The sequence below is a fragment of the Neolamprologus brichardi genome, chromosome 17 (genome assembly GCF_056152115.1).
Source record: "Neolamprologus brichardi isolate AB-2024 chromosome 17, ASM5615211v1, whole genome shotgun sequence".
NCBI classification, from domain to species: domain Eukaryota; kingdom Metazoa; phylum Chordata; class Actinopteri; order Cichliformes; family Cichlidae; genus Neolamprologus; species Neolamprologus brichardi.
Window position 1 is genome coordinate 26,124,290 of NC_142120.1, and position 116,586 is coordinate 26,240,875.

The window sequence follows — 116,586 nt, forward strand, 5'->3', positions numbered from 1 at the left end:
TTAATAAATGTAAAACCAAAGAATGACGTGATTTTTTTTTTTCTTTTTTTCTGAGAAAAATGAGATCCACATATGAGGACATTCGTAGTATAACGTCCCCGTATGTGGACATCAGGCCCTTGTAGAGCAAAATTTAGTATTTTGGTCTAGACAACCCAAAGTGTGATGTCCACATATGTGGACGCCAGGTTAAACATTTAGAGAAAGTCTGGCTTCTTGGAAGCAAAGTATGACGAAATGAGGAGTTGCTCAAGAGCTCTGCACAGTACTGTATGTGTGAAATAAAGCTGTAGCGTCTAATGGCGGCATCGAGTTTCAGTGTACTTCATTCTTTCTATGAAAACTGCACTGACCGGTTTTCATGTGTTTACTCAACTTTGTTTTCAGAGGTTAGGCAGAGGAACACTATTCTGTGAAGCTGGGAACTTGAAATCAGAGCCTCGCAGATTAGTTTTCTCCTGTGAGAACACTAATAAAGACCTCAAATGTACAGCTGAAGTTAGGTCTCAAGTCAAATAAAGTCTAAGTGCCACCATTATAGTTCTCTGAAGCCCATATGATGCATAACAGTTTATTGATTTTAGCCTCTTTAAAAATTTCAGTACTCGGGAGAAAAAATCAGTTAGGAAGCTAAAAAGTTCAAATGTCAATAACTAAAAGTACAAGTAAGAAGAATAAAAGTAGTATGATGATTCTTCGATTTAAGCCTCAGCCCTTAGAACCTGAGAATGTAAGACTCTGTAGCTTGGAGCTACACACAGACATATTTTAAAAGTGAGCATTAACATCTATAAATCAATTCTAACAGGTAGAGTAAAAAGCTTCAGTGCAACATTTTGAAATACTTAAAGCTCAAAGTGAGGGAGTAGCAGTAGTTGAGAAATCCTATATATAAAAGATGGACATCACATATTGGTTTTAGACTGAGCCTCTCACCCTGACCCTTGTTGTTGTTTTGTTCTTTTTCTTTTTGAGGAATAAGTGACCATAAACACGGTGATGGCAGTGTTAATGTTATGAGTTTTTGCTGGTAGGCTTGATTCACAAACAGACAGCAGCACATATACCTGCTGATTCGTGCTAAGTAATTGAATAATTAAATTATAAGATTTCACCCAAGCACAAACCTCTAGGATGGTTTGTAGCAACTATTCATGACATTTCTTATTAAACACATTTGGTGACTTGTTTGTTATTTTTGTTGTTGGGTTATTTTGAGTATTTTTAAAATTTGATTTAAATTGGTTTCAGTGCCAAGAGCTGAATCAAATGTAGTCCTAAACTGTATGTGTCCGAGCACCACTTCCAAACTTAGATATTTAATTAATGATCATATGAGGCAAAAAAAAAAAAATCAGGACGCCTCACCACAAAATGCTGGTGCTGTTTTTTTTTATTTTTATTATTTTTTTTATTTTTAATGATTTGAAAGATTGATTTCTCTGTAAAATGAACTCCAATGCCTGTTCTGTATGCTGACAAAGGTATCATCCTGATCTGCGCTGTGCTGACCAATGCCCTGGTCCTCATCTGTGTGGTCGCAGCTCAGATGGTTACGTCGGGAATGTCCTCGGCAGCCAGCATGGGCGGCTTCAACCTGAACTCCAACATCAACTTTGAGGGTACTGAGCTGCAGAAGCTACGAGAACTTGACATGCAGTACAACCAAATGAGGGCACCGAGCATCTATGGCGGCATCCCCTTCAGCCTCACCTTTGGAATAGTCTCACTGCTGTTTGTGGTGTCTGGGAACAAACCCCCCCACCGGATGTCGCGAAAGCTCCTGTTTGGAGCGCTGGTCTTTCAGGCGGTGGGCGCAGTGGTGTATGTGGTGGCTGTCGGCCTCTACCTGCACTTCATGATCAAAGTCAACTCCACAGATGTGTGCAAGCAGCGGGAGATTCTGTATTCACGGAACGGCTACACCTGGATGAACTGTAACGTGAGTGGGGCTGATGCAGCTGTGGCTCTGTTCGGACTCATCACCGCTATTCTGTACATTGCTGGCACAGTGCTCACTTTCCAGACCATTCAGCACGTGAAGCGTTACCTACAGGAACAAAAGCGGCGGGAAGAGGAGAAAAAGCAGGATCGGAACAACCCACAGAGGGCTCCGCTGTGGGCCGAGACCACATCTGTGTGAGGGAGACTTGTGTACTGTGGTTAAGGGGACACTTTAGTTTCTGCTACAATGACATCTGAACTGATTCAAAGAGGATTGGCTCCAAATGTGTAAGACTGACAGACGGATCACAGGACACATTTAAACTTACAAGTCTTCATTGTCCCCACATGGACACAGCTACTTTGTAGTATAAACTACTTCTGTGTTGCTGCCCAAAAGTGACTGTGGATCAGGGGACATAAACAGTACAGTGAGGTAGCACTAATGTGCTCCTGTGGCTCAGTTGGATAAAAAAAAAAAAGAAAAATTTTGCATAGCTAGAATACATTTGTGATTAAAACAGTACAGTCGAACACTAAAACTAATGTATGACAACTAAAGCTGCCTAGTACTTAGTGAATTTACTGTCGTTCCCTCAGGCACTGTAATACATGAATGAATATTAAAGCTTTTCCACTTACAGAGAGAACTAGAAATAAAGTGAAGACTCAGCCATCATTCATCAGCCCCACATATTGTTAGTTAGCTCAGAAAATGAAATGTATTATGTTGACTTTTTATGCACATTTTCTCTCATTTTTGTCAATTTTTATGTAGAAATTTTTGTATGTGTCTTTAAAAAAAAAACAAAAAACTTTTATCCAAATGTAACTTTCTGTTCTGAAATGTGTCAGTTATCTCAGGTAATGCTGAACATGACCGGCTTGTGTATTCAAGTAATTTAAATCGCTGAGCAAATCTTCAAATGGCCTGTTTTACTGTTGGAGATAGTTTTCTAATTGTAACATGTACACTGCTTAATGTTTTTTTTTTTTTCTACCAGTTTGCAGCATTTTATCTACTGTAATTAAACCGACTATGATTCCATTTAAAAGCTGAATCGACTGTCATTAGGGGGCAACAGAAGTCTGAGCGCCTGTCCTGCTGTTTGTGTTCCCCTGTTCTGTGCCAGCCATGACATCTCTGCTGTCACACAGTGGAGGGACACATACAAAAGGACAGCAGTGATGTAACTGCGCTGACAACACAAACTTGTCAAAATTCCCCAGAGTGATAAAATGACCCGACTTCTAAATTTACCATTTCAGACAGCCTGACCATCACAGCAGCACTAACAAATTTCTTCTTTTGGTTATGCTCTTTTAAGTTTGGATATTCTGGTTTTAAAATTGCTCAGCTCTGCCAACATACCCGTTTTAAGATAATAATAATAAGGCTGCAGATAACTCTTATTTTAAATATCAGACTGAAATAATTAGCTGACAGGAAACTGATGGACAAGCAAATGTTCTCCTGCTCCAATTTCCTGTGTTGTCAGCAAAGGGACGTGATGAAAAGCTATTAACAATTAAATATCTAAATTATATATCTAATAATAAAAAAAATCGTGATGAGCATTTTCCATCTTTAGAAATCAAGGAAAAAATGTGGTAGACAACAGTAAAAGTAATTTTACTTCTAGACAATTATTGACTTAATCTTCTTCAAATACACGGTGACCATGTATCCTTGGGCAAGATACTGAATCCTGAGTGACCCCAATGCATCGGTGTGTAAATGTAAGAAAATGAATATAAAAGCATTGCAAGTAGGGCTGGGCCATATCATACCGTTCACGGTAATACCGGTATAATGTTAGGCAATGATAAAATGAAATATCACGATAGAATATGGGTAAAACGCGCATGCGCAGTGCCTTTGTTTTCATACGCACATGGCGGAAAAAGCGTGGTGGCGAAGGAGAATGAGAAGGGCGGAAGCAGATCGTTGAATGAAACTGATGAACCAGAATTGGCTTGTAAAAATGCTGCAACTTCAGTGGTGTGGAACTGGTTTGGCTTTCGTCCGTCAGATACTCACCAAAGCACAATTTTCAGTAGAACATGCAAGCGGGCCGTCGTTATCGGAAAGAAGGGTTAGGGATCGGAAAGGAAATCAGTGGTATCGCACATCACTACATTACAGCTACCATAGACAGGAGCCTCGGCGGAGTAATATGTACTGTGCTTCAACATAATATTATCGTATTGTGACTTTAAGTTTTGTGGATATTATACATTGTTATGCTCAGGATATGTTGGCCAATTTCCACTGGAAATGCCTTTCGTCAGCAAGGAATTTGCATTTGCACTGTTACATTTTTATATAGCTTTAATGCACATAAAAAACAGCTGCTTGATTAAGTGAAAATACATTGGTTTTTTTTTTTTGCACTAATAAAGTTGTGGAGTTGTAAAGTATTTTGCCTCGCGTCAATGTCGTCAGTTATATTCGTTATCGCAAATTTTCAAATATATATCGTGATAAATATTTTTGGCCATATTGGCCTGCCCTAATTGTAAGTGTGTGTGTGTGTGTGTGTGTGTGTGTGTGTGTGTGTGTGTGTGTGTGTGTGTGTGTGTGTATGTTTGTGTGTGAGAGAGAAATTAGGTGAATAAGGCTTGTAGAAGAAATGCACTACAAGTTGAATTCTGGAAATACAATCATTTCACCTTCTCAGTGCAGCTATACACATACACACGTTAAATTAATTAAAAGAAATGAGTGAGCATGTGTGGACTGTATGCAGGTGACAACCGGAAGCTTGAGAAGCAGATGTGTTTTAATCTTATTACATAAAAACATAAAAGTGATACTGTGTGGATGGTTCTGAATGAGCAAGATTTTAACAGATAAACCCAAGTCTGACATGTTTTGGTTATCTGAAAACTTTATTATATAGCAAAAGTAGCTCTCTTGTGCGGTTTGCTGAAAACTGTAACACTGTTTTGAGAACATTCATTAAGCTGTCAACCACTGATCAGCATGTAGCCACTGCAGCACCACTAGACTCTGCACACCCCGAAAAACAAACATCTGGAATATCAGCCTTCACAAATAATCATCTTTTCTCTCAGAGAACATTAGCACGCTTCAGTGACGAGGTCACTTAAAAGTATTCAACTCCTAAGGGAGTTAGTCCAACCGTTTTGCTAACTCCAGTAACTGTAAGGCCATCAGCCATGGCGAGCAAGGAGAGAAACAGTCTGCTCTAAGACAAAAACAGACAGGTCCGACTCTAGGTACCATTGATCATAAAATCAATGAGGCTAACACAAAGCAAAGTGCTTCAAATCAAAGATGTGGAACAAATGAATTTACAGGTGAACATTTCATCAACATGAGTGTTAGAAAAGTTTCATTGGTTTCAAGGTGAAGTAAACAAAACAAAAGCTGTAAGGAAACAGTGTCAAAGCCGGGTCAGAGTATTCTGAGGTCTTGGAGTGAACTTAATGCTGAGCTCGTTCACAGAGACTCTGTGGTCTTGTGTGAAACAGACTGACTCCAGTTGTGGAGAGCAGCTGTCAGAGGGGTGTGAGGAAGTAGTCTGCAGGATTCTGGTAGTTGTGTGCTTGCTGGCTGTGTGTCTGTAGCTGCTGTTGCTGTTGCTGGATGATCTGCCGGACTTCTTCTTCCAGCTCCGGGGGAATGATGAGCTGATCATCGGGGTCTGGCTGGGCAGGGGCGTTGAAGTAGCCCCCCTGCTTCTTGACAGGAGCATCGGCAGCCTCCTCAATGAGGTCCTGGTTCCTGCCTTGACAGGCCACAGAGCCATTACCTCGAGCCTTCCGGCCCAGAGTTCCTGACCGAGCCTCCCCACCGAGGTAGGGAGAGGAGGGCGGGACGGGGGAGGCAGATGGGGAAGGGAAGGCCAGAGGCAAAGACTCACTCTGCGGCGTGACAGGGGGAGGGCTGTCTGTGCTTTGCTGAGACTGAGCACAGTTGTGTCGTAAGAGACAGTGGACGTCAGCTTCCACCTCCACACGGCTACCGTTGGAGAAGACACCAGCGATGGGCTCCTCGTCCTCGCTGTCAAGCCCGTTATCAGACAGTGCTCCAGAGAACTGCCTGTGGAAGCTGCTCCCCCTACATGCGGGCCTGTGCGTGCCAGCTCGTCCCGGGAGGTTCAGGTGAGAGGTCGGGGGTTCAGCCTGCGTCAGCGGTTCCTCCGAGGACGCCGTTGATCCCACCTCGCTGCTCATCTCAGATGTGCTGAACTCGCTGCTCAACTCGCTCACTGTTGCTGAGGAGGTGGGCGGCGGCTGTGGCAGCGGAACGCTGCCATCACTGCTTCCCGAATAAGGATGTAAACCGGGCTGAGTTGCCGGGCCAGGGCTGGGTGGCGGCGGTGGCGGCTCGCAGAAGCAGCAGCATTCTTCAGTGATGCTGAGCTTCACAACGACGGCACTGAGGCTATCAGAGCAGCCGTAGCTCTGAGCCAGAGTCACCAGCTTCTTTGCAGCAGCCAGAGCATCTGGTAAGTTCCTTACCGCCTCCACCGCCTCACTGGGCGACAACATGTCCCACAGTCTCCGGCTGCCCAGGAGAAAAAACTCATCCTGCGGGGTAAGCGCCACCGTGGAAACATGAGGGTGAGGTGTCACTGATGGGCAGAGGAAGGAGTAACCCATAATCCTGGTAGAGTCTGTTACACCGCTCACTTTGTTATCCTGCAGGGAGGAAAAGGACAAACAGAAGCGTTTGTATTTTCCCACCGGACAAAACTCGACAATAATGACATTTATTTATGGTTTTGTAGGGTTGAAAATGGACTTCTGACTGTTTCAGTAACAAGCTGTCAAACAAAACCAATATTCTCTTGTTCCAAAATTAATTTTTCTTTTTGTCTGTTTAGATTCAGTATTTGTGTGCTTTATATTGTTGGTCTCACCAAACTAAATGAATTGAATACAGTTTACTGTCAGTTATTTTAAAAAACATTACAAAAAAGTCTGTGAATAGATTCACCCCATCAGTAGTCCAAAAACTGGTGTGGTTTAAGACAGAGAACAGCTTAAGCCAGACAATATTTAGCTCCATTAAATGGCCAAAATTTGCTTTTTTTTTTCTTATTTTCTATTATCCATTTATATAGTATAAGCATGCAAATTCTGGCTGTTCGTATTAACCATGGCTAAAGTTTCAAATATGCAAAACAACTCTATTAGAGTCCAAAAATACAAATATGGAGCTGGAAGTAAGAATCACAGGTGTCGATAAATGGACTTGATATGAAACGTGTCGTTACCTCAGTGATAATAGCGTTATGCTGTCGAACCCTCTGGTACTCGGCCTCGTCTTTGACAGTGTGGATCTGTGAAAGTTGCATAGCTTTGCCATCTCGGCACAAAACAGCCTGGCACCTGCCAACGTTGGCGGCTTTCAGAGTGAAGCAGCCACCATGCTCACTGGACGCTACCGGGTCATGTCTGATGTGACACAGAGCTGCTGACCCACCCATCCTCTGGCCTGCTGTGCCCAGTTTCCTGCAGGAGATGGGCACACAACATCCTGAGTGAGGTGAGGCTGTTTTCCTTCCAAATCACACGTCGTTTGGAGGTCAGTGTTTACCTTTGCATGGTGAGGAAAGTGTTGATGATGTAGTCCTCTTGCCTCTGGCCCCTGTGAAGTTCCTCTGCGAGCACATCTCCCATGGTGCACTGCAGCAGATAAGGCACCTCGACATTTCTGTCTCCATCAAAAACTCCATACAGAGCTTCATGAATGCCGCAGAAGCTGTCCAGAGCCAGAGCAGCCACACACAACCTGAGAACAGCAAGAAGGAGGCAGTTTAGAACAAGAACAATGACACAAAGCCAGAGATGGGGCATAAAAAACAAAACAAAAAAAAAGGCTGAAGCATCAAAGAAAGACTGACTTGTTTTTCACTCCAGAGGCCTCCGTGTAGCCATGACTCCAGACTGCAGGGACTCCTTGGCTCTCACTCACACAAGGAGCTGAAGGTGAAGGATCCACCCTCAGACATCGGATATTACTACAGAGAGAGGGAGAACAGGACAGGTTAGGCAGTTGCTCTTTTATTCCCAAGCTCAGGTGGTGGTGTTTATATGCGAGTGATTCATACTTCAGGTGTTCCAGGCTCTTGTGGTCGAGGCTGAGTCGAGGATTTCCTGTGAGGTCGAGCTCCTGGAGTTTTGAAGGAAGGATCTCTGGCAGAGTCACCTCAGTCAACTCATTGCAGCTCAGATCAACACACTGAAGAGAAACACAGTGTCAGTCCTGACATGTGCACACGAGTCAGATTAAATTAAGTGTTTTTGTCTAATTTATCATCTTTTTCCAATTTGTTTTATAAACTGCATAAATTCAATTTTCTTTTTGCAATTCTTTTTTTTCTCTTTGTTTCTGTTCTGTAACGCTGGGTAATCTATCCAGCATTAGCATTACCACAGCTACCTCCTCCTCTCAAATAATACTTCTGGCAGGTAAGCATTAATTCAGTGAGTGGCATTAGTACACTACAGCTACCTCCCTATTACTATGTGAAAAAGAGTTAAGTTAAGATTTACCTTAATCTCAGGCAGCTGAAGGACTTCAGGGAAGGCGCTGATACAGTTGGAGTGGGCAGAGAGCGTGTGCAGGCGCTGACAGTTGAGAATGGTCGTGGGCACCGCTTTCAGCCTGTTGCCACTCAAATCCAGCTCCTCCAGCTGCTCCAGTCGAGCTAGTTTACTGCAGGACGTGGAGGTAAAAAGGAGTAATCATGACCTGCACCAAGGCTCAGATTTTATACAGGATGATGAAGGATGTGATTACTTAGGAATAGAACACCTTGTAAAAGCAAAGGAATGTGAGAATTGGTGGTTAGAGGTGGAGTGAGTGAGGATAGTGGAGCTGAAATGATAAAGGAACCCTACAGTTAAATCTAACATGTCCAGATGTAAAGAAGCCTTTATGGTCACATTTTAAAGCTCAGTTTATATCAGGTGCAGTATTTCACCTGGCAGTGAAGGTTTGCAGCTGGTTGTAGGCGAGGTGAAGCACTCTGAGGTGGCCGTGTCCAGTCAGAAGAGAGATGCACTTGTCGGTCAAGCTGTTATTAGTCACGTAGAGCTCTTGTAGGCTGCTGAAGACATCCTCTGATAGGCTGGCTGCAGGAAGGTTCTCCAGCTTATTGGCCGACACATTTAGGTATCGCAGGCTGGGAGGAATTTCCAACAGAGGGTACAAATTTAGTACAAGATAAATAACGGATACATGCTGATGGGAAGAAACACACAAGAAAAGAACAAAAGGAGGGAAGAAAAATATGTGTCCACCTCTGCGCTTTGATGAACAAGTTGTGTGGGAGCTCAGTTAGATGGTTGTGTTGGAGGTCCAGGACTTCTAGCTGTGATTGCTCCAGCCTCTCATCCAGCTGACACACATTGTTCCAGCCTGCCAGCAGCTTTCTCAGGCTCCCACTGGACAGCAGCCTAAACACAAACAGCACAGTCAACTCAGTGTGTGTGCTGTACATCTGTTAGTGGGACCACCATGCTGAGCACCATCTGATTTCCCATGGAGGTTCAATGAGTTCACTTTGTATTCAATTAATCTATGCTTGAGATTCATGTAGCTGGAAACTATCATCAAGCATGAATGAACCCAAATAACTGTGATTGTGAATGTGAATGCAGCATTACATCATACGAATGAAAGAAAATCTGTCTGTTCATCTGTTTTTCACCCATCTCAACAACTATTCATAAGATCTGCTTAACACTTGGCAGGTGTGTTGCTCTAGGTCTGAATAAATGAAGTGGTGATTTTAGGCCAGACTTGATGAGCAGTTTTCATATTATGGCTGAAAGCACAGTGTTCGCAGTGTTTCCCCTACTGTGACTGCTGCCTACTCCACTCTGTATGTGGAGAGGTGCGCACACACACACACACACGTTTGTTTTGCTACCTGTGTGAAGACGTTCACTGATAATAATGCCATATTTACCCATAATTGCAATCATCACAAATAAGTGCAAAATAACTAACCTAATATAATTCTAATTATAAACATTAAAAACATGTTTTAACCCTAACACGGGCCCCTGAAAAGGTGTAAAATTGGAGCTGGCAAAATTTAAAAAAGTTAAAACTTCCAAATTTTGAGAATTCCAATCCGCAAAAATGTAAACTGGTTCTCACAGAAAAGCTCAAGGCATTTTATTTAAATGCATCATTTTGATGTCTTTGGTTTCCTGTGATAGAGGCTCTAGCCACTCATGTGGTTTGGATGAAATGTTCTACAGAAAACTGCAACCCACAATCTCCTCATTCTGGACAGCCACGTTTTAAACAAAGTAACATGCGCGGACACACAGACACATGCAGTCAGTGGATCCTTTTAGCTGTCCTCCTTTCTAAACAGTAACTTTATGATTATTGTATGTGATACATTTAAGGGGCACGTTTAAATTGTAGCTAAAAATGTTAGGTGATATCCCTCACTCTAATATCATACAGAGTCACAATTTGAAAAAAAGAACTGCCTGAAACAGATGTAGTTTTGTATTTTTTCATTAGTTTTTATTTTCAGTAATAACTTTCTCTTCAGTTTAGTTTAATTTTTGCAAGTTTGGTTCTTAAGTCTTTTTAAATGTAATTTAATATATTTTAAGAACCTTACCACAGGCACATTGAAGATCAAGTAAGTTCCAGTGATGCATTATTATCAGCTGTTACATCCAAGCTGCTTTCCCTCACTTTGATTTTTGTCATTTCCCCACCTGTTCTTTCATGAAAAGCATAAGAATCATGTGTCTGTGCGATGCTCACCGTACAGGCAGCTCAGTGACACAGTTATGGCTGATGTCCAGCACTTCCAGTCTGCTGCTCTCCCACACCCAGTCGGGGACACATCCCAGCTTGTTCCTTTAGGAAAACAAACAGAGTCAGCACCCAGCTTACAACAAGCACATGTTCTGTTCTTCTAGATTGTAAATAGGACAGTGAAGTATTCTTAGTTTTTATACCAGGATAAATCCAGCACAGTCAGATTCTCTGGAACAGGATGCACCTCCAGCTGCTTCAGCTCTAAAAACATAACACAACTCTTTATGGCACGAACGTCTTTCTGGATTTAATATCTCTCTAGAAAAAATTAAGTGGTCGTACTGTTGTGTGCAGCATGCAGGCTCTTGAGGGCGTGGCCACAGACTCTGAGGAGGGCAAGAGTGTTTCTGTCACAGCGGAGGAGCTCCAGCTTGCAGAGAGAGCTGACATCCAGCTCGTCTAGACCTGTATCCCTCAGATCCAGATGAACAATGTGGGCCAGCTGCTCCACATCTGCAACTGTCGCCTTCTGAAGCTGGTTCAGCCTGTTCGAGGCAGACAGCACAGAGAGGAACAGAGAAGGGGGAAGTAAAGGAAGAGGGCAGGAAGGACCAGAAGAACCAAACACTTTAACTCTGACCCGTTTCACATTTCAGAACCTGAGAAGTTGTTAGGCATTCGTAGTGACCAAAATAATTAACTGACAGGTTCCCTTCCTTCACCGTCTCTGTCTTTATTTTGTTCTTCAAAAGGCTAAATTAAACCTTTGTTGCCATTTCAAAGACCACCAAACATAAAAGGAGAGTCATGCAGAACTACAGTATTTGTCATTGGCAATTCTAAAAATGTAAGCTACTGCGCGGACATTTTTACCTGAGATCTATGTAGCGAGCAGACAGCCACTGCAGGCCAGCCAAGTGCAAGACAGAGAGCTTGTTCCCTGCCAGACAGAGTCTCTCCATCCCTCCAAGTTTCTCTAGGACAGGGGGCACACAGCTGAAACAATTGAAGGATAAGCCGAGGTAGGTCAAGCCCTCCAGAGAGCCCAGCTCCACAGGCAGTGAACTCAGAAGGTTACCGTCCAGGAGAAGAGTCTGCAGGCTGGCCAGAGCCAAACAGAGGGAGGGGCATTAAGTCATGATTAATACAGATACTGTGTGTAAAAAACATGTTATGCAAATATAGTGTTAAAAAAAGACTTCAGACACTACACAGGACTCTGACATTTTTTTACTGATTTGTCTCTAAGTATAAACAAGCTTAATTTGGAACTTTTAAATATTACTTTATATTCAGTTATGGAACATAGCTGAGTATTTTACATTAAAAGTAAAATACCGTTTCCAAATAAACACACCAATTCCAAGTTAGACATAAAAATTGTGTTTTGCCTTTTGAAATTCCTAGAAAATTTGAAAAGAAAAAAAAAAAGCCAGCATATGCACAGAAACTCCAAACTCCCACATCACACAGAGACACTGTTAGTGTCACTGTGTACTATGGGCACTTGGACAACACCTCTAGATATCTACGACAGAAGTCTGGTGCACAGCCAGCTGTTCGCTCAATACAGAGATGGATTAATCAACGCTGATGTACCGTAATGGTACTAACAACAACTCCAGACTGATGTCTCTGTCAGCAAAATGCAGGTCAGTGAGGACACATCCCATTTTAGGCTTCATTCTTATGAAACTGCAAACCTTGGATCATCATTTACTTACTTGTGCATTGCTCCTACTTCTGCAGGCACGGAGGAGAGATGATTTCCAGACAGGTTTAGCTCCGTGAGGGAGGTGATGTCACACAGGGCCAGAGGAAACTCAGACAGAGCGTTATTTGACAGACTAAGGCTTCTCAGTTTACAAAACCTAAAGAAAAGGGGAGAGAAAGAGAGAGAAGTATTCAGCAAGAGTGTGTGAGAGAGGAGGAGGGAAGGGCAAGAGGAACAGGGCCAGACAAAGAGAGACAAAGATATTCATCTCTGTGCTATAATAAGACTCTGGCCTTCTTTAAAACAAAAAACACACACAGTGAACAACTATTACTTACATAACACCTGCCAGATTAAAAAAGTAAAATCAGCACAGAAGAAGCTAATACAAAGGTTCAAGGACACAAAGTATCAAGTTTTCAACAGAACAATGCAGCCTGTGCTTCAGGTAAGAAGCTTGTGTATATTGTTTATATTCATGGCGCTCTTCTCCTCCTAATCCAGTTCACAGAGCAATCAGAGTGAAAGGCTGATCCAGGCCCACATTCTTCTTAGTTAGACTCACCTGCCCACCACAGCAAGGATACAGTCCTTAAAACACTGCATGATATGCATATGCTTGTGCCAAAACAATGACGTGTAGAGGTTGCCATCAGGCAAATTTCAGGTTTTGATGTCATGTTGCCTTGACAGGCATGGATGCAAGAAGCCAAAATAAAGACAGACAGAAAGGAAAACGAGGCTGTTCAGATGAATGCTGCTAATCTCTGACTGTACATAATAGGTTTGTCAATGCTGGTAACTTTACTTACCCACTTTACCATAAAATGTAACGCTGGTCACTTTACAAGACAATCTGCAGACAGTTTATGCTAGAAGTGTAAGCTATATTTGAGGATCAGGGCATTTTTACTTATCTATGCAAATTTTGTACCAAAACATAAGAAAATAGAGATTGTACTGTCTCATACTGATGTCCTCATTAGCACAAAACTATTACTAAACACTTTTTTAGTCTACACCTGCACTACTGTCAATTCTGAAAAGACGCACATGTCAAAAACAATGTGCAACCCCTGTCGTTGTCATTTTCATCCAAAGTGAAAAGTTTTCGTGCTCTACGTCGCAAATCAAAGCTTACAGAATGGTCAAATGTCTTTAAAATTGCTGCCAAGATAACAAAATGACACAAGGACCAAGTCTAAGTTGCTGAGAATACATGTCTCTTTGATGCTCAGCGTAAATTGAGAACATCTCTAAAAACTAGGAATGCTCTTATCTACACAATAAGGTCTAAGTGATTTTCTAGAAATAATGAAAGGGCATTTCCAGATAATCAGTCAGTTTGTGGTGTTATATGGATCAATCCATTATTTAAACAGAGCAAGCTCAGGAGCAGCACACTACCATGGCAAAGTACAGTTGGGGAAAACAACTTTTTGATTGCCTGTTGAGAGTAAAGCATTATACAATTACCTTATTCTGAGTTTTAGTCAGTGAGTTTCTTTTTTAATTGACCTTATAAAAACAAAACCTGCTTTTCGTTTTTTATTTTTAAAAATTCAAAATAAAAACAGCCTCCAAAAAAACTATAACGGAATAAAGGAAGGGACTAAAGAGCGAGGCAAATTTTATTAGTGTTTTCCTGATGAGTTTACAGTGCGAGTTAATAGTGTTTTATCTGTTCAGCTGATATGTTAGATCTTGCATCTCACTGTGTAAACAAACTTTAAGGTTTGGTGCTTTCTCTGTGATTCATGAAAGCACCAAACCTCACTTTCCCACTTCTGCTGTACATGATAGCAGAAGTGGGAAATAAATAAGGTCAGTTTGTCGTTTATAGATAAGAGAAACTGATGAAAACTTCCATGATGAACCAATTGAAAAGTAATTAAGAAGTGAATTTAATTCATATTTATGACCTGGAAAGTTTTTCCTCCTTGATACTAAACGGGTTTCAAGACCTCATAATCAAGCTTTTGTAAACGCTTGTTTGTACACCAGGAAAACTGTGCAAGACAATTTTCCAAATTTAGCCACATTATACTTAATATTTTGTTATGAAGATAGTATGGAAAAAAGAAGCCAGAGATAAAAGAAAGTCAGAGAAAGGCTGCTAAACCTCATAAAACCGTGACATCGGCAGCTGACGTCACCTAATCTGACCTGGAAAACACAGAGAAGCCCTCTGCCCAAGAGGCCAGACAGCTGATGTCAAATCTCTCATCACTGCTGCAGCTCTCTTTTAATCACTCACACACACCCAAAAACCATCATGCTTCCACCGCCCATGGACAGCCATGCACGAAACCACACACGCGCACACACACACACACACACACACACACACACACACACACACACACACACACACACACACACACACACACACACACACACACACACACACACACACACACACACACACACACACACACACACACACACACACAAAAGAGGTAACTACACAAAATGTTTACTACCAGATCCTCCCCGTGCCATATCATTAAACACACAGGGAGAGACGTACTCTGAGAATCGGTGTGTGCAGGAGAGCTGATGTGAGAAACTGACCTGGTGAGTGCTGGAACACCTTTGTGAGGGGACATGAAGTTGTTTTTGAGGTTGAGGTGGGTAAGGTCCTGGCTGTAAAACAGCTGAGCAGGCAGCTCCTCCAGGCTGCAGCATGACAGGTCCACCGAGTTCACCCTCTGAGAGGCGATCTGACACAGAGAGAGAGAGAGAGAGAGAGAGAGAGAGAGAGAGAGAGAGAGAGAGAGAGAGAGAGGAGAGAGAGAGAGAGAGAGAGACAGAGAGAGAGACAGAGAGAGAGACAGAGAGAGAGGGGAATAGGACCATAGCATACCTTGTAATGACAACAGCCATGCAGTTACTTCCATGACACATCAAACTAGCCTTAATCCATTAAGTTCATTTCAGACTAATTTTTATTCTTTGACTCTATTAAACTAGTTTTACATAACATACATACACTCAAAGTCCAAAATAATCCTTATTTTCATTATAATAGGCCTTGGTGCTGCCCTTAATCCTCTGTTTTCAACACACGCTTTTAGCTCCTCTGCTTTTCAGCTAAGTTTCTTCCCATTGGCTACCCCTCGGCTACCCCTCATAAACAGAAGGTTTGAATAGTGAATGGGGCTGCTGTGCTTACAACCATCTTTGTGCCTGAGATGACCATATTAGGAATATTTACTGAATATTTACTAAAGATTTACTAATGAAAAAAACAACAACAAAACAAAACGGTATGAAACTGTGTGAGTATTTAGGTTTACAGATGGTGCAAAATGCAGCTGCTCGCATTTTAACTAAAACTGGAAAATTTGAGCACATTACCCCTGTACTGAAATCCTTTCATTGGCTACCTTGTCAGGTTCGAGCAGATTATAAGGTTCTGCTGCTCACCTACAAGGCTTTAAATGGTTTGGCACCTTCATACCTCTCTGATCTTTTGCACCTTTATGTTCCATCCCGTGCTTTCCCATCCCAGGATTCTGGCCTTTTAAAAGTTCCTAGAGCCAGAAAAAAAGACTACTGGGGAGCGTGCTTTTTCTTTTCGTGCCCCATTTTTGTGGAACAACTTCCCTCAAGATATTAGGCAGGCATGCTCTGTGCAGGTTCTTAAAGCTAAGTTGAAGACCCACTTGTTTACCCTATCCTGCATGTCTTAATTCTATGCCATTTTGGTTTTTTTTTAATTTTTATCGCTGTTTTTAACTTGTATGTATCACTTTTATTTATTTATGTCTTCATTTTTAAATAGCTGTACAGCAATTTGTTTGAAAGCGCTTTATAAATAAAATTATTATTATTATTATTATTATTATTAGATCACATGGATTACTCGTACACACACTAAACTCATTAAATAAATTCTGATATTGTAACAGTAACAATGGTGTTACAGGAAATAATGAAAAGCAGAATCGGTCCCATTTAAAGGAAACATTCAAAAGCCTTTCAAAAACGAAAGCAAGGTGCTCGTACAACACCAAAACCGGTTTTGTGTTACTGGAATTATTTTTCCTGTTTACACAACACTCAAGAAGTATGTCAACTATGAGGCTAATGCTCATATTCGTCAAATGAGTTCATAGATTAATCTTTGACTCCTCTTATTCACGTGCTTAACTGTCCTTTGAGCACGTAACTGAGACACATGTTGCTCAAGATGGTGATCACTGTTTGGTGGTATGTAAGTGTAAATAGGTCCGTATGACCCACAGAAACACTCTGCTAACCCTAACCCTGTAACATCTCTAAACCAGATTCTGCCACTATACATTAATGAAATTGGAATTATAGAGTATTTCTGGAACCAACAAGCATGAGCTGCAATGCTTAAACATAGTCTACTAGTCACATAAATCCATAGTTTCATACTGTTTTAATCCTAAATTCAAACCTTAAATTCACACACTCTGGGAGGTCACAGATAATGATGTATTTTCTTTAGAAATGTGGACAGAGTACACATCCTTAAGTTTGAAACTCAATATCCAGTATTATTCTTTAGCAGAAGAGATACTAACACAAAAAGGCAATTCTGTCTTTGAGAAGCTTTATATTTACACTTGCATACAAAGCACATAGCAAGGGAACTACTAGTAACCAGTACAGACAGAAGCAATGATGACAGCAAATTGTTTAAATGTTCAGAGGTGCCTCTGACTACAATTGCACTTTGTACCTTTGAGGCTGTCCTCTGCCAGCGGAGGTACTCGGTGTAGGAGTCATAGCTGATGTAGTAGGTCTGACTCTGAGGACCAGCTGAGCTGAAAGCCAGACAGTGGCTGTGTCTTCTCACTTCCTCCACCTGCATTAAAAATTACATTTATTGAGTATCTATCTCTCCAAGGACATTCTCATCATTCAAATGAAATGCAGCCCTAAACCATGACAGAGCCTCCACCATGTTTTACATATGGCTGTAAACAATCACTGTTGTACCTCTCTCCTGAACTCCAATTTAAACCAAAAATTTCAAATATGGATTTGTCACTCCATACCTTGTTGCCACTGATTTCCCGTCTATATTTTTTAATATATTTTCTCCCTGTTTCCATCATTAAAATACCTTCTTAACAGCCACTCTTCCACTGAGACTGAGAACACCTATGGGATTTTTTTTGTAGATTCAATTGAAGAAATGGGAACCAATGATGTGTTTTTGCAACAAGTACTAATGCCTAAAGATGCAATATAAACTTGTTTCTTTGGCAAGTTGTCTATTATGTGTAGAAAACACTTTTTAAGCTTCAATGATTCATTAGGTCAGTATTAATTCCCTTAACAACAACAAAAAAATCCTTCATTCATGAAATGGTCAGGTACAAGGACTAGACTGAAAAAGAGTAAAAAACTTTAAAAGGTTTTCAGAAAGGCTGGCGAACTATTGTTCAAGACCACTTTAAGCAATTTCTAGAAAGTCTGGCTCCTGGAAAGTGAAATATAAAGAAATGAGGGTGGCTCAAGACTTTTGTACAGTACATTATAGTTTCATAAATGTAATAATGTAGCCTTTACAGTAAATTCCCAAATCAGCGGACAGACTAACTGCACTGTCTTAAATTACAGCTGTCACAGTAGTCTTTGTTCTGCTTTGTAGTCCTGGTGAGCTCTGTGTAAGGAAACCAGCTCTACACCAACTGCAAATCCACATTAGCGTGGCCACCCTTGCAGCGGCTCTACAGAGCAGAACGAAAACTGCCATAGGCTGCTACAGTACGAGATGTGGAGTTGCAATCTGTCTCATCACAGGACAAGAGACAGAAGTGAGCCAAATACCACCAACAACCAACCCAACCTGAGACCTGAGCAGCTTGCCCATGCGGGAAAAACATTCAAGAGTGGCGGGGACTGAGATGCTTAACAGTGACTGAACTTTCAAAATAAGATTGAGAACATATAGCTAATGTTGCTGTTCTGCACAGATGTTTTATGTGGGAAACACTACTCTCTGGCCAAATCTCAACAAAGGCTTGCAGTTAAGCTAGAACGAAGACCTAGGAACGAAGATCCTGATGCAGCAGGAACAAAAGGACCTCTGGTCTAAACCACAAAGTATTTTTGTCCCTGATAAACAGATACCCAGCCACAGTACTTGCTTGTTGTGTGTCAAAGACATGAAACGTCTCACAAAGTACCTTTCCTCCAATGAGAGGGAGGATGTGCATCTTGCCAGTGTGGGCATGCTTCACAGACGAGACAATGAGGCAGGTTCCACTCAGAGTGACCTGACGTTTTGACCAGCGGTTCACGGGCAGTGCCAGCTTCCCTTTCCGCACGTTAAACACCCCGGACAGCTGCACGCGCTCAGAACCTCCCACACTACGAGGTTTACCTGTGGAGGGAAAGAAGACAGTATGACTTTTTTGTTGTCGTTTGCTCTATGGGATTTTGTGAATCAACTCTCTCTCAATGGTCTTCTCTTTCACAAAGTGAGAGCTGCGTGGTTATGTAAGAGAACTGTAGCTCAATAGCCTGTGGGCTGGCAGAGAGCAGTCACTCAGTCATCATTTGTTACATTAACCCTTTGCTGACACAAGTTAGCTTCAGTAATGAATTGGAGCTGACTTTTGCCAGTATAAGCCAGAATACATTCTAGGTCTTTTAAAACACTGACTAAATTGTCCAGGGTTTTTAAATTCTTGGAAACTCAAAGTTACTTTATATGCTCTTACCAGTGAATAAGAAAAAGGGAGACACATGAAGAGTCTGAGCCACTGAGAGGCCTGAAATCAGATTACCTTGTTATGTAACATCCTACAATGCCAGCACCTACATCCTCCCTACTGCCTCCTCCGGTGACTTACACACAACATCACCTAGGTTTCACCGGCCTTAGCTGACTCATCAGTAATGCCTCAGTGAACCTCAGTGCTTTAATGGTACTGAATGAAATCTGTAAAGTGCAAAGGATTTAAATCTGTCAGATATAGAGTCTTAAACTGAATCTTTTATTTTTTTTATTAAACCTATTTTAGACTCTTAATTCAAGCATGCAAACTTAATGTTTGGGCTACTTTTTCCAATTCACTTCACACACATCATGATTTATTGTGTTCTAACATATCATAGAATCCCTGTATCATCATGTAAAATATATCTTATGAATTACTCACTGACTCCTGCCCTTGCTGGAGATTATATTCTTTATCAAATCATTTACATCTTTAGACCTCAATATTCATATTGGATTTTTAAATCACCGAACACTGGCATCAATTTTAAAAATCCTATATCGGTGCAATATCTTCCAATTGTATGCTTTCCGTGATCAGCACTAACACTGAGGTTTGTATCTATTACAGCAGGGGTAGGCAACCTTTCTGATGGCGAGTGCCATTTAAAATTTCCTCAGAAGTCAGTGTGCCATATGATTGCATTAGCAATAAATTTAATAACGCTCTATATGAACAGTTACACAATATATAGAACCACTTTATAGAATTATATTTGTTTGCAGATGTTGGCAGCTATCAGCGAATAGTTATTCAGCGTTTTTGAAACAAAAAAAGACACCTTTTATCCATAACAAGAACTCCATAACAGCAAACGAACTGTACAACAGAAAATACAAATGCTATTTATGGTCTCCTCACAACAACCTGTGGAAGCTCCGCGATAACCACCATCAAACAACTGAGTTATTTTTACACACCGGCCAGCATCTGGCCAATCCACCACGTTTCATTGTTTATACCGTTACCAAAAAAAAAATAAAATCATCGGCCCACCGAGCAAATGCCCAGTATGCCCGATGGCCAGTCCAGCTATGGTTGTGCCATCAGTTAACCCTTCGCGTGCCAACTGTGGCACGCGTGCCTAGGGTTGCCGACCCCTGTATTACAGTATACCAAAAAAAGGGAGGAAAATCAGCACACCTGGAAATCTAAAACCAGAATCTCACAAAAAGAGAAATAACAACAACAACCCTGAAAAAGTTATCCAGAACTTCACTGTCACTGTATCATCTCCAATTTAAACTGATGGAGCAATCAGTTTTTTCAAATCAAATTTTATCATCCATCATCAGTTGGTTACCAAACTCTATACTTTTTAACGGTACCAACTGAATTACGTCTCTACGCTAATTAGCAGCAAAATTTTAGTACCAGTACCATCTGATGGAGAGTGACACCATGATGTCACTTCTGCAGTGTGGCGAAATCAAACAAAAACACAGTGCAATAATGGCAAGCTGAACGCCACCTCAGGTGTGATTACACTTTTCAAAACCTGACGCAGACATTTGTAGTGCAAAATGCAAAGCTGGCCATGGCAACACACCTAATCTGAGGAAACTCAATTAATTTGCTATATGCAAAACATTACATATTAATATTATAACATATGTTCTTATTATATATTGTAAAATACGTTATGCATTCAATGGAAAAAGATTATATACTTAATTTGCTGCTTTACACACCAAACATTTCAGTTTACTGCTAAATATCAGATGAAACAGGAGCAAATCCCAGAGAAGGTGGAGGCAGCATGTCTGCAATATTAAAAAAATAATAATAATAATAATCATAATCATAATTAAAATAGCTAACATTATTTTAGCATATCATTCAACACTACTTGTGTTTGAAATCATTTAGGAGACTGGCATATAATTAAGATCTACTAACATGTGCTTTTCCCCTTTTCCAAGTTCTGCGCATTTCCTCATTACAAACAGAAACAGTGAGGTCTGACTCTGCAGACACCAATGGTGCACTGAAATGTAGATAAGCTAGAACCTAATAAAGGAGAAGAGTTTCTCTGAAAGTGAAACAGAATGTTGAAAAGAAGACAGCCAAGAGTTACTATAGTTCATTTCATTAGCCTGCAGCTTTAGAAGAAAAAGATCTGTGTGAACTGTTGGGTTTAAACTAACAAACCTTATGATTGGTTGGTAAAATTGTTGTCGTTATTGGTAGATTGATCAGTATCTAGTCCAAAAAATAATCTATAATTAACATAAACATGAACACAATGAACAGAGCCGAGTTTACACTAAACAACATTGAGGAATGTGCATTGTGTGTCCACCCTTTCCTAGGCGGAGGAGGTAAGATGTTGGTTGTTAATACACACACACACACACACACACACACACACACACATGCCCTTTCCGTCCGTCTAGTTCTCTGAATGGGGAACATCCTGTCTCTCATGAAGCAGGCAACAGCCACACCCTACTGATGCTAGACCTCAACTTTTTCTTCCTTGTGTCCCAAAAAAAAAAAAAAAAAAGCATCTGACATCCTGAGCCACCTCTCATGTCAAGTTGCTGAATTTTAGCCAAATCTGAATGAGAGTTGTAGTTTCAAGTTGGAAATGCCACTCAAAGATTCAGACTCAAAAAAAAAAAAAGGCTGTAAAGTCTGGGAGAGTAAAGCTGCGACCTCTGGATGCTGCAGTTTGAAGCTGAAGAGGAGCCTGCAGCTGCAACTGTCTCAGAGGTAGCCGAAACACTGAGGAGGTGAAATTTGAGTTCCACTAAGGTCACTTTTCTCTTAGCGTCAGCACAACGTGGCAATCTGCATTTGGCTGCTGGGATTTCAGATGAGTCAAACTTCTTTGGCTCAGCTCGGGACATCAGAATTAACCAACTCGTGCTGTGCAAACACATACAGGACAAAAAAAAAAAAACGTAGAGCAAAAATGTCCTCTCCTGAATTAATAGAAGGGCCCTCACTGTCAGCTGCACAACTCTATTTAGTGTTATGTTACAACTGTGAGACATAAAAGGAGAGTGGAGGGCAGAGGAATCTGTCCAGCTGCATTTTCAGAGTGCAGAGAACCAGTTTTGTAGCATGTCACGAGTGTGTCTATGAGGGTTGCAATGGTATGTGTAATGGTCTATTTAATTATTTATCCTTTTTTGGGAGGGGGGGGGGCTAAAATATAAGGAATTTTAACACATATCAAAGTCCAATCATTTCCTCCCGACTCTTATTTTGCAGCCTTTGCTGATGAGGTCAAAAATGAGGTCAAAAAACAATATCCAGCAATGCTAATCCCATAAGAGTCCCTGTTTTTCCATCCTCTTACCATGACAGTGGGCAAAACAGGATCTTTTATCAATAACAACAACAACAACAACAAGAGGAAGAGGGAAGAAGACAAACTGATTCTATAATGCCTCAGGGTTTGGTCTTTGCTGAAAGAGTACACCTGTTACCTCCAGATGTGTCTCCCTGCCTTACCCAGTTTACACGCACAACACAGCTTATTGTGCTGCTGGGACAATTGAATCCACTTGTTTAACGGTCTGAATGACCAAACATAATGACAGCACTCATGGTATGGTGAGAACAGAAGAACAATGACTGTGTAGAGACAAGCCAAGCACAACTAAAGTGGCTTGCAGTAGTTTGTGGTGCTCTGACATCTAACACTGCAGGATGTTTTAATAAGAATTGGGACAACTGTTGTCTTTACTGAGAGAAGATGCCTTTCCTTCTCACTAAAAATAAAGTGCTCACCAAAGTAGAAGCGGATCAGGCAGCCAATTTCAGGATTCATGCCCTCCTCCTGCACTCGCCATGGATCTTCAAACCCCAGATTAGTGAGGTACTCATTTAAGATCTGCAGAGGTCTTTCATCATCCCCAAGCCGCCTCACAGCTCCACCGTGCAGCTGGATGTAGAGGGCTGGCATTGGGCTTGTATTGATGGGCTCAAGCCATCCTCTGCTCCCCCCAGGGACCTCTTGTTCAGGCTGGACAGAAGCTTGGCTGGTCAGAGGGCGAGCCTGTGAGCTGCTGGAGCATTTAGAAGGAGGTTTGATTAATATGTGTGTATCTGTGTGGTCACCAGCCCCAGCTTCAGTGTCAACATTTGGTCTTGCGGATTGGTTTGAAGTCTTGGGGATGTCTGAGAGAGAGATAGCTGAATGTGAGGGAGAAGAGATGAGGTCTGTTTCATCAGAGGAGCTCTCAAATGGGTCAGGTCCCTCTGGAGCGCTGTCACAGTTTGGGCTCAGCACAGAAGAGTCGGTGCCCAAACCCAACCCATCGCTGAGTGAGTCCCCATGCTCCATGCTTCTCGGTCCCCCTGCACTGAAGTCCTCACAGGTGCTGCTCTCTATGTCAGAGCCTGAGTAGACTCCATAACAGTCTCCAGTACTCAAATCCACGCCAATGTCATTCAGGTAGACCTCAGATGAAGAATTACTAGCAGTTTTGTCATCAAGTAGCAAGTTAGAAGGCAGTTCCACATTTTTTGTGAGTTCATTCTCCTCACTTTGGAGATTTTTAATATCCATACTGTCACTGAGACTTTTCATGTCATCAGCATGGCCATTAGTATATTTACAAAGATCGTTGAGGTCACTTAAAGCAGTAGGTTTGCAGTTAATTCTCAACACAGCCCCAGCTTTACTTCCTTCGAGCTTACAGGCTACCTCGTTAGAAGTAGTGTCCACTGTACACAGCACTGGTCGCGGGTAGGAGGGCGTGAGCCAGTCGTGGACGTGAATGCAACCCCGCCGGAGGTCCGATCTCACCCATGTTTTATCAGAGGCCTGAAGCTGCTTCGACTGCTTCTGTCGGAGGAAGGTTTTTCGATCAAGACTGAGGGTACTCAGCGGCGAGGATGAGGGAGCTGGGCTGGCCGCCTCCGCAGAGGACGCTCCGGTCGAACCGGTGGTCGGCGGAGCCCCCAGAGACAGATTCCTCTTGTGCCTGTGCCGCCTTCTGCTCAGCATAGAGTTTACCGAGTTGGAACTGTTCACCGATGTCAGAGTGTAAATGTTGGCCGTTTTCACAACGGACATGGTTGCGTTTTTGGCCGCTCCACCGATAGCGTTGGCAACTTGGCTTTGATAAATCCCGTTCCTTATCGCAATCTGGAGAAGGGAGGTGGCCGCAAGCCCCTTCCCGAAGAGTTTCGCTTCTGCGCCTCCTCCGTCATCCTCCCCGATAGATGGTCTCTTTCCAGAGTGCTGCGGCGATAATCCGCTTGGCTTCACGGAGTTACTGTCACTGCTAGAATCAAGTGTTCCCTGCAATGTCGAAGAAGACGAAATCGCTCCACACTCGTTTCCCTTCACACTTTCCATTCTGTTAGCTTGCAACAGCAGCGTAGAGTAGTTAGCAGCAGCCCGCAGGTAAACGCTAGCAGTTAGCTTAGAGCCGCTAGCTCGCCCTAGTCACTGCTGGCTGGTAAACGTAAACGGCTCAACATTAGCTTAGCATACTAATGTACAGCGCAATTGCTCTAAAGAATTAGTACGCTACATCTTCTCATGACATAGGACGCCCGTTAGCTCTCTAACGGGAGCTTACCGGCTGGTGGAGATGAGAAAACGCATTTCTAGCTGGTCGCCATGGAAGCTGGTGCGACCACTACTGTACAGACTGCTTACGAATGGTCAGAGGAACACCGTGGACAGGGCGGGGTCTCATCGGATATGAATTATGATACATTCGCTTGCTACCAGAATGCTCGGAATTTTCCCAGTGAACGTACGAAAAGCTTCACGATCAGTCAAGGTAGTTAAAATAACGGGGAAAATCCTTTTTTCCCCAACGCTGGCTTTTAAGGAACAAAAAGACCTGACAGTTAAAGCTCTGCGACACACCCTAAACCTTTACTCCTGAAGTTACGAAATATTTACTTGGCTTTATGTAGTTTTTTTTAGTCTAATACAATATGAAGATGAAATTATTTTTAGAAGTAAATATTTGTAAATCTATTATATGTTTGGGGCTTTGTACAAAACAAGCTAGGGATTAAAGGAGCTGCCAATATTTTGAAGACTATCCAAAAGAATACAATCAGCAGACGGACAAAGAGGGGAATTGATTACCAGTTGCAGTTCTTATATGATTTGCAGAAATGTTTTTATCTAATTCACTTTACGATCCGCTTCGTAGGAGCCAGTGAAGGAAATATAAACTGTAGCTACATTAGTTGATTTTGTGTTAACGCACCCGGCGTGTTAATTTTCAACAGTACAAGTATCTTTTTACTGGTATTAATGATCTTTAATTCTTCAACACACATTTATAATTGTTCTGTCGATGATATTTGTGTTAAATGCTGTACGGGTCTTATTAATCAATAACCCGTCATCTGGCGCCATCTAGTGGAAAATGGACGTTATTATTGAGATATTGTTATAGTCGTTGTACTGTTTTTTTCATTATACATATTGTCCTCCTAACCCCGATTTACCATAACGATCAGTGATCAGTCTCTGGTAAAGCACTATGAAATGTATTTAATCTGTATGAAATTGGCTATAGAAATAAATTTGTTAGTGTCCCATAGCACCAAAAATATGTGTTTAAAATGCTATTGCAGTAAAATGTAAGCATCCACTGAAGTAGCCACATCAGTGCTAAAACATTGTGCTATTTTTCTAGTGGTGGGTCTTGCATACATTAGATTTAACATTGCAACTGTTCAACTGCATGCAAAACAGTCATTTTTCACCAACTATTGAGTTTTGCAAGTCAAATCAACCTAACTCAGTTTGTTTGTATAACCCATTATCACACATGAAGGTTCAAAGGGCTTGGCAGACATAAACCATACAAGCAACAATTCAAGAAGTGAAGTTACAAGGTAAATCATATCTTAGAGGACTGTGTTTCTCCACTCTGTAGTTTAAAAAATGTGAATAGTTAACATTGAAATGTTGGGAGATTATGCAGTAGATTTGAATAGAGTTACCCTGGAGTGGAGATAACTTAGAACAAACATTTTTGTCAGCTCCCATGTGTGTTGCTCGCTGTTTTTTTTTAAGAGTACTGTGATTGGATTGTTCCAGCTGTCTTTTTCGCAAACAGGGGTGGACACACAGTGAAGTCACACTGCAGTCCAACAGAGGGCAAAGTGCAAGCAGTGCTGTAACAGTGCAGTTTATCACGCTCTCTCTTGCTCTCCATTCCTCCCTCCTCCCACCTCCTGTGAAGTCTCTCTCTCACACGCACACACACACACACACATATGTACACAGACTTTCACTCATCAGGCTGTACATTTGACTTCTTGTTTGCAGCACCAGAGGCCGAGGTAAGCCTGTTCCTGTTCTCTCTTAACATGTTACAGTAAGTGTGCGGCAGTGTTAGCCAGCACCCTGCTTTCCCGCTTGAAAGCTTTCCTTGAAATCCAGTAGCCTCTGATGCTGGTCCAAATCTCTTTAGTGGTAGCATGTGATGGATGGTAAATTCAAAACGGGGGGCTAGGATTACCACTCCCACGCAGATGCAAAGATTAACCCACTGACACATTAAGACACTGAACAGGAGACGTGTTTCCACTGGGCTTTAGTCTGTCTTAAGTCATTTAATCTCATATTAAGTCTTAAAATCTTGCCTACATTGCCAGTGGGGCTGTAGTAATTCCACTCATTCCCATTGCTAACACTTGCTTTGAGAATTCCTTTGAGTGAAGTGACATGATTTTGATACAAATGTTGCTGCAGGATTCAATTCAGTGTATCTCTGGGTTGGGGTGGGAGAATGTGTAAGAAAATAAAAAAAATCTCTGTGGGGATCAGTTGGACTAAAGGGAGATTAGCTTAAAGCTCAGGATAAAGGGGACTTTAACGGAGAGCACAGGATTGGACAATAGATCCTGACCACCACAACCATGGTGGGACATCGCTGTCAATTTCACTTGTGGTATTTTGTGCAAACACTTTCAATTTCAAACAGCCCGTTTGGCTGAGTTAACAAATCAAACCCGGGCTCTGCTCCTTCTGCATTTAAGAGGGAAGTCTTTCGCTTGTGAGGAGAAAAATAGAGAAATAAAGATGGCTAATCCATTTTGAAATGCCTTCCTTTAAAAGGGGAAAGAGAGGCTGTAATTGTGACCAGTTTGGGCTCCCTATGGCAACATGTGTATATGCATGTGTGCGGTTAAGTCGCACACTTCCGTTTGTTTTGCTTCCACAGGCGGAGCACGGACAAATTTAGATTGCAGCAGTCTTAAAACGTTGGAAAAACAGCCCAGAAATACATCACTGGAGAGCAGTCAGTCATTAAGATTGTTTACCCAACCCTGTCAGAAAGGGCTCACTCGAAAACAGCAGTGCAACAAGTCCAGTTCACAGACAGTTAAGATTTAAACCACCACGCTGTATATGTATGCGTGCATTCTGAGGCCAACGGGTCCCTGAGCACAGATGTGTAAAAGCCCCCCCTCCACCCCAGCCCCGCAGTCTTTTTGGTGTGTGTAGTAGTTTGCAGTAGTTTAATGATTCTTGGTTACCTTTATGGCTGAGTAGTTTTTTTTTTAATCTATTTATAGTAATTTTGTAACTCTATCTGATTTGTATCTCATTTTAAGCATTAGCTATCTCTTTTTAGTCCTTTTTTTGTCTTTGTGTTGTTCTTAGTTTGTCTTTATGTTTTTGCATCTTCTCCCCTTAGTTTTTGATACTCCGGCTTCCACCCACAGTAGAAAGACATGGAATTAGTGTGGTTACGTTAATTGGTGACTCTAAATTTCCCACAGGTGTGAATGAAAATAGTCGTCTGTCTCTAGGTGTTGGCCCAGTAACAGGCTAGTGGTCTGTCCAGGGTGTACCCCACCTGTTGGCCTCTGGTACCTGAGATAGGCTGTAGCAGCCTATTACTTCTCTTAAGTGGTTTTGTGTCTCTTTGGAGTCATTTTGCATCAGTGTCAGCTCATTTTGCATCTCTTTGCAATTTGTTCATGTCTGTTTGCACTTATTTTGCATTTCTCTGCTGCCATTTAGTCTTTAGAGGCTACAGTAAAGCTGTCAGCTATCCTAGCATATTCATTTCTTTCATTGTTGAAGAACTGTAGATTCTCAGGTTCAGTCTTGAGCAGCTTGTGATTTACAAATCCTGGTCCTTTGCCAGTCTTTTTTGCTTACTACACTCAAAGTTGGAGACAACATAATAATAATAAAAAAACTGTAACATTCTCCAAAATGTCCTGAAGACTTTTTTTTTTGACTCAGTTCTTGGACACACAACATAACTTAGAGCTTAATTTTTGGCAGCTAAATTAAAAAATTGTAGTTCCTTTACTGACGCAGGCTGCTGCTGCAGTAGATTATTCCTGTATGTTGTTTCAATGAAAATGCCTGTCTCTGTTTACTTTGCTGTGGTCACATGGTCAAGATAAAAGCAGGTCAACCACTGCTCTTGTCACACTAATTTCTCTTCTACTGTGTGTGGGTATCACTCCTGTAGATATACATAGGCATGAATGTAATTTCCATGCTCCATATACTCATATAACCCCTCTGAAAACACAGAATTATCTGGATTTAAGATTGGGCAAAGAAATCACATTGTTTCGGATCTCAAATTATATTGTGTGGAAAAACATTAAAAAAAAAAAATTTGAACGGAAGGCTAGATTATCCTATAGACTATCCTATGGATTTTAAAGGGTAGACCTTTTATTTCTTTGTTCTAATTTTAATATAATTTTGTATGTGCAGCTTTTCAGCTTAACTTTTCACACTTTCACAACTGACAATAAACATATTATATATATAAACATATTATTTTACACTTTAAACCAACAGTCAAACGATACCTCTCTGCTGTTGCTTTTAACATGTTTTTATATATTTTTTTATATATATTTTGCACATTTTTGTTTTGTTGTGTCAGCTGCAGCACTGTTATAAACAAAATAAAGACATAACATAATTAGCATTGGGCTACTAACTAGCAAAATTAGCCATCTATTCCTAGTAAATGTCAGGCTACAGTTCACCTCGCCATGTCTACATTTGGTGAACCCAACCTAGTATCACTATCTAATAGTTACTGAATTGTAAATATGACAAGATAGTAGCCTTTTTTGTCGCTGTTGGACTTCTAGACAGCTTGTGTTCCAAATATAAATAAGATCAACATGGCGCCTGTGACATGACCCTGTGGTTTGGGAAGATCCATTTTAAAGCCTTGAATTGAGCAATTTCAAACTTTTAAACGAGGGGTGATGAGTTCTATGAAACGGCACATTCATTGGTTGAGCATGTCAAGGATGATTCTTCTCTGAAATTCTTGGAAATTCATGAAAATTGACATAATGTTCTCTCTTTGACCTGAAAGTAACAGCAAAACCCATAAACTTAAAATATTTACTGAGGTCAGAGAAGATGGAAGCTGCCTTTTTGTAACTACAGGTTATATCCACTTATCCACTATATCACTGTCAATAACTTTAAGTGATGAAGAATTCTATAACTTATTACAATATTTGCATTAATGTGACAGAATTTTGATATGTGACTTGCTGAGTTGTTAACATCATATATGGTCTACAAATGGTGTCAAAAGTAAATATCTAAAGCATGTTATTAAGGACAGAAAGCTACTTCTACATTTTATACTAATGTTACATGTGTAATATAGTATGAATATTAGTTGCTGTCCACACAGTGAAGTGTTAGTTAGCTAAAAGCATTTTTAGTAGTAAATCGCATCAGTTTCAAAACATTTATTTATACACTTGAAATTGATATCAACATGTTTAAAAACTCTAAGAGGTGCTACTGTCTTTCTAGAATTATCATTTTTAGTACCCACTTGTTCCTATTTTAAAAAGAAACTGAGTGAAATGACTGACTTTGTCAGCTAAATAACAGAACAGAAAACAAAGTAGCATAGCTAGTTAAAAAGTTCCTGCTGATGTGACTTTTCTTTTTTCGAAATATAGGGCCAGTAATGCTTAAAACTTTAAAAAAAAAAGACCTTTGTCAAGCTGTTCCAGTCATGAGACTGAAAACAGCTCAGCCATATTTTCCATGTCTTGTCAGAATCAGTGTTTTCAGGTTTAGTGCTGATGAGTAATGAGGTTAAGATTTGGTGTTTGTGGCTCATTGTTAACTCTTCTGTGGTTGCAAGATCAGTAAGGCTTCCGGTGACTAAGATTTTGGTTGTCCATGACCTCGCTTTGTTTTAGCAACACATCATGTAAAAAGGCTTTGTAAGACTGATCGCATTTGAACTCAGTCCCATGCTGTGTAAGCTGAAATGCAGAAGCACAACCGATGTGACACAAGCAAGTCTCACTTCTCTAAATCTTCTTCAGCTATTCTTTTTTTCACCCCCTGTATCACTACTTGGGTCTTTGCAGGCACCTGTGTGACTGAAACCAACTATGGAGGAAGCACATAGAATGGATCTGACCTACATCACTGAACGTATCATCACCATATACTCCCCTCCCGGGTGTCCAGAGGAGATCTATCTGCAGAACCTATGGGAGATTATTCCCATGCTGCAGTCCAAGCATGGACAAAACTACATGGTGAGACAAGTAGATGAAATAAAGATAGCTAGAGAAATCTTATCTTTAAAGGTAATTGAAAAGCAAACCAAATTGATTCAGAGATTTGAGAGACAGTGGCCTGCTTTTATAAAAAAAAATTAAATATAATTTAAACAATTATGAAGCTTCCCATTCGTACATTCAGTTGTTTTACTAATTTCTTTATTCCAAAACAATATGGAAAGCATCAAAACAACCACATAACACAAATCAAATGCATACTATGAGAAACTTAAAACATTTTATTTAGTTTATCATTTTTTCTCATTACACTCTTCCTTTCGTTGTAGTATAATTTGTCTTATGTTTGGAAGTCTTTGTTTTCTGTCCTTGAATGACTGGATATGTTTTATAAGTTACATATATCTCTATATTAGGATAAATGTGATAAGAGTTCCTTACTTGACCTTGCTTCCCTAATCATCATGTTCTTCATACCTAGATGCAAACATTCAGGTTAAATGTTAGTTAATAAATGTTAAACCACAGAAAAATCTTGTATGCAACCAGCAGAAGTGATTTCTTTATTTTATCTCATGCAAACAACCCTTTTTTCAGCTCATCAACCTCTCCCGAAAGCATGACACTGTGAGCAGAATCAACCACAAGGTAATTCTACACTCAGTTTAAATGTCACAATGTAAAACTGTAAGCAGGTACTATAGCGCAAGTGGGGCTTTTTCCGTCAGGTTTTGGACACGGGATGGGTGGATCTCTTGGCTCCCAGCCTGGATCAGATCATCGGTGTGTGCACAGCAGTAGAGAACTGGCTGAACGCCCATCTAAAACATGTCCTCGTGTTACACTGCAGGGTAAACATCATTGTAGTCACAGACACTGGCATGTTCTCTAAAGGCATTTATGCGATGTACGTAAGCACCTAAACTTTATTTATCCTGATCTTTTGACTGTTCCTAACAGGGAGGAAAAGGTCGACTTGGAGTTTTGGTGGCATCCTACATTCACTTCACCTCCAGCTCAGCCAGGTAACACTGATTTTTTAAACAGCAGGGAAAGTTTCTGCTGTGCTGGATATTGGTTGTGCATAGGGACTAAATAACTGCACTTCCATTATGTAAAACAAAGCAATATCACATGGCTTAGGTCTCATCTTACACTAGTCTCCTTGGGGTGGAGTTAATATAAAGGGATCTAGATCACCCTAGTCATCATACTGGGTTCAGGCCATATTTGTTTATAAAATGTAGCCCGCTGTCAGTTTTAAAGGTTTTTCAAAGGAGTTCATCCTACAGCAAGATAATAGGCCAGGGGTGGGCAACTCCAGGCCTCGAGGGACGGTGTCCTGCAGGTTTTAGATGTGTTCTTGATCCAACACAGCTGATTCAAATGGCTAAACAACCTCCTCAACATGTCCTGAAGTTCTCCAAAGGCTTGGTTGCCCAACACCGGTCTAGGCTTTATATGAGAGAAGTGTTACACATCTCCAGGATCAAACCTCAAGTTGGTTTTTGGATGAACTAGAGAGAAGGGTGAAACTAAGCAGGTTTAAAACATTTTTGAGACCTTCTGCAACAGTGTTAGTATGAACTTTTTTGTTTCATTTTGGTGTTTGGCTGCTGAACTCACTCACATCTTATGTTCTGAAATAAATCAAGAAACTATGCACGGATAGCTGGATCAATAAACTGTCTTTTAAAATTTGGGATCAGGCCTAAACACAGGCCTCTTCTCTTCTTGGGAGTATAACCTTACATTTTGATACAGATATTGAAGTTTTGCAAAGGATTCATCCTAAATTCTCATAAAATGGACTTCTCGGAGTGATGCAAAAATAATATTTTCATATGTTGTTGTGTCCAAAAAACCTTTCAGGCTCTGGACTTCCCATGTTGGTAATGTTATCTCTGATTACATCAAAGTGCAGGAAATGGAGTTGTGAAGTATTGCGCCAGTAGTGACATTTAGTGCTGGACATGTTTGCAGATCAAAGAGTGCTGACTGAACAATAGACAGAGGGAATAGTGGCTGATCTGCTGCGTGTCTCCACCAGGCAAAGGTCAGCACGGCTGACAGTAGAGACTTTGAACTGTGATTATGTTTGATTTTTGGGCAGGGATCCTGTTTCTGTTGGATACCAGTGAATACATTTACACCGACTCTGAGAAAACACAAGAGCCTTCATAGCATCATCCTATAGCTTATGTGTGATTTTATGGTCCACAGCTACTGAACTATTAAAATGATGTCCTTGTTTTGCCACATCTTATTATGGCATGTTGGGAAAGTTCAATTTGAGGCAAATCACTAAAAACATGCAGAAAAAGAGGAAACTTCAGACACGTTGACAGTGCATGTGTTCCATATTTGAACACCTCACTCTTATACATATATATATACATCAACATGAAACACTAGAACATTATCTAAAAATGTGTCTGTCTCTCAGTGCAGACCTTTCCCTCGACCATTTTGCCATGAGGAGGTTCTACAATGACACGCTCTCTGCTCTTATGACCCCTTCGCAGAAACGGTAAAGATTTACATGACTGATTCCTGGAGGTCAAAGTTCAACTGTGGTTCAACTCTAAACCTCTGCTCTGTGACCAAAACATCTGCCATTGACCTCAGATCGCATGCTCATTGATCACCTGATTGACCGTTTTGTGAAACAGTTAACATAATAAAGCTACTGTGAACCAATGGAACCAGGGAATTCAGTGAAAATCTAACTATACCCTCTTCCATTTCTAATAATATTATAGATACAGACTTTCTTTCTGCTTTTTCAGGTATGTATGGATGCTGGGCAGCATATTGAAAGGCAGACTAAAGATGTCTCCTTCTCCATCTTTCCTGCTCTGTGTTGTTCTTTATAGTCTCCCCAAACTAAGACCAGATGGAGGTAAGTAGCACAAACAGGTTTGGCATTTTAACTCATGCAATCCTGATTTTTTTTCTCTTTTTTTTCTTTTTTTGTCAATTAGTTGTGACCATATATTTAACCTGGGATAGCTGGGCTAGCAAAGCACATTTGTAGTTCACTATAAGATTATGGGACGCAGATATTAGCTGATTAAAAACAGACTTAAGACACACCCCAAAAAACTGAATGTACAACTCAACAAGGTAAACTTGTGCATAGCTTAATGGCTTATTAAAATTAAAACAGGTGAGCTAAATAAACATTGAAAGTGAAAAAGTAGTCATAGAAATCAAAACCTTTTTTATACCAGTCTGTTTATTTCAGCCATTTTGACATGAAAATCTATGGATTTTTTGTTTTGGAGCGAGCCTCAAGTGGTTATTTTACCAACTGCAGTTTGTGACATTTCCTTGCAATGTAGAGGAAGGAGAGATGTGATTTGAGCCTTTATGAGCCTAGCAAGATACCCATTGTTTTAATCTAGAGATCCTCAACACCTCGATCAGATCTTTACACATAACATGACAAAATTTAAAAATTCAGCAAGGTAGTGAAAACCAAGGTGAGCCTTGCAGGTTATTGTAACAGAAAAAAATTCAGTAAATGGATAGGGTTCTCTGAGTGTTCCTAGTGTAAGGCTGTGTGCCCAGCCTGTACACCAAAGACTGCTGCTGTCCACTGTCCACTGTGAAGTGCTTGAAAAGTGACGGTCTAAGTCTTTACCTTGCTATATAAAGTGCCTTGGAGTCACTGTTGTTGTGAACTTGCTTTATCTGTCTATCTTTAGTCAAAGTTTTCTTAAACTACCCTGTTTAACTTGAATTATAATATCTCTGTTGATGTTGTCTCAGGATGTTTCCTGTTCTTGAGGGTCTACCAAAGTCTACAAGCTGTTTGCACGTCTCCAATTTAGTAAGAAATACATCATTTACACACAGTAAACACAGTAACCGTGGAGCTTACATAAAGCATAAGGTACTAATATGTGCATCTCATGTTCATCTCAGCCATGTTAATGCAGCTGAGACAGATCGCCTCTACATTGTGCTTCAGCCCGCTCAGCTGCTCAAAGGGGACATCATGGTGAGCTGTGATACTCTGTATATTTAGATTTTTATCAGCTAACTGATGAGCAGATGTTTACACAAGAGTAAGGAGTTATTGTTTAATTTTGTAAACAATTTTTTGAACATGTGTTGATTTTGAATTTTTCATTCTTCAAGAAATATGAACTTTCATGAATGAAAAGTTTATTAAAACTTTTCACCTGAATTGAATGCTCCCCTGTGGACTGATTTTTGAATATCTAGCCCCATGTCTAAACCCTCCGGCACTATTACTACTACTACTAATAGTAATAAACATTTCTGTAATTGGAGGACACATCTGTGTTGCATTATTTAAATATTACACTTGCAGTTATATGTATATATATGGTTTTAATGGTTTATTTGTGCATCTGCATGTATGCATGAGTGCACATTTTTTTACTTGAGCACCAACAGGACAAGTTAAACAGAATTGACCATTCAAACCTATCTTTGTTTTAATCTGCCTGAATTTTAAATGTAATTTGTAAAAAACTCTTTACAAAAAAAATGAACAGTCATGTTTTAGTTTTTATGTGTTTTTATTATCGTCTTACTGTCTGTTTGTAGGTGGTTTGTTATGACAAAAACAGCCGGTCAGCCAGTCGTCAGGTCGTCTTCCGGCTCCAGTTTCACACTGGCCTCATATGTGGACACGCCCTCACTTTCTCAAAGGCGGACCTTGACTGTGCCAGAGAAGGTATTTATGACCTGCTACCTCAGCCTACACACTGCCAGGTGCTGTCTTAGTGCCGCGCCACTATCAAGCTTAATCAGTAACTAATAAATCTATCAGCCAGTCTGCTCTCCATCTACCTGAACTAACCCTGGAATCCTATCAGCTCCGCAGGTGTGAAGGACACATGGAAATATGCACAGAATGCCAAGTTAACTGTCCAGCTCTCTGATTTCTCCCTTAACATTCCAGATGCCCGGTTCCCAGAAGATGGAAAAGTAGAGCTGCTATTTTCTGAAAGTCCTGAAAAAATTGCAGGTAGGCTGTTTCTCACAAAAAACTGTCCTTTGATGTGTTCTTCAGTAAAGCTTGTATATGCATAATCATAATTTTGGTTAAAATATGATGCAGGTGTTGCAGTTTCTGGTGGATATTAAGAATTCTCATTGAGCCAGCTAAAGTCTTTTGATCCTGTTTAGAAACATAAAACATTTTTATATACTCCACCACTCATTAAAAGCAGATCGTTTGTCAGCTGCCATTTGTAGAATAACTACAGTACTGTTCAAAACTCCTGATCCACTCCTCATTTCTTTATATTTTTTTATGAAATAGAAAAAAGATTCAACACTTTATTGAAATATTCGCACAAGTATGGAAATACAGGATATGAGGAAAAAAACTGAGTTTGTGCAATTCTAATAAGCTTGAAAATTAATATTTGCTATGACAGCTTATTCTTCAACGCAGCCTGAGCTCTCTTAGGCTCTTGGGTGTAATTTCTTCAAGTAGTAGTCTACAGGAATAGTTATCCTCTTCAAGGACATTCAAAGCTCTTCTTTGAATGTTGGCTGACTTCTGTTCTCTGTCGAGATGAGCCCACACTGCTTCGATAATGTGGAAGTACATTATCGAAGCAGTGTGGGGAGGCCAGCCTGGGGAGGCCAGTTCATGACTGAGAATATTCAGTTTTTCTATCCAGGTATGCTTTTACTCCACTGGCAGTGTGTTTGGGATCATTGTTGTGCTGCAAAACTAAGCTGTTGCCAATCAGATGCTTTTCAGATGATACGGGATGGTTGATCAAAAACAGCTGGTGCTTTTCTGTTTTCATATTTCCATCGATGTTGTCAGAATCTTCAACGCCACTGGCTGAAATGCAGCTCCAAACCATGACAGAGCCTCCACCAATGAGTCAGACCTTCTTCTAAAAACGTTCTAAGGCTTTCAGATGCCTGGAAAACTATTGCTCTAGAGCACTTTGGCTCCTTGGAAGGAAAATATAAAACAATACTATATACCAAGATACATTGTACTGTATTTTAAAAGAAATGTATTTGCAGGTCTCAAGCAAAAGATTTCTTCTTCATATAAGACTTGATCTGACTCACGAATGTACTAGTGCCAAGTTAACACTGCATGACAGTTGCCCTATTCCTAGAAGTCAAGCATACTGTTAGATCAAGTCAAGTCAAGCTCACCTGCACTGATTTAATTGCCAAACCACGTTTGCCTTTAAAAAAAAAAAATATATACTTTTGGCTCAGCTTGTACCCTTGCAATGGATTTCACAAATAAATAAATGCTATATCACTTTAGCTTGCCCACAGTTTCTGTGTGCCTTTAAGCAACTTTGCAACTCATCCCCACTCCAAATTTGGAGTTGAATAATTCTGGAACAGCACCAATAACATTAGCATCACCAGCTCCTTGTTCACTGTTTGCTGCAGTCTTTTAAATCTCACTGGCCTAGTGATGGAGAAAGTGAGATGAAATATTTGGTGTCTTACAGAAACAGAGGAAGTTTTTCTTCTTTTTTTAAATAGTATTTGATTGCAGCCTTTATTGCAGGCATTTATAATTCAGGTCACAGAACACACTGCATATCACCACACTAGCTATGAGAAAATATGTCTTGCTACTCTTTAAATCAGTAATAACACAATAAGATACAGAAAAGATTAGATTAGATTGTTAATGCCAGATCCAGAGTCAGTCTCTGGATCTGGCTCCAAATGAGTGCACATTACACATTAGTTATTATTGTAGTAATAATTATTTACTAATTATTACTAACTAATGTGTAATTATGTGTTAAATTATTCAGTTACTCCCCGGAGAAAGTAATTTCTTACACTACTTTAGTGTTACTCTGTAACAGGACATGAAATGCACCGTTGTATAATTATTAGTTAACAGTACAAAAGTTATGCTAGAGTCCCACACACTGACACAAATCTCTATCCTGAGGATGAGGACGCACAAGTTCTTTCTTTTAGTGTTTCTATATCAACACAAACCCCAACAGCAAAGTTGAAAAGCAGCACAAAGAGCACTTCACAGCCATCCTCACAGTGACTGTACTGGAAATGGTAGCAACAAAGTCCTACTGCTACCTGTTACCTGTTTGAGTTTAGGTGATAGCTGCTTGTCTGGGGTCAGCATACAGCTTAACACTTGAATTAAATTGATAATCCAAAAAAAAAAAAAAAGAAAAAGAAACATGTAGTCTACTGTGATATGCTTTTTTCATATATTACCAATAAAAGTAATAAAATAGTGGAAATTTACAAAGAACATATTGATGAGAGTTTCCATGTTAAGTTAGATAGTAACGCTGTATTATTACATTTTTAATGTTTAAATTACTAAAAATGAGTAATCTTTGTATTGATTGTGCATTTTGTTGTGTAACAGCTCTTTGCTTTTGTATATGTGTTTGTGAGCTGTCACGAAGTGTGGAATCAGAAGAATGCAAATGCGGTAACCAGCAGATTAAACCAAAAACTAACCTTTAATTAAATCTGTAATACAGTAAAGCAAATGTCCACAGAGGGAAAAGTCAAAATCCAAAATTCTGCATAGAACAGGGAGCAGATGAGGAGAGCTTAACAGATGATCTGAAAAAGAACAACAGAAAATGGCTATAAATACACAATTAAAGGAACCAGGCAGGGTTGAAATTAATCAAGACAGTGATGCAAAAGAAGCAAAAAATGCAAGACAGAAATAGAGATAGACAGAGACAAGAACTTTATAGAATGAATAACCTGAAGGCCCACACAGAAAAAGCACTGAGGGAACAACTTAAACAACTTAAACTCTAGCATAAGGACTACAGTAAATGTATACTTCCAAGCGTTCCTGCAAAGTCTCACATTTTGACACATAAGATGAAATCCAATGGTGATGATAAAACAAGACACTTAGACAAGTATTGCAACCAGCTATACAACATGCCTACTTGTAATTTGTTTGATTGTTGTGTAGCCCTTGATGACATATAGATAACCTTTTAGAGTTTTCATTTTCAGTTTTTCAAGCATCAGCGCTGCCAGCCAAACAAACTATGTTTAGTCATTTGCTCCAGAGCTGCAGTTAGCTATTCAAATCACATTATAAATATGTTCCAAGAGGAAATGAAAAAGAAAATGAGCTCTGTGCTGTGCTGTACAGTTAGTAAAGGATTTCTAGCTTTGCATATATTAATGGCTAATAAAAACTATGCTAGATCTTTTTTGGGGGTGTTTCTATGGCAATCATACCAGCAATGATATGCCCCAAAATGTCACTTATCACACCCATCTTTAAGCACTGAAATATGTCTATCATAACGTAACTTCAGTTGGCTTGGCTTACAGACTGGTCAGTCACCAACCTAATGGCAACATTTGGACTTTGTTCTAAGTTTTAAAATGGTTTTCAGTAAAAGCTCTCCAACTTTTCTTTGGATTTTGGCCACTTTTCTATTAATTTTAAGTGAAACTAAGTGGCAACAGGTCCTTTTGGAATTCAGGTTCATGACAGTGACCCCAAACACATTGCCAGTGCAGTAAAAGCATACCTGGATAGAAAATCACCCAATGCAGGCTCCAGGCTCTGGGGAGGTCATAGATTGGCCTCCCCAGAGCCTGGACCTCAACATTATCACTTGAAAGTGAACCCAAGATCCAAAGAAGAGCTTGGTAATGCCCTTCAAGATGCCCAGGGAACTACTTCAGAAGACTACTTAACGAAATTATACCAAAGCTTGCCTAAGGGAGTTCAGACTGTGTAGAGGAATAAAGATTTTATACAATATCTTATACTGACTTTTATGTAGGGGGTTAGGTCAATTGATTATTTTAAATTGGCCATAGGAGTGAATGTGAGTATGAACTGTTTTTGTCTCTCTGCGATACCCCTCAGATATTCTGACTTTTATTTTCTTGTTTGGTGAAAAACCTTGAAAAATCCAAACATGTAGCCTCTCTAATTGATGCAGCAAGACTATATTCATATTATTTGGATTAAAAGGCTGCACCAGGCTTCAATGTGTCTTTAATTCAAGCAGACAAGACAGGAGTCAAACTGAAAAATAACACACTCTGACACATTGCCTGTGAATGAAATGATCGGTCAGCCAGGTGGGGGCAGTGTTGGACACCACACCGGCCAAACTGGCCATCATCAACTGTAGTCACACTCCTTTCCTCTCAACAGGAAGCAATACACAGAGTTATCACACACACACACACACACACACACACATCTGACAGGAATTCAGATTGTAGATACTGTGCACACAGGAAATACATACAGCCAGACTCACAAACACACACATCCAGACACACAGATCTTAATGAGCTGATAGAAATCAGAGTCAAACCCAAAATAAGGCTCACAGCAATATTTGAATCAGATTTGCTGCAGGATCGGCTGTTGGGGATTTGCCCTAACACCAGTGTTTGTGTTTGTGTGTCTTGTTGTTGTTTCACTGACTCCTGACCAGCGCTGTTTGTCATGTGCAGGCAGAGAGCTGTGGCACAATGGACGCTCTGTGACAGTGGACTATGACACCTTGGACCCTTTGGTTAGACGAGACTCTTATCAGGACACATCTTGTCTAGAAACAGGTGAGGTGTATTTTAATATTTCTTAATCAGAAATTCCCCACATTCTTCTCCTTCTTTCAGTTTCTTTTCCTGTTTTTTGAATTTCTGTACTTCCTCTGAATTTATTATTAGCCAGGGTTGAACAGGATAACATTTTATCTGAATACCCCTTTGGGGAGATCGATTAGCTTGTCTTCACTGCTTTAACATAGTATATATAAATACAACAAGAAAAAAACAATAAAGCTATGTCTGTGATACAGAAATGGTCGCATGGTCGTAAAGAATCTTTAGTGTTGAAAAACAAATGCAAAATAAAAGCTTACAATTGGTGAAATAACCCTTTACTAGAGCAAGCATTATAGTAATGCTCAAGTAGCCTACTAGGGAAGGACAGGGTTTTAAAAAGTGATTGCAGTAGCTCTGTATTCAGCCAGAGTTAAGCCAGCTTCCCTCGACAGCAGCCAACTGCAGCCACAATTACAGCTACTACTAATTTAAAGCAGTATGCAAGTATCTCGGGAGCTTTATAAAAATATCCTGTTTGAGATTAAACGAAAGTGATCACTTTCATTTAATGTGTTTTTAAGTAATGTCTAATGTTAGATTTCACTGGGCAAGGACTGGTGGCCTTGCTTATCCAAATGGAATGGTGTAACTTTGTCTTGTTACTTTTTTAAAAGAAAACTTCTCTGACTTCGATGAACTCCCCTTCAATATTATATCCTTTTCCGTCTCCAGCTTTTAACACAGCCCATACTCTTAAATTGTGTCCTTGTAATCCTTTTATGGCTATCTGCGCCTCTACCATGTGAGTTGAATCTTCTGCAAAATAGAGACCCCCTGTATGCCATATTCCTGCCAAGAGCCTTTTCCCCAAGAGACGAATGTATGGTGCCCTGATTTGTTGATATCAAAAATAGACTAGAAAAGTATTTTGTTGACATTTGCTGAAAACTACTGGAATATATCAGAGATACCCTTTAAATAATATTTATCTCAATTTGAAAGAGAAAGTGATGTTTGCTGTCTAAAGGTTGTGCTGAAAATGCAATTAAGAAAGTGGTCCAAGGAACATAGTTCTTCCAAGCAATCTGGAGATGGAAGAGACCATGCCTGCCAAATTTGCATCAAGCATATCTTTTGATTTTAAGGTCCAATCCCAGAATTTTTTATAAGGTGATGATATGTCAAATATTTATATATCTGTGTGCGTTTTGTAGCTTTTTTTGTAACCTTTCCATTAAAGTACCTTTGGCTGTTATGTAGTAGTTAATACCCTTAGATCCCCGAGATTGTCTGTTTGGCCTTTGCTGTGGCCAGTCTTGTGGGTAATTGCCTGGTCATCAGTGTGACAGCTTACAACTGTTGTGGTCACAAAGGCCTCTTTGACATTCCTGGGAACGGGTGTAATGCCAATCTTTGAGAGCGCAGCCAGACCAGAGCTGTGTGTTTTGGAGGCGGTTGTGGGTTTTTAAATTTTTTTATATGAAGTTTCCATTAGGTGGAATAAATGTTCACACACAGGAAATAAACAATACAAAACAAGATCTCAAAATAGAGACAGCTGAAACAATCACTTGTAAGTGGAAGGTTAAGGCTTTGGTTCCAGCTGTTTTGCTAAACCTGCCAATGGTCAACCATGTAATTTAGATAGAGCTTTTACAAGCAGCATGTAAACACACATAGACACACGCTCACATGAATGCAAACAAATAGCCATTACACTTTACACATAAGCATAATAAAGGTGCAATGCCAGTTAGCCGCACAGACACTTGCAAGAACATTGTTTTCAATCACAGGCGGTTCTGCTTTGCCCTCCCACACACTCCTCCTCACTTTATCTCCTCATCTTCTTGTACTCTCTCCCTTCCTCTTGTCTCCTTTATCTAACCTCCTATCTCACTCTTTCTACCTTCAAGTTCAAGTTGCAGGTTGCAATTTGCCCAATGTGTCCCCATCCCCCTTTTTCCAGACAATCTCTCCAAAGCCCGCCTCCATGTTTACATTCCCCTCTCCATATTTGGAGAGCTCAAGGTCCTTATGCTTTGTTTGCTTTTTGTTTTTGTTTTTTTGGTGTGTGTGTTTTTTTTTCCCTTGAAAGTGCAATATGTGTGTTGTACACACTTTTCCACCTGTGTGTGTGTGTGTGTGTGTGTGTGTGTGTGATTGCAAGTCTAGTGAATGATCCACCCTTCAGTTTCCTTTCTCTCCAGTTCCCCCTTTGGACATAAAAATGCATGAGTGCACTCTCTCTCTGCCTACCTGTCGCAGCCTGGACAGGATGCAGGGGGGAGGGCAAAAAAAAAGGAGGCAAAGCAGAGCGAATTATGTGTTGACGGCAAAGGCGGGGATTCATAGTGCAGGGACTGAGTGCAAGAGTGACATGAGAGAGGGGAAAGAGAGAGTAGGAGGGGGGACACTGGAGAGCTCTTAGCACCTTAAGAGAAAGAATGTTCTTTGCTTGTCTTCCTGTGGCAGCCTGAGAGACAGTGAGGACTACAAACACTGGAAAAAGAAGAGAAGCTAGCCTAAATCTTTTTTCACTTTGCTTTCACTTCCATCCTTTTCATTCTACCCTCGTCCCTGTGTCTCTTTCTATTCTGCTTGTCATCTGTTCCTCTTTTCCTCTTTCTGTGACTCCGGAGGTTAGGCTTGAGCAAAGCATTTCCATCCTGTTTCTAGTCTGCAGTGGGGCCAGTGAAAGTTTACTCCTAGCAGTCGAAAAAGTAAGCTCGACTTCATTTATTTATTTATTTACTCCTATTAAAGTGATGAAGTTCTGTAAATTGTAAAGTTATGCAGCATGTTTGGAAACTGTGTGCATCTCTCTGTGAGAGAGCTATTAGACCAGCTGTGAGGGTTTACCATGCATGTCTGGTATTTGAGTTTTATTGCCTCTCTGGACTTAAGAGGCTATCTTCATACAGCTCTGGTATGCACTGTACATATTGTTGTACTTACTATACAGGGCAGTCCTGTCGAAGTGCAGCAACCTGTTTTGGAAGATAACTTGCTCTTTTAGTCATACAGTACTGTTTAGTTTTCTGTGTTTCACGGATACAATTTGCAGATATTTCCATTTGGTCTATAACAATGTCAAAGACCTAGCTTACTGTCATATGATATGCAGTGTTTAACAAATTTATTAGACTGCTTTTATGTTCTAACCATAAATACTTTATACATAAAAGTATGTTTAAAGTATTAAAAATATAATATGATGCTATATTAAATACTTTAGTGGTTAATCCACCAGCATGGATAAGCTCTTAAATCAAAATAATATTTTTAATGCTAAAATAAAACTACCAGTAATGATTGTTACACTGAATTACACTCATTCTGTATTGCAAAGCACTCTTTTGTTGTGAGAAGCGCTACCTGAATGAACCTTACTTACCTAATTTGTGACTTGTGCAAAATATAAAACATGAATTCAGTCATTATTAGTTTTACACAGGTTTTCAACAGATTTCTAACATATTTGTTTTTTGTTGTTTTTATGACAGGTGGTCTAATGAATTTGTTAACCACCGTATATGACAAAAAAAACAGCAATTTGTCCCATTTCTGAAGCTATATCTAAATGAAATTGCAGGAAGACAAATACATTCTCTTGTTGCTACACCCAGTTAAAGGATAGAAAAGCTGTGTGCGTGACCATGCTATCGGTTGTATCTGACCCAAGGTAGACGTCTATGAAAGACACGTCCTTTGTGTGACACATGCATTAACCAGCAAACACAAAGGGGCTCTGTGTTATCTCCATGGAGTGTGTCTGGTGTAATGAGTCATGTACAGTAGTTGTGCAGGCACAGAATCACAGGTAGCAGGAATATGTTCAATTCCAAGGTGCTGTTTTCAGCTTTAAATACAGTTTTCTGAATGCAGCTTTGACCATTTTATGCTGAAATATCACATCTGTGTCCTCTGATTGTGCTGCTGACGTAATACAGTTTAGCAATTTGAAAAAAAAATCTGCTTCAAAAGAGGTAATTAGCCAGTTGTCTGTTGTACTCTCCTGTAATGGCAGTTAAACATTAAGAACCCCAGTGGCATAAAAAAGTCAGAAATATGAATGTCATATTATCTCTGACTAAATTACTTTTATTTTGCTTTAAAAAATTGATGGTATAATTCTGTTTTATCTACCCACAGCTCCCCCCCATGCCCTGGACCCTGGAAACATTGTTTTGAGTGGCAGACAGAGGAAGACGAGCAGTGAGGAAGGAGCTTCATTCCCTTTAACTACCTGCAGTGGTAGTTGCAGTGACCGAGCCCCGTCTGCCAGCAGTGATTCTGGCTTGTCTGTTGCCTCACAGGGGCTGACTGGAGCCAGACTGAAGAGAGAAGCCAACCAGGACAAGTGCACCCAAGCAGGGAAGCTGGTCTCTGAGGTGGACTTTGAGCTTCCTCAGCCTCTTCAGGACATCATGACTGAGCTGGCTTCAACTAGTGGAAGAAAGGAGGAGATAACTAGAGATGAGTCTGGATTGGAACACACAATCAATGGAGAGGCTTCGTCCAGCGAGAGGGAGACTGACATATTGGATGATGAGGATGAAGCAGATAGTGGTGCAGTTCCTGCTCTAGACATTCCGAACTCAAGTAGTATTTGCTCCCTCTCGTCCGAAAATCTGCCCAAAACTCAGAATCTAGCCCAAAGTGAGTACTTGACACACTCCTGGGTACAGCAGCAACAAAAGGCTGCTGTCAGTGATAACTTCATTACAGCTGATGGGGATGGGAAGTCGAGCAGGATAAAGAAAGGGAGGCCACCACCTCTGGCTGCATCTGTGGCTGCTCCAGACACTCCACCTCGAGGACTCAGCAGCAGGGAAGCAGTGCAGAGAGGGCTGGTGCATGAGAATGATGCACATATCATAGATAAAACACAGAACATACACTCTGCTAATACCACACAAACGTCACCTTGTCAAGACGATGAGCTAGCGTCTTTATCCACAGACATTGATGAGTCCATAGAGCAGCTCAATCAGCTGATTCTGGATTTGGATCCCACCTTTGTTCCTGTTCCTACCTGCTATTCCCCCTTAACTCGCTCTGCTTCCCTACACAGCAATGGCATCAGCAACAAGGGAAGAACTCATCAGTCAGGTAAAAGCAAACACAATGCATGGCACATCAGCTATTACAAGTAATACATTCATCAATGAATGGGAAGCCTCAAATTTTAGCAATTCCTCTCTTATATCCGAGATATCTCCAACACCAGAGGGACATTTTAGAGGTCGACATTTGTGTGTTGGAGTGAAAGACCAGCACACAGTTGTAACTATGTTCCCCTAAGGATTAAGTTTAATATATTCTGTGAACAAATAAATGGAAATTCCACTTATTGTACACATAGAAGTGTGGCGAATACTACTGTAAAAGTGAAAAATATTGATTAGCATCAGTGTTGATTTCAACATCTAACCTGATCAGAATAGGTAATTTTTATAAAATTGTTCTCGAGATTCTTGGCAATCAGAGGACAAATGATGGACGTCAGAATGATGGATAAAAACTATTTTTAAAAAGCCAGATGTAGCAAATACAATACACATTTGTTCATGTTGTATGAAAAGAGAGAAGGTTAGCACTCCCCTTGACAAGGATGGAATTGACCCAAGTGGCCTGCAACAAACATATGGTTAAGGCATTGCCACCTACAGCGTGGCATCTCTAACCATATTGTTTTGGCTGTAGCTCAGGAGGCAGAGCAGGTCATCTACTGATCAGAAGGTTTGTGGTTTCCTGGCTCCTCCATTCTGCATGCAAGATACTAACCCCAAATTGGTCTCCAATGCGTTCATTGGAGTATGAATGTGTTTGAATGGTAGTTAGGAAGCACTAAGAAACTTCGAAGACAGTGCTGGTGTGAATGGTTGTGATTGGGTGAATGTGGCATGTTGTATAGAATGCTTTGAGTAGAAAAGCACTATATAAGATTCAGTTCATTTACCATTACCACACCTGTGAAAATTGCTTGTGAACAGATGAAACTTGTATTTTATATATCGTTAAGCTCAGTTCAGTCTGAACACATGGAAGCTTTTATAACCCTGCCTGCAGTGCCGATGCACTCTTTGGTTGTGAGCTACATCTGCATTTCTTACAGAAGGTGTGTTTGTAAGTGTATTTCCTGAGAAGGAGGAAGTATTTGATTAAACAGCCTTACATATTCTTGCTATGTAAGCAGTGTAAAATCAGGCCCTCACTGCTTGCTATGCAATGATGTGTTTGCCCTCAAGTCTGTCTTATTTTGAATGGAAATATACAGAGGCAGAAATAAAAGGTTACATGAATAAGGTATGTGTGGTTACAGACATACTCGACTTCTTGCCAGTGAAAGGAATCAAAACAATCCTTTTTCATAATTTAATTTTAATTCAGTTGGGAATGTCAGATGCTCTTGGATAAAGTTAAGATATTATGCATTTGTCAGGAGACAGTTTAGTCTTATTGCAGATTTAGGACTAAGGTTTACTGATTTACTTGTTGTTAAATAGTTACAGACTTTGATGTGGCCCTATCCCCACAGGTTAACTCAGCAGACTACTTGATGGGTGCGTAAGTTTTGATTGGCTTGTTTATATCTGGCATGCTTAACTCTGAAATCTTTGTGTAACGCAATTGAAAGTGGTTGCACAGAGGTTGAACGTGCAACACCCTCAACCGCTATGTGAGCAGATGGTTGCCGCAATTACTTGCAATCTGAATGGGAAAGAATTCAATGCATTTACCAGCCAACCACTGAGTTGGTAGTCATTTTCTATCTGTGGTCAGTGGGTTTTAAGTGTACAAGTGATGTTATCATCCACCAGTGGTTCATGTAAGACCACCCCAACACTTGAGAGCTTGCAAGGTTGACAGCTCCTAAATCGTTCATATCAGTTCTTAAAACGTATGTTTGTAGCTGATAAAGTGTATCAGTAGGCTGGAGGTTGATCTTTCTCAAGGGCCTATTTTGATCAGTAACTAACACTTCACTTGCTTAATTACTGTGGAAATGTTTCGAGGTAGGAACTTGTGAGCAATCAGGAATGCTTTTGAAGTTGTGACACAACACTTTGCTGTCCTTCTCCCTCTCATCATCTTCAGAAGAGAATAGCCCTCTCACAAACACGGTGGGCACGAAGTGATACTCGACACTGCTCCCTCGGCAGCCCCGCTGGTGTGTGACAGACAGTAACTGGATTAGTTTCAGTTGGTCCACTTTAGCTTTGCTTTCATGTGATTCTGAGATGATGAATACTCACAGTGAAAGCTGAGCTCACAGTGTTCCTTGTCACTGTTTATACATGAATCCACAACTGAGGGTGATCTCATGTACAGTATATCTGTATTATGACTCACATCAGTCTGTGGTTGCTGTGTTATTGTGTGGTTTTGGTGATTGCTGTTGAGTAAGACTGTTTTATAACTTACAATAATCCCAAAATATTTGCCCAAGTATATTTTTTTAAAAAATCCGCCTTTACTTTGTGGTCACAATTGCATGTAAAAATATTTTTCTTCTTTGGTTGAAACATATAGAACTGTGTGTAATCTACTGATGTAATCTCCACAGCATAAAACCCTGATTTCTGGACTCAGTGTCAGTGTTCTGACTGCTGTAATTCGTACCTAGAAGGGATCATGCTGTGGTGAGAGGAAGGAGTGTACTCAGTGTGTACTAGTGTTACTAAGCAATGTTAGCAAGCTGCAGGCAGTGCTGTAAATGTAAACATATAAATATAAAGATAAAAAATTATAGAATTTAATTTTAACAGTGCCTGTTTCAGTGAAAACAACCATGATCCTTCTGTCCCCCTTTCTTTAGCTGTAGATATGCTTTTTAATGCTTCGAAGTGGTACATTTTAATATGGGAACCTATGGGAATTGACTCACTAGGACAATGACCCGAAATGAGTGTCTGAGCCCACAAACTCATCAGGAAAAGTGCTTACAGAGGTCAAGACAGAAGCTATCACCATTGGCTTTGTTTTTCCAACTCGGGAATTGTTTCTTACTTTTTTTTTTTTACTTTTTGTGTTCTTTAATGTAGACATTCCACGAATATCAGTTTGTGACACTACCACTTTGACTTTAAATATCTGTCAACAAATTTGGGTAACTGATTTATAGTTACAATATTTTATTTAAAAAACCAAAAACAGGGATACAATCCTCTATTACAACACATGAGAGAAGAACCTAGTGAATGGTTGGTTGGTGGCGTGGGTTGCTGATGAGTTTTGCACATGGGGAGGCAAGCGCTACCATTGTGAACAAAGCTGTGGAGTTAGATCAGGTTTTGCAAGACTAATACTTTGTAAGACTTTAAAGCTGTTCATTGAAAGAACCAAGCAGTGCTGCCTTTTTGCTCCATCCAGATGTGCGTAGGTTGGATGTTGTTGTTTCTTAAAGTGATGTAATTTCTGGAACTGCAAGGTTAACCATAAGGAAAGGGGAATGCGCTAAGCAATTCCCCTTGAGTGGTGAGAGGCTTCATACAGTCTACATTTGGTTAGTCAGCTCAGGACATATCTAGTTGTTTTTCTAAGCTGTGTGCACTCAGCGAGGCCAATACTAAGCTAACTGTTGCAGGCTCTTAGGATGATTTAAGTTACAGTAATATTGTAGGGATCTCATACTTCCTTATCGATTGGTTGACTTTTGGTTCTTTTTGAATCTTTAGCTATCAACTATACTCTCTTCATAGTTCCATACAACAAATGTTGTACTTCTTGAGAAAGATCATTGAAGTATTTCTGTTGTTAGATAAGATCCAGCTCAGGGGGCTATCCACTCATATCTGAAAAGAGAACAACTGATTGTTTCAGCAGATGTTTTCCAGACAAGCCGCTCCGATGTTCCACCATCTGGTCACAGTGAAGTCTTGCTTAGTCATATAAGCTCTGCCCTTATGATAGTCTCCCTGCTTTGTTGATACATGTATACTAATAGAAGCTTTTTGTCAGAGGCAACATGTCAAAGAGGAATCTTTTCTTTCTTAATTTGCAACCGGTCAGAATAAAGTGCAACTACTGTTCAGTGTTGTTTGTATTAGAATAGACAAAACTTTAAGCATATGCAATGGAGAAGAAAAAGGCATGACTGAATTTGAATCTGTGGTTGACTGCATTTCAGATCATAATCTGACTGACTGTCTGTTCTCTCCCTTTCTTCCTCACATACCACTGCCCTCCCCAACCTCAACCCTCTTTATCACTTTGCTTTCCAATCAGGTTGGATACAACAGAAGCAGGTGACTGATGTTACAGATTACGCTGGTCATCATAGTCCAGTATGGAGAGAGGGTGGACATCCAAGCCTAAGGAGTTCCCCAGGCTACAGTCCTTCTTCGCCCTCTCAGGTAAACACACTTTTTAGGTTTCACTTTAGTAAAATATATAATACATACTGGGATATATCTGTAAAAACAATTTTATTTAAATCTTAATACCACACCTAAAATAACACATAAAATAACAGCACAGCAAACCTGCCAACGATCTAGCCTCAGTTACGGAGCTTAATCTGAAATGAGATGTAAGCTATGGTAAGTGGGTCATTAGAAATGTAGCATTAAATGAAACAGATAAACTATCAAGAATAGAGCTAAAATATTTGAGCTATAGCATCAGCTAGTGTGACACAAAGGTCACATCACGTTAGCATACCACATTACTATAAATGTAATATGCAAAGCTAAAATATCACCAATGGAACTAAGCAAAAAGCAATGCAAAGAAAATATAAGCAGTGCTAGAGAATCAGCAAATCTAATATAGTAGGTCACAAAGTCAAGCAGGGGTAAGCTAAAAGCATGAGCGAATTGGCTATAAAGCTAACATTGCATTGGATCATGCATAATCATCTGCTTTCAAAAAGCTACATTCTTTGAAGTAATCACCCTAGAAACCATCCATCCATCCATTCGCTTCCGCTTATCCTTTTCAGGGTCACGGGGGGTGCTGGAGCCTATCCCAGCTGTCATAGGGCAAGAGGCGGGGTACACCCTGGACAGGTCGCCAGTCTGTCGCAGGGCCAACACACAGGGACAGACAACCATTCGCACTCACTTTCATTCGCACATTCACACCTAGTGACAATTTGGATTATCCAATTAACCTATCCCCACAAGCTGCATGTCTTTGGACGTTGGGAGGAAGCCGGAGTACCCGGAGGGAACCCACGCAAACACGGGGAGAACATGCAAACTCCACACAGAAAGACCCCGGCCTGATGTTGGAATTGAACTCAGGACCTTCTTGCTGTGCGGCAACAGTGCTAACCACCGTGCCACCATCACCCTAGAAACATGCTATAAATTTTAAAATGCATGCCTGAGTAAAAGTAGTCAAGGTGTCTTCTTCTGAATGTAAGGCATATGCCCAATCAGTAGTCAAACTCGACCCATTCTTTTACAAGCACGTCTGGGGTTATTCCAGTGGCTGCTGTTGTTATGCTACCTGCTGGCAACCGCATAGCAACCGCATGAAATGCATGAATGCCCTCTTTCAAAAAGTACGTGCTTCATTCGTCACTAGTGAACGGCCAAAATACCCATGCTTGTGTGGACAGGGCTTTACTCAATTACATCAAGAAAACTAGATGTAGCACTTTCAATTTTGTTACAGAGAAGGAGATAAAGAGATCCTGATTGTGCAACAATGTCTACATCTTAATGTTGATGTTTCTTTGTCTTTGCTCTTATTTTTATTATTATTATCAGTCTTTTAGTTTTGCACTCAGTCTTACAGCTGGGTGGAATGAATGGCCCAAGTGTTTACACCAAAACACAGACTGCAGCCACACACAGATCACAAGACTGATGTCTGCTTGTGTGTGTGTCTTGTCACCTTTTAAGACTTTGGGGGAAAAAATGGGCTTTTTACTTTTCTCCCCTTTTTCATACCTCTTTCTTACTTCTTTCTTTTTAAAAAGCACGGACATCTCTATAAATCCAACAGTGTGGACAATCAAGGACGGACAGTCCCTCCCACTCCAGCCTTCCCAGTGTCTCCTCCAACGCCTTATGGTAAGAGATCATGTCAGAATGAACACTTGTGCTCGTGGGTGTGTTCGCATTAGGAAGTCTTATCAGTGTTCTCCTTCTCTTTCCAGTGAAACATTTCTCAGAGTTTTCCCAGCTCAGGACAGGCAGGCAGTTTGACCAACACAGCTTCACACAAGGTACATTTTGCCAGGAGTGTGAGAGACCAAAAACATAGATGAGTGTGTTACTGACAAAAGCACTCACTCCAAACACTTGAGCTCTTGATTGCTGTTGGACAGGGTTCAAGAGTTGGCTGGAATGTCCTTCTGGCATAGGATACCAAAAACACACACTCATACACATACCTAACCTATGCTTTGTTGCTATTAGCTGCATATGCGGGCATGGCTTTTGTTTTTGGTCATTTGTGTGTGGTCAGGGTAGATATATGGCTGATTTCTAGACATTTGTCTTCATTATTTTCATCTATGTCTTTATATTATTTAAACCAAAAGGATTTTGATATCTTGTCATGCAGGACAGCTGATGCTGGATATCCGCTAATAATAGTTTCTCGGTAACAGAGGAAGAGACCACTGCTGGCAGGATGTCCACTCATGTCCTGTTCTGGGAGGGGACGGGGGGAGAGGGGAGGGTCTTTTGTTGTTGGGACATCCTGCTTGAGGAGGTGTGTACCACATAGCTGCTGGAGGAATTTATTGTGCTGTCAGAAATCAGCAAAAATGAGCATTTAATCATACTAAGGCAACATGGTGATGTTGTCTCAAGGCCAACCGCACATTATATGTACAGGAGTTGCTCCGCTATTCAAAACTATGCTGTGAAGCTCCTGGTGCACAGTTCTTGTGCTGATGGCAATGCCAGAGGCGGTTTGGAACACTGGTTGCAATGGTGATATCCTATTATAGAGATAGTAATTAAAGTGATATTTATGGTGGCATTTTGCATTGTATTGCAGGCAGATTAGTTTGAGCTTTCAAACAGCGGGTCTGCCTGTTTATTGTAAACAAGTTTTCAAAGCAGAGCGGCAGCAGGATGGAGTAATAGCTGCTGAAAGAGTAATCATCAGTTATGTAAAAAAAGGCTTTTTTTTCTTTACTGCATGGATGAATTAACAAACAACACCAAATATCTTTCGCTCGGGGATCAGACAACAGTTTCCTGTTACCCACATTAAAATTAAACTGCAGTCTGGGAAACAGTTTGCCTTGTCTGGACAAAACAGTGACGTACCTCATTTGAAATATTTTTTTTAATGTTTACAGTCATTATTGTAATCACAGTCTGACCTGAGGCTACTGCTGTGGACAGCATCGGGCAGCTAAAAAACAACGGCGCACCCAGTCAGACACAATAACGCTCCAATTACGACTACCAAGGTATTCACAACAGATCCTGGTGTGTCATATGTGCTGGTATTTTTATGAAGTTCGTAGAATTATAGTGTACATTTTAGTATTCCAGTGAATTTGATAGACTTTTTTAAAGACTACTCTATTTTGAGTCTAAAAGGAAAACTGAGTCTATTAAACTAACATGTGAAAGTTCTTTTTATTTAAATAAATAGAAATTAGGGGGAATCGTCTTTTGCTTCTTTGCCAAGAGTTTAGTGAGATGCTATTACTCATTCTATATCTCTGGAGTTAGAGGGCAGTTAGCACTTGAGCAAAAGTATGCAAAGATAGAAAAGCAGCAACACATAGGCAATATAGAGTTAGATAATAAACCAGAATATGAATTTGAAAGTCTTACCTAACCATAAACATGATCTAACTATAGTGTTTCTCATTTCCTAATAAAGAAAAGACAAGAAATGTAAAAAAAAAAAAAAAGGTAAAGCAGTCACAGAATTTGCCAGTTACACTTAATGCAATTACTAGCACCCTAATAGCACAAAAGCCAAATCTAAAAGTATAATATAAAGCAGAAAACAACATATTGTTTCTTTCTTAAAGCTAAATAGCCAAAAGAGAAGAGCTGCTGCATCATAAAGCTGAACCATAACTATAAAGTTGGGGACCATACCCAGAAATGATAGTAGGGTAAAACACATAATAGAACTAGGGTTGATTTCAGAGTTAGGTGGTAATTATTCAAACATTGCATATAACATATGGGATGTCGTTATAAAAAGTGTTTTAACCAGTCAATGCATTGCGTATATGCTACTATATGAGTGCCTACAGTGATTTCTTACCAAAACAGAGATACCCCACACATGCTATATGCTTTAAGGCTGTTGAGTAACAACACTAAGATTTTTAAAATGGACAGCAGACTCACATCTGAGCCTTTGGGAAACCAACATTACAGTACCAGGCAATCATCAACCTAAAGATGAACTCTGCTGCGGTTCCTGCACTTGTGTACTTTCATATCCTCGTGATGGCAAGCTCAAATTCAAGTGTTATGTAATGATAATTTCTGTGTGTACTTTTGGATGAATCAAAATAAACACTGATATGTATACAGAAGGTCTCAGCCAGCGGAAGCAGGCTTTAGCCAAGGAATGTAGATGTAGTTACGAGCTGAGGTTTAACAGAGTCAGATGGTTTGCTCAGATAGACACTTGACTTTCTGAACCTCAGGGGCGAAAGGTCAGGAGAAAGTCAGAGGGTATAGCACAGAGGGGAGCACGACCTCTTCAAACGGTTGCTTTTTGTTGTGCTTAGTGAATAGGAGTGAGCTAAAGGGTCTTTAGCTAAATATTTCAACTGTCATTGTGTAGACATGCAGTATAATGATCCAGATGTCAACAAAAGACTGAAAGTTGCCTTTGCTTTGAGAGTGGTTGACAGGCTGTAGTATGCACAGTGTCATGCAAAATAGCTTGCATAATGAATAATGTGATAATTTCACTCACTACACATGTGTCTAATAGAAGTTATGATTATATACAAGATGGATATACAAAGCAACTAAAGTACTTTGCTTAGTTTGTCACACTTGGGGTGTCCCAGTGCATCACAGCTTGGAGTCTGATAGTCAAAAGAAGACTGTTTTCTCATTTTAAGTAATTTATATTTGGCCATAAAACTCCACATTCTTCCACATGCAGAGCAACAGCAAGATCCCATTACAGAACAGAGCAGTCATCACTGATAAGAGACATGACAAAGATGAAATCATTAACACCAAAAAGCAGCTGGAGGTGGGTTTCAAAGTGGCTTGCAGGCTGAGCTTGAGTGACTATGCGGCATGCCTGAGCTAATGCAACACTCGATAACTCTTTTTGATGCTGTTTAAGGCGTGTGTAGATGAATAATTGAAGTCAGCAATTCAAGTCAACTTCATCCCTGTAAATGTTATACCAGTGTATAGCAAATTGAGCAGTAAAGCTAGCATGTATTTTACAAATAAAGAAGGAAAAAGAAAAAACAAACAATAAAGATAAAACTAAAATCCATTCCATCTCATTTCCTGTCAAAATCAGGCATGCAGCGCATGCTTCATTTCAAGCAAAAGTAAACACAATTCAATTCATCAGGAGCTTTATGGTGTAATTTACGAGGTGCTAAGATTAGACACATGGCAGGAGACACTGTCAGTGTGTCTGCATGCCTTTTCCTTTGCATTTGTAGTGAGCAGATGGTGGGAGTGGACACACATGCCCTGACAGAGAGCTCATAGAAAGTCTTCAAACCCCACCACCTCCTCCTCTCTCTCTATGGTCCATAAAAGGCCACAAGCGACCTCTGACCCCTCTGGTATCCACTCTGATTGGGGGAAAGTGCTCACAGTAGCTGAGCTGGAACAATGCTCAGTGGTCAGTAAGAGGGAGGGAGTGGGGGGGATTCCCTACCTCTTCTTTCTTCCTCCCTCTCTTTTCTGTCCCTCCCTTCATACAAACCCAGAAGTTGTGCGGAGTCAGAAACACGCCAGGAACAAACAGGGGAGCTCATTTTTCCATCTGGGATACGAAAGGAATTGGGCATGGCAGCGAAACTATCCAGCCCCTCAACACACACACACACAAGAAACCTCCAGTGAGTTGAGTTCACATTGCTTTGTTGCATACAGAAGTGAAAAAAGGGAGAGAGAGAGAGAGGAGGAGATTCTTGGTCACAGGGAGGCTTTCATTCACACAGGGAGGCAGAGCGTAGTAGAAAGAGATAGAGATTTTTGGAACAGGAAGGGGAGATCCTGGAAGTTTGGGGGTAAACAGGAAACCTACAAACAGGAGGACAACTTCTGAGAGTGTCACCGTCATGACTGCATCTCTTGGTATGTACGTGCACACACACACACATGCCAGAAAGCCTGAATGATTGTGTATGATTGAATAGTTTTGCTCACAAGTGTGCGTACACACCGGCTGCAACCACCTACAGTCATGATACACCGGTGAGCTTTTAACAGGTTTCCTCGTGTTCTTTATTTTTATTTTCTCAGTTTTCCTTATATTCTGTCTCTTGTTTATGAAATGTTATCTCTCCCTCAGTCCCTCACGGAATGTTTAAGGAGGCGCACATGCAGAGAAACACTTCCCCTCTCTTCTCTCTAATCCAGGTCTCTGGTATTTGCCAACACTTCCTGGAATTTTTCCTTTTTCAGCCACCCCCATCCCTCCTTAAAAACCCCACATTCTGTCTCTTTTTGTGCATGAAAAAACGATTTAGCGTGCAGCCCGTCTGACATCTCACACTCGGTGGGATGGTGAGGTGGTTTGTTCCATTGCCGTGTTCATGATGTCATCCCTTTAAAGGCTATTATGGCCTGTGTTGTGCAGTCATGGAGGCTGATGTATTGGTGGTTAACCGAAGGAGGCCCCGTTTCCCCCTTTTTTCTGCCCTACTGACCTGGGTTGAACTGAAAAGTCTTTGAAGATTTTCATTTTTTGGGGGGTGCTTATTGCTCCCAGCATTCCCCCGGGATGTCACACTCAACAAAGTAAGCCACAAGTAAACTTCAGCAATTTTTATTTTTCCTCCAGGAACAATCTTTGTCTTGGTTTTAATTTCTAAGTGTTGAAGTCAGGTTTTGAACTTGGAGTAAGTACAGCTGGTCTTTTTGATATTTTTATAATACTGGATAAATGAAATTGCAAAATGGCGCATCTTTTGAATTTGATGCATTTTACTGCTATTTCTGGACATTTGATAAGCAAAAATATATGAAAAGCTTAAGGAAATGAGATACAAATTTACAAAACTGGTCACCAGGACTTCTTCAGTACGGTGGAAATAACCCGTCTCCCTGCTTTGCAACAGAGAAAGAAAGTTAGGCACAGACATAACTAGAGAAGAGTGGCACATTAAAAGAAAATCATCTGCTTCGTTATCAAAATCACCCCTTGAAAGCCTATTAGGAGTAACCCTTTTATGAAATGGGTGGTTTCTTTGCCATATTTCAGGCCAGCTTATAGAACAAAATGACTGAGTTTACATCAGAAGTTAGTGAGGGGGATCTCTGCCTATGCAGCTATCCTAGAAAAAAATATTCTAATTATCATCAAACAAAATCTTTATTTATGTATACAGAGGTGTCTTGAGTGTACCATATGCCTCCAGAACAGCTTCAGTGTGTCTTGACTTGGATTTTCCACATCTCTGTAGAGAAGTGATCCATCATTTTACTGGTATAGAGTTTTTCCAAACACAGTGGTTCACAGTCTCCCATAGGCAATCAACTGGGTTGAGATGCAGTTTTATGATTCACGTGATTTGGATTTCACATTATTCACATGATTTGGATTTTCAGTGAGTCTTTGTTCCTATATGAACAGGGGGCATTGTATATCATAAAAGAGAGCACTACCTTGGGCACAGAATAAAGGTGATCCCTCAGAACACTGGGTTGATTTGTTGTGCAGTTTTGGTTCACTTGTCCCTTCAGGATAGACAGGAAACTGCCCCCAACAGCATGATGACCAGATCCCTAAATAATAGGGGTCAAAAGGGTCACTGTTTTCCCTTTATTTTGTTACCCACCTGTGGTTAATGAAAACAGTCCAACATTTATGGGTAAAGAGAGATAGTCTGTCAGGCGTAGGCAAAGGACAGGTGTACTTCCATTACAAAATGTTAAATTGCTACTGCAGACAATAGTAAAATACCAAAAGCACGAAATGTCTCTATAGAGATTGACAGACCACGTGACTTTCGCGCATTGCATGCCGGTAACTCGTGGCAAAAAATCCAAGTACCGCATCAAGCATTTGCAGCACCGCAAAACGTTCATTCTCCGGTTCCAATACCTTCTTGCTTTTTCTTTGCCCCCCAAAAAAGTTATGTACAAAACGAAGGAGAACAATGCCGGTCCGTAGAAAGACAGACTTGATGAAAAGTCAAAGAAAAGATACGAGGAAAAAAATCAAAGGAGTGAAAGGGTTATACCCTTACGAGCACACAGAGTGGACAAAATACGTTAGCGTGCTGCCCAACTTTCACCACGCTCATATTTATAATTATACGGTTCTTGGAGTGAGTGCATACACTCATGAAGTTTAGTAATTTCAGGTCACTGCAACAAGCCCAGGTACAGTTTACCGACGGATGGGTACAGGAGCTTGAAATGCACCGTGTAGAACGAAAGACCATCGTACGTATCATAAGTTTACCAGTCTCACAAATCGTCTTCATAAATACACATTCGTTAACCGTTTATTAATAGGACCTTTAAGCTCAACGGTAATTATAATTAGTAGTGGAAATAATTTCTGGTTCGCATTACAGAAATGTAGCAGTGACAATAATACTGTATGCTGTAATCGTACTGGGCAATTAGTGATACAAAAAAACTGTTTTATCCTGTGAATAAAAGTATATGTTTTTGTCATTGTACCATGGTAATAAATGAAGCGAAACGCAATATTGTGTCAGGACAATTCACTATTTATGCACAATAAACAAAGGAGCATAGCGCCACAATTTCTGTTCAGCGCCAGACTTGCTTGTAACCTATATCACTAATTATGTTATAAAAAATGACGTATTAACTACAACAGAAGACTGACCTTTGTGGAAATGTTTGGAGCAAACTAGCCTGTGAGCTGGAGTGTTCTGGGACGTTATATTTGGTCTTTGAATGGCTGCAATCCAGGCCATCCGTCGCCTCTTTTTACTTCGGAAACATGGCTCGAACAATTTCTCTTCAACGACGTAATCCAATAAAAAAACAATCTCTTTACCCGTCGGCTTCCCGTGGCTGTCGTGTGACCGGCTATTGCAGTTAATAATACAACAGCTTCTTGACAGTTTTTTGTGTTTCTTTTTATCGCTGTGTAACTGATTTCAATTGAAAGCCTGCGTGCGCTAGTACCTCTTGCCACGAGTTCCCAGAATTCTTTGCGGTTTTACCCTTGAATGACGTCACATTTTCAATCTCTATAGAAACATGAAAACTCAACACCACAGAGAAAGAACAGCTACAAACTAACAACTAAACAGAGTCATCTCTCTATGACGATTGTTATGATGCTGTTATGGTTGATGCATTGGTAATTGTTGGCATGATGTCAACAGTGCCCTGTAGTCAGGATAAAAGTGAAAGAAGTGGTTTCAAAGTTTTTGGCACAGTGTCTTTTCCAACGACTGCAGCAGTCTCAGGTTTTGAAATCCGTCTCCTCCAGTATCCAGACATCATTGCCAAAACTATGTCGCATGGAACATTTATGCACTGCTTGGGAGGTGGGTTCTTTTCTTTTTGTTACCACTGGCAACTTACAAAAGTCTCTTGCATGACATGCCAAAATAAAAGCCACGGCCACAGAAATGGTTGAGTGTTATGGTGAAGTGGATGTGTCATGATGTTTCCTCAATGTTGCATTCAGAATATGTTTTTGCTGCCCTCAAATGGCCAAGTATTCTGACTTTAGCCCTTTTACTGTGTAGTAGCTTTTTCAAATACTAATAACTATAACAAGTAGCTATTTTCAGTTAATTAATTCTTAATAATCATCAAAAAGGTGTATTCACTAAAGAATTTGACACTATTAAGTAGTAAGAATTAAGTACTATGGTTAAAGTAGAGCAATTGAAGGATTTTCTTTTTTTTTGTTTATTACCATACTGCACACTACAATTAAGCACTATCACTAATCACTAAGTTTTTTGTTTGTTTTTTAAATTTTCAGTTCAGTTGTATTTACATAGCGCCAAATCACAAAAACAGTTACATCAAAGCATTTTATACGGTAAGGTAAAGACTGGACAACAATACAGAGGAAACAGAAAACCCTGTGAGCTAACACCAAAGCGACCACTTGCTGCAACCAGTTGGGGCTGAAGGGAGGAAGACAGAACAGGACTAGACAAAAATATCAAGGAATCTGCAGATAGTTGTTGTTAGCATAAGTAGCTGCACAGTGTCAATAACAGGTTCAGAATTTAGAGAAGTTTAAAAAAAAAAGCTCCATTTCCCTATGGGACAAATTTATTGACAAAGGCTGTTCAGAGACACTGTGCAGATGTTTGACTTTTGCTGTGGCGCAGGAAAGCAAGGGCAAAGATGGAGAAAATCAAACCACAAGATGGAAACTTTTGACAACAGAGCAGACAGAGGGCCTGTTCAGGACGCAGGCACCAAGATGGAAAAACCGAAACAAGGATTTTGTTCCTCCAATCATTAATCAACAACTGGTCCGTGTTAAAGCTCTGGTTATGTGAGACTTACCAGAGCATACATTGTCTAGCATGCAAATGCTGATGATGCAATCATTTTTAGTACACTTTGGAACCATATGACAAAGCAGGAAGTATGGAATCTGTAGGCAGTCCATATGACATGATCTTTGCACAAGGGTGGAGTTTATGGCCAGATTTGAACAGGGTAAGGTTTACCTCTCAGAAGAACTAAACAATGATATAGACTTATGGAGCAGCAGAAATGCTCACAGAAGAGGACTTACATCCAGTTATTTTGTATTCATTATTTTGCTGTAACCATTATTTCCACACAGACAGGTTAAAAAAAGTGCAGCATTTTATTTACTTGTTGTTTTAAATTAATTGGAATTAAACTGAATGAATGGCTGTATTAGACTTATCAACATGTCTATTTGACCTACAGTGATTTGAGACAGAAAAAATAAATTGACAAGTTGCTTTTTAGTTAGCATCATACATGTCTCCACGGTGTTAGAAAGGCTCCAACATGTGTGGATCCAATACCAGGAGAAAAAAAAAGCATGATTACTTCTCCAGACGGGTCAAGTTTGAGGAATTTCACTTGAACTGATCAAATATCTGGGTTGTTTACATGCTTTACTGATACATGAAGAATACTGATATTCATCTTCATCTTGAGGGAGCTAAAACTGAATAACATGAGCATGTGATGATTGATTTGCATAGTTATGTCATTATATTATGAGTGAAACCATAGCACTGAATCTGACTGTGGTCCATAAAATCATTGTCATCATGACAATTCTCGAATAAAAGCCCGAGCGATGGTCTAGTCCCTTCAAACACAGTCTTGATTACTGGTCTTTATTTACAGTGTTGTTATTCTTCACTCCCTCTCCTTTGCCATTTTACTAAGTTGATAAAATTGTCAGTCTGAACACTAACAGAGAGCAAAGGAATTTGTTTCACATACAACCTCCTACTAGTTTGTCCTCCCCACAACTTGGACACTAAGTTTCTGAATAGCTGAATGGGTGGAGGAGGAGGAGGAAGGAAGACATCGCAGAAACTCAAATTGATTGAGTTTTTTTTTTTTCCAAGTAAGGCCTTACCAGACAGCTGATTGCATTCTGATTTAGGGCCAGGTGATACCAAAGAGAAAGCTGCATGCCCTTCTCTCCCCAGACTCAGACAAACAGTTGATCCGACTGCAGAAAAATGGGCTAAATTTGTTTAAAGTTGTTTTTGGAGATACTTTTGGCAGCTTATCATCTTCATTGATGGTTAGGTCCTGGCTAAATTGCCCATACAGTAAGGAGACTTAATCATAATTGTATTCAGTTTAGAAAATCAAGAAAGAAAAACAGAAGCAAATGTTTTACATGTGCCAGATGAATTGGATGTGGATCGCATTGGTTGCTGGCACATTGCTGTGGTTGTCATTTGAAGGGAAGAAACTGACTTGTCTGCAAACACTGATCTGTAGTGAAAACTGCAAAACGAACAGCAAATTGACACTGTTTGGTTTCAAAGTAAAAGTAGTATCTTTTGAAGCCCATTAGCTAACTTTTAACTGGAAGGCAAATCTTCTACATTTCCCAAGTGCTACTACTGCTCGTCTAGTAGTTAGTGAGTGTTTGGCGACAAACATGAAAAATTATAGGCAACCATTAAAATCTGTTAGCACCAGAAGCAAACATTAGCAGGTTTTTAGCACAGCAACCAATTTCTCCCAATGAGAGTATATGAAACTATATACTGAAATTTGGCTTTTAGATAAAAAGCAAAACATAACAAGAGCCAACTTAGCAAAAACTGACTTAAAATACATCTAATGTGTGTGGAGATTCTTCACAGAAATATATTAAACAAGCTGAAAAGATATTTCCATCATGCCTTCTGCCTTTCTTTTAGAGGACAGACGTCTTGTTAGAGATGTAGTAATTGTTGTTCCTACTTCTGTAATGAACAAATACTCCTCAACTGGAGAATTAGCACCAGCAGTTTTTATTCCCCCAACCTAAACATCATCAGTTTGCAGATGGAAATTGTGATTCATGTGCTTTATTCAATATGCTTTAAAAATTGCTGTAGTTTTTGCACATATATACCATCCATTGTATCTAGTCTGTAAATATTTTTGGTAAATTACAAGAAGTTTGGTACTCTTTGGTACTGTCTTTTAAGTGATTGTAAGTATTTTGCTATTTATCATCAAAATTCGACTGCATGCTGTCAGGTATCGATCAAACAGGCAAAAAGTTTGAGAAATGCTGTGTATGCACAGAAAAAGTCCATCTCTAAGACCGCAGCATATTTTCAGCCTTCCTGTTGCACACTCAGAATTGGAGTTGTTTATAAACAGGAAACCAATACTTAAATCATCCAAAAACTCACGTTGGCAGATTTATATATAGAAATTAAGCTTCAACTCGGGGTTTGACTTGTTCTCATTAAAATTAAGGTTTCTACTGTCAGGGCTTAACTTTTAAATTCACCGGAATGAACAAGAACCTTACTTAAGCTAAACTATTTTTGACATTATTATTTCTTCATAACACATAGTCTCACTGGGTATATGGGTAGCAGCAGGTGTCTTCCTCCCCCATTGTTTCTCTGAGAAGCTGCAGTCTGTGATCCCAGTGAACAGCTGTACTGTAACATACTGTGAAACTCCAGACGTGCCAGCCTAAGTCTGTGTGTGTATGTGTGTGTGTATTGAATACTTGCACTCTGCATTCCTGTGGTCAGCATGCCGTTTCTCCAGCAGAGCTGCATGCATCCTTGTGTTTATGTATGTGCGTAGGCTCAGCCTTCTCTGCTAATAATGCACCACACAAAGTTCTTCTTTGTCAGATAAAACATTAGCCCGCTGTATCTTTCCTAATTTATTCAGCAGGCTCTGCAGTCTGAGGAAAATATAATCTCCAGATCAGGTTGTATTTTATTGAATAGAATTCATATTTGTTCTAAGTAAGAAGGTATACGGTACACACATTCACAGTCTGAGCCACCTAACCATCACTCACTGTGATCAGAAAAGTGTGTGTGTGTGTGTGTGTGTGTGTGTGTGTGTGTGTGTGTGTGTGTGTGTGTGTGGAGGGGTGGAGGTGCTTGGCAGTTGTGCCCACATGGGCTTGTGCCATTTGGAAAAGGTTTTGCATGGTTTAATGGTAAACTGAAGAGGCTTTGTTCAAGTGAGAGCAAAACAGTGCACAGGAAAACGCTAAAGGAAAAAAAAATCATCCTAAAGTTTCAATGCATAGTTTGTTCAGCAACTCAATTGGTTACTAACCAAGTTTAGCATATCACGCTAAGAGCTGAAAGTGATGAAATGAACAAATTTACAGTGCAACAGGGAAGGAACTGAAACAGAAAATGTCATGTGAAAACTTGAGCTCTTTTGGTCTGGACCAAAGTGATGGACCCACCAATATAACTCTGGTATCTTGAGCTACTGTTTTAGGAACAGAAACATTTTTTTCACGCAAAACTTTAAGCAGCTAGAAGTTACATGTTTCCTGACTTCTTTTTAATAAAGCACAACATTCAAAGACTAAAACTATTTTTTTCTGTATTTTACCATCTTAATCAAAAACAATAATGTACTTTATGTTTTTTTTCTCCTATGTTGTAAAACTGTAAATTTGGAATTTGTTTGGTAATTACCAGTACAGTTCATTTAGGGAAGCTGTGGTATAAACCTTAAACTGGGTGGTGGTCTAATAATATGTGCACTGTATGGTAGTTAACAAGAGTCTAGCGTTATTGAATGGTGATTTTAGTCAGAAGTATACTTGATTATTGATTGATTAATGTATTTAGCAAATTAGCAAAAGACCATTTTTCACCTGAACATGAGTAAGGATGACACAAGGAATCTGATTAAATCATTAGTTCCAGCAAATAACTGAGACTTCTAGCTGCCATTGATAGTAATGACTCTTGTTTAATGCGAGCGGAAACAGTGTGAACCACAGGTTGCTGAGAGTGGAGGTTGGCTCAGCAGTTTGGATTTGACAAAGATTTTGTTGCTTTTTCTGTTTCCAATGAAGAGATGACTATCCTTCCCAAAACATCATCTTCTTCTTTTAATCCACACTATTAACATAAGTTGATGTCTTACATGCCAACAGATTTTTTTTCTTTTTTTTTTGAGCATCAAATTATTATCATTTTACTTAAACCACCAGAGTGTATAGTATCTGGCAAACCTGGATGGTTACACTGTCCATTTAGTTTGTTGTGGAGTATCTTTGACTCTAGACTTCATTGGCAACATTCAGTCCATTAATTTATACATTTTTTTTCTATTGTATGTCTATGTCTGCCTTTATTTGGATGATAGCTGTGATCTTCCTGGACTTGGATGAAAGCTGTCTATCAAAATTCAGTGGACAGATGTTTCACACATAATTCCTTTCAGCTGCTCTTTCCTGGAGTTATTTTTCTTTCTGCTTTACCTTCTTCCAAGCTTCTTTAGACTGGCAAGATTCATTGTACAGGGTGGGCCATTTATATGGATACACCGTAATAACATGGGAATGGTTGGTGATATTAAAGTCCTGTTTGTGGCACATTAGTATATGTGAGGGGGCAAACTCCTCAAGATGGGTCGTGACCATGGTGGCCATTTAGAAGTCGGCCATCTTGGATACAACTTTTGTTTTTTCAATAGGAAGAGGGCCATGTGACACTTATTGGTAATGTCACAAGAAAAACAATGGTGTGCTTGGTTTCAACATAGCTTCATTCTTTCATGAGTTATTTACAAGTTTCTGACCACTTCTAAAATGTGTTCAATGTGCTGCCCACTGTGTTCGATTGTCAATGCAACCCTCTTCTCCCACTCTTCACACACTGATAGCAACACCACAGGAGAAATGCCAGCACAGGCATCCAGTATCTGTAGTTTCAGGTACTGCACATCTCGTATCTTCACACCATAGACAATTGCCTTCAGACGAGCCCAAAGATAAAAGTGTAAGGGGGTCAGATCGGGAGACCTTGGGGGCCATTCAACTGGCCCATGATGACCAATCCACTTTCCAGGAAACTGCTCATCTAGCTAGGAATGCTCAGACCTGGCACCCATAATGTGGTGGTGCACCATCTTGCTAGAAAAACTCAGGGAACGTGCCAGCTTCAGTGCATATAGAGGGAAACACATCATCATGTAGCAATTTCAAATATCCAGTGGCCTTGAGGTTTCCATTGATGAAGAATGGACCCACTATCGTTGTACCCCATATACCACACCAAACCATCACTTTTGTTGTTCCAACAGTCTTGGAGGGATCCATCCAATGTGGGTTAGTGTCAGACCAATAGCGGTGGTTTTGTTTGTTAACTTCACCATTCACATAAAATGTGGATGACTGGTTGTGTAAAGCGCTTTGGGGTCCTTAGGGACTAATAAAGCGCTATACAAATACAGGCCATTTACCATTTAATAGAATAATACAGTTGGTCTCTATATATATGCTCTTAAAAATACATGTCCTGTTTTGCAATGCAGTCTTATAAGAAACTTGTAAAGAAATATATTGCAAGAAAAATCAGTTTTCTATTTTCATACATAGCACAGGGTTTTTTCATCTTTAATTTGTACCTGCCTGAAAGTGTGTAGCTATGGATACTGTGTAGCATAGCTACTGCCAGTGAAAGGTGTAATAGCAGTCTGTGGATTCAGTCACAGAGCAGAATCTAAGGTCAGAGGTCAGGTTGGGGTCAGCTGGTGTTGCCACACGTATGACTGTTCTGTAATTAAGCAAACGTGCTGGGATGAGGCGCGATGAGCCACAGATGTGAAAAATCACGGTGAAGATAATCGACCGTGGGAACGGTGGGGAGATGAGAATTGGCTGCATTCCTGGAATCATCCCCAGAGAGGAATAAAGACAGTGACTGTGGGAATGGCTGCTGCTCTCCCTTCAGTTTGCGTGTGTTCCCTGTAAGAGACAACGACACCAACACAGCCCGGGATTATCTTTGCTTTCTGAACTGCACATCATCGCTTATGTGTGTACATGTGCGTGCGCCTGCTTTTATTTATGTAACTTTTTGTGCACTGAGCTCTTGACCTTTAACCTTCGAGAATTCAATTTGAGTGTCAACTGTTACTGTTTGGTGCATCGGATACTGTGTGGGAATGTGGTGTTTGTCAATAAGTACATTTCTTTACATATTTATACATCTTATATTTCTGATACTGCACCACATTTCAGTGATTGGTGTCGCATTTATTCCTCTACAAAAACTGATTCACAGAAGATTGTTTCTTAATTTTCAGGCAACATACCAACTATTTCATGGTGTTAGGTTTTCAGGAAGAAGGATTCACTGTTTTTCCTTCATTCTTTTAATTGAACAAAAATAATTTAGATATTTAAGTTCTTAGTTGTGCTGAACAATTAATTTGAAGAGGTCCCTTTTGACTCTAAGTATCTGATGTGGGTGGTTTTGCAATAAGTAATGATATTATAACACTAATCTATTTTTTTTTTTTTTGCATGAACTATTTTTATCTTTAACTTTTATTAGTAAATTTTCTGGACTGTGATGTACTTTTCCTTGTAACATAAAAATAGCATCTTTGCATATGCAAGAACCCATTTGTTTTCTCTAAGACCTGCAGACAAATAGCTGTGATGAATAAACATTCAGATATGACTCTGTAAAAGTCACTCTGCAACACAAACAAAAGTCTTTCAAAACTCTGTAAGAAAAGGAAGCCATTTTAGCAGAAGCACAGGTAGCTGTACCTATAGCTTCTATTCAAATGTTGTTATTTGTCAGATGCGTTTAGAAATTCAGTCACCAACTGACCAGAGAAGTGCCAATTCAAGTGGCACCAGTTTTTAGTTTAAAGCATACACAAGAAACTTTTTGATATGTTTGAAATGAGCCATTACCACAGCAGCTGCCATTATATTGACACTTTACATTTAAACTTGAGGACACTTGTTATGCCATACAGAGTGTTGGCACTGTAAAAATGCATGTAAACATTAAGCTGTGGGAAATTCATAGCATCATGGCAAGAAGCCATAGCATTTCACTAGTGGCTGATGAAAAATACGCTCATTATTTGCTATATTACTCCTGGATTTAATTTAGAAATGTTCCTTTATACCACTATGTGTTTTGTTTGTTTTGTTTCTTTGTTGATATGCACCAGAATCCAGACACGGTTAGTTAATAATAACTAAGGACTTGTCACCCAGAGAGTTGATATTGTTTTTTAGGTTACCTTAGGAATTTAAGGACAGAGAAAATGTAAGCTAGTTAACTTTAAGTTTTACTCTTTAAACTATTGCACAGTTTATTCTGTTACACACACACACACTGTGTACTTTACACACTGGGCCTTATTTGTAACAAATTCTTTGAATTCATTAACTCACTGTCAGCATGTAGGATTATATAATCCACTTGAGATGATGCCGCTTGTCCAGTATGATCACAAACAAAGCTCAGTCAAAATGCCTCCATCTACCAGTACTTGAATGGAGAGAACGAGCGGAAGAGAGGAAGGGGGTGGGGCAGCCAGCCAGCCAAACAAGGAGCTCTTTATAGTGACTGACTATTTTCACGGTGACTCATCGTAGTTCACAGTCCTGTCTTTAGTCTGAGGAAGCCTGCCCTCATGTTTGCTGAATGACACACTGCATGATCAGAATGCCCAGCATGGATGTTTGGAGTGACCCCCATCCCTCCTGAAACACACACACAGACACACACAGACTGTCAATTCACAGAAATGTACTTTCTTGGCAGACTGGCTCCGATAACCTCTCACTAACTCTCTTCTATATGTGCAATTTGAGTTTTAACTGAATGTTAGTCCCGATGGTTACACAGAATTTTTTCTTAAACAAAGCTTAAAAAATGGTCAGTTTGGTAAAGTCAGCACTACTGAAATATCAGTCATGTATCCTTTACGTTTAGCTCTTTTATGTAGCAACTTAATTAAAAACAGAAGCCATGTGGGCCTGTTATGTTTTTCTCATTTTCTGTGATAGTCTGGCCATTTAGCAATCCAAGGTGATAGTCCATCCCAGCAGTACTGAGCAATTGCTAATTCACATTATCGATAGTCAACCAAGAAAAACCACAAGTTTGACCTTACCTACATCTTTAGCACAACAACTATAGACTGGAACATTTACAAATACAGTATGTATCTTGGCCAAACTGTTGTGAACTACAACCTCAGCTGTGTGCATGTGGCTGTGCAACAATGTGATTGTTGCACAAACTATTTTTGTAGTTCAGCTGTTGATTGGTTCTCTTGGGCGAAGAAAAGGAGAGTCAGCTTTCTCTTTATCAATGCAGAATTCTCCCAGAGATTTGTTGAGTGTCCAACAAAAAAACCAAGTGCTGTTCAAACCTTCTGTTTGCAAAAGGCAGCCAATCAGAATAAAGTTGGCTTAAAGGTTGTGTGATCTTAATATACTGTGTGATGTGAGCTGCGCAAGATTCAGTTTAGGACAAACAAAAATTATTTTGAATCATGAATCATGCAAAGCTAGTCTACTACAGTCCAAGAATAAAATATAACAACGGAAATCTAGACAATCTAAACAAGTCTCCATAAAAGGTGAGAACAAATAAATAAATAATAAATACTTTAATATACTTTAAAGAATTATTCCTTAAATGAACAGTTTCTGTCAAACCTCAACAGGTGTGTTTCAACTCTCAGTCTATAATCCAAACAAAGGTAGGGTCCCAAACAAAAGCTTAAACAAGCACCAGTTAGCAGTGATTTTTTGGGCTAGTTTCTGGAACTACGTCAAACCCTGGTATGTTTTTTTTGTTTTGGACACTAAACACAGTAGAATAGCGGTTACTTCATTTTGTATTCCTTATTTATTTATTTTTTTCAGATTCCCGGAGTTTCCTGGACAGCATGAACCACGGCAGCAGCTCCACAGAGGGAGAGATATTCAGATCAGACGTTCCTGCTTCCTGTCAGAGGATCTTTGGCTCCATGTGCTCAGTGTCATCGGGCAGCCCCCTCCCGCACACAGACAGGTACACAGACACTTCCATGCCCATACTCACCGGGTATGTTTCCAACGAGCAGTTTTGAATGACCATATTAATGCTGGGTAGAATCATTTCTGAAGTTTTACAGCTGCAAATGCTGTGATTCTCCATTCCTGCCACACCCCAAAAGCACAAAGGTGTTCTTTTGAGTTCAGATCTGGTCCAGCCACAGAAGCACATTTTCATGCTCAAGGAACCAGTTTAGGATGAATGAAAATAGCCAATATAACAAGATGCACATAGTCAATAACGATACATGCTAAATGTAAACAAACTGATTGTGGCTTTTGAGACATGATTGATTGATTGATAAGAAGCCTAAATTCTGCCAAGTAAACATTCCCCACCCAAATCCACCAGCAGCAGGAGCAGAAGCTAGACTGTTGATAGAAGGCATGCTGGGGTCATGGATCTCTTCATGCCAAATTCAAATTCTAAAATCTGCAGCCTCAGCAAAAATCTAGATTAGTAGAGATTACCCTCTTATGAACTTGTACCTTACAGTCTCAAAAATGAAATGTGGGCTTGATTTAAAAAAAAAGAAAAAAAAAGTGATAGATCTTGCATAGTTGCACGGCAGTTAGCAATGTCACCTCACATCAAGACAGTTTGAAAGTTACAACATGCTGTGTTAATAATTCATCTTCTTAATGATGTTACGTTGTTAAACTGATCATGGGAGATAGTAATAATAATTATATTAATTATTTATTTTAACCTACACTATATTGTCAAAAGTATTCACACACCCATCCAAATCATTGGAATCAGGTGTCCCAATCACTTCCATAGCCACAGGTGTATAAAATCCAGCACCTAGACACACAGACTGCTTCTACAAACATTTGTGAAAGGATCTGTCGCTCTCAGGAGTTCAGTTTTCTGGAGTGATGAATCAGGCTTTGTCATCTGTCACTCTGATGGACAAGTCTGGGTTTGGCGGTACCAGTAGAATGGTACTTGTCTGACTAACAGTTTGGGGATGGCCCTTTCCTGTTTCAACATGACTGCGCACCAGTGCACTAAGTAAGATCCTTCAGACATGGATGAGGGTGTTTGGTGTAGAAGAACTTGACTGGCCCAGAGTCCTGACCTTTGGTATGAATTAGATCGGAGACTGTGAGCCAGGCCTTCCTATCAAACATCACTGACCTCATGAATGCGCTTCTGAAGAATTGTCAACTACTCCCATAAACACACTGCTAAATTTGGAAAGCCTTTCCTGAAGAGTTGAAGCTGTTATATCTGCAAAGGGTGGGCTGACAGCATTTTAAAGGCTGTGGATTAAGAACAGGATGTCACTCCAGATCATAGGCCTGTGAAGGCAGAAGCCAATACTTTTGGCAATATAGTGTATGTTGGCTGTAACACTTCACACTGATGCATTGCCTGACCTTATGTTTGTCTTTTTTACGTGATTTAAATTCCACATCATAACCTTCTCTCCCACAGCTCCACTCCTCCTCCAGTGTGGCACGACCATACTTCAAACTCCCTGAACTCCTCGTATCCTTCCCAGCCATCACCTCCTCTATCTCTCAACTCTCCCAATGCCCACAGTTCTCCTCATGGGCCCGCAGGGGCCCACAGGGGAAGGGACAGCACAGACTTGTCCTCATTATTGTTGGGGAATGGTGGCCTGGAGGAGAGCCTGCTGGAGGCAATGGAGGGCCTTGGTAGTTTTAACCTGTTTGGAGAGGAGGGCCTTGCTCCACTGTTGCCTGAGAAAAGAAGGGGAGGTGAAGGGGGAGAGCTTAGCTCCCGCTCCCCTTCACTGAGTGGATATTCTAGCCCTCGTAGTGGAAGCAGTCTCAGCATCCCTTTCTCATCTTCCATGACCCCTGACCCCCTAAGAGGAATCAGTGGGGCCTCGTCACCTGGAGCAGGTAAACAGTCCCACATAGATTCTCTGAATGTGGCACTGATAATTTATTTTCTCTGTTCCTGACATGAACATTTCAAACTATAAAGATAGCTTTGTAAAACTTCATATGGAAATTTCTCACCACCCCAAACCCAGTCTTACTATTAACAGCTTTTTGAACCAGAGCCACACAAATGCAGCAAGCATCCTAACCTGAAGATGACTTTCATTTCCTTGACCAGATACATCAGACTGTGCACTACACCAATTGGCTTTCTTGAACTGTCCTTGTCAAATCAAACATCCAAAACTATCCTTTTGGTTTATTGAGCTGGGGTTGTTACAGGATATGGTAAAAACAGGAGAGATTTATATTACAAAGTTGATCCAGTGGGACATTTTATGCTTCCACCTCAGGATTGAAGGTGGATTCTAATATCAAAAGAAACTTTGTTTACATTAAAGTAAAACAGAAAATGCTTCACTGAGTTGACAACAATTGAAGGAGAAAAAAAAGGCTAAATGCACACATCAGGGAAAGCACCAAATAACAACAGTCGCTTCAAAGTGCTTTATATTGTAAGGCAAAGACCCTGCAAATAATAGAGAGAAAAATCCAACAATAAGATGACTCGCTTTGTGCAAGCACTTGGTGACGATGGGAAGGAAAAACTCCCTTTTAACAGGAAGAAACCTCCAGCAGAACCAGGGCTCAAGGAGGAGTGGCTATCTGCTAGATAACAAATAGAACAAACAGATGCTGTGGAATAGAACCAGAGATTAATAATAACTAATAAATGAATGCAGAGAGGATTGTAAACACATAGTGGGTGAGAAAGGTAGTGAAGAAGAAACACTTCTGCATTAAGGAAAAGCCCCTGGGAGCCTACAGCTATTGCAGTGTAACTAAGAGAGGATTCAGGGTCATCTGATCCAGCTCTGACTATATGTTTTCAAAAAGGAAGCGGCCTAAAAGCTGAAGGCTCCGCCTCCCATTCTTCTTTTAAATGTCATAGGAATAGAGGGAGCAACAGTAATAGTGATCCAGCAGTCTGTGCTCTGTTGGGGTGATATTATGGTACTATGAGGTCTTTAAGATAAGATGGGCACTTCTCCTCATTTACAATGAGAAGTGTTTTTCGAAAGCTCAAATATGTCAAAACAGGCATCACTAAATTGAACAGCTAGCTAATTAAGGTGTAAGAGTGTTTGAAATGTAATAACAAAGAGCCCAAAACAATAATGTGTATAATGTAAAGCTGTTTTCAGAGTCAAATCTGGAAGACAGAATTTGTTTCATAATGGGAATGATATCCCATTACTATCTGTCCAGCATAGTCACTCAGTTCAACAACCATAGTCATGTTTAATTTCAGGGAGAAAAAGCTGAGTCACTCACAGGTCTTTTGCCTTTTCAATCCAATTAGCTAATTTCATGTTTTATATCATAATATGTTAAAATGATCAAGGCTATTTAGGAACATGATTCAAACGTGACCACATGTTGGCTGTTAACTTACCGTTGGTCACTAGTTAGGTTTTGTTATAGAAAGATTAAGAGAAATCTTAATCGGAGTTGCAAAGTGGTGGCACCAAAAATCACGAATCAGGCTAACTGAAGATATTTTTGTCTGTGTGGCTACACGGTGTACTCACCCTTTAACTGTGAGTCTGGTCATATTTGGCTCAAAGCTGGTGTGAAACCTAACAGAGAGCTTTAACCTGTGTCTTGCAGACTCTGGCAGTAAGCAGGATACTGTGAAGTTTGTTCAGGACACTTCCAAGTTCTGGTACAAGCCCGACATTTCCAGAGACCAAGGTAAATATTGGTCTTGGACCACAGTGGTTAATGGCCACTTGTGAGAAGATAATACACCCTTGTGCAAAGGTTTCCTCTATGTACAATGCAGACTGAGTCTAACTTTAGCTTATCTCTGCTTCCTCCTTCTGTTGACCTATTGAACAGCCATCGCGGTGCTGAAGGACAAAGAGCCGGGTTCGTTCATTGTCAGAGACAGCCATTCATTTCGTGGCGCATACGGTTTGGCCATGAAGGTGGCCACACCTCCTCCATCAGTGATACAGAGCAAAAAAGGTGGGTTGAATGCCATGTTCTGCATATACAAACTTTCTGTGAGCTGCCAAGAGAGCACTGCAAAAATGATATTTAAAGGTGCAAACCTCAGCACTATGAGTCAGCTAAATGGGAGTGTGCTTCCTAGTATTTTGGACTTTAATCACTATTTTAATTTACACTTCATGTTAATTAAATATTAACCTTTGATGTAATTTATAGATATGAATAAACTAAGCCATGAGGCCATGTTTTGCAGGAGGAGATCTGTCTAATGAGCTGGTGAGACACTTCCTGATAGAGTGCACACAGAAAGGTGTTCGGCTTAAAGGATGCCCCAATGAGCCTTACTTTGGTGAGAACACTGCACACGCTATGATCCAGATTAAATACCTTTTTTTTTTTAAATAAAAGTAAAACATAACAGCCTTGACCTGATCAAAGTCTAACTACAGCTAGGAGAGCAGCATGCTTCCTCATAGCTGTTTAAAGTCCATCCCAGGTCATAACAGACAAGCACCATGCTGCCCCCTACTGGTCAGCACACTGGAGTGCAGCTGACTCATCTCAATAGTCATACACATGATGATTTTTGTTGACAGGAAGTCTCACAGCGCTGGTGTGTCAACACTCCATCACGCCACTGGCTCTGCCCTGTAAACTCATCCTGCCTGACAAAGGTAACGAAATATGAATTTATATCACAGAATGGGAACACAAGTGGAGCTGGGAATCGATTAACTCAGTCAGTTAAGCACAGGATATTAGGGGCACTGCAATGAAAATGCTTTAAATACAATACTGTGCAAAACTCCTGAGCCACCCCTAATCTCTGTATATTTGGTTCAAGTGATCCAGACTTTCTTGTCATTTTCAAAATGGTCTTGATCAGTAGAAGTGGAGTACTTTGGGCTTTTTGATTGGCTTTCATTGGTTTTCATTCTTTGTTTGACATCTGTATATGAAAAAGGACTTCACAAAACAGTACAGTAAATACCTAAATACATTTGCACAAAGAAAAATGCTTTGATACATTTTGCTGAAGAACTCATGGGCCATATCTCACGCTATTAAATTTCTCTCCACACTTTGCTTGGATGGAGCTGAATCTGCTGATATAGGCTTACATTTATTTCCATCTATATTTTCTTATATATTCATTTTGTTTACTTTTTCCAAAATATGCAAGACAAATGTTTTCAAATTAGTTCCTGGTCTTTGAAGTCACTCGGATTTCCAAATCGTTTTATCTGGAACATGCTTGTCATAGTTATTAGAAACTAAATTTTATGAGTGGATTTTACGTTGTTTGCAAACAGCAAGACTGATTTTTAAAAACCAAATGTTGTTTTCCTTTTTGCATATTTTTGTACAGTTATGGTTACAGATTCTTCCAGCGTGTCAGTACGCTTGTATTTTTAGGGATTCATTTACACCAAATTCACCCTGAATCAACTCCATCAGTCAAGGCTGACTGTGGCCCAAAGAAAACTGGACGGGCCACAATTGGGCTAAAGAATGTTGCCATGTACAGTCTTTGTATGCTCTTTCTGACGTCTCGACATGTGACTACGATATATTCAAAAAGTCCAAGCTGAGAAAAATACTTCAGTTAGATGGTTTATCCCCACGCTTCTGAATATTCACAAACTTTTACACTACCATGTACTAGAGATGAAGCAGCTGTCACGTACCTCGTGTCTGCTTGGTTACAAATGCAGTTTGTTTTGTTAACGCACTGGTGTAATTTGTGAGTTTTTCCAAGAGAGCTCATCACTATCTTGTGTTTGCAGATCCACTAGAGGAGCTGAATGACTCCTCTACACAGACAGCAACAAACTCAGCAGCTGAGCTTCTCAAACAAGGAGCAGGTATGACATTTTAAATTAATCTGTGCGCACAGAATATTCATTTATTATCAACAGAAGCTTGTCAGAAGCTTGTTCTTTCTTTGTGCTGTTGTAGCGTGCAATGTGTGGTACCTGGGCTCTGTAGAGCTGGAATCTCTCACGGGACACCAGGCGGTCCAGAAGGCGACCACAGTCACGCTCTCCATGGATCCTCCACCTCCCTCCACTGTCGTACATTTCAAAGTCTCAGCGCAGGGAATCACACTCACTGACAACCAGCGGAAGTGAGCATTTTTTGCACCTGCAGGCCAAACATACACAAACACACACCGATTAGAAATCTGATGTGTTCACACAGACTCTTTGTTTGACTCTGCAGGTTGTTCTTCAGGAGACACTACGCTGTCAATACTGTCATATTCTGTTCTCTGGACCCGCAGGGCAGGAAGTGAGTACTGGACATGGATAACAAAAATGCAGCTTTGCACACACTTCAAAGCATCTGTGTAACAAAACAAAGAGAGGTTTCTCCAGGTTCAGTCTGTACTCATGAAGTAGGCGTCTGATACTTACAGGTCTATGGCTGAAACATGGCTTTCAAACTGTGAAACAAAAGCTTCTTGGGTCACTGTTAACATCCCTTCATGACCCACTTTAAAGTCATTGTGTGAGAAACATAGGATGCTAACTGCTACTAAAGACAACATGAACAGAAAGTGTGCTTTGGAATAACACAACTAGTATAATTCAGCCATGGTAGCAGCATGCATATCAGTGCATATCCACATATGCATTTCCATAAACTGCATATATAAGATGGATATAACTTCCAAGTCTAAAACGTCTCTCAAAATGATTGAAGAAAAATATGATTTGTTATTTAATTCAGTATTTTTCTCATGTAAAGGGATAATTAAGCCATGCTGTGTCCAACACTAATTCTAAAAAGAGAAGAGAAGAACCATATGTCACTTCTTGCAAAGAAAACTAAAAAAATAAATAAAACAAGTAAAGCAACTGAAGTTATAAGAGCCTAATAGTCCAACATTACTGCCAGGGTAAGATGGGTGCGGATGGATGCATGGGAAGAATGTGTATTTTCCAAAACAGGAAACAAATTTTTAAGAATTCACAGAGTTTAAAGAATCGAAACAGACTCTGGCCAATGTTTACAGGAAAATGAGTACAAAAAAGTGAACAGGTTATATTACTGAAGAATGGGAGACGTTTCATGGAAAAGTGGTGAAAAACACATCCTCAGTTTGTACCTGAAATGTCCTTTTTCGTATCAACGAGACTTTCATTTCATTCATCAGGGTTACCTTATCTAAACTCAACTCACTCACTGAACATATTGTGTCGAAAGCTGACACAAGTGTCATGATTTTAATTTCTTTTGTCCCAAACAGGTGGACACGAGACAGCGGCTCCACTGCAAAGTAAGTCAGCTTTAGAAAGGGTCTTCTCGTGCATGTTGTCAGTTAATCAGAGTGTGCATCATGGTTAGAAAAATCATATGAATTTCTTTTGTAAATGTACTAAAGCTGATTAAACTGTAGAGCTGGTTCAATATCAATATCAATATCAATGGTACTCATTTTGAAAATCCAGTTGTTTTGTTTAATCTTTGAACTATGGCAAAAAATGTCAAACAAATGGAGTCTTACTCTACTTTGGTGAGGACCACAGCTCGTTTCCATCTAATCCATGTTTGGCGTTAAGTCTCTGTTCTGAGAGGTGAAAAGTTTCCCTGCTGTTCTGTAAATTTCTCTTGTGTGTCTCTCTCGTTTTCTTCCAGGATCTTTGGATTTGTTGCCAGAAAATCTCAGAGTGAGACTGAAAACGTGTGCCATCTGTTTGCTGAGCACGACCCTGAGCAGCCGGCGAGCGCCATTGTCAACTTTGTCTCGAAGGTCATGATCGGGTCGCACAAGAAGTAGCGAGAAAGAGACTTGAGCAGTGGAGTAAAGAACTTGGACTTATAGGAATCCTGCCCAAAAGTCATATAAATATGAAAAACTTTGAACCCTTACACTCCAGCGCTTTCAGCTCCTATTCCTACCTGCGGAGTACATTTGTCTTTTGCACTGCAGGATGCTAGCACCAGAGGGAGCCAAAAGTATGAAAGTCAGTTCACATTTTGGCTATTTTCTTGAACTTTTATTTTGAAACTTATTCTAAACGCACTTATGACATTGATCTTGCTTGTGGCAGACAGTGAAAACTGCCCATTGTAGCACACTTATTTCAAATCAAGAAATATTAGATAGTCCGCACACAAACACAATTCCAATTCTGATTTTTCTGTGTTTTACTTGTAAAAAGAGTCAAAACAGGTTTCATCATCAGCTTTGTGTAAACTAACTGTTATGTTCAGTGAAACCAACAATATTTTAGCATGACAGGCAATATTTTGGTTTCCCTGTACTTAAGATGAATCATTTATGTCATGTTTATGTACTGGTTGAGATATTTATCCATTTTAAAGATGTGTCACTGTCTTTATTTCCCCAAAATATATTTGTCATATATTTTTTGTATATTAACACATATTGTACATTAGCATTAAAGGAAGTGTACTTAAGAATTTATGGAGTTTTCTTACAAATTGTGGAAAAATACTTTGTAATGTTTTACACAGTGAGCTATTACATATACAGTTGTTCATGTGTCTTTTATTGATCCGGTTTGTGTACAGTTATTATGCTCTAAATTTTCTCTTTAGATCTTTTGATGAATGTCGATGAATCTCTGATGTATTGTTACTGTTTCCATGTTACAAAATGTTTTTTTCCATTCAATTACTGGAGCATGTCAAAGATGAACTTTTGTTTGTTTCTGTCGCTCTGATGTAAAGCCAAAAATCGAGTGTACTGTTTCAGTCCACCGCAGCTTTACAGTTTGATCCTGAGAGCAGACACGTGTCCCTTGACAGTTTTATCTGCCCATTCAAACTCTGCCCAATCAGACATGCAGAGCTACCCGGTGTAGTGACCCCTTATGATTAAGCAAGCTGAAAGTAACTTCAGATCAACTGATCTCAATGTCATCACATTGGCTCACTCATTTAGGTCACAGTATTTAAGCTCCTGTAACCTGTCTACAGTTATGTATCTGCAAGCCATTTTGCAACCCAACTTCCCCTCAGATTCTTCTTTCTAGCTCCATCTGAGTTAATCACTGTCATCCCTGTGCTGGTTTCCTCATGTGAGAAGTCTTAGATCAGAGCCATACTGCAAAATTATAATCACTGCAGGTGGAAGTGATTTAAATGGGGACTGGAAACTGGAGAAGGTGGAGTGGTAAATTGACTGATTCTTACACACTGCTTTTGTACTCCTGAGCACTCAAAGCGCTTTATAGAACTTGCCTCATTCACGCCAGCACTTGGTTCTGTGCTTTTTCTATCTAACATTCACACTGTGATGGATGCATCAGGGAGCAGCTTGGGGTTAGTATCGTGCCCAAGGATATTTGGCATGCAGACCGGAGCAGGAAGGATTTGAACCTTCTGAACTTTCAAATTAGCAGATGACCTTCTCTACCTTCTAAGCTACAGCTGCCCGAGTCTGGATGAGTGTCAGAAATGTATAAAAGAATGGATATGCCATTCTTCTTTAACTATATTGTTATTGACTCATTTTTTTAATTTTTTTTTTAGCAAAAACTAGTTAACTGCGATGATTATTTTGAAGTTCCTTTCAAAATTAATTTCATGTCATTCCTTTTCTGAATTTTACAATATGATAAAATCCCACAAGAGCTTCCTCTTCCTCTCATTCTTAGGAGCAATAATAATGTTCCCTCTGCTTGGTTTAATCAAGGTTTAATTTGGTTTTTAACACTTTGAGAATGATTGAGTGACTGATCAGAAACAGTTGAGCAGTAAAAAACTATTAAATAAAGATGATTTAAATGCCATTCACTATTTATTAATATTTCTACCAAGCCTCCTTATGGATGAGTTGAGCGCATAGATGAATACATTTGACCGTTGTTATAAAAAAAGGAAGAGCAATTTTTCATTGATGTATGTAACCCAAATTAGTTTATTTTACTTATTTAACTAGAAAGAGTGTGTTTGGTGTATATAATGTGAAAAACGATGTTCAGTAATTTTGGGTAAAGATTTTAAAAACCATTGTGTAGTTTGCAGCATTGTCAACAGATGGTAGCAGTCAGTCGCCATATCTTATACTGAATCCAGTATTAAGTATTGCTTAATTTTCTGATGTTTCTTGGTTTCGTTTTCCTGACTGCACTCGTTTTCATATTAGAATACTACAGACCCAACTGAGCAGGTCCGCAAATGCGCGAGGAACCACCCTCTTGAAAACCAGCCGATGCCAGTGTGTGTCCAAGCTTGCGTCTCAAGAGGATGAGGAGTATCTTTGGGACACTTGTCATAAAAGGGTGCTTTACATGCCTGTTAGGTCTCAGGGGGCCTCACAGATTGACTGATGTCTGCCTGTGTCTGTGTGTCGCGCCTTGCTTTAGGAGGCCAGATCATCAGATACCAGCTCTGAATCGGGCTCTATTCAAGTTCTTGCTTAGTGGGGAGTGCTGAGGAACTGGAAGTGGGACACGCTGCCGTCCTGCAGTCCTGCCTGGCTTGGAGGGACAGCATGGAGGGTGGGGGTGGGGGGGGTTGGGGTAGTTATGGTGTGTGTGTGTGTTGGGGTGGGGGTAGTTACTGGTGGTGGATGACCTCACCATTACGGGAAACTTTCCCACAGCCTGAACACAAAGAAGGCCGTCAAAAGGTAAAAAGGATGAGAAAGAATAGAAATTTAACACAGTGTGTAAAAAAGGAGGCAAAGTGCGGAAGAACAGTTAGTGGATGAGAAAGAGGCTGTGTCAAAGGGGGACTCGTGTTCCCTTTTCAGCAATTCAGAGATTTGGAGGCTTGATAGAGGCTCTGCTTTCACTCTGACAGGCCTGACATAGACTCCGCTCACAGCAGCGACCCTCAAACCGGCTCTCATTCCCTCTTTGCTGAGTCACCTGCCGCCATTTTGTTTCCCAGCTGGACATCTGCTTGCACTTCCTGTTGCACTTCCTGTCAGACAGCCCGCCGGCACCTGGTCGCACGGTGGTTTTCACAGTAGCCACCACCGCCGCCGCCGCCGCTACTGGACGACACCACATTCCTGGCATTGCTCGCCCCGAATGGTGTTTGGAAATCCAAAGACCAGCTTCCGTTGGGGAATGCCACCCTCACAGAGTCCCTCTCAGCCTCTGATCCCCAGCCTCGTCTCACTTTATTTGAGTTAGCTATTTAAAGCCCATGCTAAGTGTGCTGCTGGCTGCACAGGGAAGCAAACACACACTCCATCTTGCACGGTAAAACCACACCACAAATAATCCCTCTCCTATTTTTATTTTGAGCAGGGCTGAAGGGATATAGCCTGCAGGGATGACTGGAAAGATGGGCTGATTTTGTTTATGTGTCATTTCATGATCATCCCTGGCTGATTAGACGGTATATAATAACTAAGCAGCTAATTACAGGGGAAAAAAGTCAAGTAACCAACATGACTAAATATTTAAACATTGACTTTTTTATTTTTGTTTTTTATCTGACAGCTGTGGTAACATGTTGAATAGAGATATTGTATAAGGAACACATTCAACTTAGAAATGTACAACATTGGCTTACTAAATTTTCTGATCATTCAAATGTAGAATTATATTTAGAAACTTGTCTTTAATCAGCTTGGGGAATCAGTCATTAGGCATTTTTAGAGTGTCCAGGTTTTACTAACAGTTCCTGCAACTGAGGACAAACAACTGTCTGGGGCATCCCCACACTGTGTAGATGTAGAGAGTAAATGATGAAGCAGAAATTAAAGCTAGTATCTTTTATAGGATGTTAGGATCCTTATACTGGTAACACGAGCACAAAGCATTCCTTAGTCAGGTTTTTGGCAGCGTAAGTGGTACAGCGAGCTGAAGACCACCAGAAGAAGCTTGCTGTAAGGTTACTGGCATCTTGCATGCATATAAAGACGACAGTCTTGTTGTAATGTTTTAGTGTGTATCTTAAAACAATATCCACAGTCAGCGTGAAACCCAGTAACCTTGACCTATGATTTGCCACTTAACCAATTTTTAAACATGAACTTCAGTATTTCACTATTTTTTTTGCAGTATTTTCCACTGTTGTCTTTTCTCACTCCAAAATACTCCATAAAGATTCAACAGTTCAGCTGCCTGGAGCTGCATGAGGCTATAAGCTGTGCAACCTGGCATCGCTCTGACTTTTTACATGTAAGTTAGCAGGTTAAAGGAAGGCTGAAACAATTGTGTCTCACATTTTCATACACCTCTAAACTACTAGAGAAGTTACGGTCTGAAGTACATACTGAAAATGTCTTCATAAACCCGGCAAACCAGGTCATTGGAACTGCATATTGTTTATTCAGTGGCTTACTGGCAATGCACTCTTTGCATTCCCATTTGATGAACACAGAACATGAATGCATCATAGATTTATGACTCTGAGACATCCAGGCGGCAGTATTTTGTGTGTGTGGCACACTTTCACAGATTTCACACAGCCATGTCTCATGAGCTACACACACACACACGCACACACAAAGTGATATTTCCATTTGCACACCAATCAAGGTTTGTGGCCTACGTGAGCTCCGGCACATGCTGAGAAAACAGTGCCTTTATGGCTGTCCTCCTTATTGCATTGTCTCCAGTATAACTGATAGAAACACACTGTTTCACACACATACACAGGCACGCAAGCACACACAAAAGGTTTGGTACTTGGGTATCAGCGTCAGTCTTAATAAACCTGTCTCCAGGGGGCGGGGCTAGGGTAATGTCCCACACAAAGAGCTCCTGCTGGGCTGCTGAGCCAACCAGAGGCCAACAGATTAACTTGCATTACATCAGCATCTCCACAATACGCCTAATGAGGGAGGGATTATGTCCATATGCCTGAGTGTGTAAATGTGTGTGTCGGCTCTCCTGGCACTATTGCATCACTAATTAAATGCGATGACTCACTTTTGCTGATTCAGTGTCCATTCAGCTGTGCAAATTTAAGAAGCACACACAGATGTATATTTTAGCATATAGACTATGTGCCCCTGAAGCTGCACCAGAGGTGGGAAACTACAAAGTACTCTGTTACTAGGCATAGGAATCGAAAAGTACAATTTCGAGTCCATTATCGATATTACTTCCTTGTTGATTCATGTATCAATTCTCATTGGGTTCTCATTGGCTCCGATTTGAGTATCACCACCATCAAGCAGCAATAAAAACATTCATAAGATAAGATAAGATAAGATAAGATAAGATAAGATAAGATAAGATAAGATAAGATAACTCTTTATTGTCATTGCACAGTCATACATAGTACAATAGTACAATGAAATTGGAAAACTGTCCTACGTCGGCACTACATATAACACAACACGACACGATATGACACATCACAACGCAACACAAACAACACAACACAGTATAATAACTTAGTAATAAAAAAAGAAGAATAAGTGTATTTGTATTGCACACTGTTATTATTGCACATTAATTATTATTGCACCTTGTTATAAATATAAATATTATTATTGTTATTGTTGTTTTAAACATTGTTACCTCCCCCCTAAAAAAGTCCAGGGAGGTAGCCAGTCAGGTCTGCTATTTGCATTGATCAGGGCTATTGCCCTGTTGTAAAAGCTGTCCTTGAGTCTATTTGTCCGGGACCTCAGCAGCCTGAACCTCCTGCCGGACGGCAGCAGCTTAAACACCCGGTGTCCTGGGTGTGTACCATCCCGTAGGATGCTGCGGGCCCTCTTGAGACAGCGAGTGCTGTACAGGTCCTTCAGGGAGGGAAGAGGATGTCCAATGATTTTTTGGGCCATATTGATGACCCTCTGGAGTGCCTTTCTGTGTGCTGTGGTGCAGCTGGAGAACCACACACCGATGCAATACGTCAGCACACTTTCAATGGAGCAGCGGTAGAAGACGGTCAGCAGCTCCTTCTTCAGGTCCATTTTTCTGAGGATTCTCAGAAAGTGGAGACGCTGTTGGGCCTTCTTTAAGACCGCAGAGGTGTTAGAGCTCCATTGGAGGTCTGTGTCTATGTGCACTCCCAGAAACTTGAAACTGGAGACCCTTTCCACACACTCCCCGTTGATGCTGACAGGCTGCAGCTCGGACTTCCTCCTTCTGAAGTCAACTACCAGTTCTTTTGTCTTGGTGGTATTGAGGTCCAGGTTGTTATCTACACACCAATCTGACAGCCTCTGAACTTCAGCTCTGTACGCCGTCTCATCTCCCCCAGAGATGAGCCCCACCACGGTGGTATCATCTGCAAACTTGATGACTGTGTTGTCTGGGTGGGAACTAACACAGTCATGTGTGTACAGAGTGTACAGTAGGGGACTCAGTACGCAGCCTTGTGGAGAGCCGGTGTTGAGGCTGAGGGCTGAGGAAAGATGAGGCCCCACTCTAACTCTTTGTACACGGTCTGAGAGGAAGTCTCTGATCCAGCGGCAGGTGGTAGAAGGAAGTCCGATTTCCAGCAGTTTAACTATTAGTTTGTCCGGGAGTATCGTGTTGAAAGCAGAGCTAAAGTCAACAAAGAGCAGCCTGGCGTAACGGCCCTGCACTTCCAGGTGAGAGATGGTGGTGTGGAGCGTTGTAGCAATGGCATCTTCAGTTGATCTGTTAGCTCTGTATGCAAACTGGAGCGGGTCGAGTGTGGGTGGCAGCCAGGACATGATGTGACGTCGGACCAGTTTCTCAAAGCACTTCATTATAACAGGTGTTAGAGCAACTGGTCGGTAGTCGTTGAGGCTGCTAATGTTAGTACGCTTTGGCAGTGGGACAATTGTGGCTGACTTTAGGCACGGCGGGATGCAGGACTGGGACAGTGAAGAGTTGAAGATCTTAGTGAAGACCCCAGCCAGCTGGTCTGCACACTCTTTTAGGACCCTTGCGGTTACCCCATCTGGTCCGGCGGCCTTCCTGGGGTTCACTGCCCTCAGTGTGCGCCTCACCTCATATTCCTGCACTATGAGGCTTGGGCTGCTGCTGCTGTCCGATATTTTTGCTGCTGCTGCCTCTGGTCCCTTCACCTCAAAGCGTGCGAAGAAGTGGTTCAGCTCCTCCGCAAGCTCCCCGTTACCCTCAGTCAACGTGGTATTGCAAGGTTTGTAGTTGGTTAAGTGCTGAACTCCCTGCCATACCTGTCGTGAGTTGTTGGTGCTGAAGTGGTCTTCGATCTTTCTCTTGTACGCTGCCTTGGCCTCTCTGATGCCTCTTTTCAACTCTGGCTGCACTGTACTGCATACCATCACCGGATCTAAAAGCGGCGTCACGTTGCTTCAGCAGGACCTGGACCTCTTTAGTCATCCAGGGTTTCTGGTTGGAATACACCCAGAGACGTTTGTCCACAGTGACACTGTTGACACAGAAATTAATATATGAGAGCACTGATGTTGTGTGCTCTTCAAGGTCCTGATGTTCGAACACGCTCCAGTCCGTGTTTTCAAAACAGTCCTGCAGCTGATGTGATGCACCTTCTGGCCAGGTTTTCACAGTTTTTGTGACTGGGGGGGCTCTTCTCCTAATGGGAGTGTATGCAGGGATCAGCAGCATGGACATGTGGTCTGACAAACCTAGATGTGGTAGAGGAGTTGCTCTGTAGCCTTTTTGGATGTTGCTGTAGGCTTTATCCAGTGTGTTTTTCCCCCTCGTTGCACATGTAATATGCTGTTCAAATCTGGGGAATACTGACCTTAAATCAGCATGGTTGAAGTCCCCAGCTATAATATGCACTGCGTTTGGATGGGAGTTCTGCTGGTTGCTTATTGTCTTGTGCAGCTCCTCCATGGCCGAGTTAGCATTAGCATCGGGTGGTACGTACACGGCCGTTACCATGACAACAGTAAACTCGCGAGGTATGTAGACGGGTCTGCACTTCACAGTCAAATATTCCAAATCCGGGGAACAATGGCTGTCTACAGTCTTTGTATTTTTGCACCAGCTGTCATTGGTGTAGATGCATAAACCCCCTCCTTTGATCTTACCGGAGTGGCCGTTCCTGTCGTGACGGTGGACCGTGCGGCCTGCTAGCTCAATAGCCGAGTCCGGAATTGATGGCTGCAGCCAAGTCTCTGTGAGTAATATTATGCTGCTGTCCCGTACACACTTGTTGACTGCAATCTGTAATCTCAGTTTGTCGATTTTGTTGGTTATGGACCTGACGTTGGAGAGGAAAATACTCGGAAGCGGTGGCTTAAATGGCTGTTTCTTTAGCCGAGCTAGTGGGCCCGCCCTGCAGCCACGCTTTTGCCTCCTTTATTTACGTTTCCTCTTTGTCTTGCCGCTGGGAAGAACCAACCACGGAGACTCTGGAGCTCTTATTATGTCCTCCGGAATGCCGTGAAAGTGGTGGTAGTCCGATGTAATGCTCCTTGCACAGCGTAATCCCAAACTCAGAAGGTCCTGACGACTGTAAGTGGACTCTACTCGATGTATAATAATAAAAAACACACACATCCACACAGATACACGTAGAAAAAGTAAAAAACAAAACACCGAACGTGAGGAGCAGTGAGCCGCTGCGTCTGTGCGCGCCGCCATCTTGCAAATGTTTGTGCATGTAGGAGGTATTTGCCCTCTTTGCTGTGATCCGTGTTGGGGTTGTTATTCAGAAAAAGTAATTATTACTCATATTCAGTGTTGGTCAAGTTACTTGAAAAAAGTAATCAGTAACTAATTACTGATTACGTCCCCAAAAAAGTAATCCCATTACTTTACTGATTACTTATTTTCAAAAGTAATTAATTACTTACTTACTTAGTTACTTTTTAAAAACACAATTTACAACCTGAATAGGTGATAAAGTGATAGATCTTTCAGCCCAATTCTACTTTTTCTGCATAATCCATCATACAAAATGTAATCAAATGGAAAAGTCTCTTTTTTTTAAACTTGTTTTATCAGTTTTAATCTTTTAACTTTATGCATCAAGCAAAAATTAAATTATATGCAACACTCTCTGACTTGAAAAAATTATTTTAACATTTAAACCTATTTTCTGCACATTCCAGCACATAAAATAAAATATTTTTTGTGTTTACACTCAGTCTTTCAAATAGATGCAAGTAAAACACAGCGGTCATGTTGCTCTATTTTCACCTGTAAAGCAGGAGTGGGGTAGGCGGAGGTTTGCTCTTACAACGCGTTACTGCCCATCTCTGCTCATATTACATAGAAAACCTTTCTTGAAAGAAATTCAGTGCATTACTTACATTGATTACATTACTTTCACATTTCTGTGTAAAATGACCTGTAACACATATTTCATAACTTCATAATTAGTCTTTAACAAAATAAAGCTGAGGCTACAGTCCCACACACCAACACATATCCAAATGAATAAACACATATAATATGTTTTTTTCTCTTAGTATTTATGCAAGAACACGAAGCCACTAACACCACGAGCAAAGATGGAAACGATCGGCACAGTGATTCTAGTTTAGAAATATGAACAGGCTGGAATGGAGGCTGCAGCCTGACTGCTCATCACTGCCTTTTAATCACAGAAGATCAGGCTCTGCTGTGCTGGAGTCTGCATACGATAATATACAAAATATACGAAAATCACTTTGGGTTCTTGGCGAGCTAAGCGTTAGCATGCTGTCTTTGCTTGGCACTTGCAAAGAGCTGAAGTTGTGTTAGCAGCATCATGCAGTTTCTGTCCTTGATGCAGTTTTCACTTTACCATCACGCCCTTGTACTTTTGTGTATTAAAATTAAAATATTTTTCATATCTGCACTGAAGATTGTGCCACTAATTTCCTCCTCCAGCAGAAGAACTGAAATGAGCTGATTGTAGCACACAGGATTGATAGCCGAGCAGATTAACTACGACTACGATTGCCATGCCTATTTGTTACTGTACTTAAAAAGAGGTATATGTTTTTTACTTTCGGCATTTATTTACTTGTATTCCTTAAATTTTAACACAATCATCTGTGCTTGCTACTGCTTACACTTTCATAACAAACTTGTTATTTTAGGTTTGCATACAAGGGAAGTTTTTTTTTTCATGTCACTGCATGCCTTCCAGCCCTCAAACTGAATTCAGCTAAAAGAAGGGACAATAACAAAGACAATCCTGTTGATGTAGCCATCATTGGTACTTATCGCACATACCAAGATGATGTGTTGCACTATACTCTGGGGTTAAAGTGTGCCGGAATGATCTGGAATGTTATTTTTGGTGCAGGTGTCCAGAACTTGTATTGTGGTAATTTAGCAGCTACTTAGCATTGGAGAAGACGAGCGAGCATAAAGGGAAGAACATTTCTTTTTAAATGACAGGTCATTTTAAATGCAATATTTCTAATAGCTCAAAACATATCAGCAAACACACAAACTGTTTCTGTGTAGTTTGTTGCAAAGTGTATCTATTAGCTAAAGATGCAGCTTCTATGTTTCCCAGGGAGACAAGAATGTGAGATAACTTAGACATCGAGAACTATGTAACAAAGACAGGACAGGAGAAGAAGAAGAACTAAAAAGAAGAGTTATTTTTAAAGGTAAGGATCCCTTAGTGATATTTGATAAACTGAAAAATTAAAGCTTGTGATGAAGTCTGCTGTAGAGGACTATGGTGGCCTGCTGTAGAGTGAATGTGGTGTTCAAAATGAATGGCAGGAGACATCTATTTAAATTTAAGTTAATAAAGCAGATGAGATTCACTCGCTAAATTCCACCTGGACGATAGCCATGATAACATCAGCTCATGTCCTCCTCAGCCTTCTGTCACCACTTCATACATACTACCTGCTCAACATGAGCTGATGTTGAAATACTTCTTATCATAATTTTGGAGTTTGGAGTTTTTTCCAAACAACAAACAAACAAACAAAATAAAACAAATATTTCATAGATACTTGAATAGATTATGTTTAAGTATGTTTTCACTACTTCCACACAAACAAAAAAAGGATGTGTTTGGTGACAAGCACCAGGTTCTGTTTGCAGATTTCATTTGTTTATCTAGCATATTTCATTACACATTAAATGTGCATTAAACATAATCTGCCTATCATTACAAGATATTAAAAAATCTATGTAGCTCTATAAGGGAATAAAAAAATAATAAAACAAAACTTTACAAAGAAATCTAATGCAAGTATAAATACAAATATACATACAACACAAACACACAGATTTATTATCGGGAGATTAAAAAGATTTTTTGAATGTAGTCAGAGATTCTCAGTCAGTTTGTGCTCAGTGCTTAGCGAGAGCATTACAAAGTAATCTAAGTATTTAAAAAATAAATTAAAAAAAATAAATAAATATATATATATATATATATATATATATATATATATATATCACAATTCGGATAATGTGGCAAATAAAGAGTTGCAGTAGTCTAACCTGCTTAAGTGATAGAAGGAAATCCTGGTAATCTTATTAATATGATTATCAAAACTGATATTTATTTTTTAATTATTATTATTGCAGGGCATTTATATAAATATATATAGTATATAAATAAATTTGAATTGAACTGAACTGAGATCATTGTCTAAAATGATGCCAAGGTGCCTGACCTGCTCGCTGTTTTTTAGAGAAATAGATGATGATAAATTATAAATATGGACACATTTTCTATCTTTGACTTTCTGAACCCGGACCAGTATTTATGTCTTGTCTCTGTTCAGTTCTAGAAAGACATCCAGCTGTTAATTTCAAGCAGTGGAGCTCATTAGTTTGTACACCATCAGAGAAAAAATATGTACAGCTATGTATCATCTGCATAGGAATGGGAGGACATTATTATCTTTATTATAGTACCAAGCAAGAGTGTGTAGAGGTTAAAAAGAGCAGAGCTGAGGAGAAATGACCCTTCGGGAACCCCTGATTAAATTTGTATTTCTGCAGATGCAAAGTACTAATTAAAACATAACAAATTCTGCACTTAAGGCATGATGAGAACTAATCAAGAACCTGACTTAGTTCCCTGACAGACTGTTTTTGTTGGTCTGCCTATGCAATTACAAGCTAAGTCTATCCATAACCTTGGACAGACATGTGAAATTACAGATTACAGAAACTTGGTGGCAACTTTTCTGATCATCTGTGTTTCTTGTTTTGTCGCTATTTTTTGTGAGTAAATTGCTATGCTAACTGTTAGAAATTGTGGACAACATTTCAAAAATACGATGGTAAAGTGCAAATTGCATATAGGACAGAACTGTTATTGTTAATACAAATTTGCAAGCCTCTGCACAAATAGTATGCAAATACAAACCTAGCAAAAAACCCACAATGATGTATGCAGATGCTAGCTCAGCAGCCAGAGCCTGACTTTACTGATCTTATCTGACCCTTTACATGTTTCTATGGTGGAATCAATGTGTCGATCTCACTGAAGGGATTTGTGTGGGACTGAATCCTATGATTTATATTGTTATCTGTAATTATGAGACAATGTGTTTCAGGTCATTTTATGTAATAATGAGAAAGAAACGTAATGAGTAGTGTAACAAATTACTTTATCTAACAGTAATTAATGTGCAGCATTACTTTTAAGAAGCGTAACCAGTAATTTGTAATACATTACTTTTTTTGAGTCATGATCCCTACACTACTGGCACTATAGCAGCCATATGTTACACAGGAAAAGTATGGAAAGATAAACATCTGTGTAGTCTGATACTTGCATTAGGTTGGAGTGTTTCCTAAAATCACTCTTTAAATTAAAATAGCCACGCTCGCATCCACACCTGTGGACAATTTAGAATCACCACTTCACCTACAGTAACAAGCCTGTCTTTGGACATTGGAGCACCTAAGGAAACCCACAGAAAAGCACAGTTTGATGAGAAGATTTGAACCCAGAACCTTCTTGCTGTGACACTAACTATTGCTTCACAACTGTAATTTTAAATGAAAATAACAAACAAACGAACCGTTTTTCAAATTATCAAAGGACTGTGAGTAATTACAACGGTTGTTTAAAATGAGTCAAGCCAGATCTTCAGCTGATGTTATTCTCGTCATTTCACTTTGTTAACCTCTGTAAGCCATCCAGTGTTACAGGAAGATGAGTCACCAAAACACTACAAATAATCAAATACTGAGAATTACCAAATGTGCTCCTGAAATGGCTAATTTGTGTCAGAAAGTCTTATCAGAGGCTTCTGGATTAGAGCTCATCTAACCTACCTGGAACAGCTAATCATGTCAGAAAGAACTGATGAAATCTCTTTTCTCTTTACTGAACTTGAGCCTTCAGCTTGAGCCCAGCCAGTGTCAGCTGTCAGACGTTTTGTCCCCCAGTGCTACTTGGCCCTCCTCCTTCAGACTCTGCTATGATGTAATGCTGCAGTGGGGGCTTTTAGAGGTGGAAGGCACTTGGGCTGTGTAACAATGATGCCTGAACCCTTGACCTCCTTGTCGTGACCCTCTAACACTGAATCAGCTGGTAGGTGGAGCTTCTTCTCAGCAGACCATCCCTAATATGGCAACTAGCCTGCTGTTAGCATTAGCATGCGCTTGACCTCAAGGCCAGAAGGTTGAGGGAAGACCCTCAGCCAACAATTCCTTTCCTGAGTCCTCACATGACTGCATACAGTCAGCTGCATTTCCACATAAAACAGGAAACAAAACAGAAAAACAGGTAACTTGATGCACATTCACTCATGTGAACTCACACATTTATTCAGCCACAAATTCAGGAACACATGCACGCATAGGCAATCCCACCCAGGTAGAGTTACCTTTAACATAAACATCTACACCCAAAGAAAACAACACTTCCTCTCAGGGACACATTCCTGTATCCTGAGCTGTGCCACTGATAAGCGTCCTGTGTGAAGCAGATCATAGGCTGAGTTTGGGCTAATTCAGCACCTGGGAAACAGTCCGCTCTGGTCCTCCACCCCTGTCTAACTCCTTCTTTGGGAACAATCCCAGCCTTGTGCAACTCCGAACAACGTCAGTGACACTCTACACTGCACCATTGCCACTAATTGTTAGCTCACAATGCTTCCTGGTATTGTATTCAACAATGCCCACTCTGAATAGAGAGTCTAACCTACTTGTATTGTTGCTAATTAGTTTCTTGAGAGGAGTAGAAAATGGGGAGAGAAAGGCAGCGAGAAGATGTTGGTAATGGACTGCAGTTTCATTGGAGTTGCCAGTAAATAGAGTTGACAAAAGGCTTTGTGGGGTCGAGGGGCGAGGGTCGGAGGTGAAAAAGAAGAGGCGCACCTGCGCTCTCCACGGGTCGACAATGAGCTTATTCAGCTGTTCTGCCCAGCAGGACGATGGAGGGCAGAGGTAGTGGCTGAGCACCGAACAGACTACTAAACAAACACAGGGTTAAAAGACAGAAAGAGTGATAAGAGGAGTGAAAAGATTGTCCTCTTACCTTGTAAAGTAAGGTAACTATGAATAAATGGGCTTCATTTCAAAACAATATCCTGATTCCTTTTTAAAGACAATGGAACAGAGAAGAGGCAGGTAGATGACAAGCAAAGGAAGTTGAAAAAGAGCACAAACTTTAACTAACGTCATGCAGGTGTATGTCTGCCAGTCAGTCAAGTTGCAGTTTACATCTAGTCTGTGAGGCTCCTATAAAACATCCTTCACACACAAGTTCAGAAGGGCAGGTCTCTGCAGTCACGACAAAGTCAAGGGGAGCATGAAAGGTAACTGACAACAGTTCATTCTAATCTGTTTTTGAGTTAAATTATTGAATAATGATCACATCATGATGTTATTATGAAACTGACCCTTGACCTTTTTGACAGAAAAAAAAATCACCATTTCATTCTTCATGTTTGTTGAAATTTATGATACATTTTGTGAATTTACTCATGAATTCTTGAGCAAATGCTAAAAATTTGAGTAAAGTGGTCACATACTTCACCCTTTAACCTTTTACGATCAAATTCAGATTCAAAGCAGTTCATCCTGGACGATTGTGTTATTGAGAATGAGAACGAAGAAAATCTGCAAATGTAATGCTTATAGAAACTACAAGGAAAAAGCACAAAGGTCAAAAACTGAGGAACTCAAAGAAAAAGTCAAAATGAGGGGAAAGAATTAAAACAAGGAAAAAAGACACAAAGAAGAAAAGAAGAAAAGGGCGGGATATGAAGTCAGCGGTGTTGAGTGTTTTTAAAAAAACCTGTTACTTTACAGCAGGGCGATGTCGTCCGCAAAGTCCAAGTCGGTGAGATTATGCGCTTTATGTCAGGGGACACCGATGCCATCTTGGTCAATTGATCGTTGCATGATGAAGTCAATTACCAACAGGAAAAGGAAAGGGGATAGCACGCATCACTGTTGGAGACCAGTATTGAGCTCGAAGAAATCCGGGGCAGCCGCCATCCATACGGACGCAGCAGCGGGAGTTGGAGTAGAGACCACAAAAGGCGTCTACAAAGTGCTGGGGGACTCCATAGTGACGTAGGATAGCCCACAGAGTTGGCCGGTGGACGCTGTCAAAAGCCTTCTTGAAGTCAATGAAATTAATAGAAATTTTCCTTTGGTATTCCAATGTTTGTTCAACGATCATGCGGAGGGTGAGGATTTGCTCCACACATGACCGGCCACTCCAAAAGCCAACCTGCTCTTCTCGCAATCGTTCGTCCACTGTGTGTCGTAGCCGATTCAAAAGAACGAGGCTAAGCACTTTCCCAGGTACCGACAGCAGCGTAATGCCCCGCCAGTTGTTACAGTCTCACAAATCGCCTGTCTTTGGAAGTTTGATAATGATGCCTTTTGTCCAATCATCAGGTACACGCGATGTTAAACAACATGTGTTTAGGAGTCTTGTAAGGGTGGCTTCCAACTGGGCTTCAGCATTTCAGGGAGGGTCTCGTCCAGGCCAGCTGCCTTTCCACTCCTGAGGAGTCGGATCGCTGTTTTTACTTCGGCAATGCTGATTTGTCTGATATTGACAGGAAGAAGGTCAATGGAGGGTGCCAGGTCTTCGACCTCAAACAAGTGGAGTGGCTCGGGTTGGTTCAGAGTATTGCGGAAGTATTCGGCCCAGCGTTGGTCTTGCTCAGCTGCAGTAAGGAGGACTCAACCTTTTTTTGTCTTGAATTGGGACGCCGCGGCCACCATGAGCCCCTGTTAGATCTCGTACAATGCGATATAGGGTTTGGGCATTGTTCCAATCGGCTGCTTCTTGGTCTTCCATGCCTTTAGCTTCCATCCACTTGTCATGCCGGCAGCTGCATTTGACCTGTGCCAGCCATGGCCCTCTAACACTGCAGGAGTATGCTGACTGAAGGCCACTTGGTCCTGAAGCAACTTTGCCAAAAGACCCCGATCGATAAGGTCCCATGAACAGTCGGAGATCCAGCGTTCTTTGAAGCCACGTTGTCGGCGACCAATCTTCGATTCTGCGGCACCGACAACAGCCTCCTTTAGCTCATCCCAGAGGGTAGCTGAATTTTTGTTGTTTCCTTCCTTTCCTTCCTTGGTGAGGAGCTAGAAGCGGTTTCTCAATTCAAGTTGAAATTCCGCTGCCATATTTTCTCTTCTGTTGGAGTATATACTTGAAGAACTGTGACTTTCACATGCCCAGCTTGGAAACGAGCCAAGATTAGGTGGCCTTAGATGGTCTTCCAGCCCAGCAACAACGTTGTTGCGTGTCGCTAGAGAACAAAGCCCACACCGTGCACATGGTCTCGGGGGATGGCCAGGGTAGAGCACTGTCTTTCCATTGCTTACCATCTTCTCACTTCATGTCCACCGCATTTCAGAGATGCCCAAGATGTCCATCTGGTTCGAGTCAAATTCATGTAGAAGCTGGCCCACTTTACCCGTTTGGTACAGAGTCCGTACATTCCATATTCCATAATGAGTAGTTTCTTTTGGATCGAGAATTGATCGACACATTGGGCAATGGACGACCCGAGAGCTTTTCTCCACCGCTGTCATCAAGGGTTGCCGATCATCTTCGCCCTGGTTCAGTTGATACTGAGATTTGTTTGCTGACTCTGTAGCAGTCGGGGTTTTACAGGGTTGGGTTGCTAGCCCCACACCCAACCCTCCTCCTTTCTCATCCAGGCTTGGGACCGGCAACTGTTACAGAAGGACACAACAAAAAATATTAATTCAACAAATGTAAGATTCAGTGCACTTATTCTTATTATTATTGCTTTATTAATAAAACTATTTTAAATTAGAAACTGATTTAATTGACATTGCGTTATGTATTTTGTACAAAAACTGCAATTTGTTTTTCACTGTAAACCAAGGCTACGTCCACACATACCCGGGTATTTTTGAAAACGCAGATTTCTCTATGCGTTTGCACCTTTCGTCCACACGTAAACGTCTTTTTCGGTCACTGAAAACGGAGATTTCTAAAAACGCCTGCCAGGTTGGATATTTTCGAAAACTCAGTTTTTGCATTTACGTGTGGACGAGAAAAACTGAGAAAACGGAGAAAACGCAGCGTGAAAGATGTGCGCCTTTTTTGACGTCACACTGTACACCACGTTATTGTTTCGGTGAAATGAATTTCTACAATACTGTTACTGTTAATTGTACTCTCTGCAGTGTTTAAATGCTTACATATACACACACAGTTACTGTCCCTCCACACATACGACTCGGTTCTGCTTCTATGCCCCATCTTTGTTTACTTTTTCCCACCGATGCTTCTAGACTTCTGATTGGCCAACATTTCTACACGGTTAGGAATATATCGCCACCTGTTGCTTTGGCATGTTCCTTGCAGCGCTTTCCTTCATTTCTGCGTTTACGTGTGGACGGGATTATTTTTTAAAACGAAAACAGTACATCTCTTTTTTCAAAAATACCCATGTACGTGTGGACACAGCCCAATTTTTTCTTTTATTTTCCTCCTTTGATAAACCTCACACAGCTAACTTGTAATTAAAATGTGTATAAGTAGCTGTAAGTAATTTTTCCTTTATGTATCAACCCAAGTACTAATCACTCTGCAGCTTGAGCACTGACCCATCAGCAGTGTATGCTCAGACCCTGTGTACCAGCAAAGACTCTTCTTCTGCTCAAAAAATATATATCACACCTTTCAAGTCATGTGATTTCTATCCAAGTCAAGTCATGTGTCATAAAGCCTTTTGTTTTTTATTCTGAAGTCATCTTACTTCTGGCAGATTTACAGTGTTTTTGCTAGTGGCACAAAAGTAAGCTGATAAACCTCGCCACACCCCTGCACAGTTCTGCACCATCCAGATAGTTCCTTATAAGGACACAGAGCTTTAAAGCCAATGTTTCACTGCATTTAAGAAGGTGCCTTTGTTGCAAGGAAGTATTGGTGAGCTTATTTGGTGTTTTTACTTAAAGTTAGAAACTCAGCAGACTAAAAACAGAGCAATAGGTATCGTGTAGCCATTCCCTGTTGGCTCTTGTTAATGTCTTTTCTTTTCCACCAGATGACTCTGCCTCCCATTTTCTCAGTTGTTTGCTTAGTCCATTTTTGGTATCTTTTATTATCCCATGGCCTACTTTTTCATACATATCTCACTGCAAGGAATCTACACTAGCTTATATAAATAATATAACTCTTAACTACCTTTTATCCTTCAAATTCAAACACACAGAAACACACACACATGTTTAAACATGTATTCAAAGGAGGGAAACACATACTGAGACCCACTGCTGTGTGTGTTATATATTGTCACAAAGTCCCAAGGCCATGTTTTTGTTTCCGTTGTAAATGTAACTGAGTAAATTCAGGCGCTGCTGACGGGGGAGTCATGGCACTGGAGACCTCTGCAGAATGTAAAGCCTTCGGTTTTGCATGGTTACACTTACTGGGAAGATTATGTGTTACAGGGTGTGTGATATATCTGTATCTCTGTGTCTGTAAGATGAGCTGTGTGCATACATGTACATTATGCTGTGTAAATTACATAACTTTCACATTGTGGAAAAGGAAAGATATTGCAAGCATACCTCATAAGCGTTATTTTGGTATGTGCTTCACATTAATCTCTATGAACTTATGCTGGGCGACATGGCTGAAGGTGTCAAATTTGTCTAGCAAAATTAAAATTTGCTTTCAACATCCCCATTATCCACATAATTAATAAATAATAATGCAAATTTAATGCAGGACATGGTGTAGTCTGATAAAATGCTAATATAGCCCTTTTACATTGCAGCAATTCTATGTTTACATACTTACAACGCCTTCAGCTGCCCATCCCTGACATGCAACATCTTGTAGTTATGCAAATACTTATTCTTCTAACAGTGATGTAAGATGGACATGATGCAAAAAATAACGCAAAATTGTTGGACAGGAAGATGTCAGATCAAAAACTGCTTTGCGGCTCTGCTGGTTTGGGCATGTTGTCATGATTACAGATGAGATTACTGTAAATATGACTCATGATGTGACACTTAGATAACAGATTTACAGTATGAGTCTGACTTGTAACAGATAAGATCACGACACAACTGTAACGATTTCCATGGAAATTTATTGTCCTTCTGGCGGTATCTTGTGGTCGCCCCATTAGTCATGTGAACTGGGATGTCAAAATAGCCCTAAAGCCATTTATACTCATGTTAGAGGTAAATGGTTAAAAACCCCAAACAAGCACAGACGGCAACAAAGGGAGGCAATTAAAGGAGGAATGCAGATATTTCTGAGATGAAAATAGACATTGTGACAAAGGGAAAGACAAGACTGTATATCCATCCATCCTCCAGCAACCCAATTTTATTTTACAACCGGTTTCGGGTCACGGCAGCAGCAACCTGAGCAGGGAAGTCCAGACTTCCCTCACCCTGGTTACCTGTTCCAGCTCATCCGGGGTACACCCAGTCGACTACATGCATAATATATTTTTATATATATTATATGTATTATATGTATTTCTTCTGGGTGTGGCCCTAATACTCCGTAGATGGAACAACATCTAAGGAGGCAGAGAAAAAGCTGACTCACCCAAAAGCGTCTAGCTGTGCATCAGTACCAGTGCTAAAGGTATGTGGCACTATTTGCCAAATGCAGAAGACTGATTGGTCAGATCTATTTATTTGCATGTGAGAAATTTAATCTGTCTTAATTCAAAAAAATTAATAAATGCTACAAATTCATCCTGAAGAACTTTGATGTTGGTAAAAATGGCTGCATTAAGAATAGGTGAATCCAAAAAATATAATTAAGACATAAATTATTTGCATGAAAGTTACATATCTGGTGTGTAAAGACTTTAGGATTAGAAAAAGAGTGATTGTGAATGGGTGAATGAATGAATGCATAAAGTACTTTGAGTGCTCAAGTACAACAGCCCTATGTAAGAACTATACCATTCATCTATTATCACGGAAATGGATGCACAATCTGCTTGGACACTTGTAACTCCAGCCTGACCATGGTGCCAGTGCCTGGTTAATACCTTAGGCCTCTATAATCGCCGCACTGGTTGTGCTGCATGCAAACAGAAGTACCAGTCAAAGTCAAAACTTCTCTGTGTAACCTGGGAATCTCTGAGCTTCTGTATTGATATGTCATTAAAATGGCAATAAAAACCAATACACAGATTTCACCGAGGTATAATGGGCCCATTACTCTCCATTTTCACAGTTTCAGCTTTAACTGGAGATTTATGCGTCAGCAGGAAATTTACATTGTACCTACGTTGGAACGGCAAACCCCTCTGAAACGCATTAACCTATGGCCTAACCTAATGTGCAGCTCCATAGAAAAGTAATTATACATTGAGGCTCACAGCTATTGCGATAGGCTTCTTCAGTACTGTCGATTCCTCCTGTGCTTTTCCTGCATTAAAATTGTTTATCTTCATTTTAAAGTTCTTTTAATGCAGAAGCACATAATGCACATGCTAACGATGGTGTCAGCCAGTTATGTTGTTATCAATGTAGACGCTACAAAGATTCCCTACAGAAATCTAAATCAGGTCTAAGAGTTACATGACATGGCTGATCTGTGGATAAACATGGGATGAATAGACTCACCTTTGACCTTTACCAGGAAGATTTAGTTTCCTAGTAAAACTCATAAAGCAAGCATGGAGATGGCCTATCAGAAAGTGTTAACACAAGTCACCATGTCATTCAGCTTTACAAAACACCAACAAGTTACTAACATTGTCATTTAGAGTGAAGTACTCAAATTTTGTCCACAATTTGAACATGACAATATCCTGAAATAGTAGACTCAAAGAGACAGTGGAGGGAATAAAAGCAGTAATGGGAGGGAGCAGGAAAAAAAGCAAGCAATATAGGGGAATGGGCGAGAGGTGTGTTATGTGGTCGTAAGAGAAGGCGACAGAGTGGAAAAGAGAGAGAGCGGAAGAGAAAGGTGTTGGTGCATTTTTAAATAGCCTACGTGGAACACCAAATCCCCTCACCAGCACAAATCAGCTGACTGACTGCCACTTGCCAAGAAGTAGGTGGGGGTGGGGGACCAGGGCTTATAACTCTCTCCACTGACACATTCAACATGCAGAGACGAGAGAGAGCTTTATCCCTGTTGGCCCTGAAGAACTCTATCCTGTTTAAACATAGATCAGATGGTGCACAGGGGCAAGACGACAGAGAATAGCATGGAAAGAAAGAAAGATCAAGAGAGGTCAGCTGTCCTCCTTTCTTCTTGCCATGCTGCCAGTATTCATACAATCACTTCTTTTGTCAGGCTTTGACAGTACATATCACTGTTTTATTCAGCTTTTGTCAGCGCTTTTATGCTTTATGGTTTGGTTTTCCAGAAGGGCTTCCTATACTCACAGAACCCTTTAGTGATTCAGATCTCATAAAGATTGTAGTCTGTCAGTAAAGACAGAGCCACAAAGTACAGCTGTTTGGTTAATTTGTGAGTTTATGATAAATTTGTGGAAACCAGCCCAGAATTTTCCTCCTTCCAGATCAATAACTTATAAGTGAAACAAATCAATTCTAATCTCTCTATAAAAAGAAATCAATTCTTTTTATAGTCAGTACTTGACCATGAGATGCAACTTAACTCTCACCCAACCAAACCCAACTAGAGCCACGGGAAGCCCTAATACTAACTGTGCCATTTCTAATTCACAGTCTAATTTTGGACGGAGATGTCTGATAGATGTAGGTTACTCCATCATTTTGTCATGCAGATCATTGACAGCCAGGATAAAATGGGACCTGTGTGCGAGTGTGTGTCTTTGAAAGACTGCGAGTTATTAATGACAGCCTAACCTATTTCAGTTTTTGTGAAGTTACATCATCTTAAGCCAATTTTACAGATATGAATATTGTTGGCTTTGTTAATCCCTTAAAGGTCATTCAAACATTTAGACAGAGCTCGCTTTTATGTTAATATTCCTTTCAGCTTTATTTGAACATTACAACAACATTAACAGAGCAATCCATAGTGCTCTTCATGAGACATAAAGACATTTAGGTAACTCCTCATGCCTTAAAGGCAATCCAACACAGACTCTGTCCACATGGGAATTTGGGTACAAGTATTTTTTTTTAATGTATTTTGGCCTTTGTCCACATGTAAAGACTGTTTTAAGTCACTGAAAACAGAGTGTTTGAAAAACCCCAGTGTTTGAATCACTTATGTAAACTGTTTCTGCATTTACGTGGGGACAATGAAAACAGAGATTTTTTGTGCACCTTTATTTATTTTTTTTCAGTTCAAAAGATATAGATTCAATTGCACTGCTCAAAAACAATTCACGATGGGTGAAAAATGAACTCTGGAACAGAAAAAATAGACATGCGTGACTGACTTTTTATCCTGTCTTCATCTCTCCTGTAGTGCAGCTGCTTTTCTGCCATCTCCCCCCAAAATATGCAGTTTATGATACGGGCAGAGGGCCATGCTTTATAAATGGTCGTGCTTTATAAATGCCACTGCCTAAACTTTCTCTCCTTCTATGTCACCCTCCTCCAATCTCCACACCACTCGATGACATTAGTGCATGGAGAGTAAATGAGCATGCCTGAAACACAGAGGCAAAGGGGTGTTTTAAAAAGGTGCATGCACTGAGTCACAATAAAATTATTTATCTATGTATTTTGAATCTATGCCTCTTGCTGGCAACCAAATTTCTCTTATTTCTTCACACTTTTATTCATGTTCCCTTTTAACTTGCCGTTATAAAGATGACCAATAAAAACCATCAGTCTGTTCTTGGAAGCAGTTTTCAGAATTCAGATGTCATTGCTCAAAAGATATGAGATAGATGAGATAGCCTTTATTTGTCAGTTGCAGTTGCCCACAACCGAGATGACAGACCTTGCCGACCATACATACAATACACAAACATCACATTGAGGAGACACGTCAGGCTAGGTAACAAGGGAGAAAAAAACATTGAAATGTGTAACACAAAAGGATAATACAGGAATGCACAGATATCAACACACCATAGCACAATAAAACACAGACAAGCAACATGGGAAAGTATTCCAGTGTGTACAGCTGATCTGGGACCGCTGCCTTCCGCTGATCCAGTGTCCACATTGGATGGGAGGTAAGCAAGGGAGGAGGCATTGGATTCGGGGGAGGGAGGGTGATAGTGAGGGCTTATCAGTATCAGTGTACATGTTCCGTGGTTGTGTGTGTGTGTGTGTATCCTGTGTTCAGCTGAGAGAAAGTGTCACCACGCCCGGTTAAGCGAAGGTCAACAGTCTCCAGTGGACCCAGGTGGCCTTGAAGGAGGTACAAAGAGTTCTGACAACAATCCTGTTATCATGGGAAGAATTTGTTGTTCCGGTCAACTTTAACCTTGGCAGGCCTTCAGCTGGCGCCAGGGGGGCTGCATGAGTGAAGATGGTGAATGTTTGGGTTTAGTGCGAACAACTGCATCCAATTTTTACAGTTGGTCTAATGTCCATCACTGGTCACCAATTATCTCAATTCCTGTTGTTCTTCTCCAAGATGTTATCCATATTGCGTTCAAAACACAGTCTGAGTACTCACAGCCCTGCCAATCGTCTATCATGTCGGCCGGCCTTATGGGATTTTGAACAGCTGTACCCACTTCTTGTTCTTCGATAAGCCAGCTCCAATCAGCCTGAACACTGTTATCATGGTTCCAAATTGGTAGATGTCGTTCATTGTCCTCAATCGAGAGTGTCGGCAGACACACGACGCAACCGACCATCGAGTATCCGGCAGCAAACGTCTCCGCAAGACAATCGGGCTCTCCCAAGCCCAGCAGGGTTAAACTTTCCTCTGTTCTGTCATCAGAAGAACAGATGATGCCCTTTTTCGACCATTTCTTTTCTCCTTCATTTCTTCCTCTTTGCTGTTCATTAAGGGATTTTTTCCACCCTTATCCTTTGAGATATTTGTCACCTGACCAAGAAGAAAAAGACCAGAGTAAGGTGTGTCACATGTTTGTGACTGTCACGGTTCTGGGTCAATTTTGACCCAGCTTTTTCTGTTTCTGTTTTGTTTTGCTAAATATATGAATTTTTGGGGTTTTTGAGTTGTGCTTGTTTGATTTTGTATTAAGGGTTATTCTTGGTTTTGTTCTCTTTACTTTATTTGGTGTCCTGGCCTTTAGTTTAGGTCACTGTCTTCTGTTTTATGTGCCATATTCTTTCTGTCTTTCTCTCTGTGTCAAGTTTGCGTTTTCGTGATTTGTTTCTTATTTCCTGTTTTACTTTGAAAGTTCATGTCTCATGTCAGTGTGTTCAGTTTTACCTCTCCCCTGTCTCATTAGCCTAATTTCTCCCAGCTGTGTCTCTCTCCTGTTGCCCATTCCCTAATTACTCCCCTGTGTATATAAGCCCTGTGTTTTTCTGTGCTCCCTGTCACGTTGTACCTTCAACTTGCTGTGTGTTTGTTATGGCCAGTCCTCCAGCACCTCGGTTTAGAGTTTTGTTTTGCTTTGTGAGTTTTATTTTGTGAAGAGTTCTTCCAGCAATAAAGCTGCATTTTCAGTTTAATTTCCGTCTCCGAGAGTCCTGCATTTTTGGGTCCACCACTTCTGCTTGCCTGCCACACAGCCAACCATGACAGTGACAGATTCCACAACAGATTTGTTGTCATTTTAAAGGCTCAGCATAATGTTAAATTCATAAGAAAAATGGAAGACGGATGGTCTGAGTTTTGGCTACGACCACTGCTTCTAGTAGGCCTGAACAAAGCAATACAAAATGATTCAGTTTGAACAAACTAAATCTTACCAGATATATAAAACAGGGAAAATCGTACAGTTCTTCTCTAAAGCCCTTGCACTGGTTTCTGGTTGGGTAGATATCAGTTTAAAATTCTCACTCTTACTTTTATGCCTTTACGAAGAGAGGCCCCCACCTATATCACCGAGCTTCTTCACCCTTATTTGCCAAACCGGATCCTTAGATCCACTGATCTAAGGATCTGACTATTCCAGAGACCCGTTTGAAAACAAAGGAGGATCGCACTTTCCAAACCTGTGGAACAGTTTACTTCCCCCTCTACGCACCATTGACTCTGTGGCTTCTTTTAAAAAACATCTGAAAACTCATCTATTTAGACATTTGGGTAATGTTCTTGTGTAATATGTTGTTTTGTATGTTATGTTCTTTGTGATAGATTTGTCTTAAAAAGTGCCATATCAATAAATTCAACTTACTTACTTACTATAACACACTCAAACATATATCCCAATGTTATAAAACATTGTAAACCCAACTGCAGATCATTCTGAAAATTAAAGGTGTTGCTTCTGGTTTCAGGTTTTTTTTTTTTTTTGTGCCTTGTTGCTTTTTAGATCACAAGTTCTTTAAAGTTCCCGGAGCATTTGGTGGACAAACAACTCCATTTCATCCATACTCAGGGCCTTTAACCAGTAGCAGACTTGTGCCTGTGGGAAATAGTTTTCATTAAAATTAATGCTTTTAAATGCTTTCCTCTGTGCAGTAAATAATGGGAAATTCTCTTCAGTCAATTTGTGGCATGACAGATGTGACAGATTTTGAATGATGGCCCAAATTAAATTCCACTTCAATTAAAGAGTTAAGCTGAAGAGGCCATACCAGTGGGTTTAAACTTGTTAACAAATGCTGCAAATGACAGTCCAGACATTCTCTTACTGAAAGACATTCAAAAGCATGCAGACATGCACCACACTAACGAGAGGAATGCTTGCACTCGCATCCAAACACATACAGACTTTGAAACCAAGCAGGCGTCCTTCATCCGTAACCGAGTGGAGTGGTGTGCTAACAGCTGCAGCGTCCTGTGGCCCTGCAGCGAAACATAATAAAATGCAACTTTGATTACATTCCTTTGTGACCGATCACGTCCCACTTTTCATTCTCTTTGCTGAGTGTTTTATGCACAACCCCTCAGTATTCACGACACCGGGCAGCAATCTAGTCCCTGTGGCGGTGACTCAGTCATGATGCATCCTTTTGATGTCCTGAGCTTGGGACCTCCCAACATTTTATGTCCCACCTGCCACTTAGGTTAGAGGTGAGCCTGGAGTGAATACATGCACAGCTAACATGTGTTTGATGATCAGTTCATTACTGTATACTGAAAAGAGTTAACCCTTAAGGCTCAGAACAGAATTGATTATATTTCATGTATATAATACATTTTTCTTTTGTTTTTATTTTTTACAGCTGTTCCTGTGTACAACCAGAAACATTTTAATACGTAGGCAAGTCTGCATTATTCACACAAAGTATAGTTTGTTTAAACAGACGTTTCTGCTCAATGTGACCATGATACTTTATAGTATCTGTGCATTTAAGTCTGTGTCTTTTGGACTAATTTGGCAATCAGTGACATCAGGGGCTTATGTGTGTAGTGTTTACAGAGACTAATGGAGGAACAGGCACTAAGTTTGAAAGATAGCCTTGTTGAATTTTCTTTATGGCTTTGAAGTAGGTTTGGATACAGTTAGCTTACCAGGACACTGTGGAGGAAAGAGCAAGTAATGTAGTTTTTGTGGAACATCTTTTCAAGATAACAGCAGTATTTGAAAAAGACTAGATTGCTTTCTTGTCGTCCTGCAAGCTTGTGATTTTTAAATCTTGCTTGCCGATCTCATCATCAACAAAGTTCTGCAGATATCAAGGATGCAATGGGAAGCTAGATGGGAAGAAACATTACTGAGATTAAGGATTTCTTTTTCAAGATTACCCTGGGCCCAGTGAAGCAGCAAACCCACAGTGAGAAAAGTCATTTAGAGAAGGAACCTGCACAGGTTTGAAACCAGGAGGTAAGAGTGTCAGTATGTTGTGCATTGGGCCACTCTTGTGCTCAAAATGTCCTGAGGAAAGAATATCAGACCCCCAACTTCCGCTGGCATGTCCTTTTTGTGTTTTTATTGCATTGATAAATTTCAGGTTCTCATTACCAGCAGTGTTCCTGCACATTGAGACAACAGATTAGTGAAACCTGCAGTCAGCTGAGACTGAAGAAGTCACTTAGATGAGTGACAAAACGTTTCTCCCACTGAAAACCCTACGTCCAGATGAACAGAATCAAACTTTGGGGATCCTTTGTGTGTTCTTTGTGGGTGTCCAGTTACATTCAGCCACCTTCACTAGTAAAAGATTTCAATAAACATTTTTAAGTTTAAGTAATTCCTACAATTTAAAAAAAGGAAATAGATAAATAAATACAAACAACAACAACTAAATGAAGTCTTCCTGTTGGTCACAGTTTGCCTGATGCAAGAGCTCTGGGGAGTTGCATCATTTTGCAGCCATGATTCAACTGTCGTGTCACTGTGAGATGCACGTCCAAGTATTCAGTGTTTTGTTCTAATATGTTTTACTTGTTTTTTACTTTTTTCCATTTTTTCCTTCTATTTCTTACTGTATGCGAGGTATCAGTGTACGTCAGTACATGCAATGCTTGTGTTTATTTTTTTTATTTCATTTTGCCAGTCTTTCCTCCTTTGTTCTCTCCTCTCCTTTTTTCCGAAAGAAAAAGATAAAGTAGTGCACAGGCTTCTATATCATCTGTGTTGACTTGCTTTCTGTGGATTTCAGTCAAGCGGCCTAATAATTTCAATCAAGTAATTTCTTTTTTACCCTTTGACTGCACAGTTCAGGAGGAAGGGCTTGTGTCCAGCTATGGGCTAAGTCATTGGTTGTGACAGACTATGCGCCTTAGCTGTGATTGGCTGCTGAAACCTCCTGATCTGTCTCCACCAGTCCTCGCTAGTCAGGTGACCTGCTGGAAAATCAAGGTTATCAATCTGTCCTCTCAATGTGCAGGAACACTGCTGGTAATGAGAACCTGAAATTTATCAGTGCAATAAAAGATCCTTCTTTCTCTCCTTTAGGACAAATAAATAACTTCAACTCCTTGTTTTGGTGTAGATTTAATAGGATGCTCTTTGTAAATGGGCTGGGTTATGAGCTATGACTGTTGCTGTTTCTTTTTCATTCATGGCCTCACAAATAAAGAATTTTTGTGATCACGAAGAGGAAAACACAGCTGAGGCACAAACTGCAGGTTTAAGACGTCACTGGTTTCAATGGCACTCATAAATGTTACTGTGTGACATCGTATCTTGTCTCCCTTGTCCTTTTTGTCAGTATTATGCCAAATAAAGCAAGCCGCTGAAGGGAAGAGGTTGGCAAAGAAAAAGTGTGATAGTCAGAGAAATAAAGAAAGTAGACAGGAGTACTAAAAATTTTATTGATTGGCTAGACAGAGAAACTGAGCTGGAAAGGATGTGCAGCAGGTTAGGTTGAGGACAGAGATGTAAATTGACTAACAAATGAAGAGAGTACACACTCAAGAAGGTGGAAGGAGTACTTTGAGGAGCTTGTGAAAAATGAGAAAGATGGAGGAAAATGAATCAGGAAATGCAGAGAATTAGTACAAAAGACGTGAGGGCACCCATATGGAAAAGATATATATAAATCTTATACAGTTTGTATCTGTCTTGTGTGAAACTTGTATGAAAAGCATACAAGAGTGAAAACAGATATAAGATCCCTTGAAAAATTATATAATGAAACTTGTATATTTTGGATACTTACTAAAACAATATATGAAAGTAATGAGAAAGTGGCCACTTTCATGAGTAAATCATGTAAGCCTTATATGATTTACTCATGAAAGTGGCCACTTTCATGAGTTAAGTCATATAAGTTTTTACTATTTCTTTTCCATAGCTGCAGCTATGAAGAGGATGAAAACTGGAAAGGCGGTTGGTCCATTTGACATACCTGTCATACCTTCTCTGAGAGAAGACAGTGGACCTTTTTGCCCCATCCATTTTCTGCCCAAGCCTTTTTTGTGTGGGACAGTCAATCAGAACATTTGAATCAAGAGAGTGGGGGGAAAAAAGTTTGTTTTGGATGATAAATGATCCAAGGGGCAGCACCAAGGCCTGTCTCAATGATTAGTATTAATAAGAATGCAAAGTTGATCTAGTCCAAAGATTTGATTGAAGAGCTGTAAATGTGCAGATTCAATCCCCTACAAAGTGATTTTTTATTCTTTATATGCTGTTGTACAAACACGCACACGCACACACAAAAATTAGTAAATCAGGAAAATCAGATCTGTCAACAACATCATCATCATCATGCAGTAGTAAGAGCCAACAAGAACAGTGTCAGAAACACTGCAAAGCGATTGAGATGTGACTGTGTTTGGCTGGACACCATGAAAAAGCCAAAATGAAAAACAGTGTGTGCAATCGCTTAAAGATGTCACTTCATGGTTTCATGAAAACTTTTTTCACTGTGGTTGGCTGAACAATATTAGTAACAGAAATCGAAGTAAACAGTCAGCCGATATCACAGTATGGGAACATGGTGCCATAATAAATATTTCAGAAATTTGTCAGAAAGTTTTAGTTTGCAATTGTTACCAATGACATACTGGCTCTTAGAGAAGGTTATACATAATAGTCAACAATCTTCATCTGACATCTAACATTTGTGGGGCAGGGTGTTTCCGATACCATCTGACTGTCCAACAAGCAGGTCAGACGGACTGCAAACCTAGCCTAAGTGACGGTTAGCAGAGTTCCCGATTTTGAGCAAGGAGCTAAAGTCTGGAAAGTAATTAAGCACTTAAATACAGCCTATAAACAAATGTGGCAATAGAGTGTCAATCCGAAATTATTTCTCTGCTGATTGGTCCTGTTGCTCAACACTCAACACAGTTCTTCAAAGTCTTCCTGCAAACACTTCCCATTTGCACATGTGTGATATTGGCGTTGTAGCTCTGCCTGCCTCTCGGTGTGAACGCTGCGGCTCCGGACACCATGTACTTATGTGGCCGAAAGCGGCACTTTCAACTTAATGAGACCATGTACTGCCTGATTCATTTACTCTAAAATACATGTTGTGGAGACGAGAACAGTGTGTCATTAGAAATCACTTGACGGGCACCCAAAACAGAAACAGTTTCTTCTTTCTTTTTTCTTTCCATCCACACAGAGAGGGAAATGGAGACAGACGGAAGTCAAGAGGCAGGCAGAAGAGAAAAATAAGAAGGAGGAGGAGCAGGGAGAGGAGGGTGAGGGGTGTCAAAAAGTGTGAACTCCTGTTTCTTTGTGACCTGTTAAAATCACTCTGTGAGCATTCAGGGTCAGTGAGGACGAAGGAGGGAGGGGGATCCGTCCTTTCTCTGCTCAGCGGGGAACAGCTCATGCCTCACTGCCTCACTTTGGACCCAATCTATATGCTCTTTCTTCTCCCCTTGTATCTGATTCTGAAAGTGTGTCAAAGCCAATCATTATGTTTGTTGCGGATATCGTTGACCTCTGTGTGTGTTCGTGCACGTATCTGTGTGTACTTGGAAGGGAAACCTGCAGGCGTTTTTTTCTCATGCGCTGACTGTTCAGCATTGTACCAAAACCACACAGCAGAGGCTCTCTCTGGGAAACACAGCGTTTCTGTCAAATCTGTTTTGAGATGCATGCAGCTCCAGAGGTCTAATTATGCTCGGTTTGAAAGTACAGACACCCCGATGTCAAAGACAGACTCTATAAATCACACACAGTCATTAGTGGGAAAATATACTTTTTTTCTCTATTCTTTTGAGGGCTTGGCAATACAACATAAGCCATGACAAATAAAAGCAATAAACTATTTATTGTTGAAGGCTTAGAAATGGTTGCATTACTCCACACAGACAGGAATGGCATTTACGCAAACGAATTGGCTGTAAACGCTTTTTATTTGAAACCCGGGATATATCTAGAAACTTGTGGCTTTCCATGAAAGGATATGTATATATGCATGTCTGTGTGTAAGCATGTGTGTGCGTGTAAGGCTGACAATCCCGTGTGCATTTGTGACAGTGTGTTTTCCTTCTCACTCACTTTCTCTTCTACAATATGTCAAGTAGCTTCCAAATATTTTGTGTCAGAAATAAAGTTTGCATGAGGAATTTCACAGAAGGCCGTGGCAAAAATACATTAGACTATATGGTCAGGAAATATGAATCTGAATGTGTACAAGTTAGGTGAACAGAAACACTCTCGAGTCTTTCTTTTCCCTACTTGTGGGCCTCCAAGTGTGAAGCCTCCTACAGGAACCAAAAGAGAGAAAAAAAGAAAAACAAAAAAAAAAAGAAAACATTATTTTACCAGCCACAATCATGTGAGTTTGTGTGTGTATATATGTGACATGACAAAATGAGGTCCTGGAGATCATGGCAGAAACACAGATTGTTTTGGGTAGTTTGCCTGGTGTAAGTTTCTGTGGGTACACCTTACATACAGGTGAGTAATTCAGGTCAGAATGAAGGAAAAGATATGGCCTGACCCACTAATAATAGAGCAAGTATTCAGATAATAATGTGACATCAGGGAAAAAGAGTTAGAATAAGAAATCATTTATTCGTACAACATCATCTAGCAAGAATGTTGCTAGATCCCACCAATAATGGACAGTTCATGATTTTTATGGTTCTATATGGACACCCTGCACATACTCCACATGTGCAGTCACACTTTACATGCAACCTCTTGGTTGAAAATAACCAAGCTAATATCCTGTGGGACTTCCAGATACAGATGGACAAACTAATGATGGCTAATCAACCAGACATACTAGTGATTATAAGCAGAGGAAGATGGCCGTATCGATAGACGTAACTTTACCAAATGATAGCAACATCAAGAAGAATGAACACAAGGAGACTGTGGGCTGATAGAGGAGCTAGAGAAGATGTGAAAGGATGGAGGTAACAGTGGTCCCTGTGGTAATCAGAATACTTAGGGCAGTGACTTCAAAACTGCATGTCTCTAGCAGATTCCAGGAACGACATCTGAAATCTGTGTATGTCACAAGATCAGGTACTGTCAGAACCCAAGAAGGCAGTTTGGCCATGCATGCTCAGTTAAGTGGACTTTATTATATAGTGAGGGGTCATGAATAAGCATGTTCAACTTGGGAGAGATCACAGGTCTTCTGCCAGAAAAGAGTGTAAATTAGAGTGGAATCCAACAGGAAGATGTTGAAAATGTATGTTTTAGTGATCTCTACTTGGATCTAGCGTGGGTGGTGAGCTGAGTTGGCAGGTGAATTTCTAGAGTGGATAGGGAATGAGCCATAAGTCAGTTGGAGTGCAGGCAAGTGTTCCTTTGATTGATGAGGAGGTGCAAAAAGGGACCAGATTTGTTGGAGCCATCACCAAAAAATGCAAGCCAGTGGGTTCCAGACATACACGGTCCAGATGAGATTTTCAAGTTAGTTACTGGTGGAAGGATTTACACACAAGGTAGCTGTGGCAGGGTGTGGACTATAGCGATGCTGCAGGGAGACTGTCACACCAGAGCTGCATCAGCTCATCACGCCTCCCCTGCATTAAAGTCTTTGCTGGGTCCTGACTGTGTTGTTGTTGGTCTGTATGTTCGGAGGACAGTCAAGTGAGGAACCGTGGCACCACCTGTCCATGATATACTCTGCCTAATGACTCCAATGCAACCAGGTGTGGGAGAAATGACTTGCACTGAGATGGTCCACCTCTGGGCGGAAACCATCAACAAAGCCAGCACAGCAATTTCACCTGAGAATAATGAACAGAGGGCAGGAAGGATGGGAGAAAAAGGAAAATAACAAAAAAGACTTCTGCCTTTCTCAGTTATTAGGCTCACATCTGCTTCCACATTTTAATTCTTGGACTGCGTGAGAGTAGCTTTTCACAGTTCAAAATAATCTTTATTTTCAACTATTTCTTGGCGAAGCTTCATCCAACTTTATCCATTTGGGGATGGCTGTAGCTCAGGAGGTGGAGCAGGTTTTCTGCTATTTGGAAGGTTGGTGGTTTGATCCCTGACTGCCCCAGTCTGTGTGACAAATATCCTTGGGCAAGCAACTGAAGCCCAAGTTGCTCTCCAATCCGTCCATTAAAGTGTGAATCTTAGATAGAAAGCACTTTCATAGAAAAAACATTGTATGAATGGGTAAATGAAGCTTTGCGTAGTCTGATAGAATAGAAAAGCAATATATAAGAACCAGTCCATTTACCATAGTCTGAAACAAGTCATTTTGAGTCAAAGCTGTGTAAGCAGAGCATTCTCATTCCCAACGCAAAAATACAGACAACTTGTCACGCCCCTAGGCGTCTCATAGTGAAGCAAAAAGTAACCTTCCACGTATATATAAACCCGCTTGCGGCGGTAAGACACGCTTAGAGAAGAGGCTCCAGCTGCCCATTCGAACACAAAAATAAAAAAGTCTCACTGATAAGTCAACAATAAAATAGCTTGATGTAGTGGCCATCACATAGTGTTTTCCCAAGTGACTCAGGATCTGAAAATGAACAGATTTAATGTACATAATGCTTTATTAGTTTTATTATTTTTACTTGGCATGAAAAACACATCGATTCATTTCAACCCGCTCTCATTCCCAAAGGGTAAAGACGACTTATCACAATCGTCTGTATTTTACACATTGGGATGAGAACGTGTTGGTGTGAGATGATGGTATAAAGCTCTTACTGGGATACCCACTCTCACCTATGTCATAAAGAGCCATGGAGAGCATAAAGAGCCATTTCTGAAGACATTCGGAGCCAAATCAGAGGTTCTGTTGATGAGTTTGGTCATCAAAGGTTAATGGTTGGTTGACCTTGGATGACCTACAAGCATGGCACACCTAGAAACTTTTATCAATATCTTTTAAATGATAGTGGCACAAACAACAATTTTTGCAGCACACACCAGCACAAATGTTTGTGTGTGGGGGGTCAACTTCACTCTGATGTGAGAGGGGATGGGGTGGAGCAGAGCAGTAGCACCAGTGATGACAGCAAGTTGATGAGAACTCGTCAGTCTGCAACCAAAGTTTTCTAACAAGTGGTAACTTGTGTAAAACCACAGTAGGACAGAGGCTGGCAGACCCCAAGCGTATCGAAGACCGATGGCAAGGAAGCTTATTCTGGTTAAAGCACTAGCAGCCCTGCTGCTCGGTTACAGCTGAACAAACACAAGAGGGCACGATTGAAATCTCCTTTCATTTAGCAGGCATAGGTGGAGTAACACATTAGAAGCAGTGAAAAACTTCCTTGGTGGAGAACAGTGAACTAGATTAGTTTGAGATATTTTCCTTGATAACATCAAACTGATTTTCTGACTGATGAGTTTATACGTGTAAAGCTATGTCATGAAATGTTGAATTCTGCCTTCTTAAAGCTAAAGAATCCTTCAAAAAAAAAAAAGAAATTCTGCATCTGCATGTACTTAAAACGTTAATCACCCTATTAGTTTGCACTGATTAAAAAAAAGAAAGAAAAGGTAATCCTGCTAACACAGACAAACACACAAGCCAAACCAGTGTCACAACATCCTAGGCAGAGGCAATAAAAAAAAAAGTTGTAAAAGTAAAAAGAAGTAAAAGTAAATCATCTGTCAGCACTGGAGGATTATCACAGACTGACATTTTGCAACTTACTTTTTACTTCTAACAGGTTCTTGCCATGTTTGGAATCACATCTGTGGAATTAGCCATTAACATGATTTAGATTTTGTTAAAAGTGACTTCTCCTGACAAGGTTTGTACAAACACTCCAGCATTCTGCAGCTGCACAATGCAGAGCAGGTGGCATGGAAACACAAGTTATAGGAGGCTGGAGACAGTGATTTTAGTTTCACTCCTGGCATCTTTATTATTGCTCTCCCCCACACTCCCCAAAAATCAGATAATACTATGCACGCTTCAAGCCTTTCCTAGCATCTTCGCCTGTCATCTCTCCCACGCAGCCTTCCCAGCACTGTGAGAGGACAGGATATAACCGCGCATGAGTTACACAAGATTAATCTGCCACTTGATGGGAAATGTGTTCTCGAGGTCTCGCATGGGAGTTAGGATTTAAAAGCCGGAGTGAGATTACATTTCTGTTCTTCTCTTTTTCCATTGCTGACAAAAGGAGCCCACTTTATTTACTTTACCAACCTTTTACTGCCACTCCTCCCCACCACCACCACTGTCTCAACCAGCATCTCTGCTAAGCCATGAGCTGGGTAACCATTTACACCCCCCTCACCACCACCACCCAATGGTCACTCTTTTTGTTCCTTTAAACAATCTTCACAACTCAACTTGACACATGAATAAGGTAGTTTTGTTTTTGTTTTTTTTTGTTTTTTTTTTACAAAACCCACACTAAGTTGCACTGTGTGGAACTTTTCCTTCAAGGGCTTACTTAGTCAAGATTAAATGAAAAGAAGGAGTAGTGAAGCAGCATGGAGCCTACAAGACTTATTTTCTTCAACAGCCTGTGACACACACTTTTACGTTTAACCTCTCACAGAGTAAAGACCAGCCTGAAAGCCAGTCCTCTTGAAAGAAAGCACATTATTTCCTTGTTTTTTTATTAAAAGACATGTGAGGTCATCAGGACTAGGGATGGGTACCGGTATCCGGTGCCATGATGGCACCGGTTCTGTCATAAACGGTAGTAACCAGACCGAAAAGCAGCACACATTTCGGTGCTTTATTTCGGTGCTTTTTTTTCCTGAGCTGTGATACACTTTAGATTCTAGCCAATCATTTTACGTTTCCGAGGATAGTAGGCGGGTCCAGGTACGTACATTCTTTTAGAGCAGAGCTACAGATTAAAAATGCCCAAGGCGAAGCGGTCAAAAGTCTGGCTGTACTTCACAGCAAAAGATGCAAACTCAGCAGCCTGCAACAAGTGCTTTAAGGTGATACTGTCAAAGGAGGTAACACCTCAAATCCGATGAAACACCTGGCGACGCATAGCGTTTTTTTTAAAAGGCGAGAAATGCGCCGTATTTGATAGCTTGCTGCGAGACCTCACACCGTGCACATCTACTGCGGGTGTGGTGCCTGTTATCGGACCCAGAGTTTGCAACATCTCCCAAAAACCCGAATAGTAGAGTCCTGGCCCCTAGCCCTGCCAGTGTAGCAGAAATGATGACGGATGATGATGGCAGCAGCAGCCGCTCTTCTCTGCATGAGTAGCTTAATGTTGTTCGTGTGTAATTTACATTGAGTAGGTCTTGATGCATTCTCAATCATCCAGGAAAATAAATCTCCAAAAGTTGATTCTGTTCATCTGGACGTAGCGTTTTCTGGGAGAAACCTTTCGTCACTCATCCAAGTGACTTCTTCAGTCTCAGCTGACTGCAGGTTTCCCCAATCTTATAAACAGTACATTTGCATAATGACTGAAACCAGCCCACTGAAGGAACAATGGGCTGTGAGGTCAGTTCTTTAATCATAATTATGCAAATTCTCATGACCATTGATCAACAACCACTGACCAAAACCCACTGATCAAAGACCACTGATCAATGGCCATGAGTACCATTCACAGAGAGTTGGGGAATGGCTGCAATCACAGCATTGTAAGATGGCGAAAGATGTACCCTTAGGCCCCCTCCTCGATTCAGAGATGGTCTTTCCCTTTTCACGTAAATGACCTCCTTGACTCCACGCTCAAACCAGCGTTCTTCCCTGTCCAGGATGTGTACATCCTCATCCTTGAAAGAGTGTCCACTAGCCTGTAGGTGTAAATAGACTGCAGAGTCCTGGCCTGACGAGGTAGCTCTTCTGTGTTGTGCCATCCGCTTCGCCAGAGGTTGTTTGGTTTCCCCGATGTATAGGCCCTGAGTAAATGTGGTTATCCCAGCTGGACCTTTGTCAAAGCTGGAAAGGCACCTAAAGAAAGCTCCAGCCGAGCCAGGAGAGAAGGACAACCACTGCTCAAGCGAAAACCTGTAGTGATCCCATATGTGTCAGGAGTATCGGAACAGTTGAGATGCATTTTTTCAAAACACCGGGTCTCTGTGGCTTTTAAACCCCAAAACCCGCTGCGCCAAAAATTGGTCCACCCCAAGGATCTATACATTGGGGAAACCAAACAACCTCTGGCGAAGCGGGTGGCACAACACAGAAGAGCTACCTCGTCAGGCCAGGACTCTGCAGTCTATTTACACCTACAGGCTAGTGGACACTCTTTCAAGGATGAGGATGTACACATCCTGGACAGGGAAGAACGCTGGTTTGAGCGTGGAGTCAAGGAGGCCATTTATGTGAAAAGGGAAAGACCATCTCTGAATCGAGGAGGGGGCCTAAGGGTACATCTTTCGCCATCTTACAATGCTGTGATTGCAGCCATTCCCCAACTCTCTGTGAATGGTACTCATGGCCATTGATCAGTGGTCTTTGATCAGTGGGTTTTGGTCAGTGGTTGTTGATCAATGGTCATGAGAATTTGCATAATTATGATTAAGGAACTGACCTCACAGCCCATTGTTCCTTCAGTGGGCTGGTTTCAGTCATTATGCAAATGTACTGTTTATAAGATTGGGGAAACCTGCAGTCAGCTGAGACTGATGAAGTCACTTGGATGAGTGACGAAACGTTTCTCCCAGAAAACGCTACGTCCAGATAAACAGAATCAACTTTTGGAGATTACGTTGAGTAGGCTAACCACGTTATTACATTAATGCATGTAAGGTGAACTAGCAAACATCATCATAGCTACATGCGGCTGTCTTCTTGTTTGATGGCAGATACTCCCTTCACCCTGGCCAAAAAGGCTAAAATGACCAAAGAAAAAGTGGAAAACAGTTAAACATGAGAGGTTTTTGGACAAAGTTTGTGTTTTTTCCATTGTTTAAGCACTGCTTCCAGCCCAGAGTGATACCATATATGCCCCATAGCTGCAGAAAAGGCTAACATTATTATCTTTTTACAAAAAAACAACTGAACATGAGAGGTTTTTGGACCAATTTTGTGTTCTTCATTCTTTAAGCACCTGTTTGAGCACCGTTTAAGCACCGGCACTGTTTCAAAAGTACAGGTTTGGCACCGGTATCGGATAATACCTAAACGATACCCATCCCTAATCAGGACTGTTCCACATTTCAGCACTACTCCAACACTCTTCCTTAAATGTCAGAAAAATGCATTTGACATGTTTGATTTGCCCAGAGGCATGACTGACTGTAAGCGGTTATTAATCAGATTCACCAGTGAAGCCCAATCCTGGTTTGTCAAAAGTGTCAAAAGGTGCTGAAGTTGCGTTTTTTGCTTTCAGCCATTCAGGTTTATTAAGAGCCTTCAGAAGATCCACAGACATGCTTCCAAAGCTGGAGAGTAGCACAAATTTACAAACATGGCCCAAAAGCAGGACTCCATTAATATTCCATGACTACCAGTGGTCAGTCAAGACCTAATAGTGAAACACAAGCTACAAAAGCTGACACTCAGAGGCACAGTTTTCACTGTTAAATCAGGTTTTACAGAGCAAATTTTTCAGTATCACGAGTTCTAAGCTGCACTGCAGAGGTAATATTTATTTATATAGCCCCAAATCACAACAGTTGTCACCTCCAGGGACTTTATATTGTAAGTTAAAGTCCCTACAATAACACAAGGAAACCCCAACAATCAGACGACCCCCTTTGAGCAAGTACTTGGCAATAACGGGAAGAAAAAACTCTCTTTTGACAGGAAGAAATATCCCACAGTGCCAGGCTCAGGAAGGGGCAGTCGTCTGCTGCGACCAGCTTGCAGTGAGGGAAGAAAGAAAAATTAAAGCTTAGATAGAAATACTGCAAAGTCATTCAGTGTTACATAGCATGAATTCCCTGATTTTATGCATTTTATAGCTTAACTGTGGAAGTAGCAGCCTACTGTCCACTCACATGTTTGTTAATTATTTGACAAAGTGATTTTTCTAGAGGCAGCGGTCATTGAGAAAGCCCTGGAGATCTATGCTGTCACGTGAATATTACCGTATTTTTCGGACCATAAGGCACACCAGATTATAAGCCGCATTAGGCAAAACAAAACAGTCAGATAAGTCAAATTTTACTCATCTCATTCTTCTTGCTTCCTCCACTTCCGTACCATTGATTCATTAATGTTGAATTCTCTCGCAGCTGCTCTATTCCATGTTGTTGCAGTATATTAATGACTAACCTCATATTGTGGATGGATTACCTCAGTTGTTCTCCCGACTGAAGTTTGGTCCATTTAAAGCATCCTGCCATGCAATTGCATTTGTCCCTAACCATCAGGAACCCTCACGTTAACTTTTACCGAGTGGAAAAAAGTTAGCGTTCATCCTCCAGCTTCACTGTGTTTATACTATGCTAACATAGCTGTGTTGCTAGCGATCACAAAGCACATCATTATATACCAGCTAGTCCGACTTCAGTAACCCTACAAACATCACTGCTGTTTAGTTTTCTGTCTTCATTTATGTTGGAAGTGGTAGCAGAGCTGTACGTTTTAATTTCTTCAGAAATCTCTCAGTCAGAACATGCTATATCATGTTTAGGTGGAAACTAGCGAGCTAACTCCCTGCTAACTTCTAACTCCGTTAAATGTAATAAATTCTGTTTTCATGGGTGCCTGGATGTTAAACTTAATTGTTTCACCTTGTAAAGCAGTAGCGCTGATCATTGTATTAAAGATGAAAGAATTTAGACAGTTTTTAATTCTCAGCAATGCCGCAATGTT

General features: G+C 40.5%; 3 protein-coding genes and 1 non-coding gene across 8 annotated transcripts in view; 3 read left to right on the forward strand and 1 right to left on the reverse strand.

The window, feature by feature from the left end:
* The window catches only part of si:ch211-191a24.4 (MARVEL domain-containing protein 3), an 8,743-nt gene extending 5,766 nt beyond the window's left edge, over positions 1–2,977 (forward strand). For both annotated transcript variants that reach the window (XM_006797858.3, XM_006797857.3), the window contains exon 4: positions 1,485–2,977. In XM_006797858.3, coding sequence (XP_006797921.1) covers positions 1,485–2,143 — 659 coding nt within the window. In that variant the 3' untranslated portion in view covers positions 2,144–2,977. The remainder of the gene's footprint in view (positions 1–1,484) is intronic.
* A 1,846-nt stretch (positions 2,978–4,823) lies between these two features.
* On the reverse strand, positions 4,824–24,832 carry LOC102799435 (PH domain leucine-rich repeat protein phosphatase 1-like). Its single transcript, XM_006797856.3, has 17 exons — positions 22,940–24,832; positions 18,602–18,798; positions 17,146–17,271; positions 15,006–15,154; positions 12,442–12,588; positions 11,591–11,818; positions 11,060–11,262; positions 10,918–10,978; positions 10,721–10,816; positions 9,226–9,381; positions 8,907–9,107; positions 8,476–8,638; positions 8,031–8,161; positions 7,824–7,940; positions 7,517–7,711; positions 7,194–7,431; positions 4,824–6,615 (listed from the first exon to the last, which is right to left on the reverse strand). Exons 1-17 carry the CDS (start codon positions 24,513–24,515, stop codon positions 5,470–5,472), a joined length of 5,130 nt encoding a protein of 1,709 aa, XP_006797919.2. The 5' UTR covers positions 24,516–24,832; the 3' UTR covers positions 4,824–5,469.
* On the forward strand, positions 24,749–78,592 carry tns3.2 (tensin 3, tandem duplicate 2). 4 transcript variants are annotated; one of them, XM_035910770.2, is made up of 27 exons: positions 24,749–24,948; positions 30,533–30,706; positions 31,286–31,336; positions 31,417–31,539; positions 31,649–31,713; positions 33,135–33,218; positions 33,478–33,590; positions 34,463–34,523; positions 34,619–34,694; positions 35,270–35,399; positions 35,628–35,693; positions 40,166–40,270; positions 44,414–45,373; positions 49,493–49,620; positions 51,195–51,288; positions 51,375–51,443; positions 68,726–68,873; positions 70,341–70,774; positions 72,488–72,571; positions 72,719–72,847; positions 73,086–73,181; positions 73,429–73,506; positions 74,620–74,697; positions 74,792–74,960; positions 75,056–75,124; positions 76,086–76,115; positions 76,475–78,592. In XM_035910770.2, the coding sequence occupies exons 2-27, from the start codon at positions 30,557–30,559 to the stop codon at positions 76,614–76,616; spliced, it is 3,732 nt and encodes a 1,243-aa protein (XP_035766663.2). In that variant the 5' UTR covers positions 24,749–24,948; positions 30,533–30,556; the 3' UTR covers positions 76,617–78,592. The 4 variants fall into 4 exon arrangements, with proteins under 4 accessions (XP_035766663.2, XP_006797918.2, XP_035766662.2 ...); XM_006797855.3 differs by lacking the exon at positions 24,749–24,948 and adding an exon at positions 26,008–26,026; XM_035910769.2 differs by lacking the exon at positions 24,749–24,948 and adding an exon at positions 26,367–26,476.
* LOC118454728 (U6atac minor spliceosomal RNA) lies at positions 45,832–45,959 on the forward strand. The gene has a single exon (XR_004843870.1). It is a non-coding gene; the product is annotated as a U6atac minor spliceosomal RNA (small nuclear RNA).
* Positions 78,593–116,586: the final 37,994 nt, after the last annotated feature.

Coding starts and splice junctions, on each gene's coding strand:
- tns3.2 (XM_035910770.2), top strand. CDS start 30,557: ATGGAGGAAGCACATAGAATGGATCTGACCTACATCACTGAACGTATC. Junction 35,694..40,165: donor AAGTCCTGAAAAAATTGCAG/GTAGGCTGTTTC, acceptor TGTCATGTGCAG/GCAGAGAGCTGTGGCACAAT. Junction 72,572..72,718: donor CGACATTTCCAGAGACCAAG/GTAAATATTGGT, acceptor CCTATTGAACAG/CCATCGCGGTGCTGAAGGAC.
- LOC102799435 (XM_006797856.3), bottom strand. CDS start 24,515: ATGGAAAGTGTGAAGGGAAACGAGTGTGGAGCGATTTCGTCTTCTTCG. Junction 9,108..9,225: donor TTGTTCATCAAAGCGCAGAG/GTGGACACATAT, acceptor AATTCCTCCCAG/CCTGCGATACCTAAATGTGT. Junction 7,941..8,030: donor AAGAGCCTGGAACACCTGAA/GTATGAATCACT, acceptor CTCTCTCTGTAG/TAATATCCGATGTCTGAGGG.